Below are 144,179 nucleotides of genomic sequence, written 5' to 3' on the forward strand. Positions count from 1 at the left end.
GTGTTCGAGCCGTTCGGCGAACATGAACGATTTGAGAAAAATTCGGCTGTTCGAGGTTATGTTCGATAACTGTTCGTGCACCAAAATCATAACTGGATTTTTTCTCAGTAATGATGAAAATTAATGTTAATACGCAGTTTGAGTGTACAGCGGGGTGGGGGGAGGGGCAGGGGATGGATCTCTGCAGGAATAATGAAGATCTCCATTTTTTTTTCTCTTTCCCGCATTTACAGTGGGGAGGTGCAATCTGTCAGCCTATCAGCAGCGCACACACGGAGCGAAGTGCTTTTTTTCACACAAGTCATTGGCAGTGTATGTCACATGTCCTTGCCCTATAAGACCAAGCCATTTTCCCCGTCGCCACCATTTTCTCACTGCTGCAGCTGCGTGTTAGACGGCACCGCTGTTGCTGTGTGCGCTATACCTTGTTAATTTCAAGCCAATTTTCGCACAAATCTACAGATAGCTTGGGAGTAGGGAATAGTTGTGATTGCAGTCCTTTTAAGGACTAGGTTACAGCATTTCCTATGACTTTTATCAGGGAGGTCTGTGCTCTTAAATAGATAGATTGTGGGAGTAAAGACTAATTGTAATTGGAGTCCTTTTCAGGACTAGGTTACATCAGTTCCTATCAGTTTTTGCCAGGCAGGTCTGTGCCAGTGCTGTGCAAGTTTTTTTCACAGCATTTGGCTGAATCTAGCAAAGCTAATCCTTTTTGGCCTATTGCAGAGTGTGTTAGTCAGTGGACTAGCCTATCTGTGTTGCAAGATATACCACCTGTGTATAGAATACCAATTTTTTTACTCCACCTAGTGAAGTAAAATCTTTTGGGCATAGCATCATTCTATTAGTCCATCTATACTGACCTCCATCAGGTTGCAAATTGAATATAATTTTTTTCTGCATCTAGCTCTGAAAAAATATTTGGGCTTCTAGCAGTGTGTGGGACTTGGTCTATTAGTCCATCTATACTGACCTCCATCAGGTTGCAAACTGAATATAATTTTTTTCTGCATCTAGCTCTGAAAAAATATTTGGCCTTCTAGCAGTGTGTGGGACTTGTTCTATTAGTCCATCTATACTGACCTCCATCACGCTGCAAATTCAAAATAATTTTTTGTCTGCATCTAGCTCTGAAAAAATATTTGGCCTTCTAGCAGTGTGTGGGACTTTCTCTATTAGTCCATCTATACTGACCTCCATCAGGTTGCAAATTAAAAATAATTTTTATCTGCATCTGACGCGCCCCCTGGGCCGTTGCTGTAGTGCGGCGCGCGTGTGCGCGGGGAATACCCGGAGCCGGATCCGATGGGGGTAGTAGTCTTCGTGTGGCGGTGACCCGGTCCGTGCCCAGGGTGGTCAAACTAAGTGGCAGTTATTGGTATGATGGTATTAGTGTCCGACTACGCCACCCGTTGAATGCGGCTATGAAGCCGCCGCTGCAGGGCAGTCCGCTGAGGCCGGTGGTACGGATGTGCAGCGTGGATGGTATAACCCCCAATGGGAGGGGTATGGCCTCAGGGCAGAGGATGAGGTTGATGTTGGGAGTGATGGTGTGGATGTCCCAGCACTAATGGTGCGACAAGGAAGCACGGAGACGTGAGGGTACAGTTCAGGGTCTTTACTGATGGTACAAGGCAAATTCCCCCGGGAGTACTGGCTAGTAGTTGGGGCCTGGTTAGTCTGCGAGTAAGCCGGAGTTCCCCTGGCCAGGTGGAGTTGTAGGCCTTCCCGTTAGTCTGTACCCTTCCTGGCTACCCTGCTTTCGGCGGTTACAAGTAGCCCACGTCCCTGGGTATACCATGTGGTGCTCACCCGTATGGCTGGTGACCTGGATCCTCCTATTTGCCTCTGCTCCGGGATGGCGGTGCTGGTCCCTTCGTTGTGACTGAGCCTCCGGGTTTTTATGGCCAGAGGACCTGGAATCCCCTGCCGGATGGATTCTGCTGCTGGGTATATCTTAGTCCCCACAGCCTCGGACTCCTGTGTCCGGTTTTAGTACCTTCTCCCAGGGCGAGCTCTGCACAGCTCCAGCCCCAGGCGCTTCTCCTTAGCTCCTACAGAGCTCCTGGTGTCTATCTGTCCCTGTTTCTGCGTGTCCAGACCAGACTCCGTCCCTGTCTAGAACTCCTCTCTCCTAACCCTGCCTCAGCCCCAGTTTATGTAGGGGAAGTTCTTCCCCTCCCAGGACTGGGCAGGAGGTGTGGCATGCTTAGGATTCCTGCCCAGGAGACCTCCCACCTGCTCACAGACGTAATATTGCTATTACTGTGGAAACCAGACCCCTGGGGTGCCACATTCCCCCCTAGTGAAATTTAGTACTCCCGGACTAAACATATATTTTTTTTTTAAAAAACCTAACAGGGTATAAACAGGAACAATTAAATACATGAGATGGTCACGGCGTGTCCGTAACCGGGAAGCAATAAGGGTGTCCATTTCACCAAAGAACAGGGAGCCGTAACCAGGTAGGGGTCTGTCCTGCCCCGAGTCTTTAACAGTCTTTAGTCCATTCCTGGGTTACGCTCCAAACATATTTACAACAGAGTTCCGGTTACTCACTGTCCATAACCTGTCAGTCCATATAAAGAAATCTGTAACTGAAAAACATAATTAGCAGCGGCTACAACAAAACAGGTAAACATAAAATAGTTAAAGCAATTAGCCAACTTAGATTCTCCTGTACTGCTGGTGTGGACTCTTCTGCCTCTTGGGCCGGCTGCTCTTCCAGCTCTTCCGATTCCTCTGTAGGCACTTGCGGGGCTGGCTGGAGAAAGGTGAGGACGGGTACCACAACAGCACCGTTTACTTGTGTCCAAGACCGGGGGAAGTCTCCGAGTACAGTCCTGATCATTTCTTCCCTTTCCTCTGCGGGTCGAGGGTTTTCTTGATCTTCTTCTTCAGGGTTTTGCAGCTGCTCGGGACACTTCTTCAGGTGGTCTCTGGAGACAACGGCTGTGGTTTCTCCTCCATCCTTACTGATCACGCAAATCTTTGGGTTCTCATGGCTTGATGGCAGTACGGTGTACAGGTCCTTCTCCCACTGGTCGTCCAACTTGTGGAGCCGTCTTTTCCTCTTCAAGACCTGCTCTCCAGGTACCAGGGGAACAGCGGGAGCATACTGATTATAAGCCCTCTCTTGCCTTTCTCTAGCTTGAGACAGACTTCGCTCGACGCTCTCCTGTACTTTCCGATACTGCTGCTGCCGTTCTGTATCCCAGTCTGCCTCTGGCGAGGTGTCCTCGGGCGTCAGAACTCCCATATCCAGGTCTATAGGCAGCTTACCAGGTCTCGCTCTCATTAGGTAAGCCGGGGTACAGTTGGTAGAACCTACAGGGATGTGGTTGTATAGGTCCACCAGATCAGGCAGCTTCTCAGGCCACATACTGCGTTCTTCCAGGGGCAATGTTTTCAGGAGGTCTATCACCACCTGGTTCATCTTCTCGCAGAGTCCATTGGTTTGAGGGTGATAGGGCGTTGTTCTTATCTTCGTGCAGCCATACAGGTTGCAGAACTCCTGGAAGACTTCCGCTTCGAAGGCTGGCCCTTGGTCTGTCAGCACTTGGTCCGGGTACCCGTGTGGACGGCAGAAGTGCTGCTGGAAGGCTCTAGCTGCTGTTTGAGCCGTTAAGTCCTTGACCGGGACCACCACCAGGAACCGGGAGTAATGATCTACGATTGTGAGGGCGTAGACATACCCAGATCTGCTTGGAGCCAGTTTCACATGGTCCAGGGCTACCAGTTCCAGTGGCTGTCGGGTGATAATGGGCTGCAAGGGAGTCTTCTGGCTGGCACGGTCCTTCCTTCTTAGGTGGCACGGTCCACAGTCTCTGCACCACCTCTCGATGGCTCCTCTCATGCCTACCCAGTAGAACCGTTCACGCAACAAGAACTCCAGCTTCTTCCACCCGAAATGTCCTGCTCCGTTGTGGTACGCCTCCAGAATCATAGCCGCGTCTCGTCTGGGGACCACTACCTGCCAGGTCAACTCATGTGTTCGAGAGTTAACCATTCTCCGGCACAACTTCTCCCTGTAGAGGAACAGCCTACTTTTCTCCTTCCACAGTTGCTTAGTCTCCTCTGGGGCGTCTGGGTCCAGACTGGCATCAGCTTGGGTCAGCATTTCCTTCACCAGACGGACTGCGGGATCACTGTCTTGCGTCTCCGCCCAGTTGTAGTGGGGCAAGGGATTGAACGTCGCGGAGCGCCTGTCCTTCACACGGTGGGAATACAGGGTAATCCCATGACGGTGGAACGCAGGGAGCTCAACTTCTTCCAGATCTTCTGGATCTTCCCCTACGTCCGGTAAGTTCGGCATTCTAGACAGGGCATCCGCGTTGGCATTGGAGCGTCCTGCCCGGTATTTGATGGTGAATTCAAAGTTGGACAGGCGAGCCATCCATTTCTGTTCCAGAGCACCGAGCCTTGCAGTGTCCAGGTGTGTCAACAGGTTGTTATCCGTGTACACCATGAATTTGGAAGAGGCAAGGTAATGCTTGAAACGTTCGGTCACTGCCCACACTACTGCCAGGAACTCCAGCTTGAATGAGCTATAATTCTCAGGGTTCCTCTCGGTGGGTCGTAGCTTTCGGCTAGCGTAAGCGATTACCCGTTTTTTTCCTTGCTGGATCTGGGACAGCACGGCTCCTAGCCCGATGTTGCTTGCGTCCGTGTGGAGGATAAAGGGCTGGCTGTAGTCTGGATATGCCAGGATTTCATCCCCCGTGAGGGCCATCTTCAGCTGGCAAAAGGACTCCTCTTCCAGCTTTTCCCACCTGAAGGGCGGCTTCTGGTTTTTGGCTTTTCGAGATTGACCTATCAGGAGGTCCTGCATAGGGGCTGCCATTTTGGTGAAACTGGGAATGAATCTTCGGTAGTAGCCTACCAACCCGAGGAACTGCCGCACTTCCTTTATGCTGGAGGGTCTTGGCCAGTCCTTAATCACGGTGATCTTATCAGGGTCAGGAGCCACTCCGTCAGCACTCACCACGTGTCCCAGGTATTGCACCTTTGGTTTCAGGAGGTGACACTTGGAGGGTTTCACCTTTAGGCCGTAGTTTGCCAGAGCTTCGAACACTTCTGCCAGGTGTTTCAGGTGGTCCTCGTAGGTCTTGAAATAGACGATGACATCGTCCAGGTATAACAGGACCGTCTCGAAGTTCCGGTGTCCCAGACAGCATTCCATCAACCGTTGGAAGGTTCCTGGTGCGTTGCAGAGCCCGAACGGCATACAGTTAAATTCGCTGAGACCCATCGGGGTGGTGAATGCGGTCTTCTCCCGGTCTGCCTCTGCTACAGGAACCTGCCAGTACCCGCTAGTGAGATCCAAAGTAGAGAAGAAGTTAGCAGATTTTAATGCAGCTAAGGACTCTTCTATCCTTGGTAACGGGTACGCATCTTTGTGTGTGATACGGTTGACCTTCCTGTAGTCTACATACATTCTCAAAGTGTTGTCCTTGTTTTTCACTAAGACTAGTGGAGCTGCCCAGGGGCTACAGCTGTCCCTGATTACCCCAGCCTCCTTCATGTCTCTAAGCATCCCCTTGGCGTGTTGGTAGTGTGCAGGGGGTACGGGTCGGTATCTCTCCTTTATGGGAGGATGGTCTCCCGTGGGGATCTACCCCCTTTACTCGCCCGAAGTCTAACGGGTGTTTACTAAACACTCTCTCGTACTCTTGAACCACCCGATAGACTCCTTGTTTCTGGTGTGAGGGAGTGGAGTCAGTACCCAGATGTAGTTGCTGACACCAGTCCTCCATTGGTTTCTTAGAGCCGTTACCTTCCTCTGGTTGAGATGGAGGCAAGGGTTCCACGGCCTGTACAGAATTCTGGTTTATGGTGAACAATTTAGCTAGCGTGGCATACCGGGGCAGGTGTACTTCTCTCTCACCGATATTTATGATGCGAACAGGCACCCTCCCATGGCGTACATCGACCACCCCCCGTGCTGTCAAAATGGTGGGCCTACTGTCTGAGTAGACGGGTTCTACCATTGCTTGGTAGTCTCTACCTCTTAGACCAATAGCTGCCCGGCACCGAATCATCATCTCACTTTTTGGGGGCATGGCAATAGGGAACGGGTCACACATTCTCACGCTACCTATCTCACCACCAGATAGTTCCACCTGTTGCCGCTTCATCAGTGCCCGGATCTCTTTTTGGAGCACACGCTGCTGGCCGGAACTGGCGTTCTTGGCAACCTGCTGTAAAATGAGAATCACCTCTGCAAGACAATTTTCAATTACATTGGTTCCCAGGGTGATTCTAGGGTGACTCTCATGACGGTCGATGTCCACTATAATCAGTCCTTGTGCCGCTAGTTCGAATTTACCGATTTTAATGGTCACCTCCTTGAATCCCACCTGCGGCACGGGCTGACCATTGCTGGCGATGATACTCAGGTCGTCGTCTGGGTAGCGGGTTATGTCCGAATCATTCCAGTACTGCTTGAAGAGCACGTACGGGATGGTGGTGACCTGTGACCCAGTGTCTAGTAGGGCACTCATAGGAATGCCATCCAGTACCACAGGCAAGGTTGGATGTCCCCCTACGTATTTATCACGCCAGTTTGATGGGCCTGATGGTCTTATGCCTGGGGGTTGGCCCTCTACCCCAGGTTGTGCCCGTTTAAATGACAGTACCTTGCCACATGTCCGGGTTGATTGCAGCGGCGGCAAATAGGTCGTCCGTCCTCGTTGTATCGATCGCTGGGTCTTCCTCTGGCCGGTGGGGTCCTCCTTGGTTGGCGCCACGGGATGTCCTCCGGTCCGGATGCCAGCTCGATCTTCCCTGCAGTAGAAACCTGTAAAGACTGCACAGTTCGGGTTAGCGCGGCAACGCTTTTAGTTAGCTCTTGGACCTGATGGTGCAGGTCTGTAGCTGGGTCATTGTTTAAAGCCTGCGCATCAGCTCCCACAGGCCCTGCAGACAAGGGCGCCGTCTCCTGGTGATAAGTGATAGCAGTGCGCCTGTGGGTCACAGCGCCACCTGGTGCCGGTTCTCGGAGCACCCGGATGGCTCTGTCCTTGAACTGTGCAAAGTCCAGGTCAGGGTCCTGTAAGGCCATTGCCCGCAACTGGGTTCGGTGGGCATTGCACAGTAGACCCTCAATGAATTGTTCAGTTAACAGCTTATCTTCATTTCCCACGCTGTCAGGGTCTGCCTGCTTAATGGCTCTCAGGGCCTCTTGTAGGTTTAGAGCATAGTCTCTTATACTCTCATGTGCCCGTTGTTTGCACCCATAAAATCTTAGTTTTATTTCGGCTGAGGTGCGGGTGTCAAATGTGTCTTTCAGCCGGGTTAGTATGTCTCTGACAGTCCTCTTCCTCCCAGGTGGCCAGGACTTTACCTCCCTTTGGGCTGCCCCGATTAATTGGGCCACCAGGATGCTCACTTTTTGCTCTTCTGTGAGGGGGTACACCTGGAAGAGGCTATCCAGTCTTTCTCTAAAGTCATTTAGGGTATGTGATTCCCCTGAGTACTGGGGTAGCCAGGCTGCCCCCGGGATATAGGGCATGGTGAAAGGCATGACCGCAGCAGCGGAGGCGCTGGCGGAGGTTGTGGCGGTGAAGCTCTCCTCCGTATCCGACATCCTCCTCCCCCCAGTGGACCGTGGCCTACCTTGCGATGATCCTCTTCCGTAGGCCGCGGCTCCGCAGTGGATCGTCAGGGTTGAGGACCTTCCGTCGCGCTCCTGTGACGTCGGCGTCTGCTGGGCTCCTTCCAGGACCTTACGCAACGTCCGGACGTGAGGCGGGGCTTCAGTTCTCGCGGGCTTTCGGAGTCCACGCCCCTCTTCTTCCCATGCGGCGTCCCGAAGATGGCGTCCGAAGGCGGGAAGCAGCTGCGGATGGCAGGAAGAAGGCAGAAGATGGCGGGAAACGGTCCAAGATGGCGTCTGATGGCGGGAATCGGCTCCGGATGGCGGGAAACGACTCCGGACGGCGGGAAACTTCACCACAGGTAAGTATAAAAGTCTCTTTTTCAGGCACGCAGTACCCGGTGGTTGAGGGCACGTAATCCTGCCGACTACGCCAAAGTTGACGCGCCCCCTGGGTCAGTGCTGTAGTGCGGCGCGCGTGCGCGCGGGGAATACCCGGAGCCGGATCCGATGGGGGTAGTAGTCTTCGTGTGGCGGTGACCCGGTCCGTGCCCAGGGTGGTCAAACTAAGTGGCAGTTATTGGTATGATGGTATTAGTGTCCGACTACGCCACCCATTGAATGCGGCTATGAAGCCGCCGCTGCAGGGCAGTCCGCTGAGGCCGGTGGTACGGATGTGCAGCGTGGATGGTATAACCCCCAATGGGAGGGGTATGGCCTCAGGGCAGAGGATAAGGTTGATGTTGGGAGTGATGGTGTGGATGTCCCAGCACTAATGGTGCGACAAGGAAGCACGGAGACACGAGTGTACAGTTCAGGGTCTTTACTGATGGTACAAGGCAAATTCCCCCGGGAGTACTGGCTAGTAGTTGGGGCCTGGTTAGTCTGCGAGTAAGCCGGAGTTCCCCTGGCCAGGTGGAGTTGTAGGCCTTCCCGTTAGTCTGTACCCTTCCTGGCTACCCTGCTTTCGGCGGTTACAAGTAGCCCACGTCCATGGGTATACCGTGTGGTGCTCACCGTATGGCTGGTGACCTGGGGCCTCCTGTTAGCCTCCGCTCCGGGATGGCGGTGCTGGTCCCTTCGTTGTGACTGAGCCTCCGGGCTTTTATGGCCAGAGGACCTGGAATCCCCTGCCGGATGGATTCTGCTGCTGGGTATATCTTAGTCCCCACAGCCTCGGACTCCTGTGTCCGGTTTTAGTTCCTTCTCCCAGGGCGAGCTCTGCACAGCTCCAGCCCCTGGCGCTTCTCCTTGGCTCCTACAGAGCTCCTGGTGTCTATCTGTCCCTGTTTCTGCGTGTCCAGACCAGACTCCATCCCTGTCTGGAACTCCTCTCTCCTAACCCTGCCTCAGCCCCAGTTTATGTAGGGGAAGTTCTTCCCCTCCCAGGACTGGGCAGGAGGTGTGGCATGCTTAGGATTCCTGCCCAGGAGACCTCCTACCTGCTCACAGACGTAATATTGCTATTACTGTGGAAACCAGACCCCTGGGGTGCCACACATCTACCTGTGAAAAAATATTTGGGCTTCAAGCTGTGTGTGGGACTTGTTCTATTAGTCCATCTATACTGGCCTCCATCAGGTTGCAAATTAAAAATAATTTTTATCTGCATCTACCTGTGAAAAAATATTTGGGCTTCTAGCTGTGTGTGGGACTTGTTCTATTAGTCCATCTATACTGACCTCCATCAGGTTGCAAACTGAATATAATTTTTTTCTGCATCTAGCTCTGAAAAAATATTTGGCCTTCTAGCAGTGTGTGGGACTTTCTCTATTAGTCCATCTATACTGACCTCCATCAGGTTGCAAATTAAAAATAATTTTTATCTGCATCTAGCTCTGAAAAAATATTTGGCCTTCTAGAAGTGTGTGGGACTTTCTCTATTAGTCCATCTATACTGACCTCCATCAGGTTGCAAATTAAAAAAATTTTTTTGTCTGCATCTAGCTCTGAAAAAATATTTGGCCTTCTAGCAGTGTGTGGGACTTTCTCTATTAGTCCATCTATACTGACCTCCATCAGGTTGCAAATTCAAAATAATTTTTTGTCTGCATCTAGCTCTGAAAAAATATTTGGCCTTCTAGCAGTGTGTGGGACTTTCTCTATTAGTCCATCTATACTGACCTCCATCAGGCTGCAAATTAAAAATAATTTTTAACTGCATCTACCTCTGAAAAAATATTTGGCCTTCTAGCTGTGTGTGGGACTTGTTCTATTAGTCCATCTATACTGACCTCCATCAGGTTGCAAACTGAATATAATTTTTTTCTGCATCTAGCTCTGAAAAAATATTTGGCCTTCTAGCAGTGTGTGGGACTTTCTCTATTAGTCCATCTATACTGACCTCCATCAGGTTGGAAATTCAAAATAATTTTTTGTCTGCATCTAGCTCTGAAAAAATATTTGGCCTTCTAGCAGTGTGTGGGACTTTCTCTATTAGTCCATCTATACTGACCTCCATCAGGCTGCAAATTAAAAATAATTTTTATCTGCATCTACCTCTGAAAAAATATTTGGCCTTCTAGCTGTGTGTGGGACTTGTTCTATTAGTCCATCTATACTGACCTCCATCACGCTGCAAATTCAAAATAATTTTTTGTCTGCATCTAGCTCTGAAAAAATATTAGGCCTTCTAGCAGTGTTTGGGACTTTCTCTATTAGTCCATCTATACTAACCTCCATCAGGTTGCAAATTAAAAATAATTTATATCTGCATCTAGCTCTGAAAAAATATTTGGCCTTCTAGCAGTGTGTGGGACTTTCTCTATTAGTCCATCTATACTGACCTCCATCAGGTTGCAAATTAAAAATAATTTTTTGTCTGCATCTAACTCTGAAAAAATATTTGGTCTTCTAGCAGTGTGTGGAACTTTCTCTATTAGTCCATCTATACTGACCTCCATCAGGTTGCAAACTGAATATATTTTTTTTCTGCATCTACCTCTGAAAAAATATTTGGGCTTCTAGCTGTGTGTAGGACTTGTTCTATTAGTCCATCTATACTGACCTCCATCAGGTTGCAAACTGAATACAATTTTTTTCTGCATCTACCTCTGAAAAAATATTTGGGCTTCTAGCTGTGTGTGGGACTTGTTCTATTAGTCCATCTATACTGACCTCCATCAGGTTGCAAATTGAATATAATTTTTTTCTGCATCTAACCCAGCCAATAATTTTGGCCTAATACCACAATTTGGCCACTCAGCTCTGCTTGGTTCCCATCCATTGTTTTTTTGTGCAAACAACTCCAGAGTTTTAAATTAGTTAACCACCAAAATGAGTAGAAAAAGGCCTGCTGCTGGTGGAAAGGGGAATAGGCGTGTTGGGAAGGGGAAAAAAGGTTGTGTCCGTGGGGTAGGTGTTAAAGCAACAGTAACATCTGCAGAAGAAAGACCATCTTCCAGCCAAACTAAAATGTCTACTTCTTTTAGCGGACAATGTGATAAGATCCCTTTCTTACGGCCACGCCAATCGCTACAAATTCCAAATGAGGCACAAAAACAGCAGGTGCTTCAACGGATATCAAGTGCTCCTTTAAGTGGGCTCTCCTCCACATCAACTTCAACATCACAAATACTCCAGTCCTCAAAGGTGTCATCCCAATCGCACTTGCTTCCTCACAGCTCCCAAATCTCCAGCTGCCCGTCTTAGTATGAGGTAGAACAGATGGTTGAGTCTGCAGAGCTGTTTACTCATACTATAGCCTGGGAATCAGAGGTCGACTCCAGCGCTTCTGTGAATCCAGACGAGGAAATGATCTGCACTGATGCCCAGAATCTTTATGAGTCGGATCCAGGACCAGGCGCAGAAGGTTCTGACCATAATGTAGACCCTCATTCCCAAACTGTAACTCCTGTTGGTGGAGACAATGAGGAAGACGATGATGAGACTCAAATACCTGATTGGAGCGACAACTTTAGTTTTTTGTCAGGTTGGCTCTGAGGACGACGGGTGTGATAACGCACAGGGTGATGATGATGAGGTTGGAGATCCCACTTACTGTCAACCCACAGTCAGCCAAGAGATGAGGTCAGCAGAGGAGGTGGAGGAAGATGCTAGTGACGACGAGGTCAGGTTGCGCCTTCCTGGACAGAGACGTAGTACTGGAAGCACGTCAACAACTGCATCCTCAAACACAACTCTGCCTCTCACCACAAGTCGTGGTGGCTCTTCAGGTCGCATGGGTGCTAAGCCTTGCATAGCCTGGGCATTTTTTCAGATCGATAAAGATGACCCAACTCGTGTTATCTGTAACATTTGTCAGCAAAAGCTAAGTAGAGGCCAAAAAATACATAGTTTGAGTACTTCATGCATGAACCGGCACATGGACATGAAGCATAAGTTGCAGTGGGAAGCTCAGTGTGCTACAATGCGGCCTAGGCGGCCGGGCCAACCACCGTCTGCCATATCTTGTGCATCCGCAGCCTCTTCATCCTCTGTGACTGGGGGGACAGCAGTCACACCTGTTTTGGGGCGCAGACCTGCCACCTCTTTACCCGCAACAGCCAGAGTGATTGGCAGGTCATCATTTTCTTTGGAGGTGGTAACACCAGCTGGTGTTGAGCGCTGTCCGACATCGATAGCACCACCTTTGGATCAAGGCAACCTAACATGTCCGCCTGCATCTTCCTCACAGACCGGCAGTTTGCCGGGGACACCCTTATCAACCCCGTCTAAGCACAATAGCCAGCCCTCGGTCCCTCAGATGTGGACAAGTAAAAGACCATTTCCTCCTAGCCATGAGAAAGCTAAGAGGTTGAATTTCACCATCTGCAAGCTCTTGGCTACAGAAATGCTGCCTTTCCGCCTGGTGGACACAGAGGACTTTCGAGACCTTATGTCCGTCGCAGTGCCCCAGTACCAGATGCCCAGTCGGCACTACTTCTCAAAGAAAGGTGTGCCTGTGCTCCACCAGCATGTCGCACACAACATCACCGCTTCATTGAGAAACTCTGTGTGTGACAGGGTGCATTTCACCACAGACACTTGGACGAGTAGGCATGGACAGGGGCGTTACATGTCGCTGACTGGGCACTGGGTAACTATGGTGACAGCAGGACAAGGGGCTGCTGTACAAGTCTTGCCGTCACCACGAGTTGTGCGTCAATCCTCTTTATGTCAAAGTTCCTCCACTGCTTCTGCCTCCTCAACCTCCTCTCGGTCTTCCACCTGCACCCAAAGCCTGTCTGGTCATGCCACAAGCTTTCTAACTGCGCAGAAGGGATCCTGCACACCTCCTTACTATGCTGGCAGTAGGGCTCAACGTCATCAGGCGGTTTTTACTTTGAAATGTCAGGGAAATGTGAGTCACACAGATGAGGAGTTGTGGTCAGCTCTGGAGAACCAATTTCATGAATGGTTGTCTCCACTGGACCTGAAACCAGGGAAGGCCGTGTGCGACAATGCTGCAAACCTGGGTGCGGCCCTTCGCCGGGGCAATGTCACACACGTGCCTTGTATGGCTCACGTGTTGAACCTGGTTGTCCAGCAATTTTTAGCCCACTATCCCAGACTAGATGGCCTTCTGCAGAGGGCACGGTCGCTGTGTGCTCACTTCCGCCGTTCGCATCCCGCAGCTCAGCGACTTACATCTCTACAGAAGTCGTTGGGCCTGCCACTTCACCGGCTAAAATGCGATGTGCCTACCCGGTGGAATTCAACTCTGCACATGTTGCAGCGACTGTGGCAGCACCGACAAGCCCTGGTGCAATACGTTCTGACGTATAGCCTGGGCCAACGAGATCCAGAGGTGGGGCAAATCACGCTGGAGGAGTGGTCTCAGATCAGGGACCTATGCACCCTTCTGCACAGTTTTGAAATGGCGACGAAGATGTTTAGTGCTGACGATGCCATTATCAGCATGACTATTCCGGTGATTTACATGCTGGAGCACATGTTAAACAGAATTCGGAGTCAGGTGGTGGCACAAGAGAAGGTGGAGTAAGTAGAGGAGGAGGAGTTGTATGGGAAGGGATAACATCTGCAAGGTCCAGACGGTCGGCAGCACCAAGGCGGCAGGCATGTGAGGGTGGGGGAGATGGTTTTACCAGGGCGCATGGTAGCAGCCAAACTAGTGAGGAAGGTGCAGGAGCCCAGGAAGAAGTGGAGGACGAACTGATGGAAGACTCATCAGATGAGGGAGACCTTGATCACATTTCTGTTGTGCGAGGTTGGGTGGAGAGGACAGAGGAAGGAAGCATGATTGTTACCTCGCCACCAACACAACAGGGACTTGGTGCTCCTGGATGCGCAACACACATGAATGCCTTCTTGCTGCACTACCTGCAACATGAGCGTCGAATTGTGAGAATTAGAAATAATCCTGACTACTGGGTTGCCACACTGTTAGATCCCCGGTACAAAAGTAAATTTGCAGAAATTATTCCTGCCATAGAAAGGGATGCACGCATGCAGGAGTATCAGCAGAGACTGTTGCAGAATCTTACATGACGATGGTACAGGAGTATCTCCAAGTAAACATTGAAGCCATGACTGTGTCACTGGACCCTTACTCTTTTTGGGCTTCCAATCTGGATAAATGGCCGGAGCTAGCCACTTACGCCTTGGAGATCTTGTCATGCCCCGCAGCCAGCGTTCTGTCTGAACGTGTGTCCAGCGCTGCTGGTGGTGTGCTGACAGATAAGCGCACGCGGCTCTCCACTGATAATGTAGACAGACTCACGTTCATAAAGATGAACAAATCATGGATCCGAAACGACTTTTCTACCCCTGTGTCATCCTGGGGAGAGTAAAAGCTTGATGATTGGTTAAAATCACCCTACCAACCGTTTTAAGCTTTCAAATTACTAATCATGTTTATCTGTTTCTTGGCTGGAAAATAATTTGGGCTTTGTAGCAGTGTGCAGCACTGATTCTATTAGGCCAGCTATAATAAGCTGCACCAGATTTAAAATTACTAATCATGTTTATCTGTATCTTGACTGGAAAATAATTTGGGCTTTGTAGCAGTGTGCAGCACTGATCCTATTAGGCCATCTATACTAAGCTCCACCAGATTTATAATTAATAATAATTTTTAGCTGCATCTAGCCCGGAAAATAATTTTGGGGCTCCGAGATGCGCAAGACACATACGTGCCTTCTTGCTGCACTACCTGCAACATGACCCTCATATTGTCAGAATTCGAAGTAATCATGACTACTTGGTTGCCACACTCTTAGATCCCCCAAACTTTTCGATCAACCTTTTCATTTTAATAAAGACCAAAAAAATGGTCATTTTTGAAATTATAAGCATTAGCAGGTTATTAGAAACTGAAATCAAACAGTTTTCAACTCAAAACTTTATTCTAGGTGATGTTACATTTTCACATAGGACCCCTTGTTCGAAAGGAGCTTCTGAACTCTTTCGTCCATTGAATTTGTCAGGTTTTGGATGGTTTCTGCTTCAATTGTTTTGCATGAGGACAGAATACCCTCCCAGAGCTGTTGCTTAGATGTGAACTGCCTCCCGCCATCATAGACACTCATTTTGATGATGCTCCAGAGGTTCTGAATGGGGTAGAGGTCAGGGGAGCATGGGGGTCACACCATAAGTTTGTCCCCTTTTATGCCCATATCAGCCAGAGATGCAGATGTTTTATGTGCAGCATGAGATGGTGCATTATCATGCAAAAAAATGATCTTGCTGTGAAATACACGGTTCTTCTTCTTGAACCATGGCAGGAAGTGCTGTTTGAGAAAATCCACATACATTATGGAGTTCATCTTTAGCGCCTTCAGGGATCCTAAAGGGGCCGACAATCTCTCTCCCCATGATTCCAGCCCAAAACATTACTCCACCTCCTCCTTGTTGGCGCTGTAGCCGTGTTTGCGTGGGGTGTCCATCAACCAGCCATCCTCCACTCCATCCATCTGGACCATCGAGAGCTGCATGGCACTCATCCGTGAACAAAACAGTTTTGAAATCAGTCTTCATGTAATGTTTGGCCCACTGGAGCCGTTTCTGCTTGTGTGAAGTGGATAGAGGAGGTCGACAGGATGGCGTATGCACAGCTGCAAACCTCTGAAGGACCCTGCATCTTGTTGTTCGGGGGACGTTGGAGGCACTAGCAGCTTCAAAAACTTGTCTGCTGCTATGACAAGGCTTTTTTGCCGCTGCTCTTTTAACCTGACGTAATTGCCTGTAGGAAAGAGTCCTCAATTTGCCCTTATCAGCACGCACACGTGTGTACTGTGAATCAGCTACACACTTCTTGATTGCCAAGACACTTCATCCTGATCATCGCACAATGTTGATTGTAGTCATGCCTTGACCTAAACACTCCACAATTGTTGCTTCTCAGCAGCCGACACATCCTTTTCTTTCCCATTTTGGCAGAAAATGTAGGCTGCTTAATAATGTGAGACAGCCTTCTTAAGTAGTCTTGCCTTTCATTGGACACACCTGCCAAACTAATTAGCACAGGTGTCTGCAATTGCTTACAGTGATATAAAGAGCCCTGACACACATCACCATCAATGGGTTTAACTGACAAACAAACAAATTCTTCCCTTATCACTCCTAAACACTTTTTGCATAATAATTTGGAACACAGTGTACATGTGCTTTTCCACTAAACACCAGTGGTTCACGTAGTGAATCTTACAGTTCTAACTTGCCAACCGTGGTCTGTATGGAGTTGTTCAATAAAGGGCCCAAAATTAAGATAACATAGATGGGAGAGGTCTCTATGAATAGGAATTACTAAGTATTGATACCCTGTGAGGGCCAGGCAAAGGGAAAGTTGGACTGGATGGAATCCTATATGGATTTGGGGAGGGAGACATCGAGGGCCTCAGACTTCGCTGCATTGATTTTAAAATTTGACCATGTAATAAAGTGATCTATTTCAGCCATAACAGCATGGATGGATATATGTGATTGAGTGATATATACTAGGACACCATCAGCAAATAGAGAGCACTTGTACTCGGTGCCTCCAACCTCAATCCACCTAATATTGGGGTTATGGCGAATTGATGAGAGCAGGTGCTCCGTCACTAGGATGTATAAGAGAGGGGACAGAGGACATCCCTGCCTTGTCCCATTGGTGATTGTGAAAGGTGATGAAAATGTTCTGATGCACCACCTGGGCCTTGGGACACCCGGAGCCGGACCCTTTTTGGTGGATGCTGGTGGTTGTAGTCTTCGTGGCGGCGACCCGGTTCCATGGCTCAGGGTGGTCAAACCAGTGGCGGAACTATTTATGTGGTTTTGATGTTTAAATGTCCGACTACGCCACCCGTGGATTGCGGTCAGAGTGAACCGCCGCTGCAGGGCAGACCGCTGAGGCTGGTGTTATGGGTGCAGCAGAGCGTAGCATAACTCCCCACTGGAGGAGTATAGCCTCAGGGCAGTGTATGCGGAGGATGGGGGAGATGGTGCAGGGCAGCAGCAGTAACGACACGGAGTCAGTGATGCAGTCCAGGGCCTTTACTCACAGTTCTTATTATCCAGACCACCTCTGCAGGTAACGGCTGCCCACGTCGTACTGTGCTCACCAGATGAGGGGCTCAGACAACTCCCAGATAACTTTGGAGCGCTTCACAGGACCCCCTTTGTGTGTCCTTTGTCTGGCCTTTCTTACCAACCCTTCTGTCCGGCTGCCTCGGGCCTCCTCTTGGTAAACTTGGTGCCAGTTTCCCTGACCCTATGTGGTGCCTTCCTAGCGGGTGTAGCGAGGGGCTGCGCCACATAAAATGTCACAGCCTCCGGTTTCCAGCTGAGGGTCGTTTCCTGCCTCCACTAGTTTCGGGGACCAGTCTCCCCCTTTGGCCTGACCCCTCCACGCAGGTGGATTCGGGTGTGCGGTGGCGACTCGCCCGTCCGCACCCCTGGGATCCCTTCATTCCTCATTCCTGGAGCCTTCTCCGCTCCTCTTCCTTCCTTCTCCCTCTTCCAGGCCTGGGTCTCTGTTACTAGGCCCGCCTCCGGAGCAGAGCTCATGCAGAGCCCCTGCTCCCTGTCACTTCTGCTCATACTTCTCTGCACTGAACTAAGATGGTGCCCACCTTTTATACTCCCTTCGCAATGCACCCAGGAACTGCTTCCTCCCTGCTCCTGCACTACAGGGTTCCCCTTCCTCAGTGTTCCCTCCCCCCACTCCAGCCAGGGACAGGGACTGTCGTGCCCATCTCAGAGGCATATTGGTCGCCCTGCCCCACGGCAATGTGGTGTAATGCATGCAGGTGTCGGGTCCTGATCCACACTCCATCCTTACCTGAGAGTGAGATATCACACCTCTGGGTGAGGTGCAATACCTCTGTAGCAACCGAGCCCTCAGGGTGCTACAGTTCCATTTATCTTCAGCCTAGGTGACGTATTGTGATACAGGGCCGTGATTTTGGCTATAAAAGGGTCCCCTAGACCCCTACCCCAAGCTTTTTAAGAGAATCATATATGGCGTGCCAGGAGACTCTATGGAATGCTTTCTCAGTATCCGAGAGTGTCTAATTATAAATTTTTAACTGCATCTAGCCCAGGAAATACTTTGTGCCTAGTAGCAGTGTCTGCTAGTCAGCGGATTATCCCGGCTCTTAAGCAAGCTACACCACCTGTAGTTTGGACACTTAATTTTTTCAAAGGAAATGCTTCGGGACCACGGGATACTCAGTGAAGAGCATCAGGAGGCACCCCAAGGCATAGGGGCTGGGACTGGCAGAAGGATGCCTTGCGGTGGACAGCCGAGCTCGATCCTTATAAAAGCTTTTTAACTGCAGCAGCTTTAGTGGACGCTACTGGAGCTGGAATTACGCGGCTGCTGGCATGAGACTTGCCCTCCAATAGATCCTTGTAAATGGATTTAAAGTGTATTCATTCAAATTAGAGAGACAATTTAAATTAAAAAGCTTAGAGCTGCCTCCACCACAGGGGGGCTCGCTCGACCCACCAGCGGACAGGCACCAGTATTGGGAGAGGGGGGCTGGCCGTCAGGGTTCACCGCGGCTCTGGCACAAACCCAGCGACACGGAGGTGGCACGGGCAGGAGCGGACTGAACGTGTCGGCTTCTCACTTTTTGGATTTTAGAAGGGCATGACATGCCTATATCTGTGTCTCCCCCTCCTTTTACTCCTCCACCTCTTTTCTTTTCGCATGACTGTATGTACTTGTCACTTTTCCATGTGTTAGTTGTGTCTTCTGAGCAGTTTGTCAGCTTTTGGACACCTTTGAAGGTGTTTTCTATGTGTTTCTATGTGTTTTTGTTTGCCTGCCATTGGTTTTAACGGTGTTCGAAGGTGTTCGACGAACAGTTCGACGAACAGTTCGGCGAACACATGGGTGTTCGACGAACCGAACCGAACTCGAACACTACGGGGGGTGGCTCAACACTACCATCATCTCTCCCTTGTTGGTCATACCAGCTTCCTGTCCCATGGGGTCAGCTGCCATGCATCCGAGGTCAGTTCTGGTGTAGCCCCTAGTTATGCCCCTCCAGGCTCTCATCAGATTACGGCACAGTGGTTCCACCACTTCCCTTATAGTTTGCTTAATTCATGGAATTTGCTGGCTCTCAAGCTTCCTCTATCTCTGACCTTTACCAGAAAATCTCCCCCAGAATGATCAGCAAGACAAAATCTTCTCTTATCTGCGCACTGTGACCACTCGCTTAGAATTGCTGTCATCGATGGTCGCATCCACCCTTGCTCAAGGTGCAGCAACCTCAGTTGTGACTCCCCAGAATACCAGCTATGTTTCAGATTCTAGACTTCATCTGTCAGCTCCACCTCGCTATAACGATGATCCCTCTCGATGACAGGGGTTCATCAATCAATGCTCGCTGCACTTTGAACTTTTGGCACACCAGTTCACTTCTGATCAAGCCAAAGTGGAATTCATCATGTCTCACTTTAATGGCAACGCTCTGGCATGGCTCAATCCCCTATGGGAGAGAGGGGATCCTCTTGTCTTGAACCTTCTGACATTTTAGAAGCTTTCGGCAAGATCTTTGATGAGCCTGGCTGCATTTCCTTTGCAGCATTGTCTCTCCTCGGATTGCACCAGGGAAAACTCGCAGAGGGCCCTGTCCGCTGAACTTGCCTGGAACAATGAGGTGTTGGTGGCTGCCTTTTGGGAGGGTTTTTCTGGGAGAATCAAGGGCGAGCTGGCCGGACTTGATATTCCTACCTTGTTGAACGACCTGATGTCGCTGGCTACCGAGATCAACATCAAATTTCAGGAGCGCTCCAAGGAGGTGAGAGAAGATTTATGCACATGGCCCGTAGGTTCCAAAAGCTGAAAATGCTGCGGGCTTCAGCTTCAATGCCCTCCCCTGAATCCATGCAAATTGACTGGGTGAAGATGGCCACGCATCTTCAGGAGGCCCGTCTTGCTGATGGAAGGTGTTTGTATTGCAGCAGTCCTGAACATCTAATCTGCTCCTGTCCAGAAAAACCAGAAAACTCCAGTGCCCATGGTCTGTTGGGGAGGCTACATTGGGCAAGGATTACTCCACTCCTTTACTGATTCTGTTGGTAGTCATTTCCAGTGGCAACATCTTTTTCATTGAATTGGCCTATCTGGACTTTGGTTCCGCAGAAAATTCGATTCAACAGGCTGTTGTGGAGTGGTATCAATTCCATATCCAACTTCTACAGGACATGTTGGTGGTATCATCCGTGGATGGGAGACCTCTATCTGAGGACATTCTTTTAATTTCTGAACCAGTGGAACTTTAGGTAGGAATGTTGCACTCTGAGAGGATCTCTCTTTACGTACTTTCTGGTCTGTGACATCCCCTGATCCTGGACCTTCCATGGCTACAAAAAACACTAGCCTGTCTTGGACTAGAGATCCACTGAAGTAGTCTGTTGGGGCCAGGCCTGTCATGAGAGATGTATTGTCCCTATTTGACCTACCCAACCTTTGACTACGTGTTCAAATCTACCTGACTTGCCTCCCGGTTACTGGACTTACATGGATGTTTTCAATAAAAAGGAGGCGGAGACATTACCACCACGCAGGCTGTACAATTGTCCTATCGATCAGGCTCTACTGCTCCTCGAGGCCTTATATACCCCCTGTCCCAGGCAGAGACCTGAGTCATGTCCGAATATATCAAAGAGATTCTGGACAGAGGATTTATCCAAAAGTCATCCTCCCAGCTGGAGCAGGAATCTTCTTTGTAAAGAAAAAGGACAGCTCACTTCGTCCCTGTATAGACTATAAAGGTCTCAATCAGATTACAGTCAAAAATATGTATCCTCTGCCTCTTATATCTGAGCTGTTCTAACGTCTAGAAGGTTCCAGAGTCTTCACTAAACTTGACCTGCAATGGATGTTTAACTTGATCCGAATATGCCAGGGGGACGAAAGGAAGACTGCATTTAACACCTGGGATGGCCATAATGAATATTGTGTAATGCCCTTTGGACTCTGTAATGTCTCAGCAGTCTTACAAAACTGGTGAATGATATCTTCCGGGACCTTCTCTACTCAGGTGTGGTGGTTTACTTTTACGATATTTTAGTGTTCTCATCCGACCTGCCCACACGCCATGCTTCTGAGGTCAGTCCTGGTGAAGAACCTAGTTACACCCCTTCAGGCTCTTCTCGGATTGCGGTACAGTAGTTCCACCACTCCCGTTACTGTATCATATATGGGCTCCTGTGAAATTATATATCTGCAAGGCAGCTATCTATTCTATACATCTATCTATTCTATTTATCTATCTCTCTATTCTGAGGGTTCTGGCTGTGAATTTTTTTCTACTTGGCTGAAGAAATTTCATATGCTGTCCGCTTTTTTTCTCATATCCATTGACTTGCATTGGCAAGTATCGGCCGATATATATTTTTCCATTCACAACATGCTGCAAATTTTTTCTCAGCCCGATTGAGGAAAAACTCGCAGATGAACAAAGTCTTATTGAATAACATTGATGCGAGTGCAATGCGATTTTTTATCACATTGCACTTGCCAATTTTATAGACAGATGAGAGCAAACCGTAAAATGAATTCTCAATTTTTGTATAAATACAATAATTTTTTGGGTTGGGTGAAGTTGTCCAGTAGGATCCTATAAAGGATTTGGCACCAACACATAGATCAATAATAAAAGGGAATAAAATGGTATTAAAGACATTTATTTGCTGCCATGAGTTCCAATTTTATCTTAGTCTAAGCTTTTTCCTCATTTTTTGTGAACTTATTTTTTGGGGGGTTAGGTGCAGGACACAAACCGAAAAATTGTAGAAACTTAGCATATAGAAATTCTTGGCATTTCATTTTTGTAATTTTCTTTAAGCTCAATTTTTGTATAAATATTTACCATATTTTGTGGACTATAAGATGTGTAAGCAGGTGACCTGGACGGTCATGTGCCTCTTTCCCTTTTGTAAATGTATTGTTCTACTCTGTGTTTATATATAAATATGTAAATGTCTATTGTCTAATGTTAATTACAAGGGCAGTATATGTGAGGAGTGGATGGTATATTAGATTAGGAATTGGGTACAGTGCAGTGGTGGGCACGAAAGTTTAGGATAGAAATAGTTAATATATAGTGTTGAGCGAGCATGCTCGACACTGCTCGGTACTCGCCCGAGCATCTCACTACTCGGGATGTTCGGCGAGCACCGAGCATTTTTGGGTTACTCAGGCGGGAGTTTGGGTCTCCGCCCTGCATGTTTGGCGCTCTTTACAGAGCCAATGAACATGCAGATATTGCCAGCCAGTCACTGTAATGCCGCAGCCATGTTGGTTGTGGGCATTACAGTGATTGGTTGGCCGCACAGCGTCACCTCGAGCATTTAAAACCGGGCGCTGCCATCTTGGACACAGTCGCTCCGGATCAGACAGTGTAGGGAGAGTGCTGCTGAGCTAGGGAGAGATTTATACTGCGAAATAGGTAGTGTAGGGTCTCTAAAGCCTGCAAAATCAAACAAACAGTCCTTCTGAGGACTAATATCCATCCCAGATATCAGGCAGGCAGGCAGGCTGTATAGGAGACGCAGTGGTTATACCAACAAACACTGCATTAGGCTATGTGCCCACGGAATTTTCCTGAGCGTTTCTGTATCTCCCCTGGCAGAAAAAATGCATGCGGATTCTACATGCATTTTTCCTGCCAGGGACATGCGGATGTGAAGTGTTCTTCACATGTATTTCCGCATGCGGGTTGACAAGAGCTTTCCAAGTAATTTTAGCATCACTTGGAAAGTGCTTGTCAACTTGGTCACACTATATAAATCTATGCAAACGGCATGGATTTATATAGTGTGACCTTAAAGTATGGTTAAAAATAAAAAAATAAATCAATACTTTCCTTCCGATGGCCCCCGGAGTCTTGCTTCCCTCCGTTCTTCCATACCGGCAGATCGTGGTACACTGAAGGATCTGCCGACGTCAGCATCGCGTGACCCGTCACATGACTATGACGTCAGCACAGGTCCTCCAGTCCTTCACGAGCTGCGGGCAAGTGAAGAGAAGGACACCGGGGGCCATCAGAAGGTAAATATAACATTTATTTTTTATTTTATTCTTTTTTTCACAGTTTCTATGGTACCCGGGTCCGGAGGAGAGTCTCCTCTCCTCTAGACCTGGGTACCATCCGCACATTGGAACGCATGGAATGTGCATCTACATATACAGTGATGCGGAATCCATGTATTCCAATGCAAGTCAATGGCGGCTAAAACGCAGCATTTCCGCAAAATAATTGGTAGTGCTGCGTTTTTTTCCGCAATGATAATCCGCAGCGGAAATTTCCGCAGCATATGCACAGCACATGCGGATTATCATTGGGGAACATGGCAGGCCTTCTACCATGCATTTTTTAAGTGTTTCTGCAGCGTTTTTGCCACTGTGGAAACGCTTAAAAAACGCTTTGGGGGCACACAGCCTTATAGTCCTGTGTGCTGCTGCTACTCAAATTGCTAGACTTAGACCCAGGTCTCAGAGGCCAGGAAAAATCCTTTTTTTTCATCTAAGTCCTCTTTTTTTTTTTTCCTCAGTCAGACTGTACAAATACTCATCTTATTAACCTTTTGGTATCCCCCCCCCCCCCCGCCAAAAAAAAAAAAAAAATTGAGTGTGTCTGTGAGTGTTCAGACACAAATATATCTGTTTAAAAGAGTCTGGTTTCGGCCAGATAATTAGAACTGTGGTTTTGCATTTCTTTGGTTCAAATCGCTATATTATCCACTTTTTTGCCTTTTTTCCATAAAAAAAAACAGTTTGAGCGTCTCTCTGACTGTTCAGACACAAATATATCTATTTAAAAATGTCTGGTATATGCCAGAAAATTAGAACTGTGGTTTTCCTCTTCCACAGTTCAAATATGGGTGTTGTCCACCTTTTTGCCTTTTTTCCATAAAAAAAACCTGTTTCAGTGTCTCGCTGACTGTTCAGACACAAATATATCTGTTTAAATGATTCTGGTGTAGGCCAGAGAAATAGAAGAGTGGTTTTCCTCTTCCACGGTTCAAATCTGGGTGTAATCCACCTTTTTGCCTTTTTTACATAAAAAAAACCTGTTTCAGTGTCTCGCTGACTGTTCAGACAAAAATATATCTTTTTAAAAGATTCTGGTGTAGGCCAGAGAACTAGAACTGTGGTTTTCCTCTTCCACAGTTCAAATTTGGTGTAATCCACCTTTTTGCCTTTTTTCCATAAAAAAAAAAAAAAAAAGTTTGAGTGTCTCGCTGACTGTTCAGACACAAATATATCTGTTTAAAATATTCTGGGGTAGGCCAGAGAACTAGAACTGTGGTTTTCCTCTTCAACTATTCAAATCTGGGTGTAATCCACCTTTTTGCTTTTTTAACATAAAAAAAAACAGGTTGAGTGTCTCGCTGACTGTTCAGACACAAATATATCGGTTTAAGGCTATGTGCCCACGATGCAGAAATGAAGCAGAAAATTTCTGCAGCATTTCTGCATCTCCCTGGCAGAAAAAAACGCATGCAGATTGTGCATGCGTTTTTCCTGCAGAATACATGCGGATTCACATGCGTTTCCGCATGCAGATTGACAAGCGCTTTCCAGGCGATAGCATCACTTGGAAAGTGCTTGACAACTAGGTCACACTGTATAAATCCATGCAAACAGCATGGATTTATACAGTGTGAACCGAAAAAATGAAAACAAATAAAGCTATACTCACCCCCGAGGCCCCGGCGTGGCTGCAGCGCTGCTTCCTGTCTGGCTCCTGGATGCCGGCATCTCGCGAGACAGAGCGGTGAAGGGCCTGCGGTCACATGACTGTGACGTCACCGCAGGTCCTCAAGCGATGGCGGCATTCAGAGAGAATCCGCCGGACAGGTGAATATAAACTTTATTAGTTATTTTATTCTTTTTTTACAGGTACAATGGTACCCAGGTCTGGATGAGAGTCTCCTCTTCTCCAGAACTGGGTACCATCCGCACATAGAGACGCATAGAAGCCGCTTGTAAAAATGTACAGTCGCGGTTTCTATGCGTCTCAATGCAAGTCAATGGCGGGAGTTCCGCTGCGCTTCCGCAAAATTAAATGACATGCTGCGGATTTTTGTACGCAGCATAAACGCCGTGGAAAAATCCGCAGCATGTGCATAGAACATGCGGAATCCCCTTGGGGACCATGGGGTGCGGATTACCTAGCGTTTCACAAGCGTTTATGCTGCGGAAATTCCGCAGCATAAACGCTTGAAAAACGCTACGTGGGCACACAGCCTAACAGATTCTGGTGTAGGACAGAGAAATAGAACTGCGATTTTCCTCTTCCACGGTTCTAATCTCCTTTTTATTACCCTTTTGCAATTGATAGTGCGAGTGTAAGCTATATTACTTCATTTACAATGGGCAAGGCATGTGGCAAGGGACGTGGAACTGGACGTTCTGGTGATGGTGCGTGCAGAGGACGGGGCCGTGGCAAAGGTGAAAATGCGCCACAACCAACAGCCACATCTTCTCGCTTCCAGTTCTTGACCAAATTACTAGATAAGCAAACAACAACACCACTATTGCCAACTGATCAGTGTGAACAGGTCATTCATTGGATAGCAGATAATACTTCCAGTCACCTGGGCACCACCACCTCCGGTCTGTCTTCCACACGGTCAAGTCTTAGTAGCCGTGAGTCTCAACCGCATACTCCTCATCACCCTGATGCTCCTTCCTCCCACCATGCCGAGTGTCATCAGACAGCAACTGATCCCACAGTTGGACACTCTGAAAAGCTGTTCACTTGTCCATTTCCATATTTTGGCCCCTTGCCTGCTTCGCTTGAAGTGGTGGAAGAGGAGAGCCCATGTAGCGATGCCCAAATATTTGAACAGCCATGGCAACAGGAAGGTAATTTGTCACAAGAGGTGGACAATGACGAGACACAATTGCCACGAAGTGAGGAGGAGGACCGTGGTGCGCAAGTGGAAGAGGAGGAGGTGGTGGATGATCTAGTAACTGACCCAACGTGGCAAGAGGACATGCAGAGCGAGGCCAGCAGCACACAGGGGGAGGGAGGCAGAGTAACCCTACAGGCAGGAAGAAGCAGTGTGGTGGCCGCAGACAGAAGATGGGCAACCGTTCCCCATAACACCAACACGAGGCATGTTGCCAGTACAACCGGTAGGTCTTCCATAGTCTGGAATTTTTTTAAAAACTCTGCTGAAAACCCAAAAAAGGCCATTTGTACCACCTGCCAGGCCAGCATCAGCAGGGGTGACAAAACTACCAGGCTGACCACCACCAGCATGATCAGGCACATGTCAGCAAAGCACCCAACTTTGTGGGGTGAAGCCCAGGGTCCATGACCAGTGTCAGCAGGAGTCACCACTGCTTCTTCCACTGTTGTGCGTGTAAGAGAATCCCCTGTTGTGCGTGCAAGGCAATCCCCATTCCATACTGCATGAAAAGATGCCCCATCCTCTCAGTCTTCACTTGTTATGGCAGTTTCTCAAGAAACAGCATCAATGTCCACGTCCCACCGCAGCATTCAATTGTCCATATCCCAGACCTTTGAATGAAAGTGCAAATTCGCAGCCAACGCTCCACAGGCAACAGTCCTAAATTCGCACATTTTACGACTGCTTGCATTGGAAATGCTGCCTTTTCGGCTGGTGGAGACGGAATCCTACCGCAACCTTATGGCGGTGGCCGTCCCTCGGTACTCGGTCCCCAGCCAACACTATTTTGCCCGGTGTGCCATCCCTGCACTACACAAGCATAAGTCCCAAAACATCTGCCGTGCCCTCAACAACGCAGTTACTGGGAGAGTTCACCTGACAACGGACACGTGGACAAGTGCTTGTAGCCAGGGATGGTACATCTCCTTGACAGCACACTCGGTAAACATAGTGGAAGCCGGGACGCAGTCGGACCTTGGGACGGAACACATCCTCCCCACACCGAGGATTGTGGGCCCTATGTAATTCAGAGTTTCCCCCACAGTTTACAGCTCCTGCGCCTCATCCTCCTCCTCCTCCTCATGTTCAGCCTCCATCTCAGATATCACCACAGCAGTTACAAGCTGGAAGCACTGCAGTACTGCCTCAGCCAAGCGGCAACAGGCTGTGCTGAAAATCATAAGCTTATGTGAGAAACCTCACACAGCTTGTGAGCTGTGGACAGCTGTGAAATAACAGGCAGATTTGAGGCTGAGACCGCTGAACCTACAGCCAGGCATGGTCGTCGGTGACAATGGCCGTAACCTGGTGGCGGCTCTGAGGCGAAGCGAGATCACACACGTACCATGCCTTGCTCATGCGCTTAACCTCGTGGTTCAGCGGTTTCTTAAATCGTACCCTGAGTTGCCAGATCTGCTCGTCAAAGTACGCCGCCTGTCAGCTCATTTTCAGAAGTCGGCTACAGCTTCCGCCGCCCTTGCTGTGTTTCAGCAGCGTTTGCAGCTTCTGGCACACCGACTGGTGTGTGAGGTCTCCACAGGTTGGAACTCTACCCTCCACATGTTGCAAAGGATTTGTGAGCGGAAGAGAGCAGTTGTGGAGTACCAGCTGCAACAAGGCCGTCGATATTTAGGTCAGACTCCACACATAAGACCTCAGGAGTGGACCTGGATGTCTGACATATGTACCATCCTGACAAACTTTGAGGAGTCCACCAAGATGGTGAGTGGCGATGATGCCATCATTAGCGTCAGCATCCCACTTGTCTGTCATTTGCAACGCTCTCTGCAGACAATTAACCACTTCGCGCCAGAGCCTGTTTTTGCCTTCGTGACCGGGCCAATTTTTTCAATTCTGACCACTGTCATTTTATGAGGTAATTACTCTGGAACACTTCAACGGATCCCCCTGATTCTGAGATTGTTTTTTTGTGACATATTGTACTTCATGATAGTGGTAAAATTTCTTCGATATCACTTGCGTTTATTTGTGAAAAAAATGGAAATTTGGCGAAAATTTTGAAAATTTTGCAATTTTCAAACTTTGAATTTTCATGCCCTTTAATCAGAGAGATATATCACACAAAATAGTTAATGATTAACATTACCCACATGTCTACTTCACATCAGCACAATTTTGGAACCAAAATTTTTTTCTGTTAGGAAGCTATAAGGGTTAAAAGTTGACCAGCGATTTCTCATTTTTACAACAAAATTTACAAAAACATTTTTTTAGGGACCACATCTTATTTGAAGTGACTTTGAGGAGCCTTTATGACAGAAAATATCCAAAAGTGATACCATTCTAAAAACTGCACCCCTCAAGGTGCTCAAAACCACATTCAAGAAGTTTATTAACCCTTCAGGTGCTTCACAGGAATTTTTGGAATGTGGAAGAAAACAATGAACATTTAACTTTTTTTCAAAAAACTGCTACTTTAGCCTCAAATTTTTAATTTTCACAAGGGCAGCCAGAAAAAATAGACCCCAAAATGTGTTGTGCAATTTCTCCTGAGCACGCTGATACCCCATATGTGGTGCAAAGCCACTGTTTGGGCGCACGGCATGGCTCGGAAGGTAAGGAGCGCCATTTGACTTTTGGAATGGAAATTTGACTGGAATCGATAGCGGACGCCATGTTGCATTTGGAGAGCCCCTGAGGTGCCTAAACAGAGGAAACCCCCAACAAGTCACCCCATTTTGGAAACTAGACCCCTCAAGGAACTTATCTAGATGTGTGGTGAGCACCTTGAACCCCCAGGGGCTTCACACAATTTTATAATGTTGAAGGGTGAAAATAAAAAAACACATTTTTATCACAAAACTGCTACTTTAGCCTCAAATTTTTAATTTTCACAAGGGCAGCCAGAAAAAATGAACCCCAAAATGTGTTGTGCAATTTCTCCTGAGCACGCTGATACCCCATATGTGGTGCAAAGCCACTGTTTGGGCGCACGGCATGGCTCGGAAGGTAAGGAGCGCCATTTGACTTTTGGAATGGAAATTTGACTGGAATCGATAGCGGACGCCATGTTGCATTTGGAGAGCCCCTGAGGTGCCTAAACAGAGGAAACCCACAACAAGTGACCAAATTTTACAATCTACTCCTCTGTATAAATTAATCTAGTGGTGGGAAAATAAGTAGGTAAATGGTCACTAAACCCATAGATGAATTCCCACAGAGGTGTCATTTCCATAATGGGGTCACTTCAGGGGGGATTATGCTGTTCTGGCACTTTTCAGAGTACCAGAGCTAAAGAATCCCCCCTGAAGTGACCCCATTTTGGAAATGACACCCCTCTGGGAATTCATCTATGGGTTTAGTGACCATTTTAACTCGATGGATGATTTCCAGAAACAAGCACGCAATGGAAGGTTTAGATTCTGGAGAACCCCCCTGGAAATTAAGTGAGCTCTACTCGAATATGTCATTCACTAAATGAACCAAATGTTTGAATGACAAATTGGGATACATTTTTACAGTTTAAAAACGTGGTTCTGTGTGGTAGATTTTAAAGCAGTCAGTGACGCAAAAGGCTGGCAATGATGGGCATTGTGGGCAATAGTAGCGGGTATCACGCCTCATTCCTCTCTTAGTACATACACGACATCTTTTCTGGGGGTTCCTTCTTGTTTCCGTTGCTGGAATAAGTGCAATAAAATGTCGCTCAGTGAGTCTTTTCACATCCTCAGATTCTAATGGATGAGCGGGGCTAACACTTTGAAAGACAAGATTTTCAATTACCTTTTCTTGATAATCAAGAAAAGGATCTGAATTTCCTGCTTTTTTGTACAACACAAAAGAATTGTATGTGGCCACCTGAAACAAATAGATAACCAACTTTTTATACCAGGTATAGGACTTTCTTGATACCTGGTATGGCTGTAGAACCTGGTCTGCAAGTTCCACACCCCCCATGTGTTTGTTGTAGTCAATGACTGACACAGGTTTTTGCTTCGGAGTGGTGGATCCTAGTTCTACAGTGGCCCTTGTGGCATCTGTGTGGATCGAGCTGAGGACAAAAATATCCCTCTTATCCCTATATTTCAGGGCAAACAGCTCTCCGCTGCGTACAGCCCCTGACTGCCCCTTTTGGAACTTTTGGTTGACCAATGGTTGTGGAAACCCCTGACGGTTTTTACGGATGGTCCCACAAGCCCCGATGTTGTGTTCAACCAGACTTTTAAATAGGGGTATGCTGGTGTAATAATTGTCCACATATAGATTGTAGCCTTTTTGAAAAAATGGACTTATCAGCTCCCAAACAATTTTTGCAGATGTCCCCAGATAAGTAGGGCATCCTGGTGGGTTTAGTTGGCTATCTTTCCCCTCATATATGCGGAAAGCGGATGTGTATCCGGTTGAACTTTCGCACATTTTATAGATCTTTATTCCAAACCTTGCCCTTTTAGATGGGATAAATTGCTTGAGGTGCAGTCTTCCTTTGAATTTTACAAGGGACTCATCTATAGAAATATTTTGTCTTGGGGTGTAGAGGCTTAAGAATTTTTCTGACAAATTTTCAATGATGGGTCTAATTTTATATAACCTGTCATGTTCTGGGGCATTTCTGGGCAGGCATTGACTATTGTCGTTAAAATGCCAAAACCGCATGAGCATTTCATAACGGGTCCTAGGCAGAATGACTGAAAACATAGGGGTGGCTTGAACAGGGTGGTTGGACCAGTAGGATCGAATGCTCGGTTTTTTAACAAGCCCCATGGCAAATGTAAGTCCTAAAAATTTTTTTATTTCCGGGACATTAGTTGGTGTCCATAAACTTGCCCTAGCATAGTAAGATCGGGGATTCTGGCTTATGAATTGGGATGCATATAAATTTGTTTGCACGACAAAATGCTCTAGCAAGCTGTCTGTAAAAAACAAATTAAAAAAATGAATTGGTCCAAAATCTTCCACCTCCACATTTATACCAGGAGTGACGTTGAAATCAGGGCTGAATGGAGCAGCCGAATCCGAAGCCTCCCATCTGGGAAATGCTAGATCATGTGGCAAAGCCCCTTGTACACTGGCGTGCGCCAATTCACTAGTAGCATGGACAGCGCTTGTACTGGGCAGTGTTCCCTGATTTGGAGACGTTTCTCCAGTAGCGCTATTTGCCCCTATTGTTGTACTGGTCCTTGGGCTTGAGGATGGACCAGAATCACTGCTCATTTCTGAGCTCTCAGTGTCGCCGCTACTAAAGCCCTCAAAATCCACATCTCCATCTGAGATTGCGCTGTCATCAGTGTCAGAACACAGCAGGGCATACACCTCCTCTGCGGTATAAGTCTGACGGGCCATTTTATTTTTAGATTTTTTGACTGGACTGAATGGACCGGACTGAACGGACGGGACTGATCTGACAGGACTGACTGACCTGACAGGACTGACTGATCTGACAGGACTGACTGACTGATCTGACAGGACTGACTGACTGACAGATCTGACAGGACTGACTGACTGACAGATTTGACAGGACTGACTGACTGGACTGATCTGACAGGACTGACTGACTGGACTGATCTGACAGAACTGACAGATCTGACAGGACTGACAGGACTGACTGACTGACAGATCTGACAGGACTGACTGACTGACAGATCTGACAGGACTGACTGACTGACAGATCTGACAGGACTGACTGACTGACAGATCTGACAGGACTGACTGATCTGACAGGACTGACTGACTGATAGATCTGACAGGACTGACTGACTGAACTGACAGGACTGACTGACTGATCTGACAGGACTGACTGACTGATAGATCTGACAGGACTGACTGACTGATAGATCTGACAGGACTGACTGACTGACAGATCTGACAGGACTGATCTGACAGGACTGACTGATCTGACAGACTCACTAACCCTAACTCTTACTTTCTTTTTTATTTTATTTTTTTTACTTTCACAGTGGCAAGGCTGACACAGCTCTTGTCACACTGTTTCTCCTCTGCTCTCTCACTGAGATCGGAGGAGAAACAGTGTATTTATCAGGCAGATCGCCCGGGAAAGTTTGTTGCTAAAACAAACTTCCCTGGTGATCTCTCTGATTGGCTGGTGTGACGCTGACATCATCGAGACCTGAGCCAATCAGGTCTCAATGATGTCAGAGGTCACAGCACCGGGATCCCCGCCGCTCCTGAGGTATGTGGGGGGTCCCGATCGCCGACCACCAGCTGTTACTATCTTTTAAATGCCGCGATCGCTATGGATCGCGGCATCTAGAAGATAGGAACAGGTTAACATCATGGGTACCTGATCCATTCAGGTCCCCATGATGCCACATGTCAGAGCTATCGCTCTGAACCGGTACCGCAGCGCTAGCAGGACCCTGAGGGTCCTGAGCGCTGCGGGACCACCCACCGTTTTTAAACGTCGGCGCTGCACAGAGCCCGGGCAGCGCCGACGTTTATGTACAGTGGGCGGTCCTGAACCGGTTAAAGAGGAGGCATTGCAGCCAGAGTATGATGAGATGGATCAAGAAGCCGTAGCGGGTGATTACACACAGCCCAGCCTCATCTCATCCCAATGCGCAGTGGGGGACAATGAGGGAGAGGAGGAGGAAGAACAGGAGCTGCTATCATGAGCTGTAGACGGTAGCACCTGTACAACTGTCATACCATCGGTTCAGCGTGGGTGGCCTGAGGACAGGGGGGAGGAGGGGGAGGAGGAGGAGAGCATGGTCTGTTTTCATATTGGTGAGGAAAAGGAAGTCTTGCCCATTACCAGTCTGGCACGCATGGCTGACTTTATGTTACGCTGCCTTAACCATGACCCTCATGTTGTCAAAATGTTGGGTGACAGTCATTACTGGTTGGTGACACTTTTAGACCCCTGCTACAAGGAGAACTTTAACTCTCTTATTCCTGAGGTGGTGAGGTCTACAAAAATGGGGCAGTACCAGATGGCCCTTGCTGCAGAACTGTTAAAAAAATTCCCATCTGAACACGCTAGCGGCAGAGGTCACAGTTCGTTGCCCAACCAAGGCATACAGGCGAGAGAGACGCAACTCCAATCCAGCAGAGGCAGGGGAACACTGTCAACGTTCTGGGAGAGTTTTCTGAGACCCGCCCAGCTTACAGGCCCTGAGGCGGGGGTACTCTCACAAGGAGTGGAAAGTTTCAAAAGATGGTGAGAGAGTACCTTGCCGACCGTACCAGCGTCCTCCGTAATTCCTCTGTGCCTTTTAATTATTGGGTATCCAAGCTGGACACTTGGAATGAACTCGCTCTGTATGCCTTGGAGATCCTGGCCTGCCCTGCCGCTAGCGTGTTATCGGAGCGTGTTTTTAGTGCCGCTGGGGGAATTATAACTGATCAGCGCACTCGCCTATCAACTGACAATGCTGACAATCTGACCCTTATCAAAATGATCAAGGGCTGGATTGGGCCAGATGTCTCATCACCACCAAATGACAGCAAAGTAACATAAAGTCAAATTCACTGTGTTATTTCGGGAGGTGTACTCCCATGCACCGCTTCACACCCACACATGGGTATACGCTTCCTCTTTTCGGCTGTTTTTTGCTCTTATCCTCAGCCTCCACCACCACTATACCACCAGGGTGACTGTGGTCCATGTTGCCAGCATTGCAAGTTCCTACCTCCTAATTTTTGGCAGCTTTTGCTTGGAAGGCATAGGCAAAGACTATGGGAGACACACTCCCCCATAATGGGAATAATGTTTTTAATATGCTGTACTGCATGGCTCTTGTAAGGGGTATTGCAAGTTCCTCCGTCCTAATTTTTGGCAGTTTTTGCATGGAAGGCATAGGCAAAGACTATGGGAGACCTACTGCCCAATAATCTGAATAAAGTTTTTAATATGCTGTACTGCATGGCTTTTGTAAGGGGCATTAAATTCGTATTGTTAAGCTACTGTGGCCTCTACATCTCTTCCAAGGGTCATTGATATTGTCTTTTTATTCCACTGGGGCCTCCACGTCTCTTCCAAGGGGCATTGATTTTGTCTTTTTATTCCACTGCGACCTCCACCACTCTTCCAAGGGGCATTAAAACCATCTTGTTAAGCTACTGTGACCTCCACGTCTCTTCCACGGGGCATTGATATTGTCATTTTATTCCACTGTAACCTCCACCACTCTTCCAAAGGCATTGATATTGTTTTTTTATTCCACTGTGACCTCCACCACTCTTCCAAGGGGCATTAAGACCATCTTGTTAAGCTACTGTGACCTCCACGTCTCTTCCAAGGGGCATTAAAACCATCTTGTTAAACCACTCTGAACTCCACAGCTCTTCCAAGGGGCATTGAAATGTTGTTTTTAATTACCTCTAACCTCCACTACTCTTCCAACGGGCATTGCATTTCCTCCTAATTTTAGTCAGCTTTTGCTTTTCAATGCATAGGCGAACACTAAGGGAGACCCACTCCCCAATAATGGGTAGAAAGTTTTTAGTACGCTGTAATCCACGTCTGTTTCAAGGGGCATTGCAGTTCCTCATAATTTTTGGAAAGCCTACCATTCACTGCTTAGGCCAACAGTGTCCAGGAGACCCAGTTGCTATAAATGGAAAAAACGTTTTAGTTAAGGCCCTCTGACCTCCATGTCACTTCCAAGGGGCATTGGAGTGCCTCGAAATTTTTGGTAGGCATTGCACTTACTGTATGCCCTATAACTTTGTAGGTGAACCGCTCCATTTGGTACAGAAACATATCCTACAAGACATGTGTGGTTGACTGGCCTGATATTGATGTGAATGGTCCCTGTTCCTCCTACTCTTTCTCCTTTGCCACCACCTCATCCATCATTCATCACCTGAAGCTTTGTTTTAATGGGAGTCATAGAACTGGGATAGTAGCAGGAAAACATCCAGCAATCCTCGGAGGAGGTAGAATATGCGCCAAAACGCTGACCACCTCAGGCCTAGCCGCTACTACATACATGCGCTTGCATTCCAAGGAACAGAAAGCTAAGGAGATGGATGGTCTCATGATCATGAATAATTTACTCATTGTGTAGGAGCCCGACCACTGCTGCTGTCTACCTTCTGAACTTTGTGTTGAAGCCTGATTAACCCCGGACCCGCAATCCTCTATGTCTGAAGGACGTGTTGCATCCCTGTGTCCAACTATGTCCCGGCTTCCACAATATTAACCCAGTGTGAAGGCATCAGTGAGATGAACCATCCCTGGCCACATTATCTGGGGAGGGCACAGGTAATGTTTTGGTATGCGCGATTGTGTATAAGGTGCACCGCGACAAATAAGGGCGGCTGTGGACCGTTTATGGACACCCGGCCGTCCCCAGGCAGCTGGGGACCGTGTGTGGGCACCCGGCCACGGGGTGGCTGGGGACCGAGTATGAACACCCGGCCGCCCCTTGGCGGCTGGGGACCAAGCGTGGACACCCGGCCGCCGGGCGCCTGGGGACTAAGTATGGATGCCAGGCCACCGACGCAGCCTTGACGTGGTGGCCAGATTCAGCCTCCACATGCCTATAATGCCCAATTTCAAGTGCAAGCAAGCAGTATGGTATTTCAGCCTGGGGGTGGGTGGGTGGCAGGCTGCATACCTGCGCTTGCTTTGCAAGGAATGGGGGAGGTACAATTGAACACTGCCCTGGGACAAGGACTTGAACGGGGATAGTTGCAAGTCTGCAACGACAGGTGCAGGGCGGGAGGCATCTTTGCATGTGCCATGAACAGGGGTATGGCGTGCACACACTACAGCGGAATAGGCTGTCCTTCCCCCTAAATGCACTGGGGAGGGCACAGGTAATGTTTTGGTATGCGCGCTTTTGTAAAAGGTGCATTGGGACAAATAGGGGTGGCTGGGGACCGATTATGGACACCCGGCCGCCCCCTGGTGGCTGGGGACCGAGTGTGGACACCCGGCCTCCGGGCGGCTGGGGACTGAGTATGGATACCAGGCTGCCGACGCAGCCATGACATGGTGGCCGGCTTCTGCTTCCACAAGCCTAAAAGGCCTCATTTCAAGTGCAAGCAAGCTAGCAGTATGGTATTGCAGCCTGGGGTGGGTGGGTGGCAGGCTGCACACTTACGCTTGCATTCCCAAAAAACAAAGCAGATGCTAACTTCTATCATCATCATGCTCCTCACCTTGGCACTCTCAACTCCCCTGATGGAGAAGCCAGGGCCCACCGGAGGAGTCTGGTTGCCTGCTGGGATCCCGCCCCACTGCAGCTGCCCCCCTGGTAGGCTACATTTGGATTATAAGATGCACCCCCATTTGCCTCGCAAATTTTGGGGAAAAAGGAGTGTCTTTTAAATCAAAGAATATGGTAATGATTTTTTGGATTTGTTAAAGTTTACAGATAGAGCCCTGCACAGGATTAAGCCTCATTCATTTGGATGGGAAGAAAGAGCAAACATTTTACTTAACAACACAATCGTTGTGCTTCTTTGACTTCCAATTTTCTTTAGGTTTCAACTTAGATAGGGACATTCACTGTTTTGGCTTTCCCCAGAAGGACTGTGCTCATAATTGAGTCTCTATGCTGGCCATGGCACAAGTTGTTGTAATTTGGGAAACAAAAATTCTTGGCATTTTTTAAATGCGATTTTCTTTAACAAAATTTCCAATTTTGAAATGAATATATAATCACATTTTAGGTTGAAGTTCCACAGTAGAATACTGCACTGGATTGGGCTCCTGCCCAGGACCTGGAAAATCAAAGGCTCTGGTAGTTTCTTCTTTACTTATTCTCCCTGTATTTACTATGAAACAAATAAACAGATGTATCCTGTCCTTTGTTGTCGGACACATCTTGATGATATTTAACAGTTATTTTGAGAAGGCAACACTTCATCAAGGGTTTCAGATTAAACATAATTTAATTGACATTACCAATAGCTAATTCTTACAGTGAGGGAGTATTTATTTATTTATTCCACGGCGCTTTACAGACATTAACATTATTGTCCCCAATGGGGCTCACAATCTAAATTCCCTATCAGTATTCACATGGATTGTCTATTGTATCTTTGGATAAAACATCATAATTTTCCAATACAGGCTATTCACTCAGCAGTGTCAACTGTTAGTATTAGGTCACATGGATAGAGATGGTGACCAGTTGAGGAAATAAACCTTAATTCTAATTTTGCCATGTTCAGGAGAACATGATATCCACAGAAAGTACCATCCAAAGTTGATAGGGCATACAGACACAGTGTTGATGTCACAAGAATACATGACAATTAGTGATGAGAGCGCATGCACACCACTGCTCGATACTTTATTGAGCATCGGAGTGCTCGGTTATACCTTAGATTAGAGCAGGCATATAGGCAGTGTTTAATTGCTATTGCAATACTTATATAGCGCTGCTGCACCATTAAAACAGATGTCTTTTTCAGGGCTACATACTGTCATTTTTCTTGTAAAACTGTTTTAACCTACATTCAGGGTAGGGATAGCTGGTGGAGGAGGGATAGTCTTGGATTAGAGGCATATAGGCAGGGTTTATTGAATTACAGTCCTTCTATAGGTAAACTGCTGCTGCAACCTAAAAATTAAAGTCCCTTTCAGGGCTACATATTTTCTTTTCCATATTAATACCGTAATGTTTGCAGGCATATATTATATACTTAATTTATATGTGCAAGGTGTACGGTAAGGGACGGGGAAGTGAATGTGCTGCTGATGATGCATGCAGAGGTTGAGGCCGTGGGCCAGGTGAAACTGTGCCTGCTGTGGGAGCACAAAAAACATGCTCATCCACGAGACCTAGCTTCCTGTCTCACTTTGCAGGGGGGCGCGGAACACCACTCTTGAAGCCAGAACAGTGCAAACAGATGGTCGATTGGATGGCAGATAATGCTTCCACAAGGCCCAATCTCACTAGCCAAGAGTCTGGACCACATCACCTTCACTCTGATCCTCCTTCCTAATATTTAGAAGGTAAACATGTGGCCCTCACTCATAATTTTTAGAGGAAAGGAAACATGGCATGGCTGTTGTCAGTGATCTTCTCCATATTAATTTGGGGCTTATAAGCAGGTGTCACAGTTATGGAAAAATATGCATATTCTTCTCTTATTAGTCCTGAAGTTGAACATGTATGTACTATCAATATCAGATCTATGCAAACCCCAGTATTCATAACTTTCCATCGGAGACGCAAAGCCTGGGAAAGTTCTTTCATCATAGCAGCTAAACCTGGAGCAGAGCCTACTGCTCCTCCCTTTATCAACAATCCCCAGACTTTGTCCATTCCCAGCAAATACCCCATTCTTAATTACCTGTCCACACCAGTGAGTCTGGGCTTCCAAGAAGTGTCTTAATTAGTTTTGTCACTACTTAGCTATACGTAATTTCCTCACTTCCCATTTGTCAAGTGTGCAATTCTACTTCAAGGAGGCTTAGATTGAAAGCTCTTCCTGCATGAAATTTTGTACGAGAGAGGGGGGTGAATTCCTCCTCACTGAAGTGTGTTATGGATCGTAATGTTTTCTATGATATACATTTTAAAAAGAGAAAATGAAAATGAGTTTAAAATAATTAGTCTTAAACCCAATGGTGTGAATGTGTAGGTTTAAGTCTCTTCAGACCTCAGAACATAATAATGTTGTATGTAAAAATGAAAAAAAAATATGTATACTCACTTCATCGCTCACTTCTCCAGGTTCCTTTGCTCCTGACTGTCACTCATCCAATCTTCGTTGCATTTTTTAATCCTTTCCGCTCACACTCAAATTCGTAGATCTCTCACAGAGATGGGACTTCCGGCTCTGATGAAGCCCAGTTGGATTACCCAGGTCTGGCTTGCACTGAAGGTCTCAATGTCATGACATTAAAACATGTGCAATGGCATTGCGCGCATATGTGCAGAACTGTCCTGGGCCTTATCAGAGTTGGAAGTCCTGGCACACTGTAAGAGCCCCTTCAATATCAGTGAGAGCAGGGGGGATCAGATGATGTGGCAAGGATCAGACATGTGAAAGTAGGGAGTGGAGGGGCACTGCACACCCTTATGCCCAGCATATAAAACTATGCCATTTCCGAGACAGTGAGGATGAGGATTCACTGGTGTGTCAGAGGTGACAGACAGTCGTCCTGCAGTTGTTTGCAGGAGATTTCAATGTTTGGTATTACAGACATCTTCTCAGAGGCTATCTGTCTCTAGGACCCAGCGGCTACCTCCTACTGGCTTATTAACTCCCTGGCCTGAGTGTATAAATACCTGGTTTGTCTGAGAGGGAGGTAGCGACGATATTCATTACTACTTACTGCTTTAGCAGAGCAGTACTTCATCCTTTGGAGCTTGAGGCCGTGTGCGCATTTGCCTGGAGTAATCTAAAGCTAAGCAATCCACCCCTGTTTGTCTACCCTTGTTGTCTATACAGTTTATTGGAGATCGAATTGTGCTCATCTCCTCCCTTCCCTAGCCTTAGCCATAAACCAGGGAAAGTCAGGACGAGGTACGCGTGCGGCGATTGAAGAGCCAATATAGGGACGATAGTTGAGACAGGGTGACACTAGACCAGACTAGGAGGTCTCCACTCCCCCTTTCCTTAATGTCTGGGTTCCCTTTCCCTCTTCCCTCTGTGTTGCACTAAGTCTTTCCCACAGCCTGCGTGACATGAGGGCAACCAGGGAGCAGTGGAAGTAGCAAGGAGACTAAAGGCCCTGTCACACATAACGAGATCGCTGGCTTTTTTCACGGGTTTTGTGACGCAATAGCGACATCGCTAGCGATCTCGTTACGTTTGACAAGTAGCAACGATCAGGCCCCTGCTGTGAGATCGTTGATCAATACAAAGCTTCCTGGGTCGTTGCTTTCCCGCTGGGCAGTGTGCATCACTGTATTTGACACCTAACCAACGACCTCGTTAGCGATTCAGAGCTGAGACACGTAGGCGTGCATAAATTGGACTTTTCTGCGCCCCCCGTCCCCGATTGGAGGTCGCTACAGCGTTCTCATTTCCGGCCGCGCATAAAGAAGGCATCGGAATAGCGATTCCATCCTTTGTTTCTGACCTCGTGCTGGATTGCAGATCCTAGCAGAATTCTCCAGGCTGTTAATATCCGTTCATTCGACTAGTCCTGATTTTTGCGGATCATTGTAGCTTTCTCCGGCTGTGACTCCACTTTGAAGAAATCAAGCATCTTTAGCGAGGTAGGTATTATTTGGGGTCTCAAATGAGTTTCCATTTTTAATTCATTTATAGGACATCTACCAATTATCTGCTATTATTGCTTTTCAGGGAGGGGGGGCTTGGCTTCTGTCTGTATATATATATGCTTTTGCATGCGCACATATTTTAGGGGTCTCGTGCACACACACTCACACAGCACGTTTTCTGACACGCTGTCCTGGCCAACTGCTTCAGAGTTTTTCTGTCACGCTCACTAACTGAATGGAACACGGTTTTCCATGATATTTTTCATGTACAGTTTAAATACTTGCGTTAATTGTTTTGTTGAAAGTGTTCTCATCTTTTCATTTTATGTTTGCAGTTTGCACATCATGGACGACGGGCAGTATGCTATTGTGGTTGCTGCATTGCTGGTTGAGGAAGCTCGCCGTCAAGATGAGGCAAGGGAGCTACAGAGGCGTTCCAAACGAAAGCGTCGCATGTGGACCAGAGAGTGGCTGCAGAAGAGGTCTGAATTGTCCCACATGCAACTTGTAAGAGAGCTTCAGAAGAAGAATCCTCATGATTTCTGCAACTATCTGAGGATGTCAGAGGAATCATTTAAAGTGTTACTGGAAAGAGTTATGCCATGTATTCAACGGAAGGATACAGCGATGCGTGCTGCCATTCCGGCAGATGAAAGATTGGCAGTCACACTGAGATTCCTGGCCACCGGACGCTCATTCCAAGACTTGCATTTTTCTGCAGCCATTTCAAGGCCCATACTCAGCATTCTAATTCCGGAGACCTGTAATGCCATTTTCCACAGTCTACGTAGTTACATACAGTTTCCCAACACAGAGGAGGAATGGAAAAAGATTGCCTCTGATTTTGAGCAGCTGTGGCAGTTCCCTAACTGTGGTGGGGCTTTGGACGGGAAACATGTCCGAATCACTCAGCCACCAAATAGCGGATCCTATTTTTATAATTATAAGGGCTATTTCAGCATCATCATGATGGCCCTTGTTAACGCCAATTACGAATTTATAAATGTAGATGTTGGCATGAATGGCAGGGTTTCTGATGGTGGTATTTTAGAGCACACACTTTTTGGACAGCGATTGGACAACTGTGACCTACACTTGCCTCCCAACTCAGAGACTACAGGTAACGTTAATTTTGGTTTTGTCGGCGATGAAGCCTTCCCACTTCATCCCAATCTTATTAAACCATTCCCCCAAAAAAGTCTTACACAGGAAAGAAGAATTTTCAATTATCGTTTGTCAAGGGCACGTCGTGTTGTATAAAATACCTTCGGTATCATGGCCAACCGCTTCAGAGTTTTTCATACATCAATTAACATGAAGCTTACATCAATAGGCTCTGTTGTTTTGGCCTGTTGCACGCTTCACAACTTTCTTCGTCGATGTGATGCAATTACGTACTGTCCGCCTGGCTTCGTGGACTCTGTGGACCTAGCCAATGGGGAAGTGGAGCTCAGTGAATGGCGTGCAAACGGTCCCGCAATTGCAGGCCTTCAACCAGTGGGATATGGCAGAAACAGCCATGATGCAAAGACCTGCCGCGACAGCTACTGCCAGTATTTTAATGGTCCTGGTGCTGTTACTTGGCAGCATCAGAACTTATAGTGGGCAACTACTGACATTTATACACTACTTTCAGTTTTGTACTGATTTGTCTAATAAACTGTGTTTTACTTTGCAAAAGCTTTGTTTCTCATTGTTTCAGTAGTAAGGGCCCGTATATACATACGTGTACTCCAGGGGCATACATAGGAATCATGGGACCCCATAGCAGAAGTTCTAATTGGGGACCCCCCCAAAAAAAAAAATGTAACTAATTGTTGGGGGCACAGAAGAGCAGATCTCACAACTTTCCAGCCTTTGCATAGCAATTTTCTTCCTTGCTGAACTCCTAGATTCCTCTTTCATAGCCCCATAAAATGTGATGCCAACAAAAGTGTCCCCCTTAACACAGTATGATACCCCGATGGTGAATTCCTCCTCTTTAGCCTCCACATGCACAGTGTAATGACCCTACTGTCAGGGCTGTGGAGTCGGAGTGGGAGTCGGTATAAAATGGACCGACTCCTAAAATATATAATAAATTGGGTACAGTAGTTCAATGCAGTTTGTGTGGAATATTTTTTTCATAAGAATTTGGGAAAGTTATGAAATGTCCTATAAATGTTTTATTCCTGATCGGGTCTGGACTATTAGCGAAGATGAATCTGTGCTGCAGTAAATTTAGCACTTACACATGAGCCATGTAAGAGGGAGTCGGTGTCATGGAAATGGAGGAGTCGGAGGTTTGGCTTACTGACTCCACAGCCCTGCCTACTGTACCCCACCTCAACTCCCAGGGCAAAGTATGGTGACCCCAACACAGTATAATCCACCAACTGTGACCCCCACACAGCTTTCCATGCAGTATAGTGGGCCTACATACAGTATAATGGCCCCCACACCTCTCCACATTCCACTGAGTATAATGCACTCCCCATGGTCCTCCATACAGTATAATGCACTCCCCATGGTCCTCCATACAGTATAATGCACTCGCTATGGTCCTCCACGCAGTATAATGAAGCCCCCCATAGGGTAAAAGGCAGTCCCCACCAAAGGGTAAAAGGCAGCCCCCAGCATAGGGTAAAAGGCAGCCCCAGTCCTCCAGTATTATCAGTACTCACTGATTTACAAAAATAAATAAATAAATAGTTACCGCTCCTCGTTCCCCTCTGCTTCAGTCTCTGCAGCGCGTCTCTCTCAACACCACAGCAGCTGCCAGTTCCACTGTCTGACACAGCGTGGCGGGTCATCACGCCACTGAGTCAGAAGCTGAGGAGCAATGATGGGAGATGGAGTGTCACATGACGTTCCCTCCTCCATCATTGCTTTCAACCAGGGCTGACTCCAGGTTTTCGTGGGTCCCGGGCGAAAGAGTCTCAATGCCCCCTTTAATACATACACTATTCATGATGCGCAGATACGGCGGAGAAATGTAGGTATACAACACAGGGCCCAGGCTGTCCCCTCCTCCTTCACATATGCAGACATGCACGTACACACATAAACACAGTATGCAGACACGCACATACACAGATACGTACATATTTGAACATGACGCGCCCCCTGGGCGGTGTGTGCGAGGAACCCGGAGCCGGGCTTTTGTAGGATGGAGGGGTTGTAGTCACCGTGGCGTGCTGTGCGGCTGTGTCTTGTAGTAATGACGCAGCAGGGGCGACACAAGCACAATTTAAGGTGCAGTGTTGCCCCTGCCATCATTACTACAAGACACAGCCGCACAGCGCGCGGCCATGTCTGAACACAGTGATGGTGGGCGGCGGCGGCAATCAAACAGCGGAGCGGGGGTGCAGAAGGGGGGCGACTGCTATGGGGTCTGGCGGCTCACGGGCCCCATAGCAGTTGCGTGGTCTGCCGCCAATGGCGGTACGCCACTGGTGTACTCATATGTATACAGATATATCCATATACACATACATATTCAGATACATAAAAATCTACACCCATATACACACATATATACAGATACCTACATAAACACATACATAGTCACAGACACACAAGTATACATACCTATCTAAAAATATAGATATATATCCATACTTAAAACCACCAACAGACCAGTCTTCCCGTGTGACCGGAGACGCTGTATCAATAATGCATCATTTGGAAAACGCAGCAGCGTCTCCAGTTTGACGGAGATACTATAATTCAGGCCGCTGCCTTCGCGCGCGCAGTAGCGTCCTCTAATAAGCCGCGCGCGCCATTATGGAGACGTTGATGCGTCGTGGGCGTTCTTTACGGCGATGATGTGTCGTGGGCGTGGTTTACAACGTAGTTGCGGCCTAGCTTATCAGGAGAGGTGGCAAAATGGCAGCAAGGAGAAGAGCAACTCCATGGGGGGATGCTGAGGTGCGTTACCTCATAGCACAGTTGGATTCCCGGGATTATGAGTGCCTTGAGCTCCAAAAACAGGCGGTGCTGCAGAGGATCAGTCGGGGCCTGGCCCGAAGGTTCGGGGTTCAGCGCTCCGCTACCCAGATCCGAAAAATGCTGGCGGATCTGAGGTACAGATCGAGTGACCGCCTCTCCAGCATCCGGTCACAGACCCAGTCCCATCGTGGTGAGTGGTGTTAATCAGGGGCATACATATGAATCATGGGGCCACAAAGAAGAAGTTCTAATTGGGCCCAGCTCCCAAAAAAAATTTAAATAATTGTCGGGGTCACAGAAGAGCAGATCTCACAACTTTACAGCCTTTACATAGTAATTTTCCTACTGCTGAAGTCCTAGTTTCCTTTTGCATTGCCCCATAAAGTATGATGACAATAAAAGTGCCCCCAAACACAGTATGATACCCCCATGGTGAATTCATCCACATGCACAGTATGATGACCCTAATGTATCCCACCTCAACTCCCAGGGCAAAGTATTCTGACCCCAACTGTCAGGGCCGGCGTCAGCACCTGGCGTACCCGTGTAAGTGCCGGGGCCCTGGACCATCACAGGGGCCCACTCGTTATCGTGGCCCGGGCCGCTTCCCCGGCATCTGTTCAGGTCCGCCAATGCTGTCTGAGCCCTGCCCTCCTTCATGCAGCAGCAGCAGCAGAGTCCGATCGTTGTGCTGCTGCTGCTCCACCAATCAGGCCCCGTGCTGTCACTTTCCAGACATGGTGTGTGTGTGTGTGTGTGTGTGCGTATGTGTGTGCGTGTGTGTGTGCGTTCCGCCGCTGCGGAACAGACCGCTGAGGCTGATGGTATGTGTGCAGCTAGGTGATGTGACTCCCCACAGGAGAAGTATAGCTTCAGGGCAGCGTATGTAGATGATGGTGGTGTTTGTGCGCGGGAGCGGCAGTAACGACACAGAGTCCGTGCTATGCAGTCCCAGGGTCTTTACTCACAGTTGTTATGCTGTGTACCCACATAGCGTTTTTCCAGCATTTATGCTGCGGAAATCCGCCCCCCATGGTCCTCAATGACAAGCCGCACTGTTAATGCCCATGCTGCGGATATCTCCGCAGCGTTTATGCTGCGCTCAAAAATCCCCAGCATGTTCAATAATTTTGCTGAAGCGCGGCGTAATCGCCGCCATTGACTTGCATTTAGACGCATATAATCCGTGCAGTACATTAGTACACGCGGATTATATGTGTTTCAATGTGCGGATGGTACCCAGGTCTGGAGGAGAGAAGACTCTCATCCAGACCTGGGTACCATTGTACCTGTGAAAAATGAATAAAATAACAAATAAAGATTATATTTACCTTCCGGCGGCCCCCGCAGCGCTTTTCCTCCTTTGCCGGCACATCGCGTTGCTCTGTAGGAGCTGCGCTGACGTCACAGTCATGTGACGGCAGGTCCTAGTGCAGTGTCCCGCGATCAGCTGGCAGCCAGGACAGGAGCGCGGCAAGACTGCGAGGGCCATCGGGGGGGTAAGTCTAGTTTGTTGTTTATTTATTAACTTTCTTTCGGTCACACTATATAAATCCATGCCGGTTGCATGGATTTATATAGTGTGACCTAGTTGTCAAGCACTTTCCAAGTGATGCTAAAATCGCGTGGAAAGCGCTTGTCAACCCGCATGCAGAAATGCATGCAAAGACGCTTCACAAACGCTTCTACCTGGCGAGAAAACCGCATGTAAAATCCGAGGCCTCCCTTAATCAGGGCCTCCCTTCATCAGGGCCCCTCTCAGGGCCTCCCTTCATCGGGGTCCCCTCCTGCACCCCCCTGCTCCGCTGCTTGATTGCCACCGCCGGCACGATTTTCGGGCATGGCTGCGCGCAGTGCGTTATAAGGCTGTGTCTGCTAGTAATGACGGCAGGGGCGACAAGCACAATTAAAGACGCAGTGTCACCCCTGCCGTGTCATTACTACAACACACAGCCGCACAGCGCACTGCGCGCGGCCATGCCGGAAGACAGTGCCTGTGGGTGGCAATCAAGCTGCGGAGCTAGGAGGGCAGGAGGGGGGCGAATACTATGGGCCCCCCCAGCTCACGGGCCCCATAGAAGTCGCGTGGTCTGCCTCCACAGGTGTTAACATAGGTTAGCACAGTATATGGCGGCACATTGGTTACAACTGTAATTACAGTGCAGTACCTTTGGTATGTAATAACTTATTTTTTGTCCAGCACCTGCAGACCCAGAGCCCCAGCAGGAGTCACCTGGTGACCCAGAAGCCCAGCAGGAGTCACCTTTTGCCCCAGAACCGCAGCAGGACTCACCTACAGGCTCGTCACCAACAGCATCACTCCGTGAAATGGGTGCAGCTTTGTCTTCCGGTAATTCTTTCACATACAATAAGGTGCATACGACTTGGAAAGTATAGGGCTGTCATGCACTATGAAGTGTTGTGTCTTTCCCTAGCCGGTGATGCCAGAGGATCCGGGTGGTCCTTAAGCTCGTCATCACCCGAGCAAAACGAAAACCGTAAGTGTTAAATAACAAACATGTACCTGTTAATTAGATGAATGTACAGAATTATTAGTCTTAAGTTTTACCATTCCCTCCGTAGAAATCCCTACATTAGACGACCTCCTGGCATCACACAGGAGGATGATGGCGTCACACAGGAGGATGCTGGCGTCACACAGGAAGATGATGGCATCACTGACTAAAACTGTCAAACAGCACGAAGTGATGCTGGCAACGTATGTGGGGGCCCAACAGCGGCGCGGCAGCCACTAATTTTTTTGTTTTTTTATGTTGTTATATTTGTTTCCTTGTTATAAAAAAATGTTAAAGTTTATATCCGCTGTTGTGTACGCTTTGTTAAAAACAAATAACATGTTTCATCACTCACACCCATTATATCTATGCATCTGTATAGATGCCCCCAGTTGGGGTGGATTAAGAGTAGCCAGGGCCCCGGGCAGTTCTTTAGGTGTGGACCCCCCCAGGTACCCGATGTATCACGTGACATGTCACATGACCCCCTTTGATAGATCATGTGATAGGTCATGTGAGAAACACACAGATGTTCTGATCACATCTATAGACAGAGAATGCCGAAAAAAAGGACACATACCATGATCTCTGGTGAGGTTGAATAAGTGTGGCGTCGCAGTTCATGCATGCGCAGGTGTGAACTCCAGCGCCACACTCCTCCAGCCAGTTCGAGGATGCGCTGCAAGGGAGAGGGGAAAAGGCGAGTAGGAGTGGTTTTTTTTTTTTTTTGTATGGATGGAAGAACAGCAGAACAGGCAGGATGGGGAATATATACCAGGATGGGGAAGCATATAGCAGGATGGGGGAATATATACCAGAAGGGCTGTGGAGTTAGAGTAGGTGCTTATTTTAGTGGAATCGGTATAAAATGGAGCGACTCGTAAAATATATAATAAATTGGGTACAATAGTTCAATGCAGTTTGTGGGAAATATATTTTAATAAGAATTTTGGAAAGTTATGAAATGTCCTATAAATGTCTGTCCTATTTCTGATCTAAGGGTCCAGACTTTTAGCTGAGATGAATCTGTGCTACAGGAAATTTATCACTTACACATGAGCCATGTATGAGGGAGTCGGAGTCATGAAAATTGAGGAGTCGGAGTCGGAGTCGGCGGTTTGGCTTACCGACTCCACAGCCCTGTATACCAGGATGGGAGAGCATATACCAGGATGGGGGGGACTGGGAGCATGTACCAGAATGGGGAACTAGGATGGTGGACCATTTACCAGGATGGGGAGAGAGCATATACCAGGATGGGGAGAGAGCATGTACCAGGATGAGGGAGCATTCGGTTTTAGTCATGGGGTCTGGCCCGGTGCAGTTTCAGTCATTACTTTGAGTATACAGAGCAACCGCTGTAATCCTGGCCCTGACTGACAGCCGGCCTCAATGTAGAGCCAGTGTCAGTCAGTGCTGGGGGCTTGGTTACAACGGACTCTCTGTATACACAGAGCGGTGACCGAACCGGCACTGCCCCCATGACTGAAACCGAATGTTGGCGAGGAGAATAAAGTTCATTTTCTCCTCACTGCACTCAGCTGCTGGGACGTACAATAACGCTTGGTTAATAGCGTTATTTCTGATTAAAGGATCCCTTTAATTTTGTAGATCAATACTTCAATGAAATGGTATCAGAGTCAGTGCATGCACATACCACGCAATCCGGCGCCATTTTATTGAAGACACTGTTTATCAGAATTCGCAGACACAGTGTCTTAAAAAAAAAAATGGCCCAAGAAATGTACCACTAAAAATGCTTGTGACCCAGGTGTAGAACAGATTCAATAGCTAGTATGATATACTGTGATACAGACATTGGACGTTATATATGTAGCGCCCTGAGGGTTCGGTCGCTAGAGAGCTATTGTATCTCACCCAGAGGTGTGATATCTCACTCTCAGGTAAGGAAGGAGTATGGCTCAGGACCCTAACACCCACATGCACTACACATGCACTACACCACATTTACGGGGACAGGGCGACAATGCTCCCACTAGTGAGCACAACTCTCCCTAATCCCTGGCTGGAGTAGGGGGAGGGAACACCTAGAAAGGGGGAACCCGGTAGTGTGTGGGTGGGGAGAGTAGATCCAAGGTGCACCTCAAAGACTCGTGTCATTACTCTCGCCTCGCACCACCATAACCCCCACCATCTACACTCATGCTACCCTGAGGCTATACTCCTCCAGTGGGGAGTCACAACATCTAGCTGCCCACCTCATCAGCCTCAGTGGCCTGCCCCGCAGCTTTCACTGCCGCCTGCTAATTGAGGTTATCAGCTGATGTTGTGCGGGGTCAGGAAAGCCGTCTGAAGTCGGCTTTCACACCTGCCTGCAAATTGAGGTTATCAGCTGATGTTGTGCGGGGGCAGGAAAGCAGACTCCGAAGTCGGCTTACACAGCCGACTGCTAATTGAGGTTATCAGTTGATGTAGTGCGGGGGCAGGAAAGCTGACTCCGAAGTCGGCTTTCACAGTCGTCTGCTAATTGAGGTTATCACCTGATGTTGTGCGGGGGCAGGAAAGCCGACTCCGAAGTCGGCTTTCACACCCGCCTGCAAATTGAGGTTATCAGCTGATGTTGTGCGGGGGCAGGAAAGCCGACTGCTAATTGAGGTTATCAGTTGATGTAGTGCGGGGGCAGGAAAGCAGACTCCGAAGTCGGCTTTCACAGCCGCTTGCTAATTGAGGTTATCAGCTGATGTGCGGGGGCAGGAAAGCCGACTCCGAATTCGGCTTTCACAGCTGCCTGCTAATTGCGGTTATCAGCTGATGTTGTGCGGGGGCAGGAAAGCCGGCTCCGAAGTTGGCTTTCACAGCCGCCTGCTAATTGAGGTTATCAGCTGATGTTGTGCGGGGGGCAGGAAAGCCGTCTGAATTCAGCTTTCACACCCACCTGCAAATTGAGGTTATCAGCTGATGTTGTGCAGGGGCAGGAAAGCTGACTCCGAAGTCGGCTTTCACAGCCGCCTGCTAATTGAGGTTATCAGCTGATGTTTTGCGGGGGCAGGAAAGCCGACTCCGAAGTCGGCTTTCACAGCCGCCTGCTAATTGAGGTTATCAGCTGATGTTGTGCGGGGGCAGGAAAGCCGACTCCGAAGTCGGCTTTCACAGCCGCCTGCTAATTGAGGTTATCAGCTGATGTTGTGCGGGGGCAGGAAAGCCGACTCCGAAGTCGGCTTTCACAGCCGCCTGCTAATTGAGGTTATCAGCTGATGTTGTGCGGGGTCAGGAAAGAATAGAGAAGAGGAAAGAATAGGAACATAGTATGAAAAGTTGAAGGAAGACCTAACATGTTGATCCTGAGGAAGGCAAAAAAAAAACATGCTCCATTTCGGGGAAAAAATTCCTTCCTGACTCCACATACGGCAATCAGACTAGTTCCCTGGATCAACGCCCTATGAAGAATCTAGTATATATAACCTGTAATCAGAGTCAGACTCATGGTGCATGGTATGGCAGATCATTGCCATAGAGTGCACCATGACTATGACCCCAAAGACTAAAACAAGGGAAGTAGGAAGAGGAGGGGAAGAAGACCAGCTGGGAAGAAGACCAGAGGACACAGGGAGAAGACAGAAGACAGGTGATGAAGCCTGGAGCGGGAAGAGGAGAAGGGGAGGAGGTGATCACCAGCGGAGAGCAGGGATGGGAAAGGAGGGGAGGGAACAGAGAGTGGTGGGGGATCGGAGGGCAGGGGTGAGGGGTCCCACCCTCGGGAAGAGGTAAAGCAGAAAAGAAGAATACAAAAAAACATTTTTATTTCAATCAGGGGGAGATCGGAGGGCAGGGGTAAAGTTAAAAAAGAGGACAATAAAACATTTTTTTTATAAACAAACAAAAATGTGAACAATTTTAACAATTTAAATAAGTATTAAATTAACAATATTTACAAAATGATAACAAAAATTGAACTGAAACATCACTACAGTTTTTCGTATCGATTGTCTGTGTTTATGTATCCATGCCTGGGGGAAACAAAAGAATCCGAAAACATGGGATACTGTGGGGGGGGGCAAGGCTTTGTGGATGCCGGATCCTCTGCACTGGTGTGCTGCGAAGTGGGTCCGGCATATGGGTCCAAGAATGTTGTTGAAAAGGGCCAGGGTCGATCAGAGTATGTACAGTAGAAGTCTCATTAAGTTCACCGGCTGCCGCTTTATTTAAAGTCTCAAACATGACCCTTTCTGCGTGCGCCCTCTGTCGGTCATCCAGCCTCTGTAGTCTCTCGCCAGCAAATGTTGCGAAGTTGTCCCGCTTGGCCTGGGTCTGTAGCAGTAGAATCTTGTTCGCCAGAGATATTAGATCTGGCGATGGCGGCAAGCTGGCCTTTCTTTTCCTTGATTTTCTTTGTCGCCGAGGCACAAGGTCTTCACTTGTAGAGGCCATAGGGTCTTCATTCGCCGATACCATAGGTTCCTCATTCCTTGATAGCACACTCGCCTCCTCCATACCACGTTCCGTAGCCGGGATGTTGTCATCTTGCCGATGGTGCTGTGGGAACACAAAATTAAAGTTAAGATTTTGGTTACAACATCCAGAAGGTATGTCATGACCAACATGGGTACACGTGCACTAAAAAACAAATGTGAGGGGCGGCTAAACTATGGCATGTGCATTGAAAGTATAAATGCTATTTACAGGGAAGCAAAGAAGGTACTTACATCTTCAACAGCGGAGTCAGTCCGGATATCAGGGTCTTCTTCCGCGGTCGGCCGCATAGTACACGTCATTCGCCGAGGTAGCTCCTGGTCACGGGTGAAGGCAAGCAAGTCATAATACCATAATGTTGGCACATAAACCTCATCTGTGCCGGTACCCGACTTCTTTGACTTTTCCACCCGGCTAAGTTCTTTCTTATATAGACCCTGGATTTTTCTCTTCACCAGCTCTTCATCCACCTTATCGTTGGGGCCATGCCTTTCAAAGAGGGCAATCAATTGCTGGTACGCCTCCATCTTTTTCTCTCTATTGCAGTAGTCTGTAGATTTTATCTGCCAAAGGCACGGCAGGGAGCGCTACAGGTCAATCATTTCCCTGAGGAATTCTTCTGTTTTAAAAGCCATCTGAAAAAAGGATAGCATACAGTGAGCATACATGAAACATTTTAAAACACAGTAAAAAATACCACACACTGTTTGTTGACCCCCTTAAAATGGCCTCCGATGCATAAGCAAATGTATACTTGTTGGGGGTGGCAGAAACCCACTAAAATAACTTTCCGTGTAAACAAAGCAATATAGGAGCCTGAAGAACCAAGAAATCGATGTGGAGTCACAGCTGAAGAAAATCCACAAACCAGAACACTTGTCAGGAACAAAGCCCAGATGAATGGAGTCACAGCTGAAGAACGCTACTAGAATCCAAAATTCAGGACGCAGACAGGGCCTTAACAAAGCCCAGATGAATGAATATTGCCCGGAGTACACTGCTACGATCCGAAATCAGAGCGCAGATAGGAACAAAGGAACTATCCGAAACAAGAGCGCAGATAGGAACAAAGGAATGGAATTGCTGCAGCGTGGCCTTATTTTAAACCTGCCGCCCAATCAGAACGCAGTAGCGTCCACCAATCGGAGATGAGGGGGCGCAGAAAAGTTATTTTATGCACGCCTTTGTGACACAGTACAATTCCTATCAAGGTGTGAATCGTTGAAATAGCTGCTGTGTGAAAACGCCCCAACGACCAACGAGATCGTTAGTTAGATCGCTGGGGCGGCCGAAATAGTTGGCAAGTTCTGCATGTTTGACGGCTCCCCAACGATCACGATAAGACTCTCCAGCGATCTCAAAACCGTGACGTAATAGCGATCTCGCTAGTGATCTCGTTATGTGTGACGGGGCCTTAAAGGCATTTGATGTGTAAGGTACATTCTTCAAGGAACAAAGGGGAGATAATTATGTTTTCAGAGTAAAAGATTGTCACACAAGCAAGAAAAAAAAAAACACCAGAAATATGGCTGGTTGTGAGACTGATTTACAGAATAATTATAGCTATAGACAGCAAGCATTCAAGTAGAGAGTAAACTAATTTGAAGAGTAGCTAAACTTTTTTTTTATTTAGTTGTGCACCAGGCATTGCAAAGTTGTTTATTTTTGTAATATACTTCTTTGCCTTATTTTGCTTTCCTTTTATCCAAACACCATGTTGCAGAACAGTTTCAAAAGGCCCATTCATGCTTCTTTAGAATCTGCTTTCAATTGCTGCTCAGCCATGCTCTGTACATTATTTACAAGCAATCAAAGTACCTGAATTCCCTCTCTGCTATCCACTCCCATCTGGGGGAATTCCTATGCTATGTTTGCCAACAAATTGGGAAGTATAACATATAGGAGATGCCAGGCACTGTAAAATGCCAAACATGACCCAGTGAAAACTACAGTGGTGATCAAAGCGAAGAACATGAGCAGATTAGGGCATGGCTACGTGGCAGGACAGTTGAAGAATGGGTGAGTATAATTTTTTTTTTTTATTACATTTTTTATTCTTTGATGTCTGGAGTGAACATAATAATGAACCTTTGATTCTCACTGAATATATTTAATGCAAATTGAATTTCCTGGCCAAATTTGAGCAGATTGCTGGATTTGAAGTGTAACCGATTCGCTCATCACTCTAAGGAGAAGTCAAATTTATCATTCTTAATGAACCACAGTGATAGTTTTGGACTAGTGATGAGTGAGCACTAAAATGCTCGGGTGCTCGTTGCTTGGGTCGAGCAAATCATAATGCTCGGGTGCTCGACCTGAGCTACGAGCCTAATGTAAGTCAATGGGAAACTCATTTTTCTGGTAGGCCCCCCTGGAGGTCAGGAGGGGGCCTAAAAATTGGCCAAATCGATGGGAACAGTGCTAACATGATATGAGAACAGCATGGGAAAGACCCCTGGAAGCATCTATGACTCCCAGGTACTTTCCAGGGTAATGACTTGTATATAAGGCAAAAAAGACGGAAAAAATATGCTCCTCCACACCTTGTGCTATGTTTACATGTAGTGTTTTTGTTGCGCTTTTGCTCTTTTGCATTGCTTTCAATAGTGAAAAATACATTCACAGGTAAATGTAATTTTAACAATTTACTACCTTATCTGGTCATGTGGTGTGTGAGACATGATCACGCCTCTGTGCTGAAATGACATGGGAAAAGCAAGGGGAAGACCCCTGGAAGCATCTCTGCATCCCTAAAACCGTGGTCATCAGACGTGATCCTATATTACTGCAATAATAATACAGACATGTTTGCCAACGTGACAAATATTAAACTCCATTTAAAATGGTAAAGATGCGTGGCAAGGGACAGGGAAGTGGACGTAATGGTGATGGTGCTCGCAGAGACTGAGGCCGTGGGCAAGCTGAAACTGTTCCTGCTGAGGAAGCACAAGAAGCACCCACATCATGTCGACCTAGCTTCTTGTCCACACTTTGTAGGGGGCTGTGGAATACCACTCACAGCAGTGTGAAAAGGTTGTTGGTTGGATAGCACATAAATAGATAATGCTTCCAGTCAGTTTGCAACCACCACCATCTTCCACACGGTCCAGTCTCAGTAGCCGTGAGTCTGGACCACATTATTATTATTATTTATTATCATTATAGCGCCTTACATGTGAAAAAGGGGTATACATAGCAAAAACAATTACAATAATCTTGAACAAAAGCTTGACAGTGACTGGTACAGGAGGAGAGAGGACCATGCCCATGAGAGCTCAGTCTACAAGGAATGGGTGAGGATACATTAGGCGAGGGTAAAGCTGGCGTGCAGTGGTATGGTGAAGTGGTGGTTACTGCAGGTTTCAGGCTTGTTGGAAGAGGTAAGTTTTAAGCTTCATTTTGAAAATTTCTACAGTAGGAGAGAGACTGATATGATGGTGTAGAGAGTTCCAGAGTAAGGGAGATGCACGGGACAAAACTTGTATGCGAGAAGAGATAAGAGGGAAGTAAAGAAGGAGATCTTGTGAGGATCGGAGGTTGCGTGTGGGTAAGTACTGGGAAACTAGGTCACAGATGTATGGAGGAGATAAGTTGTGGATAGCTTTGCATGCCAAGGTTAGGGATTTGAACTGGAATCTCTGGGCATTGGGGAGCCAGTGAAGGGATTGACAGAGAGGAGAGGCAAGGGAGCAGCGGGGGGACAGGTGGATTAGTTGGCCAGCAGAGTTTAATATAGATTGAAGGGGTGCTAGAGTGTTAGGAGGGAGGCCACAGAGCAGGAGATTGCATTAGTCGAGGCGGGAGATGATGAGGGCATGTGACTCGCCCCCTGGGCCGTGGGGCACTCGGATCCGGGCAATTAGGGAAACGGTGGGAGTAGTAGTGGCAACCCGGTTCCGTGGCTCAGGGTGGTCAGGCCAGTGGTAGTCCGTTATGTGCTATTGATAATGTCCGACTACGCCACCCGTGGATTTGCGGTCATTAGGTACCGCCGCTGCAAGGCAGACCGCTGGGGCTGATGAGGTGTGCAGCTGAGATGGTGTGACTCCCCACGGGAAGAGTGCAGCCCCAGGGCAGTGTAGTAGATGGTGGGAGTGATGGTAGTGAGAGTCCTGGTGCTGATAGTGCTGGAGGAGCAAGGAGCACACAGACAACAAGTTGCAGTCCAGGGTCTTTACTAAAACAGGTAAACTGACCCATAAACAGTCCCAGCTAGGAGGGGACCTGGATGTCTGAGAGCAACGGGGAAATTGGCCCTGGTCAGGGTGAGGGTGTAGGCCTACCGTGCTTTCTGCGCTCCTTCTGGATATCTCCTTGTTATAGGGTAACAGCCCACGTTTCCGAGCTTTCCGTGTATTCTCGCCTGTATGGCCTGCGACGTGGGTTCCTTTCTGCTCCCAGCCTTGTACGGCTTTACTGGTCCCTTCGGTTGTGGCAGAGCCTCCAGGCTTCTTAGGCCAAGGAATATACAGTCCCTTGTGGACTGGTTATCTGCTGGAGGATGTAGAATCCTCTCAGCCTCAGACACCAAAGTCTGGTAAAGTCAGTCTCTTATCTGCCAAGACAGGCTCTCTTCGCCTCTTGTCTCTGGCTTGTGGCTCTCCTCCTGCCACACTTCCTCTTAGGTGCAGTGCAACTGTCTGTCCCTGCTCTGCTCTGGGACAAGTCTCAGTGCTGAGACAGGCCATCAAGTTCTCCCTAACCCTGCCCCCAGTACCAGCTTTTATAGGGGCAGCCCGCTCCCCCTACTGGCCTGAGACAGGAGGCATTGCATGCTAATGTTCCCCTGACTAGAGAACCTCCCCCTTGCTCTCAGACACAGCTTTAATTACACTTGTGGCATCCAGGCCAGGGTGACACACATGCACAATTGATTTTGGAGATTCTTGTTTGAGGAATGTGTGGATCCGGGAGCTTTTTTTTTACTTGGAGTCGGCATATTTCTCAGTTGTCCCTCAGCATTCAGTTGTCCCTACCCCAGTCCTTGGAACGCAAGTGCAAATACGCAGCCACCCACCCACAGACCACAATATTAAACTGCCACATTTCTCGACTGCTTGCACCATAAATTTTTCCTTTTAGGCTCGTGGAGGCGGAAGCTTTCCGCAACCTCATAGCTGCTTCTGTCACTTGGTACTCAGTCCCCAGCTGCCATTATTTCTCCCGGTGTGCCGTCACCGCATTATCCAAACACAGGTCCCAGGACATTACCCATATCCTCACCAACGCAGTTACTGGGAAGAACCACGTGGACAAGTGCTTGTGGCCAGGGATAGTACATCTCACTGGCGGCACACTGGGTTAATATTGTGGAAGCCGGGACCCAGTCGGACCCTGGAATGGAACAGGTCCCCCAACGCAGAGGATTGCGGGCCCTGGATAAATTAAGTTTCAACACAATGTTCACAATGTAGACAAGGTAGACAGCAGTGGTGGTCGGTCTCCTAGACAACAAGCAAACTCCTTCATGATGACAGAGGCCATCATCTCTTTAGCTTGATGGTTGTCACGAATAATATGGAGATTTGTGGCAGCTCTGGTTATACTGTAATTTAAATGTAGTTTATTCCTTTGGGTCCAGCAAGGGTTAATGTTAGTATCTTGCTGGCAGCCTTTTGTTAACGGTCAGCTGATGTTGGTTTATGCCACTCCCACCTCCCTTTAAATAGCCACATGATCCATCAGTTGACCGCCGGTTACAGTTAATTCTATGCTGACCTCTTTGAAAGAGCCAGTCTCTGGAGAAGCTGTGATGTTCGTTTCTATTGCAGCAGTGAAGTTTTCTGCTGGAGAGATAAGTGTATTTTATGTTGCTATCTTCCCATTGTTTGTCTTCCCTTCCTTTTGCTGTCCTATTGTAGTGGTGAGACTAGTGTCTCACTGGCCTGCGCACTAGCCAAGTCCAGGGCCAGCGAGGGCTTAGGTACGTGATCACGCATGGGTGGAAGGACCCATATAGGGATGATAGGGGAGCTTAGAGGCAGACACAGGTTGGTGTCAGGAGGTGTCCTTTCCCTTGATCACTACCGTTAGGGCCCTCCCCCTCAATATCCCATTGCATTCATGCGTTGTGCTGTCCGCTGGACATCCACTTGTCGTTCCGTGACACTGGTACTTTTCTGTGGGAATGAGCTTGTCTCCAACCAGCCAGGAATATCCATTGAATTTTGGCATGCCATGGTTTGGTATTAGCACCCAGTACCAGAAGCAAAGCCATTCACAATTTCCATCTCAGAAATTTTATTTGGTAGACTGGCTGTCCAAACATTAGTTTCTCACAAAGGAGCTGAAGACACTTAGTGGCAGTAGGTGCAAGCTTTTCCAGCATGACTAGTTTGTTAGATATCAGAGGGAGAACAGAATTGGGCTTTGCCAAGGTGCCAGATCGCAGATCTTGAGCCTTATAGATTGCTGGAGCCAGTCCACTATATAAAAAAGCAGCCATAGCGTGTCCGGGAACCTTCACACAGACTTTTCTTAGCCAGTGCTGCTTCTCAGTGAGAGTTGTAGTTCACCACAGCCATATTCTTTAGGTCAGTGAAAGGACTGGCATAGAGGGAAGCCATATCTGCTCCGGCTGTCATTTCTCCCAAGATGTCCTCTAATGCAGCTTGTTCCATAAGCAATGACAGCCCGTGCAACATCAGCTCACACTTCTCGGTGCTTCGACACACAAAGATCTTCAGCAAACACTGCTGAAGCACAGCCAGGTTGACGGAAGCTTTAACTGACTTTCTGAAATGGACACACACGTGGCATACTTTCACAAGCAGCTCTGGCAGATCTGGGTAGGTGTGAGAAACCGCTGAAACACTAAGTTGAGCACATGGGCCAGCCATTGTACATGTGTGAGGTTGCCAAGCCTCAGAGCCGCCACCAGGTTCCGGCCATTGTCACACATGACCATGCCTGGCTGTAAGTTCAGCGGTGAGAGCCACAGATCTGCCTGCTCTGTTATAGATTTCAACAACTCTTCAGTGGTGTGCGTTTTGTCACCTAAGCATATTATCTTCAGCACAGCCTGCTGCCGCTTGGCTGAGGTGGTGCTGCAGTGCTTCCAGCTTGCGACTGATGTGGTTACTACGTAAATGAAGGCCGAAGAGGAGGAGGAGGTGCAGGAGCTGTAGAATGTGATTACATTGAGGTTACATTGGCGAGTCTGATTTCTATTTTAAAGATCCTGCTGTGTTTTTTTATATACATATTTTTTTTGTCTCTTCAAATGTGTATTGCAATGCGTCCTAATTTTTGACAGCCCTTGAAATTACTGCATATGCAATAACAGTATAGGAGACACACTCCTTGATAATGGGAAGGACAATTCAAATAGATTTTATATTCTAGAATATTACCTGTCTTATCTAAAATTAGTTTACGGGTGAGCTATCGCAGTATGGATAGCGTATTACACCGATCCAGCTAGGTATTATTGCCTTAATCTGCATGCTGCTGGTGCTGCAGAAAAAATCTAATCTATTGTATTCCCTATCGATACCGCTGTTAGATGCATTTACAATAGGGACAGGTGCTGCTAGGTGGTATCATCAGCTCAAAATGAGTGTTCATTCGGGTCGCATAAATCTCTTCCACAGTCCATAACTTTTCTTTTTGTTATTTATTTGACCTTATATACAAGTCATGACTCTGCAAAGAATGTTTCTTTACATTTCTTCCAGAGAAATACATTTTAGCTTAGTTTTTGAATGTTTTATTGTCAGTCCGTAACAGTGGCATAATACTCTGACATTTTTCACAGATATGGTATTGGTCAGCGACCAAATGTAAATAGGTTTGAACAACACACAACTGGCAGATTTTAAATGGAGTGTAATATGTGGCACGCTCCAAAAATGTGACGATTATTACCACAGTAATATGGCATCACGTCTGATGATGGAAATGTTTCTCTGCTTCCACAATACAGCAATGTGAATAAAATAAAAAAAAATCTGGCTGTATTCTGCTAGCAAGCATATAGAGCAGTAAAATGGTGTACTGTACAGCTTTTAAGCAAATAATGAGGATTAAGAGCAAAAAAAAAATTAGCCCTAATATCTAGAGCTATGGATATTTGTAACAGCAGCAGACAGAATGTGCAATGGACTCTATTCTGCAGTATACAGTGTTCAAAAACTCTGCCTACCGAACTCCTGCTTTCACCAGTAATATATGCAGCTGGATTAGTCCTTAGAAGGATTGTTTGTTCAGATGGATACATATCTTGCTGTGGAATACCTATACCTAACTAATAAACCGCCAATTCTCTCCCTCACTCACCAGCACCTCTCCCTACTCTGCCTGTTTCCAGGATACACTGTGATGAGCATAGGGTCACCAGTTCTAATATACACTCGATAACACTATACGGCCAGCCAATCACTGTAATGCCCCAACCAACATGGCTACAGCATTACAGTGAGTGGCAAGCAATCCCTGCCTATTAATTGGCTGTCTAAAGAGCGCCAAACATGCAGGGCGGAAACCAGAGCTCCCACCCTATCATCCCAAAAGTACTCGTCGAGCATCTCGTGCAGTGAGATGCTCGAGTGAGTACTGAGCAGTAGCGAGCATGCTCACTCATCACTATTTTGGACGCCTAGAAGCAAATGCTTTAAGTTGCTTACGTCAGAATTCTGGCGTAAAACACCTAAATAAGTCACAATATTTTTGCGAAACTCAGAAATAGCACAAAAATATTCCAACTTTTGATGTTTTCGTGCTAATCCCAGACAATGACACCAATTTAGACATAGAATTGTCGGAGCATGATCTGGATGAGGAGTGGCTATATCTGCCCATCAAATTAATTAAAAATGGCGTAACTTAGTAACTGAATGGAGTACATTTTGCACGACAGCACATGCTACTTAAGAGATGTGCATAATTCATTAAGTGGTATGCTCCGATCCATAATTTAGGCGCATTGTACTCCAGTATGCCCATTCATTAAGATTGGTGAGCACAATGCCAGTCTTAATAATTTGATCCACTAGCTTTTATGCTAATCTATATCTTAGACAGTATTAAAATGTAATTCTATAGTACTGTAGAATGCTTCTGCAAAGTAATAGATGGCACAAAAACGTGTTTATATGCTGCATACCTTTGTGTTTATAGCAGCTTATTGCAATGCTCCTCATAAAGAAGACACAGACACGTTGGCTAGTTTATTTTGCAACCATAAGCAGAGCTTGAGCTTTTCTATTGTTGCTAATGAATTCTGTTCTCCATTAAACAAATTAGGGTCTCACAATAACTCCCAATGTAATGTTTTATTAGTGCACTTAACTGATTGTTTTGTTATGCTAATTCTGTGTATAACTTTTGTGTAGATTGCAATAAAAGTTGGGCCTTTATTTACAGCTAATATTTATTTTTCAAAGTTTCACTTTATATTATTTTGTTTCTGTAGAACTTTAGGAACATTATTATGTATGCACAGCATGATAAAGCTAAATGGTACATATGTGAATTAACAAAAGAAAATAGTGCAAGAAAGTGACAGAACAAGGAAAAAATGTAGATGTAAAAATAGAATGGCTAACCATAAAGAGGGTGTCCAGGATTGAACTTTTGATCATTTATTCATGTGATAGGTCATAAATAGGAGATCAATGGGCGTGCCAGATATTAGCTTAAAATGCTCCAGCAGTAGTCAGTACTAAATAATATATGGAGTGGAGCACAGCAGTCTTGTACATTGTTTAATAGCAGCTGCTGAGGATTGTGCTTTATCATCCATTCAGGTAGAATTAGAGTAAATTGGAGATAGAGTGGAGTATTTAGCAGAAATCATTGAAGAAGCCCTTCTCCCCCCATCAAAGCTTTTATCCTCTTAATATGTTGCTGTTATATAATATAGCACTGTGTACTTACAATTGCTCATTTTGCCTTTCTACCCAGCTAATTCTTCTCTTTTCTTTGCTCTTTGTAGAAACAGCAAGTCTCGTTTCCCCTCTTCACCTCCTGACCCAGCTGCTCTGCTAATCTCCCCTGCCAGGGACTTTTGCAGTGATGACTCAGACAGGAAAAAGAGATTTCTTGTTTCTGCATAGAGCTTAGAAGGATTCAGCTAGTCCGTTTTTAATCATGTAATGTTATAGGTTTAATGGAAAAGAGAAGAATTAGCTGGGTAGAAAGGCAAAATGAGCAATTGTACATACAAGGTTCCATATAACATAATGACTACAATATATTAAGAGTAGTATTGAGCGAGCACTAAAATGCTCGGGTGCTCGAAGCTCGGGCCGAGCTCACCGTGATACTCGGGTGCTCGACCCGAGCAACGAGCCCAATGTTAGTCTATGGGAGACCCGAGCATTTTTGAGGCGGCACCCCCGGCAGTCTGTAGAAAGCCTAAAAAGTGCCCAAAACGATAGTGACAGTGCTCAAATGACATGGGGACAGCATGGGGATCGCCCCAGGAAGCATTTCTGATGCCCAGATTACTGCTGTCAACAACGTGGTCAGAAGTATTAAGCCACTTTTACGGGCTCTCAATAAAACGTTCAAAAATAAAACTGAAACGGTTTTCCTGTGAAATATGTTAAGGAACTTCCTTTCCAGGGTAAAGACTTGTGTATAAGGTAAAATAAATAACCAAAAACAAAAATACTCCTCCACACCTTGGGCTATGTTCACAAGTAGCATTTTTTATGCGTTTTTGCACTTTTGTATTGCTTTCAACCGTGACAAATGCATTCACCGGGAAATGGCATTTTAACATTTTACAACCTTATCTGGCCATGTGCTGTGTGACTCATGCATACAGTGCTGAAAAGACATGGGAACAGCATGGGGAAGACCCCTGGAAGCATCTCTGACACCCAGGTCACTGCCTAAAAGTGTGCCCATCAGAAGTGATCCTTTCCGCATCAGAAGATGCAGACTTGCAACTATCCTTGTGCAAGTCCTTGTCCCAGGGCAGTGTTGAATTGTACCTCCCCCATTCCAAGTATGCAGCCTGACACCCACCAACCCAAAAGCTGCAATACCATACTGCTTGCTTGCTTGCTCTTGAAATTGGGCCTTTTAGGCATGTGGAGGCGGAATCTAGCCACCATGTCATGGCTGTGTCGGCGGCCTGGTATCCATGCTCAGTCCCCAGCTGCCAGGTGGCCGGGTGTCCACGCTTGGTCCCCAGCCACCCCGCGGCCGGGTGCCCACAAGCGGTCCTCAGCTGCCCCTATTTGAAGGACAGCCTAACTACAAGCACGTGGACAAGTGAATGTGGCCAGGGATGGTCCATCTGACTGATGCCTTCACACTGGGTTAATATTGTGGAAGCCGGGACACAGTTGGACACTGGGATGCAACACATCCTCCAGACATAGAGGATTGCGGGTCCTTTTTCAATCAGGCTTCAACACAAAGTTCAGAAGGTAGACAGCAGCAGTGGTCGGCCTCCTACACAACGAGTAAATTATTAATGATCATGAGGCCATCCATCTCCTTGGTTTTCTATTCCTTGGTATGCAAGCGCATGTCTTTAATAGCGGCTAGGCCTGAGGTGGTCAGCGTTTTGGCGCATATCCTACCTCCTCCGAGGATTGCTGGATGTTTTCCTGCTACTATCCCAGTTCTTTCACTCCCGTTAAAACAAAGCTTCAGGTGATGAATGATGGATGAGGTGGTGGCAAAGGAGAAAGAGCAGGAGCAACAGGGACCATTCACATCAATATCAGGCCCAGTCAACCACGCATGTCTTGTAGGATATATTTCTATACCAAAAGGAGCGGTTCGGCTACACAGTTATAGGACATACAGTGAGTGCAATGCATAGCAAAAATTTCAAGGCACTCCAATGCCCATTGGAAGTGACATGGAGGTCAGAGGGCCTTAACTAAACCGTTTTTTCCATTTATAGCAACTGGGTCTCCTGTACACTGTTGGCCTAAGCAGTGAATGGAAGGCTTTCCAAAAATTATGAGGAACTGCAATGCCCCTTGAAACAGACGTGGATTACAGCGTACTAAAAACCTTATAGTTGGTCTCCCTTAGTGTTCGCCTATGCATTAAAAAGCAAAAGCTGACTAAAATTAGGAGGAAATACAATGCCCGTTGGAAGAGTCGTGGAGGTTAGAGGTAATTAAAAACAACATTTCAATGCCCCTTGGAAGAGCTGAGGAGTTCAGAGTGGTTTAACAAGACTGTTTTAATGACCCTTGGAAGAGCTGTGGAGTTCAGAGTGGTTAATCAACGCGGTTTTAATGCCACTTGGAAGAGTGGTGGAGGTCACAGTAGCTTAAGAAGACGGTTTTAATGCCCCTTGGAAGAGACGTGGAGTTAAGAGTGGTTTAACAAGACGGTTTTAATGCCCCTTGGAAGAGTGGTGGAGGTCGCAGTGGAATAAAAAGACAATATCAATGCCCCATGGAAGAGAGGTGGAGGTCACAGTAGCTTAACAAGACTGTTTTAATGCCCCTTGGAAGAGACGTGGAGGTCACAGTAGCTTAATAAGATGCTTTTAATGACCCTTGGAAGAGTGGTGAAGGTCGCAGTGGAATAAAAAGACAATATCAATGCCCCTTGGAACAGTGGTGGAGGTCACAGTAGCTTAAGAAGACGGTTTTAATGCCCCTTGGAAGAGACGTGGAGGTCACAGTAGCTTAACAAGACAGTTTTAATGCCCCTTCGAAGAGTGGTTGTAGTCGCAGTGGAATAAAAAGACAATATCAATGCCCCTTGTAAGAGTGGTGGAGGTCATAGTAACTTAACAAGACAGTTTTAATGCCCCTTGGAAGAGACGTGGAGTTCAGAGTGGTTTAACAAGATGGCTTTAATGACCCTTGGAAGAGTGGTGGAGGTCGCAGTGCAATGAAAAGACAATATCAATGCCCCTTGGAAGAGTGGTGGTGGTCACATTAGCTTAACAAAACGTTTTTAATGCCTCTTGGAAGAGATTTGGAGGTCACAGTAGCTTAAAAAGACAGTTTTAATGCCCCTTGGAAGAGTGGTGGAGGTCACAGAAGCTTAACAAGACGGTTTTAATGCCCCTTGGAAGAGCTGTGGAGTTCAGAGTGGTTAAACAACGCAGTTTTAATGCCCCTTGGAAGAGTGGTGGAGGTCACAGTAGCTTAACAAGACAGTTTTAATGCCCCTTGGAAGAGTGGTGGAGGTCACAGTAGCTTAACAAGACAGTTTTAATGCCCCTTGGAAGAGACGTGGAGTTAAGAGTGGTTTAACAAGACGGTTTTAATGCTCCTTGGAAGAGTGGTGAAGGTCGCAGTGGAATAAAAAGACAAAATCATTGCCCCTTGCAAGAGTGGTGGAGGTCACAGTAGCTTAAGAAGACAGTTTTAATGCCCCTTGGAAGAGACGTGGAGGTCACAGTAGCTCAACAAGACAGTTTAATGCCCCTTGGAAAAGGGGTTGAAGTCGCAGTGGAATAAAATGACAATATCAGTGCCCCTTGGAAGAGTGGTGGAGGACATAGTAGCTTAACAAGACGGTTTCAATGTCCCTTGGAAGAGATGTGGAGGTCACAGTAACTTAATAAGATGGTTTTAATGCCCCTGTGAAGAGACGTGGAGTTCAGAGTGGTTTAACAAGATGGCTTTAATGCCCCTTGGAAGAGTGGTGGAGGTCGCAGTGGAATAAAAAGACAATATCAATGCCCCTTGAAAGAATGGTGGTGGTCACATTAGCTTAACAAAACGTTTTTAATGCTCCTTGGAAGAGACTTGGAGGTCACAGTAGCTTAAAAAGACTGTTTTAAAGCACCTTGGAAGAGATGTGGAGGTCACAGTAACTTAACAAGATGGTTTTAATGCCCCTTGGAAGAGACGTGGAGTTCAGAGTGGTTTAACAAGATGGCTTTAATGCCCCTTGGAAGAGTGGTGGAGGTCGCAGTGGAATAAAAAGACCATATCAATGCCCCTTGGAAGAGTGGTGGTGGTCACATTAGCTTAACAAAACGTTTTTAATGCCCCTTGGAAGAGACTTGGAGGTCACAGTAGCTTAAAAAGACAGTTTTAATGCCCCTTGGAAGAGACGTGGAGGTCACAGTAGCTTAGCAAGACATTTTTAATGCCCCTTGGAAGAGTGGTGGAGGTCGCAATGGAATAAAAAGACAATATCAATGCCCCTTGGAAGAGTGGTGGAGGTCACAGCAGCTTAACAAGATAGTTTTAATGCCCTTTGGAAGAGACGTGGAGGTCACAGTAGCTTAACAAGACAGTTTTAATGCCCCTTGGACGAGTGGTAGAGGTCACAGTGGCTTAACAAGATGGTTTTAATGCCCCTTGGAAGAGACGTGTAGGTCACAGTAGCTTAACAAGACAGTTTTAATGCCCCTTGGAAGAGTGGTGGAGGTCACAGTAGCTTAACAAGATGGTTTTAATGCCCATTGGAAGAGTGGTGGAGTTCACTGTAGCTTAACAAGATCGTTTTAATGCCCTTTGGAAGAGATGTGGAGTTCAGAGAGGTTAAACAAGATGGTTTTAATGCCCCTTGGAAGAGACGTGGAGGACACAGTAGCTTAACAAGACAGTTTTAATGCCCCTTGGTAAGAGTGGTGGAGGTCGCAGTGGAATAAAAAGACAATATCAATGCCCCTTGGGAGAGTGGTGGAGGTCACAATAGCTTAACAAGATGGTTTTAATGCCCCTTGGAAGAGATGTGGAGTTCAGAGAGGTTTAACAAGATGGTTTTAATGCCCCTTGGAAGAGACGTGGAGGTCACAGTAGCTTAACAAGACAGTTTTAATGCCCCTTGGAAGAGTGGTTGAGGTCGCAGTGGAATAAAAAGACAATATCAATGCACCTTGGGAGAGTGGTGGAGGTCACAGTAGATTAACAAGATTTTTTTAATGCCCCTTGGAAGAGACAAGGAGGTCACAGTAGCTTAACAAGACAGTTTTAATGCCCCTTGGAAGAGTGGTGGAGGTCACAGTAGCTTAACAAGACGGTTTTAATGCCCTTTGGAATAGACGTGGAGGTCACAGCAGCTTATCAAGACAGTTTTAATGGCCCTTGGAAGAGTGGTGGAGGTCACAGTAGCTTAACAAGACGGTTTTAATGCCCACTTTGAAGAGACGTGGAGTTCAGAGTGGTTTAACAAAACGCTTTTAATGCCCCTTGGAAGAGTGGTTGAGGTCGCAGTGAAATAAAAAGACAGTATGAATGCCCCTTGGAAGAGCTGTGGAGTTCAGAGTGGTTTAACAAGACGGTTTTAATGCCCCTTGGAAGAGCTGTGGAATTAAGAGTGATTAAACAAGACTGTTTTAATGCCCCTTGGAAGAGTGGTAGAGGTCACAGTAGCTTAACAAGACAGTTTTAATGCCCCTTGGAAGAGTGGTGGAGGTCACAGTAGCATAACAAGATGGTTTTAATGCCCCTTGGAAGAGACGTGGAGGTCACAGTAGCTTAACAAGACAGTTTTAATGCCCCTTGGAAGAGTGGTGGAGGTCACAGTAGCTTAACAAGATGGTTTTAATACCGATTGGAAGAGTGGTGGAGTTCACTGTAGCTGAACAAGACCGTTTTAATGCCCCTTGGAAGAGATGTGGAGTTCAGAGAGGTTAAACAAGATGGTTTTAATGCCCCTTGGAAGAGACGTGGAGGACACAGTAGCTTAACAAAACAGTTTTAATGCCCCTTGGTAAGAGTGGTGGAGGTCGCAGTGGAATAAAAAGACAATATCAATGCCCCTTGGGAGAGTGGTGGAGGTCACAATAGCTTAACAAGATGGTTTTAATGCCCCTTGGAAGAGATGTGGAGTTCAGAGAGGTTTAACAAGATGGTTTTAATGCCCCTTGGAAGAGACGTGGAGGTCACAGTAGCTTAACAAGACAGTTTTAATGCCCCTTGGAAGAGTGGTTGAGGTCACAGTGGAATAAAAAGACAATATCAATGCACCTTGGGAGAGTGGTGGAGGTCACAGTAGATTAACAAGATTTTTTTAATGCCCCTTGGAATAGACAAGGAGGTCACAGTAGCTTAACAAGACAGTTTTAATGCCCCTTGGAAGAGTGGTGGAGGTCACAGTAGCTTAACAAGACGGTTTTTATGCCCTTTGGAATAGACGTGGAGGTCACAGCAGCTTAACAAGACAGTTTTAATGGCCCTTGGAAGAGTGGTGGAGGTCACAGTAGCTTAACAAGACGGTTTTAATGCCCACTTTGAAGAGACGTGGAGTTCAGAGTGGTTTAACAAGACGCTTTTAATGCCCCTTGGAAGAGTGGTTGAGGTCGCAGTGGAATAAAAAGACAGTATGAATGCCCCTTGGAAGAGCTGTGGAGTTCAGAGTGGTTTAACAAGACGGTTTTAATGCCCCTTGGAAGAGCTGTGGAATTAAGAGTGATTAAACAAGACTGTTTTAATGCCCCTTGGAAGAGTGGTAGAGGTCACAGTAGCTTAACAAGACAGTTTTAATGCCCCTTGGAAGAGTGGTGGAGGTCACAGTAGCTTAACAAGATGGTTTTAATGCCCCTTGGAAGAGACGTGGAGTTAAGAGTGGTTTAACAAGACGGTTTTAATGCTACTTGGAAGAGTGGTGGAGGTCACAGTGGAATAAAATTACAATATTAATGCCCTTTGGAAGAGTGGTGGAGGTCACAGTAGCTTAACAAGACAGTTTTAATGCCATTTGGAAGAGACGTGGAGTCCAGAGTGGTTTAACAAGACGGTTTTAATGCCCCTTGGAATAGACAGGAGGTCACAGTAGCTTAACAAGACAATATCAATGCCCCTTGGAAGAGTGGTGGAGTTCAGAGTGGTTTAACAAGACGTTTTTAATGCCCCTTGGAAGAGACGTGGAGGTCACAGAAGCTTAACAAGACGGTTTTAATGCCCCTTACAAGAGTCATGCAGTAAAGCATATTAAAAACATTATTCCCATTATTGGGGAGTGGGTCTCCCATACTCTTTGCCTATGCCTTCCAAGCAAAAGCTGCCAAAAATTAGGACAGAGGAACTTGCAATTAGAGATGAGAGGTGTTCGAATCGAACTGTTCGCCAATCTCAAATTCGAGCTGTTTTGGGCGGTGTTCGAGCCGTTCGGCTAACACGAACGATTTGAAAAAAATTTGGCTGTTCGAGGTTATGTTCGATAACTGTTCGTGCACCAAAATCATAACTGGATTTTTTCTCAGTAATGCTGAAAATGAATGTTAATACGCAGTTTGAGTGTACAGCGGGGTGGGGGGAGGGGCAGGGGATGGATCTCTGCAGAAATAATGAAGATCTCCATTTTTTTTTCTCTTTCCCGCATTTACAGTGGGGAGGTGCAATCTGTCAGCCTATCAGCAGCGCACACACGGAGCAAACTGCTTTTTTTCACAAAAGCAAGGGCATGTGTCATTGGCAGTGTATGTCACATGTCCTTGTCCTATAAGACCCAGCCATTTTCCGCATCGCCACCATTTTCTCACTGCTGAAGCTGAGTTTTAGATGGCACCGCTGTTGCTGTGTGCGCTATACTTTGTTAATTTCAAGCCAATTTTCACACAAATCTACAGGTAGCTTGGGAGTAGGGAATAGTTGTGATTGCAATCCTTTTAAGGACTGGGTTACATCATTTCCTATGACTTTTATCAGGCAGGTCTGTGCTCTTAAATAGATAGGTTGGGAGTAAAGACTAATTGTAATTGCAGTCCTTTTCAAGGCTAGGTTACATCAGTTCCTATCACCTTTATCAGGCAGGTCTGTGCTCTTAAATAGATAGGTTGGGAGTAAAGACTAATTGTAATTGCAGTCCTTTTGAGGGCTAGGTTACATCAGTTCCTATCACTTTTTGCCAGGCAGGTCTGTTTTAGTGCTGTGCAAGTTTTTTTCGCAGCATTTGGCTAAATCTAGCAAAGCAAATCCTTTTGGCCTCTTGCAGTGTGTGTTAGTCAGTGGAGTAGCCTATCTGTGTTGCAAGCTACACCACTTGTGTATAGAATACCAATTTTTTGACTGCACCTAGTGAAGTAAAACTTTTTGGGCATAGCATCATTCTATTAGTCCATCTATACAAACCTCCACCAGGTTGCAAATTCAATATAATTTTTATCTGCATCTAGCTCTGAAAAAATATTTGGGCTTCGGCTTGTAGCAGTGTGTGAAACTTTTTATATTAGTCCATCTATACTAACCTCCACCAGGTTGCAAATTCAATATAATTTTTTTCTGCATCTAGCTCTGAAAAAATATTTCGGCTTGTAGCAGTGTGTGGGACATGTTCTATTAGTCCATCTATACTAACCTCCACTTGGTTGCAAATTCAATACAATTTTTATCTGCATCTAGCTCTGAAAAAATATTTGGGCTTCGGCTTGCAGCAGTGTTTGGGACTTGTTCTTTTAGTCCATCTATACTAACCTCCACCAGGTTGCAAATTCAATATAATTTTTTTCTACATCTAGCTCTGAAAAAATATTTCGGCTTGTAGCAGTGTGTGGGACATGTTCTATTAGTCCATCTATACTAACCTCTACCAGGATGCAAATTCAATATAATTTTTTTCTGCATCTAGCTCTGAAAAAATATTTTGGCTTGTAGCAGTGTGTGGGACTTGTTCTATTAGTCCATCTATACTAACCTCCACCAGGTTGCAAATTCAATATAATTTTTATCTGCATCTAGCTCTGAAAAAATATTTGGGCTTCGGCTAGTAGCAGTGTGTGAGACTTATTCTATTAGTCGATCTATACTAACCTCCACCAGGTTGCAAATTCAATATAATTTTTTTCTGCATCTAGCTGTGAAAAAATATTTCGGCTTGTAGCAGTGTGTGGGACTTTTTCTATTAGTCCATCTATACTAACCCCCACCAGCTTTGAAATTAATATTAATTTTTAGCTGCATCTAGCCCGAAAAATAATTTTTCTTCCCAATAGTGGTAGCAATAGAAATATGGGGCGCGCGCCTGGCTTACAAAAATAAATGCTTCATAACAAAAAACACCAGGCTAGCGCACTGCAATAATGAGATGGCATCATCGTCTCTCCCAGTGCTAGGCCTTCTACGCCGGCTAGCATTCCTGTGCCTAAAACACAATGTATGGGTCCGCGCTAGCCACGATGCTGAGGGGTCTAAAGCTGCTGCTAACGCTTTATCACAATCCAATTGGCAGATTTTCACAGAGCTCTTCCCCAACGCCCACCCATCGGGCAACAGTTGCCCACCCTCCCTATGGGATCTAGTGGCGAATAGTTGATGCCATTAATCAGAGCGTCAGTTGCCCCGTCGACGTGGCAAGCATACGGTAAGGCATGGGAAGAGTGGACAGGACTAGTAGCAGGCAGACGGGTTGACCAATGTGAACAAGCCAAATCACAAGTCACCATAGAATTTCTCCACCAGCTAATGATGAGGGGCATATCAGGGGCATCAGCACAGAGGTGTCTGACCGGAGTAGCATTTCACTTCCAACTACTGAATTGGGGAGATGTGACAAAGATTCATCATCAGACAATCCATAAAAGGGTGTAAAAGGGGTCAGCCAAGTAAGGAGTGTAGACGTCCCGTCCCGTGTCAGTAAAACTGATTTCTCACATCATATCCCTAACACCATTAACATGACACTCACAATTTGAAGCAACACTACTGTCTACTGCATTTGCGATCGCCTTCTTCGGGGCGCTATGCATAAGCGAATTAGTCCCTCAATCCAAAATTACCACCAGTGGAGGCTTATTACACCAGGACGTAGTCATAGCCAATAATGCAATACGTCTACGCATACGCCAATCGAAAACGGTTCCAGCGGGCAGGGGCACTTGGGTACTTCTACAACCCACAAACGGTACGCTGAGTCGGGTAACAATAGTAAAAACATATATAACCATCAGATCACAAAGTAATTTCTTCCTATCACACATTGATGGAACGCCATTATCAAGATACCAGTTCCAAGCTATATTTAATAAATGCATAACATCGGCAGGGAACCACCCCAAAGATTACGGGACACACTCATTCAGCATAGGCACGGCCACGGAAGCAGCAAGAATAGGACTGTCAGAAACGGAAGTTCAGAGGATAGGGAGATGGCAATCCACGTGTTTGGCGAGATACATAAGACCGGACTTGTTATCCTAACGTGGTTTGTTTCTTATACAGGTGACGCTAAGCCAACAATGTGGGTGATAGGCCACTCGTATATATATTGGGCAGAAAAAATGGCGAAAGTCCACCCAGGCGGGAGGAAATTAGAGCTTCATAACACATATTTCAACTGGAGAGGTATTAGAGGCCTGCTATGGCTACAGGTACTAATGGAGGTAATCAAGGTAGGGAGAGAGGCAAGAGGTCTGGTCATCTTAGTTATACAGGCCGGGTGAAACAACCTAGGTCATCACAAGAGCGCATAACTAATGGCAAAAATGAAACTAGACACTGAGTGCTTCAGAGAATTTTTCACAAAACTAGCTATAGTATGGTCAGAGATTGTGCCGATAGCGGTATGGCAAGTTGCGCGAGACATAACGGCCATCGAACGGACAAGGCGGGTAATAAATATTCGGATGGCAAAATTTAGAAGAGACAGAGGCGGTGTAGTGATACGACACCAACAACTGGAAGGAGATAAAGCAGGCCTCATACGTCCCGACGGTGTTCACTTAATGGATATTGGACTGGACATATTCCTGTCAGGACTCCAGGACGGAGTGGAACAAGCGTTAAGAGTGATGGGTGGGGGTCAGAGTCCTTCCTACGAGTACGCAGGATCCTCCGTGGCCTGGAAATAGAAAGGACATGTTGGAGAGTTACACTTGTTGGCCAACTTGCCGGAGTGGAGACCCAGGGCATGCTGCAACAAGCTGAATTATTTTAGAAATAAAATGCCTTTCTAATGGAATGAGTATAAAGAGTTAATAAAGCTGTGACCGATCCTCACCCATCCAGTTGTAAGAGTTACATTATTGTATTGTCAAGGAAAGGGGGGGCGGTAGGGGGGCTGAGCGTCTGGGTTTGGTTGGGGGTCCCCACAGTCTGCCTAGGCTAGATGCATTTAAAAATTCTTATTAGATACACAGGCGGTGCAGCTTGCTTCGCAACTGGGCTACTACGCCCAAAGTATTGCCTAGGCTAGATGCAGTTAAAAATTATACGCTGACTAGCAGACACTGAAGCTTTGGAGCAGACCTCTGAGTAAACAGCTCTTCAGACTCAACCATCTGTGTTACCCCAAGCCATAGTGAATGTAGTTTCTTACAGTTAAAGGGGGGGGGGGCGACCCAACCCACCTGGAATTGACGATGCCAACGTCACATAAGACACAGCAAGGGGACTCCAAAAATAGTCTCCATTTTTTCCCAAAATTGTGGCACAGACACCACTTAAGTGGCATCAATTGCCCCACAGTTGCTTAAAACGGTTGGTGAGATGATTTTACCAAATTCTCAAGCTTTTAGTCTCCCCAGGATGACACAGGGTAGAAAAGTCCTTGCAAATCCATGATTTGTTCATCTTTATGAACGTGAGTTTGTCTACATTCTCAGGGGACAGCCGCGTGCGCATATCTGTCAGCACACCACCAGCAGCGCTGTACACACGTTCAGAGAGAACGCTGGCTGCAGGGCATGACAAGATCTCCAAGGCGTGAGTGGCGAGCTCCGGCCATTTTTCCAGATTGTAAACCCAAAATGAGCAAGGGTTCTGTGACACAGTCATGGCTTCGATGTTCACTTGGAGATACTCCTGTACCATCCTCTCTAGGCGTTGACTATGTGTCAGACTTCTTGTCTCCTGTGGCCTTGCAAAGGATGGTCTAAAAAAGTGGTGAAGCGATTCCACAAAATTGCTGTTGCCAGCAGATACTGTGTTACTGTTATGGTTTGAGTGATGAAGACTCGACAGTCCCACGGTTGGCAAGTTAGAACGGTGAGATTCACTATGTGCACCACTGTTGTTTTGTGGAAAAGCACATGTAAGATTCTGCAATAGCGTCTGCAGATACTCCTGCATGCGTGAATCCCTTTCTATGGCAGGAATTATTTCGGCAAATTTACTTTTGAACCGGGGATCTAAGAGTGTGGCAACCCAGTAGTCGGGATTACTTTGAATTCTGACCATCCGAGGGTCATGTTGCAGGTAGTGCAGCAAGAAGGCACTCATGTGTCTTGCGCATCCAGGAGGACCAAGTCCTTGTTGTGTTGTTAGCGAGGTAAGAATCATGCTTCCGTCCTCTGCCCACTCCCCCCAACCTCACACAACAGAAATGTGATCAAGGTCTCCCTCATCTGATGAGTCTTCCATGCCCATCGCCAGTTTGTCCTCCACTTCTTCCTCGGCTCCTGCACCTTCCTCCACATTTTGGCTGCTACCATGCGCCCTGGTTAATCCCTCTCCCCCACCCTCCCATGCCTGCCGCCTTGGTGCTGCAGACCGTCTGGACCTTGGAGATGTTATCCCTTCCGCATATGACTCCTCCACTACTTCCTCCACCTCCTCTTGTCCCACCACCTGACTCTGAATTTTGTTTAATGTGTGCTCCAGCATGTAAATCACCGGAATAGTCTTGCTGATAATGGCATCGTCGTCAGCACTAAACATCTTCGTCGCCATTTCAAAACTGTGCAGAAGGGTGTGTGGCGCCCCTGAGGGCTCACTCGCCACAGAGTTACTGCATCTCACCCAGAGGTGTGGTATCTCACTCTCAGGTAAGGAAGGAGTATGTCTCGGGACCCTAACACCTGCATCCAACACATACCCGCAGTGGGGTTAGGGCGAGATTGCTCCTAAGGGAGAGCACAGTCCCAGGTCCCTAGCTGGCGGGAGGGTCCTATGTAGATGGTGCTTAGGGGATCAGCTTAGAGGAGCACATGACAGGGAGAGTATAAATAGGAAGCCATCTTTGAAAGAGCAAGCCAGTCAGAGGAGGAGAAGTGACAGGAGCAGAGGCTCTGCATCAGCTCTGCTCCAGAGGCGGGCCTAGCCTGGGAGGCCCAGGACTGAAGGAGAGAAGAGAGGAGTGGGAGCAGGAAGGCTCCAGGAACCAAAGGGACCCTAGGGGTACGGGCCATGCAGAAGGCCACCCGTACGCCCGCTGCTACCAGGAGGTAGAGGGGTCAGGACAGATAAGGGGAACCGGTCCCTCAACTAGCGGAGAAAGAGCAAGGCTCAACTAGAAACCGGAGGCTGCAGCATTTCATGTACTGCAGGCCAAAGTCCACACCAGTCTCACTAAGTAGGTAGCCACATAGGACCCAGGGGACGGAACACACGTCGCCCGCCAAGGCCCGAGGATACCGGATAGAAGTGTCACTGGATGTGAGGTGCAGGGAGAAGGCCAGAGAAAGGACACACAGAAGGGGGTCCTGCTAAGTACTCCGGAGCTATCTGTGGGTGGACTGAGCCCCTCACTGAGTATGCACAGCACGACGGGGGAGATTGCTCTGGTACCTGTAATCTGGACTGCAACAACTGTGAGTAAAGATCTTGGGACTGCATCACACGGACTCTGTGTTCAATACTGACTCCCTGCACTACAACCACCATCATCCACCCACACTGCCCTGAAGCTACACTCTTCCTGTGGTGAGTAATAATACCATTGCTGCAAAACCACCAGCTTCAGAGGACTGTTCCGCAGCGGCGGCCCCTTTGGCCGCACTCCACAGGTGGTGTAGTCGGACATTATAAAACCCATATATACAAATCACCCTTGGATTGACCGCCCTGGGTCATGGACCGGGTCACCACCACAGTGACTACAACTCCCAGCATCTACCAGCACGGCTCCGGGTACCCCACGGCCCAGGGGGCGCATCAATTTCATTGGTCCCTGATCTGAGACCACTCCTGCAGCGTGATTTGCCCCACCTCTGGATCTCGTTGGCCCAGGCTATACGTCAGAACGTATTGCACCAGGGCTTGTCGGTGCTGCCAGAGTCTCTGCAACATGTGCAGAGTTGAATTCCACCGTGTCGGCACATCGCATTTCAGCCGGTGAACTGGCAGGCCCAATGACTTCTGTAGAGATGTAAGTCGTTGAGCTGCGGGATGCGCACGGCGGAAGTGAGCACACAGCGACAGTGCCCTCTGCAGAAGGCCATCTAGTCCGGGATAGTGGGCTAAAAATTGCTGGAATACCAGGTTCAACACGTGAGCCATACAAGGCACGTGTGTGACATTGCCCCGGCGAAGGGCCACACCCAGGTTTGCAGCATTGTCGCACATGGCCTTCCCTGTTTGCAGGTCCAGTGGAGACAACCATTCATGAAACTGGGTCTCCAGAGCTGACCACAACTCCTCAGCTGTGTGACTCACATTTTTCTCAGACATTTCAAAGTAAACACTGATGCCGTTGAGCCCTGCTGCCAGCATAGTAAGGAGGTGTGCAGGATTCCTTCTGTGCAGTTAGAAAGCACGTAGCATTACCAGACAGGCTTTGGGTGCAGGTGGAGGACCGAGTGGAGGTTGAGGAGGCAGAAGCAGTGGAGGAACTTCGAGATAAAGAGGATTGACGCACAACTCGTGGGGACCGTAAGACTTGGACAGCAGCCCCTTGTCCTGCTGTCACCATAGTTACCCAGTGCCCAGTCATTTACATGTAACGCCCCTGTCCATGCCTACTCGTCCAAGTGTCTGTGGTGAAATGCACCCTGTCACACACAGAATTTCTCAAAGAAGCGGTGATGTTGTGTGCGACATGCTGGTGGAGCGCAGGCACACCTTTCTTTGAGAAGTAGTGCCGACTGGGCATCTGGTACTGGGGCACTGCGACGCACATAAGGTCTCGAAAATCCTCTGTGTCCACCAGGCGGAAAGGCAGCATTTCTGTGGCCAACAGCATGAAGATGGTGAAATTCAACCTCTTAGCTTTGTCATGGCTAGGAGGAAATGGTCTTTTACTTGTCCACATCTGAGGGACCAAGGGCTGGCTGTTGTGCTTAGACGAGGTTGAGTAGGGTGTCCCCGGCAAACTGCCGGTCTGTGAGGAAGATGCAGGCGGACATGTTAGGTTGCCTTGATCCAAAGGTGGTGCTCTTGATGTCGGAGAGCGCTCAACACCAGCAGGTGTTTCCACTCCAAATGAACTGACGACCTGCCAATCACACTGGCTGTTGCGGGTAAAGAGGTGGCAGGTCTGCGTCCAAAAACATGTGTGACTGCTGTCCCCCCAGTCACAGAGGATAAAGAGGCCGCGGATGCACAAGATGGGGCAGACGGTGGTTGGCCCGGCCCGCTAGGCCGCATTGTAGCACAGTGAGCTTCCCACTGCAACTTATGCTTCATATCCATGTGACGGCTCATGCATGAAGTACGCAAACTAAGGATTTTTTGGCCTCTACTTAGCTTTTGGTGACAAATATTACAGATAACACGAGTTGGGTCATCCTTATCGATCTGAAAAAATGCCCAGGCTATGCAAGGCTTAGAGCCCATGCGACCTGAAGAGCCACTACGACTTCCAGTACTCCGTCTCTGTCCAGGAAGGCGCAACCTAAGCTCATCGTCAATAGCATCTGTGACGCCCCGCTGCGCTTGGTATCACAGATCCTAGAAGAGTGCATTGATGGAATCCTCCTCAAGAGGCCCCCATAAACATTCACACATCTCCACCTTCCACATCAGACCAGCAGAGGGAGCCCGTTAGGGATATAAATAGGGAAGGTAGAGCTAGGCAGTTCAGTTCCTCTGAAGAGTTCCTGCAGTAGAGAAGCCTAAGAGAGGTCAGTCTGCAGTGGAGCTCAGTCTAGTCTAGGGAACTCAGTTAATAGTTCAGCAGTGGAGCACGAGGCTCCTGCTAGCTAGATTCAGGGAGCCCAGTTAGAGCTTAAGGTGTGCCGGCGCAATAAGATCGGTGAAGCGCGGCAAGCTGCCGTTAGTGTGTATAGCCTAGTTAGGGCCCGAGTAGGCCGAAGGCGAGTGGCGAGTTAGTACATAACGGGCAGAGGAGCTTAACCAGCTCACCCTGAAGCATTTACTGGACACCGGATCCGAGCTTACCGGGATCTCTATAACCCAGTTAGTCATAACCGGAATCCCTGGAGAACTACAAGTCCCAGGAACGCTAAGGTGCTGATATGTAACAGAGCCAGGAGACGCTTAGGCCCTGCATACTGGGAGCGTGAACTCCAAGACAAGGCCCTACCACAAGGTCAGCAAGCGCAGGACAGAGACAAAGTTAGGCCTAGCTCCAGGCAGTTCAGAAACTTACTACGCAGAGGCAAGAAACAGGAGGCCATACACCCGCTCATTGGGGAGGTTCCTGATATGCACCCTTCACCCTACAGTGCTCCGGGATGTGCCTGAATTTCCACCAGTAAAAGCTACTGAAGTGACTACCGTGTCCGTTCCCGTTCTTGCTCTGACCCAGCTGGGTCTCGCCTGTCCTGCATTCCCCCTGCATACGCTGCCCTGAGGCCTAGCTCCACCTGTGGGGAGTTATACCATCAAGCTGCCTTATCACTGGCCTCAGTGGACTGCTGCAGCGCTGGTGCTTCTCACCAGATACCACAGGTGGCATCACAAACTCTTATAAAATTAACAATTATCCACCCTTTTAAAGAGTGACCCCAGGGTACGGGCCCGGGAGCCGACCTCCGTGACATCCCCAAGGCCAGGCAAAGACCCAGGTACAGAGTCATCCCCATCCCCTGGGCTAGTCACATCCTCCTCCACCTCCTCTGCTGACCTCATTGACTGGCTGACTGTGGGTTGACAGTAAGTGGGATTTCCAACCTCGTCATCATCACCCTGTGTGTTCTCACACCCGTCATACTCAGAGCCAACCTCTTCCTGCCCTGACCGAAAAGTCAAGTTGTCGCTCCAATCAGTTATTTGAGTCTCATCATCGTCATCATCATTGTCTCCACTAACAGGAGTTACAGTTTGGGAACAAGGGTCTACATAATGTTCAGAACCTTCTTCATCTGGTCCTGGATCCGACTTATAAAGATTCTGGGCATCAGTGCAGATCATTTCCTCGTCTGGATTAACAGAAGCTCTGCAGCAGACCTCCGTTTCCCAGGCTATAGTATGAGTAAACAGCTGTGCAGACTGAACCATCTGTGTTACACCATACTCAGACGGGCAGCTGTGAGGAAGCAAGCGCGATTGGGGTGACACCTCTGAGGACTGGAGTATTTGTGATGTTGAAGTTGAGGTGGAGGAGAGCCCACTTGAAGGAGCACTTGATATCTGTTGAAGCACCTGCTGTTTTTGTGCCTCATCTGGAATTTGTAGCGATGGGCATGTTCTTAAGCAAGGGATCGTATCACATTGTCCACGAAAAGAAGTAGACATCTTAGTTAGGCTGGAAGATGGTCTTTCTTATGCAGATGTTACTCCCCCCCCACCGCGGGGGGGCTCGACCCACCAGCAGACAGGCACCAGTATTGGGAGAGAGCGGCTGGCCATCAGGGCGCAACGCGGCTCTGGCACAAACCAGGCGACACGGAGGTGGCATGGGCAGGAACGGACTGGCCGTGTCAGCTTCGCACTTTTTAGGTTTCAGAAGGGCATGACATGCCTATATCTGTGTCTCCCCCTCCTTTTACTCCTCCACCTCTTTTCTTTTCGCATGACTATATGTACTTGTCACTTTTCCATGTGTTAGTTGTGTCTTCTGAGCAGTTTGTCAGCTTTTGGACACCTTTGAAGTGTTTTCTATGTGTTTTCTATGTGTTGCTATGTGTTTTTGTTTGCCTGCCATTGGTCTCAATGGTGTTCGATGGTGTTCGTCGAACAGTTCGACGAACAGTTTGTCGAACATACGGGTGTTCGACAAATCAAACCGAGCTTGAACACTACGGGGGTGGCTCAACACTACTTGCAATGCTGGCAAACAAGAGCCATGCAGTACAGCATTTTCAAAACATTATTCCCATTAATGGGGAGTGGGTCTCCCATAGTCTTTGGCTATGCCTTCCAAGCAAAAGCTGCCAAAAGTTAGGACGGAGGAACTTGCAATGCTGGCAAACAAGAGCCATGCAGTATAGCATATTCAAAACATTATTCCCATTGTAGGGGAGTGGGTCTCCCATAGTCTTTGCCTATGCCTTCCAAGCAAAAGCTGCCAAAAATTAGGATGGAGGAACTTGCAATGCTGGCAACATGGACCATGGTCACCCTGGTGGTATAGTGGTGGTGGAGGCTGAGGATAAGGTGAAGAGCAAAATACAGCCGAAAAGAGGAAGTGTATACCCATGTGTGGGTGTGAAGTGGTGCATGGGAATACACCTTCCGAAATAACACAGTGGATTTGAATTCATGTTACTCTGCTGTCATTTGGTGGTGATGAGAAGTCTGGCCCAATCCAGCCCTTGTTCATTTTGATAAGGGTCAGCTTCTCAGCATTGCCAGTTGACAGGCGAGTGCGCTTATCTTTTATAATTCCCCCAGCGGCACTAAGAACATGCTCCGATAGCACGCTAGTGGCAGGGTAGGCCAGGACCTCCAAGGCGTACAGAGCGAGTTCATTCCAAGTGTCCAGCTAGGATAACCAATAATTAAAAGGCACAGAGGAATCACGGAGGACGCTGGTACGGTCGCCAAGGCACTCCCTCACTATCTTTTGAAACTTTCTACTACTTTGAGAGTATCCCGCACCTCAGGGCCTGTAAGCTGGGCAGGTCTCAGAAAACTGTGCCAGAACGTTGACAGTGTTCCGCTGCCTCTGCTGGATTGGAATTGCGTCTCTCTTGCCTGTACGCCTTGGTTGGTCAACGAACTGTGACCTCTGCTGCTAGCGTGTTCAGATGGGAATTTCTTTAACAGTTCTGCAGCAAGGGCCTTCTGGTACTGCCACATTTTTGTAGACCTCTCCACCTCAGGAATAAGAAACTGAAAGTTCTCCTTGTAGCGGGGGTGTAAAAGTGTCACCAACCAGTAATGACTGTGACCCAACATTTTGACAACGCGAGGGTCACGGTTAAGGCAGCGTAACATAAAGTCAGCCATGCGTGCCAGACTGGTAAAGGGCAAGACTTCCGTGTCCTCACCAAGATGCTGACTGACCATGCTCTCCTCCTCCTCTTCCTCTTCCTCCTCCTCCTCCCCCCTGTCCTCAGGCCACCCACGCTGAACCGACGGTATGTCAGTTGTACAGGTACTACTGTCTGCAGCGCATGATACCAGCTCCTGTTATTACTCCTCCTCCTCTCCCTCATTGTCCCCCAATGCACATTGGGATGAGATGAGGCTGGGCTGTTTGTAATCGCCCGCTACGGCTTCTTGATCCATCTCATCATACTCTGGCTGCAATGCCTCCTCTTTAATTCTGCAGAGAGCGTTGCAAAAGACTGACAAGTGGGTTGCTGATGCTAATGATGGCGTCATCGCCACTCACCATCTTGGTGGACTCCTCAAAGTTTGTCAAGATGATACATATGTCAGACATCCAGGTCCACTCCTGAGGTCTTATGTGTGGAGTCTGACCTGAATATCGATGGCCTTGTTGCAGCTGGTACTCCACAATTGCTCTCTTCTGCTCTCAAATCCTTTGCAACAAGTGGAGGGTAGAGTTCCAACGTGTGGGGACATCACACACCAGGCAGTGTGCCGGAAGCTGGAAACGCTGCTGCAACACAGCAAGGGCGGCGGAAGCTGTTGCTGACTTCCGAAAATGAGCTGACAGGCGGCGTACTTTGATGAGCAGATCTGGCAACTCGGAGTACGATTTAAGAAACTGCTGAACCACGAGGTTAAGCACATGAGCCAGGCATGGTAGGTGTGTGTGATCTCACCTCGCCTCAGAGCCGCCACCAGGTTACGACCATTGTCACACACGACCATGTCTGGATGTAGGTTTAGCGGTCTCAGCCTCAGATCTGCCTGCTCTTTCACAGCTGTCCACAACTCACAAGCAGTGTGAGGTTTATCACCTAAGCTTATGAGTTTCAGCAAAGCCTGTTGCTGCTTGGCTGAGGCAGTACTGAAGTGCTTCCAGCTTGTAACTGATGTGGTGACATCTGAGAAGGAGGCTGAACATGAGGAGGAGGATGATGCGCAGGGGCTGTACACTGTGGGGGCAATTCTGACTGACATAGGGCCCGCAATCCTCTGTGTGGGGAGGATGTGTTCCGTCCCCAGGTCCGACTGGGTCCCGACTTCCACTATGTTTACCCAGTGTGCCGTCAGGGAGATGTATCGTCCTTGGCCACAAGCTCTTGTCCACTTGTCCGTTGTTAGGTGGACTCTCCCAGTAACTGCGTTGCTGAGGGCACGGCAGATGTTTTGGGACACGTGCTTGTGTAGTGCGGGGATGGCACACCGGGCAAAATAGTGTCGGCTGGGGACCGAGTACTGAAGGACGGCCACCGCCATAAGGTTGAGAAAGAATTCCGTCTCCACCAGCCTAAAAGGCAGCATTTCCAACGCAAGCAGTCGTGAAATGTGCGAATTTAGGACTGTGGCCTGTGGTGCATTGGCTGCGAATTTGCACTTTCGTTCAAAGCTCTGCGATATGGACAATGAACGCTGCATTGGGACGTGGAGGTGGACATTGATTCTGTTTCTTGAGAAACTGCCATAACAGGTGAAGACTGAGAGGAGGGGGCATCTTTGCATGCAGTATGAACAGGGGATTGCCTTGCTCGCACAACAGGGGGTTCTATTACATGCAAAACAGCGGAAGAAGCAGTGGTGATACCATCTGACACTGGTCGTGGACCCTGGGGTTCGCCCCACAAAGTCGGGTGCTTTGCTGACATGTGCCTGATCATGCTGGTGGTGGTCAGACTGGTAGTTTTGTCACCCCTGCTGATGCTCGCATGGCAGGTGGTACAAATGGCCTATTTGGGGTTATCAGCTGAGTCTTTAAAAAAATTCCAGACTCTGAAAGACCTACCGGTTGTACTGGCAACATCCCTTATGTTGGTGTTACGGGGAACTGTTGCCCGCCTTCTGTGTGCGGCCACCACACTGCTTCTTCCTGCCTGTTGGGGTACTCTGCCTCCCTCCCCCTGTGTGCTGCTGGCCTCGCTCTGCGTGTCCTCCTGCCACATTTTGTCAGTTACTAGATCATCCACCACCTCCTCCTCTTCCACTTGCACACCACGATCCTCCTCCTCACTTTGTGGCAATCGTGTCTCCTCTTCGTCCACCTCTTGTGACAAATTGCCAGCGTCGACTTCCTCTGGCCGTGGCTGTTCAAATATTTGGGCATCGCTACATGGGATCTCCTCTTCCACCACTTCAAGCGGAGCAGGCAAGGGGCACATATCTGGAAATGGACCAGTGAACAGCTCTTCAGAGTGTCCAAGTGTGGGATCAGTTGCTGTCTGACGACACTCGGCATGGTGGGAGGAAGGAGCATCAGGGTGAGGAGGAGTATGCGGTCGAGACTCATGGCTGCTAAAACTTGACCGTGTGAAAGACAGACCGGAAGTGGTGGTGCCCAGGTAACTGGATGTATTATCTGCTATCCAATTAATAACCTGTTCACACTGATCAGTTCGCATTACTGGTGTTGTAGTGTGCTTTCCTAGTAATTCGGTCAAGAAGTGGGAGCGAGAAGATGTGGCTGTTGGTTGTGGCACATTTTCACCTTGCCACGGCCCCGTCCTCTACACGCACCATCACCAGAATGTCCAGTTCCACGTCCCTTGCCACACGCCTTGCACATTGTAAATGAAGTAAAATAGCTTACACTCGCACTATCAATGGAAAAAGGGTAATAAAAAGGAGATTAGAACCGTGGAAGAGGAAAACCACAGTTCTATTTCTCTGGCCTACACCAGAATCTTTAAAATAGATATATTCGTGTCTGAACAGTCAGGGAGACACTGTTACTGGGTTTTTTTTTACGGAAAAAATACCAAAAGCAGGATAATACAGAGATTTGAACCGTGGAACTGCAAAACCACAGTTCTAGTTATCTGGCCTACACCAGACTCTTTTAAACAGATATATGTGTGTCTGAACAGTCAGGGAGACACTATTACTGTTTTTTTTTTACGGAAAAATTGCCAAAAGCAGGATAATACAGAGATTTGAACCGTGGAACTGCAAAACCACAGTTCTAGTTATCTGGCCTACACCAGACTCTTTTAAACAGATATATTTGTGTCTGAACAGTCAGGGAGACACTATTACTGTTTTTTTTTACGGAAAAAATGCCAAAAGCAGGATAATACAGAGATTTTAACCGTGGAACTTCAAAACCACAGTTCTAGTTATCTGGCCTACACCAGCCTCTTTTAAACAGATATATTTGTGTCTGAACTAGTGTTGAGCCACCCCCGTAGTGTTCGGGTTCGGTTCGGTTCGTCGAACACCGGGATGTTCGAGGAACTGTTCGTCGAACTGTTCGTCGAACACCTTAGAACACCGTTGAACACCGTTAAAACCAATGGCAGGCAAACAAAAACACATAGAAACACATAGAAAACACCTTCAAAGGTGTCCAAAAGCTGACAAACTGCTCAGAAGACGCTTTCTTTAAAAAAGCCGGCCGGCAATTCAGCAGCGGCATACACCGGTACCCGACAATTTAGACAAGAAGGAATAGAGCCTCACACATAGATTAGATAGATAGAAACATGTCAGTCACATATATATGAAGTACAGTGACAGTGTTGCTTACTGTACTTGTCATTTAGTGTAAAGGATTTATTAAAAAATATAATAGTGTTTTCATGCACTGTCTCTTTAAAAAAGCCGGCCGGCAATTCAGCATCTGTACCCGACAATTTATAACAGACAGAATAGAGCTTCACACATAGATTAGATAGATAGAAACATGTCAGTCACATATATATGAAGTACAGTGACAATATTGCTTACTGTACTTGTCATTTAGTGTAAAGGATTTATTTTAAAAAATAATAGTGTTTTCATGCACCGTCTCTTTAAAAAAGCCGGCCGGCAATTCAGCATCTGTACCCGACAATTTATAACAGACAGAATAGAGCTTCACACATAGATTAGATAGATAGAAACATGTCAGTCACATATATATGAAGTACAGTGATAGTGTTGGTTACTGTACTTGTCATTTAGTATTAAAATAAAGGATTTATTATTAAAAAAAATTGGCGTGGGGTTCCCATTAATTTTAGTCTCTAGCGGAGGTTAAGCAGACAGCTGGGGCAGATGTTTGAAGCCTGGGAAGGGGGTAATACCCACGGAGCTTCCCAGGCTACTAATATGAGCCCCCAGCTGAATACATAGCCTTTACTAGCTATTAAAATGGGGGACCCCCCCAAAAAAATGACGTGGGGTCCCCCCTAATTTAATAGCTAGCAAAGGCTAGGCAGACAGCTGGGGGCTGATATTAATAGCCCAGGAAGGGAGCCATGAATATTGGCCCCCTCCCAGGCTAGAAACACCAGCCGTCAGCCGCCCCAGAAATGGCGCATTCATAGGATGCGCCAATTCTGGCACTTAGCCTCGCTCTTCCACGCTGCCCTGTAGCGGTGGCAGGGGGTAATAGGGCTGGGGTTGATGTCCGCTTATAATGCCAGCTGACATCAAGCCCAGGTTAGTAATGGAGAGGCGTCTATAAGACACCCCCATTACTAACCCCATAGTCAAAGTTAAAAAAAACACAAACACCCAGAATAAAGTCCTTTAATTAAAATAAAGACACAATCCTTTATTGTTCTAAATTAAACCATACTTACCATCACGCCCATTCCAGCTGAAGCCAACGATCTCCTGCAATAAAAGAAAAATAATAAAGCAACATCATCCTTACCTTTCCATGGTTCCCACGACAGCTTCAGCTCTGCTACATCGAGATGACAGGCTGGACCGCAGCAGAACGCCGCCATCCAGCCTGTCATCCGCAGACACTGAGAAGCGCAGGCATGCTTGCACTCTGCAGTGTCTGGCTGTGACGGCATAAAGATGAGACGAGTTCATGTCCAATGAACTCGGCGCACCTCATGCACGTCACTGACAGCGTGGGAAAATTCTCACGCTGAAGCGCTGAGTGCAGGAGAATTCTCCCACGCTGTCAGTGACGTGCATAAGGTGAGCTCATGTCCAATGAACTCAGCTCACCTCCTGCACGTCACTGACAGCGTGGGAGAATTCTCCTGCACTCAGCGCTTCAGCGTGAGAATTCTCCCACGCTGAAGCGCTGAGTGCAGGAGAATTTTCCCACGCTGTCAGTGACGTGCATAAGGTGAGCTCATGTCCAATGAACTCAGCTCACCTCCTGCACGTCACTGACAGCGTGGGAGAATTCTCCTGCACTCAGCGCTTCAGTGTGAGAATTCTCCCACGCTGAAGCGCTGAGTGCAGGAGAATTTTCCCACGCTGTCAGTGACGTGCATGAGGTGAGCCGAGTTCATTGGACATTAACTCGGCTCATCTGGATGCCCTCACAGAGAGACACTGTGGAGCGCAAGCAAGCCTGCGCTTCTCAGTGTCTGCGGGATGACAGGCTGGATGGCAGCGTTCTGCTGCGGTCCAGCCTGTCATCTCGATGTAGCAGAGCTGAAGCTGTCATGGGAACCATGGAAAGGTAAGAATGATGTTGCTTTATTATTTTTCTTTTATTTCAGGAGATCGTTGGCTTCAGCTGGAATGGGCGTGACGGTAAGTATGGTTTAATTTAGAACAATAAAGAATTGTGTGTTTATTTCAATTAAAGGACTTTTTTCTGGGTGTTGTGTTTTTTTTAAATACTTTACTAGAAATTCATGGTGGTCATGTCTAATATTGGCGTGACCCCATGAATTTTGGGCTTAGGGCCAGCTGATAATGCCAAGCTGGCCCTAACCCCTTTATTACCCAGTGAGCCACCGCATCAGGGCCCTGGATGAGTTGGGTACAGCGCCAGAAGATGGCGCTTCTATGAACGCGCCATTTTCCGGGGTGGCTGCGGACAGCAATTTGCAGCGTGGGTGGCCCAGAAAGCTTGGGCCTCCCTGCGCTGCGGATTCCAGCCCCCAGCTGCCTAGTTGTACCTGGCTGGACACAAAAACAGGGCGAAGCCCCACGTCAATTTTCTTTAAATTATTTCATGAAATAATTAAGAAAAAAAGGGCTTCCCTATATTGTTGTGTCCGGCCAGGTACAAATAGGCAGCTGGTGGTTGGGGGCAGCCCGTTCCTGCCTGCTGCACCTGACTGGACACAAATATAGTGCGAAGCCCCACGTCAATTTTTTTTTAATTATTTCATGAATTTCCTGAAATAATTTAAAAAAATTGAAGTGGGGCTTCGCACTATATTTGTGTCCAGCCAGGTACAGCAGGCAGGAATGGGCTGCCCCCAACCACCAGCTGCCTATTTGTACCTGGCCGGACACAACAATATAGGGAAGGCCTTTTTTTCTTAATTATTTCATGAATTTCATGAAATAATTAAAAAAAATTGAAGTGGGGCTTCGCACTATATTTGTGTCCAGCCAGGTACAGCAGGCAGGAACGGGCTGCCCCCATCCACCAGCTGCCTATTTGTACCTGGCCGGACACAACAATATAGGGAAGGCCTTTTTTTCTTAATTATTTCATGAATTTCATGAAATAATTAAAAAAAAAATACGTGGGGCTTCGCCCTATTTTTGTGTCCGGCCAGGTACAACTAGGCAGCTGGGGGCTGGAATCTGCAGCGCAGGGAGGCCCAAGCTTTCTGGGCCCCCCCCGCTGCAAATTGCAGTCCGCAGCCACCCCGGAAAATGGCGCGTTCATAGAAGCGCCATCTTCTGGCGCTGTACCCAACTCATCCAGGGCCCTGGTGCGGTGGCTCACTGGGTAATAAAGGGGTTAGGGCCAGCTTGGTATTATCAGCTGGCCCCAAGCCCAAAATTCATGGGGTCACGCCAGTATTAGACATGACCGCCATGAATTTCTAGTAAAGTATTTAAAAAAAACACAACACCCAGAAAAAAGTCCTTTAATTGAAATAAACATACAATTCTTTATTGTTCTAAATTAAACCATACTTACCATCACGCCCATTCCAGCTGAAGCCAACGATCTCCTGCAATAAAAGAAAAATAATAAAGCAACCTCATCCTTACCTTTCCATGGTTCCCACGACAGCTTCAGCTCTGCTACATCGAGATGACAGGCTGGACCGCAGCAGAACGCTGCCATCCAGCCTGTCATCCCGCAGACACTGAGAAGCGCAGGCATGCTTGCGCTCCTCAGTGTCTCTCTGTGACGGCATCCAGATGAGCCGAGTTCATGTCCAATGAACTCAGCTCACCTCATGCACGTCACTGACAGCGTGGGAAAATTCTCACGCTGAAGTGCTGAGTGCAGGAGAATTCTCCCACGCTGTCAGTGACGTGCATGAGGTGAGCTGAGTTCATTGGACATGAACTCGGCTCATCTGGATGCCGTCACAGAGAGACAATGTGGAGCGCAAGCATGCCTGCGCTTCTCAGTGTCTGCGGGATGACAGGCTGAATGGCGGCGTTCTGCTGCGGTCCAGCCTGTCATCTCGATGTAGCAGAGCTGAAGCTGTTGTGGGAACCATGGAAAGGTAAGGATGAGGTTGCTTTATTATTTTATTTTTATTACAGGAGATCGTTGGCTTCAGCTGGAATGGGCGTGATGGTAAGTATAGTTTAATTTAGAACAATAAAGAATTGTGTCTTTATTTCAATTAAAGGACTTTATTCTGGGTGTTTGTGTTTTTTTTAACTTTGACTATGGGGTTAGTAATGGGGGTGTCTTATAGACGCCTCTCCATTACTAACCTGGGCTTGATGTCAGCTGGCATTATAAGCTGACATCAACCCCAGCCCTATTACCCCCTGCCACCGCACCAGGGCAGCGTGGAAGAGCGAGGCTAAGTGCCAGAATTGGCGCATCCTATGAATGCGCCATTTCTGGGGCGGCTGACGGCTGGTGTTTCTAGCCTGGGAGGGAGCCAATATTCATGGCTCCCTTCCTGGGCTATTAATATCAGCCCCCAGCTGTCTGCCTAGCCTTTGCTAGCTATTAAATTAGGGGGGACCCCACGTCATTTTTTTGGGGGGGTCCCCCATTTTAATAGCTAGTAAAGGCTATGTATTCAGCTGGGGGCTGATATTAGTAGCCTGGGAAGCTCCGTGGGTATTACCCCCTTCCCAGGCTTCAAACATCTGCCCCAGCTGTCTGCTTAACCTCCGCTAGAGCCTAAAATTAAGGGGAACCCCACGCCAATTTTTTTAATAATAAATCCTTTATTTTAATACTAAATGACAAGTACAGTAACCAACACTATCACTGTACTTCATATATATGTGACTGACATGTTTCTATCTATCTAATCTATGTGTGAAGCTCTATTCTGTCTGTTATAAATTGTCGGGTACAGATGCTGAATTGCCGGCCGGCTTTCTTAAAGAGACGGTGCATGAAAACAGTATTATTTTTTTTGATAAATCCTTTACGCTAAATGACAAGTACAGTAAGCAACACTGTCACTGTACTTCGTATATATGTGGCTGACATGTTTCTATCTATCTTATCTATGTGTGATGCTCTATTCTTTCTATTATAAATTGTCGGGTACCGCTGCTGAATTGCCGGCCGGCTTTTTTAAAGAGACGGTGCATGAAAACACTATTATTTTTTTGGATAAATCCTTTACGCTAAATGACAAGTACAGTAAGCAACACTGTCACTGTACTTCGTATATATGTGGCTGACATGTTTATATCTATCTAATCTATGTGTGAAGCTCTATTCTTTCGGTTATAAATTGTCGGGTACCGGTGTATGCCGCTGCTGAATTGCCGACTTTTCATGTTTCACTGTTGGCACTGTTCCCATCGATTTGGGCAATCACTGTAATGCCACAACCACCATGGCTGTGGCATTACAGTGAGTGGCAGACAATCCCTGCATGATTGGTGCTCTAAATAGCACCAGACATGCAGGACACGCTTTTGGTGCACGAACAGTTATCGAACATAACCTCGAACAGCCGAATTTTTTGCAAATCGTTCGGGTTCGTCGAACAACTCGAACACCGCCCAAAACAGCTCGAATTTGAGATTGGCGAACAGTTCTAGTCGAACACCGCTCATCTCTAGTCTGAACAGTCAGGGAGACACTATTACTGTTTTTTTTTTACGGAAAAAATGCCAAAAGCAGGGTAATGCAGAGATTTGAACCGTGGAACTGCAAAACCACAGTTCTAGTTATTTGGCCTACACCAGACTCTTTTAAACCGATATATTTGTGTCTGAACAGTCAGGGAGACACTAATACTGGTTTTTTTTTGGAAAAAATGCCAAAAGCAGGATAATACAGAGATTTGAACCATGGAACTGCAAAACCACAGTTATAGTTATCTGGCCTACTCTAGACTCTTTTAAAAAGATATATTTGTGTCTGAACAGTCAGGGAGACACTATTACTGTTTTTTTTTACCGAAAAATTGCCAAAAGCAGGATAATACAGAGATTTGAACTGTGGAACTGCAAAACCACAGTTCTAGTTATTTGGCCTACACCAGACTCTTTTAAACAGATATATTTGTGTCTGAACAGTCACAGACACACTCAATTTCTTTTTTTTTGTGGGGGGAATACCAAAAGGCTAATAAGACTCATATTTGTACAGTCTGACTGAGGGAAAAAAAAATACAGGATTTAGATGAAAAAATAAAAGGATTTTTCCTGGCCCCTGACACCGGGGAATAAGTCTAGCAATTTGACCAGCAGGAGCACACAGGACTGTAATGCAGCGTTTGTTGGTATAACCACTGCATCTCCTATACAGCCTGCCTGCCTGCCTGCCTGATATCTTTGATGGATATTAGTCCTGAGAAGGACTGTTTGTTTGGCATGCTTTAGAGACGTTACACTAACTATTTCGGAGTATAAATCTCTCCTTAGCTCAGCAGTACTGACCCTACACTGGCTGATCCGGAGCGACTGTGTCCAAGATGGTGGCGCCCGGTTTTAAATACTTGAAGTGACGCTGTGCGGCCAGCCAATCACTGTAATGCCCACAAACAACATGACTGCAGCATTACAGTGACTGGCTGGCAATCCCTGCATGTTCATTGGCTCTGTAAACAGCGCCAAACATGGACGGCGGAGACCGGAGCTCCCGCCCGAGTAACCAGGAAATGCTCAGTGCTCGCCGAACATCCCGAGTAGTGAGATACTCGGGCGAGTACCGAGCAGTGTCGAGCATGCTCGCTCAACACTATTTAAGAGTATAAAAATTTGTATGGGAGTGCTTCTTTTAGCAATATATGAGACTGCTATGCTCTGCCCAGCACATTGCTTAGGCCAATGCAAGCAGTTTTCTTCTCGCCAGGGGAGGTGTTAGGGATCAGATCTCCATCGATATGCTGTTTGGATAAGTCATCAATAATTCAGTTGTGGACAACCAAATTAAACTTTTCAACATGTCGTAAACTGGCAAACATCCAGTTTGGTCACAGGATTTTTTTATGAAGTTTTATTCTCTATTTTATTGGGCTATTTCCTTATAATACACAGAACACTTTTGTTTGTTAAAACTGCTTAGAGTTACCATATCCTGATTGCATAGTTTCGAAATTGAGGTAGCTTGCAGTCAAACTATGCACCCTTAGGTGACAGAGCCCAAGCAGATGGTCACTCTTAGTCTGATAACACTCTTAATCCATTCCTGGAAATGTGCAGGTGAATTAAGTTAAATGGGTGCTTAGAGACCTTCAACTAACCAATGAGCAAAACATTTAAGTCTCTTGCCAGAAAAGCAAGGGCTTCTGTTGCCTTTTTCTGTGGTCCGGCAACACTATAGAATCATGTTTTTTATTATATAGGTTATTATTAAATTTCCATGTAAAATCTACTTTAATTTCTTTACAATTTATTCCCATTATATAACTAGCCTAAATTAGTCTGCAAGATAATTTCTTAGTGTCACATGTGATTAAAAAAGAACTAGTAACTTACTTTTACTAAAAATATAAAGTGAGACGATGCACCATCAGCATCGTAGTCGTGCACATGTTGAAATTTTTCAGAGTTAAGGCTTTGTAAAACCCATAGTTAAGCATAAAATAATACTGTAATTACAGCAAAGTATCCGCAACACATGATGATGGAGTAATCTGAAAGACATAGTATGCTACAGTTCACATAACATATGGAGTGGATATTTATATGTTTTAATCACATAAAATAAAGAAAGAAATGATTCCCGTTTGTGGATACCTGTTTTCTTGTGACTGCTACAATATAGTATTTGTTACAAAAATATGTGAGATGCTATTGTGATGTGACTAGAAGTAAAATAAGCTTTGTGATGAAGTCAGACAACTGCAGAACATGTATGGGTCACTCAACTCACCCCCAAAATCAGAAGTTAGAGAAAGAAGGATAGACAGATTTGAACATATCGGATCCTTTGTTCTCACTGTAGATAAATCAATTCCACCCCATTAAAAAGAGCTGGGTCAGGAAGAACCAACTTTTAATGTTTATTTTCATGTTTTTACTATTTGGATAAAAATAGGATTTTGAGATATTATCAAATTTTCATATATGTACATACTGTATATACAAAATGAAAATGCAGTATCAGCAAATATGTACCAAATGTTAACAATTGAATATTTGCACACATAATATTATTTTTAATTTGGTTAAAATGGTTAAATATTTAGAACAGTAATACCAGGCAATGTCAAGACACTTGAAAGTTTTTAAAACAAATAAAAAGTTTACAAAAGCATAATGAGCATAACACTTTTGAAATGACTTTAGGGTGTTTTTGAAGTTCAGGTCATTTGACCATTAATTGCTAGTCAGTTTATTTGGCATACATTCACAAATCAACCTAAATAAGATCAATTCAGGTTCAAACATACTGTTCTATTCAGTGCAAATCTCTAATGGGATAGAGCGGGTTCAAATGGCAAATTAATGAGTGCTTAACTTGAATTTTGGAGAGGAGTCTGCAATCATTATATTCCTAATACTGTTACCGATGCGCCAAAAACAAAATTAAAAGATATTAGAGGGGAATTGTTAGGAAGTCCACTAACTTTTTAGAGTGTTGCATTCAGTTTAATTCCAACACCAAGGAAATTGGATATTATATTGTTGCCACTAATTTTAAAGGGTTGTTTAATATACTGGTAAAAACTATATTCCATTCTGGCTAATAGATTAGGGTTCCAAATGGGTGACCCCAGTACTCAAAATAGTAGTGATAGACAGGACAGTTCTCGTTATTTGTTTCTGCACAGAAGCGATTGCCTAGTTATAGCAAACAGAAATAATTTATTTCACATTTGCTATGTACATAGTCATAATACCCTTAAATATGTTGCCATTGCCCATTTAAATATCTTAAAGCTGATACAGAGGCAGATAAGAAACCTAGATGAGCTATTGAAATTATCATTTACCACCATAGGAAATGCTCTACTGTGTTGAACACACAATGAAAGGGTGTTGTTGGGAATCCTGACCATACCTGAAAATTAGGTGTGTTTGGAGGTACAAATTTAATGGTTATATATGATTATATTGTAAATACAGCCAAAAATAATTTAAAAAAGTGATTACTCTCTTTTAGACAGTGACACTAATATTAACCCCTTCGCAACCCTGGGATTTTCAGTTTTTGCATTTTCGTTTTTTGCTCCCCTTGTTCCCAGAGCCATAGCATTTTTATTTTTTGTTTAATATGGCCATGTGAGGGCTTATTTTTTGCAGGATGAGTTGTACTTTTGAACGAAATTACTGGTTTTACCATATCGTGTATGGGAAAATGGGAAAAAAATTCCAAGTACGGTGAAATTGCAAAAAAAGTACAATACCACAGACGTTTTTTTTTATTTTTTTTACCACGTTCACTGAATGCTAAAACTGACCTGCCATTATTATTCTCCAGGTCATTATGAGTTCGTAAACACCAAACATGTACTGGTTCTTTTTTATTTAAGTGGTGAAAAAAAAATCAAAAATTTGCTAAAAAAAAAAAAAAAAATGGCGCCATTTTCCAAGACAGGTAGCGTCTCCATTTTTCAGGATCTTTGGATGGGTGAAGGCTTATTTTTTGTGCGCCGAGCTGAAGTTTTTACTGATACCATTTTGGGGTAGATCTGATGTTTTGATCGCCCGTTATTACATTTTATTGCAATTTTGCAGCGACCAAAATACGCAATTCTGGCATTTAGAATTTTTTTCTCGTTACGCCGTTTACCAATCGGATTAATTATTTTTTTATATTGATAGATCGGGCGATTCTGAATGCGGCAATACCAAATATGTGTATGTGGGTTTTTTTTTTAATACTTTGAGCTAGGTGGCGCTCATTTTTGAGCTTGGTGGCGCTCATATCGATCAGCTCATGACAACCACTGGAGTCTGCTGCAGACCCAGGGTTGTCATGTCCACGCATGGGTGACCTGCGATCACGTGACGGGGTCACCGATGGGTGGGGTAAGTGACGAGCTTCCGGCGCGGCGATGTTAAATGCCGCTGTCATAGATTGACAGCGGCATTTAACATGTTAACAGCCGCGGGTGGATCGCGATTCCACCCGCGGCTGTTGTGGGCAAATGTCAGATGTAATAATCAGCTAACATGTGACCGGTTCAGTGCTGGCTCGGCGCCCGAGCCCTCACTGAACTGGGGGTTACAGCCTGTTGTGTACTAATACGGCACAGTCTGTAAAGGGGTTGAAGATAATCTTTCGGCAGGAAGAACTCTACTAAGCCATCTATATGGGCATGCAGGTCATAGAAAGTTGAATAAAATGATTTTAAATAAATATCTGTGATCTGATGTCTTATTTCTGAGGAATCTACATTTTTCTTATATGTAACTCCTTTACAACCGTTAACATACAAGTACATCATTGGCCAAGTCCTTGTCTTTGATGTGGGCTTACACGCTGAGCCCGCATCTTTCCCCACTCTTGATTGCTGATTTAATCAGCCATCATGTGCCTCCAACCACCGCGTGTGGATCAGAGATCACCTTCGGCTGTTAACCAGTTAAATGCAGTTGTTAATCACTGACAGCAGTGTCAGGGAAATATTGAGAAATATTGGAAATATTCTTTCTCCTCCGTCATAGATAATAAGAAGTCTTTCTTCTAAACCCCTCTCCACCCCTCCCTTTTCCACCTTTTGTCATAAGACAAGAGCTAGCAATTGACCACTTGTCAGTACAAGAGCTGTCTCCATGTAAATCTCAGCACAAAACTCCAATTAACACACTCCTAAGTAAGGCCTTGTACACAAATGCTGGCAAGATAGGTGCCACCAACCTACTTAAAATGCGAGTAGATTTCCCCTGGCAAAGGCAGGGTACAATTAGATGCAGGATTGTGATAAATCTATAGATACCTGTTGAAATTTCATTCTCAGGGCTTCAAAGAGAGTTTAATAAAAGTCTCCCATCTCTTCGGAGCCGAAAACTGAATATGGAACAACTAAAGTTCCATACATCCGATAATGATGGGATCCATATTTTTAGTGACAGGGTCAGCTAGGGAACGAGAGGAATATTTTCCTTTCGCTGTAATCCCCTCCGTTGAGCTGTAGCGCAAAAGCACCAGTATAATTGCGGGTACGCCATGCATGGTCTCCACGGAAAGGTAAATTCATAACAGAAAAAATGGCGTCGCTTGCAAGCTTCTGTGAGCAACCAGGGACTAATTGTCATGGAAGTTAGTTATTTTAATAAAAACATGAAGAGTGGAGCCCGAGCCCACATGATGTCACCATAGGGGTGCGTGGGCAGATCTCCCCTTAGGCATAAAAGAGCCAACTGAAGATTGATCCATACTCATTGCTAGGGGGGTATAGATACTATAAGCAATGGATCACGTTCAATAACGTTCTAATCAAATTGGGGAGCCCCTCCTCCACATATATTGAATCGGCTCAGCGATCTTATATATTTTTCTTAAACACTGCCTCCCTTTAGGATTAAATAGAAAATTGAATAGTTCTGTTTCTTTTGTCCTGCAATCATTCCCTTCCCCTAAGCCATACGCTACCAGAATGCAGGCGTCCAGCCAGGCCTATATTATATTTCAAACTCGGCCGGTGGTGGCAGCGAATAATATTAATAATCCGGCTATCGTGAAGCTGACAGTGACCGTACGGAGGGCGTAAACACATATTCCATGCGTTGGAATCCAGAGGTGTGATGCCATACACTCACTGGTTGCTTGCCGATACCTATGCAGAGAGTAGTGGGGACCGTGTACTCACGGATCCCTGACAAAATCCTGACAGCGTGACGGCAACGGTGAGATACTGTGTGGTCTCCCCGGTGTCGTCTCTGTGGAATACCTGACAAGCAGCATTTAACCCAGGCAACCAGGAAGCGCTTTATTGATCCTGCCATCACGTAATGGCCTGTAGGCAATGTTATGTTTTGACAGCCAGGGGTCTGATATAGACCACTGTGCCTGTCATCATGATCATCCTGTGAATGTTGGCCTGTGGCCGGCATTCATAGGAGATTGTGAATATTGTTACAAATAGCAGTGCTGAAGCTTTTTTATGTATATCATAGGCAATCAGATGATCGCAGCTTCAAGTATCCTAAGGGGACTATTAAATAAAAAGTAAATAGTAAAAAAAAAGGTTTAAAAAATATTTAAAAAAATAAAAAAACAAGTTCAAATCACCCTCTTTTTGCCCCATTAAAAATAAAACAATAAACAAAGTAAAAATTACACATATTTGGAATGTCTGACTTATCAAAATATAAAATAAATGAATCAGATTGGTAAACAGCGTAGTGAGCGTAGTGAGGAAAAAAATCAAAATGACAGAATTTGGTTATTTGGTCGCCATAACATTGTAATAAAATACAAATGCAAATAAGAAGAAATTAAAACATCATATCTACTCCAAAATGGTATCAGTAAAAATATCAGTTCAGGTCTAACAAAGAAAAACCCTCACACAGCCCCAGATACCCAGAAATGAGAAGAAGGTTAAAGGTCTTGGAAAATGGTGACAAAAGTAAAAAACGTTTTTTGACAAATTTCTGATTTTTTTTTCACCACTTCAATATAAAAACTATATATGTTTGGTATTTGTTTGGTATTTGCAAACTTACACTGACCTGGGGAATCATATTGCCAGATCAGTTTTACCATTTGCTGAACATGGTAAATAAAGAAGAAAAATGAAACATTGTGGAATTGCACTTTTTTTTTGCATTTTCCCCGCACTTGGAATTTTTTTCCCGTTTTCCAGTACACTATGCTGCAGAATGAATGGTGTAATTTAAAAGTGCAACTAGTCACACAAAAAACAAACCCTCATATGGCTACATGGATAGAAAATTAAATAAGTTATGGCTCTTGGAAGAAAGGGAGGAAAAAACTAAAAACAGAAAATCTGATGGGGAAAAGGGGTTAAGATCTGCATGAGAATCTATTTCCAGAGCTTATCTTAAATAAAATGGTTTATTTCTAGTGTGAGACATGTAATGACTGACACTTTTCTATTATAATCACACACAGCTCTGCAGTGAGGTCAGAACTAATACAGTACAGCAAAGCTACTGTAACTCAGAACATTTGCAGCAGCATGTGTTTATTTACTCACTTATAAAGCACCATTAATTTCACAGCGCTTTAGAGGCGCCATCATCACTGTTCCCTATTGGGGCTCACAATCTGTATTCCTTATCAACATGCATTTGGAGTGTGGGAGGAAACCAGAGTACCCAAAGAAACCCATGCAAGCAAAGGGAGAACATACAAACTCCTTTCAGATGTTGTTCTTGGTGACCTCAGCACGCCAAAGAAAAAGTGCCAGACAGTAAGTATAGTACTGGCAGCTCTTCTGCAGAACTGTGCCTGATTAAACTAACATAGTACAGCAGACTTGAATCTTGTCTCATTACTAACAAAACAAGCATATTTGCAGTTGTCCTTTTAGAGAGTTATCTGCTCTGCTCTACTGTCATTCCTCCACACTGGATGACTGTGAGATGGAAGCTGATGTACAGTGAGAGGACTGCAGCTGCAAATGTTTTTGTAATAAGAAAAAGTTCACCTCTGTTGCACTTTATTAGCTTTGCTGTAATTTGTCAACTCTGCTGTAGTGTTTTAGTTCGATCTCACTGCAGAGCTGTATGTAATTATAAGATCAAAAGTGTCAGTCATTAACTATCACACTACTAACACCCCCTTTTCATTTAAAATAAGCTTTGGAGGCAGATTTTCAGAGAGGTCTGTGTCCAGCCCTTAGATCTTAAGAGCTCATTTGCATATAAGAAAATTGTGGATTTCTCTGGAATAAAACATCAGATTGTAGATGTCAAAATATAATTTCAGTCAACTTACTCTTGACCTTCATGGCCATATAGACAGTTTAGAAGGGTTGAACCTACTGACAGATTCCCTTTAAAGAGTTTACGCAAAATTAATCATTAAATACACTATAGAGCACATGCTCAACCAGTTTAAGTTTGGCATACACAAAAGCAACAGTTTAGACATAAGAAAACAAAAATAATTTGTCATTACCTAAAAGCATTCATGTACTTACTCTAGCATCTTCAAGGACTTTGTAGATAAAAGGATTCTGGAAGGCAGTGGATATTTTTTTATAGCACGTTATACTTGATTTAATATCATATTCCTCTGCTGATGTTGCAAAAATTATTACAGATAAAATGTTACAGAATTATTTTTTTCATAGACATTTAGGAATGTTATGAAAGACAGAATAATTTTGAAACTAGTACACAAGAAAGAAAAGATAGTGCGATGCTTCACCGCGCATTTTATAATAGGATAATTGGAGCCTTAAAACAACTGATGATCCAATAGACTCGGTATGTCAACTTGAGGAAACTATTTGACACATGAGAAGTAATCTGCTCAATAGATTTGACACTCCTGTCACTGAAATCATTATTATGTATCAAAGTACAATGGTAATAAACATTATGTTTCAGAATCACATTAGTGGTATTTGATAAATGTTTAATTTTGCATATTAGTTTTTATACAATCTAATCTACATAGTGAATACTTTAGGAATGTTGGAATGGATAGACAACAAATTTTGAGCGGCAGTTAAAGAAAGTGGTGATGGGTAAAGACTTATGTCTAACAGAAAATATTAATTGGTTGATTTTGTGTGTTAAATATTTACAACACAACATCATCTTTTACCATATGTAAATCCCCTTGTCAAAGAATCGAACATTTTGCTAGGTTTTTTTGTGGACATTCTGCAACCTACCAGGGGCAAATATATTACATAAGTATCTCTAATTATTCTTTTGTAGGACTTTAATTTAAAAGGGATCATTAAGAAGAATTCAGCAGTGGTAATTCAGGATGTACGTAATTGTTTTTTGTCCTGTATTGAATGTGGTGATAAAACTGTGTGTACTCTCATTGGGTCTAAACATTGCTCTTGGGTAAGATAATTTGCTTTCTTAAAGGCGTTCCAGATGAGACTTGTGGGATAATTTCTGTCCCTGAATTGTTCTGTAATGATTTTAGCCTGCTCTCTGAAAGTTTTAGTCTCATGGCAATTTTTCCTTGCTCTTTTTAATTGTCCGAAAGGAATACTTTTGGTCTACCGTGGGTAGTTTGCAGTACAAGAGTCAAGATAGCTATTAACATCTACAATCTTGAAGTACCATATATACAGGTCTGTAATGTGCCATTGGGATAAATAGCAACTTGTAAATGCAAGAAGTCAATAGTTCTAAGGACAAAGCAATGGATGAATGATAGGCCGAAATTATTAACATTTTGGTCATTCAAAAACCCATCAGCGTCGTGAGTATTGCCCCTTCAAAATAAACATATCATACAAATACAATGGGTAAGGAAAGTATTCAGACCCCTTTAAATTTTTCACTCTGTGTTTCATTGCAGCCATTTGGTAAATTCTAAAAAGTTCTGTTTTTTTTCTCATTTAAGTACACTCTGCACCCCATCTTGACTGAAAAAAACAGAAATGTAGAAATTTTTGCAAATTTATTAAAAAAGAAAAACTGAAATATCACATGGTCATAAGTATTCAGACCCTTTGCTCAGTATTGAGTAGAAGCACGCTTTTGAGCTATTACAGCCATGAGTCTTCTTGGGAATGATGCAATAAGTTTTTCACACCTGGATTTGGGGATCCTCTGCCATTTATCCTTGCAGATCCTCTGCAGTTCCATTAGGTTGGATGGTGAACGTTGGTGGACAGCCATTTTCTGGTCTCTCCAGAGATGCTCAATTGGGTTTAAGTCAGGGCTCTGGCAGAGCCAGTCAAGAATGGTCACAGAGTTGTTCTGAAGCCACTCCTTTGCTATTTTAGCTGTGTGCTTAGGGTCATTGTCTTGTTGGAAGGTGAACTTTCGGCCAAGTCTGAGGTCCAGAGCACTCTGGAAGAATATCTCTATACTTGGCCGCATTCATGTTTCCTTCAATTGTAATCAGTCATCCTGTCCCTGCAGCTGAAAAACACCCCTATAGCATGATGCTTCCACCACCATGTTTCACTGTTGGGATTGTATTGGGCAGTTGAGGTGCAGTGCCTGGTTTTCTCCACACATACCCCTTAGAATTATCACCAAAAAGTTCTGTCATCATCTCATCTCACCAGAGAATCTTATTTGTCATAGTCTGGGAGTCCTTCATGTGTTTTTGAGCAAATTCTATGTGGGTTTTCATATGTCTTGCACTGAGGAGAGGGCCCAACTGGTGGAGGGCAGCAGTGATAGTTGACTTTGTGGAACTTTCTCCCATCTCCCTATTGCATCTCTAGAGCTCAGCCACAGTGATCTTGGTGTTCTTCTTTACCTCTCTCACCAAGGCTCTTCTCCCACGATTGCCCAGTTTTGCTGGATGGCCAGGTCTAGGAAGACTTCTGGTGGTCCCAAACTTCTTCCATTTAAGGATTATGGAGGCCACTAAGCTCTTAGGAATCTTGAGTAATGCAGAAATTCTTTTCTAACCTTGGTCATATATGTTCCTTGCCACAATTCTGTCTCTGAGCTCCTTGGGCAGTTTCCTTGAGCGCATGATTCTTATTTGGTCTGACATGCACTGTGAGCTGTGAGGTCTTATATAGACAGGTGTGTGCCTTTCCAAATCAAGTCCTATCAGTTTAATTAAACACAGCTGGACTCCAATGAAGGAGTAGAACCATCTCAAGGAGGATCACAAGGAAATGGACAGCATGTGACTTAAATATGTGTGTCTGAGCAAAGGGTCTGAATACTTATAAGGATGTGATATTTCGGTTTTTCTTTTTTAATAAATTTGCAAAAATTTCTACATTTCTGTTTTCTTCAGTCAAGATGGGGTGCAGAGTGTACTTTAATGAGAAAAAAAAAATGAACTTTTTAGAATTTATCAAATGGCTGCAATAAAACAAAGAATGAAAAATGTAAAGGGGTCTGAATACTTTCCGTACCCATTGTAGTGACGGTATAAACTATAGAGTTAGAATATTTGTTTTGATTCAGGTATTTTATTTTTTTTATTTTAAATAACTGCATAAAGATTAGCATATAAGGGTTCAAAATGTTTACCCCTCATCAATTTTTTTCTTCTGCCTATCAAGATAAAAATTAATATAGAAAATCTTATGGCTTAACCACTTCGCACCAGAGCCTGTTTTTGCCTTCGTGACCGGGCCAATTTTTTCAATTCTGACCACTGTCACTTTATGAAGCAATTACTCTGGAACGCTTCAACGGATCCCCCTGATTCTGAGATTTTTTTTTCGTGACATATTGTACTTCATGATAGTGGTAAAATTTCTTTGATATCACATGCGTTTATTTGTGAAAAAATCGGAAATTTGGCAAAAATTTTGAAAATTTTGCAGTTTTCAAACTTTGAATTTTCATGCCCTTAAATCAGAGAGATATGTCACACAAAATACTTAATAAATAACATTTGCCACATGTCTACTTTACATCAGCACAATTTTGGAACCAAATTTTTTTTTTGTTAGGGAGCTATAAGGGTTAAAAGTTGACCAGTGATTTCTCATTTTTCCAGCAAAATTTACAAAAACATTTTTTTAGGGACCACATCATATTTGAAGTCACTTTGAGGAGTCTTTATGACAGAAAATACCCAAAAGTGACACAGTTCTAAAAACTGTACCCCTCAAGGTGCTCAAAACCACATTGAAGAACTTTATTAACCCTTCAGGTGCTTCACAGGAATTTTTGGAATGTGGAAGAAAAAAATTAACATTTAACTTTTTTCACAAAACTGTTACTTTATACCCAATTTTTTTTATTTTCACAGGGGTAACAGGAAAAAATGGACCCCAAAATTTTTTGTGCAATTTCTCTTGAGCGTGCTGATAACCCATATGTGAGGGAAAACCACTGTTTGGGCGCACGGCAGGGCTCGGAAAGGAAGGAGCGCCATTAGACTTTTTGAATGTAAAATTTGTCTGAATAATTAGCAGACACCATGTTGCGTTTGGAGAGCTCCTGATGTGACTAAACAGTGGACACCCCCCACAAGTGACACCATTTTGGAAACTAGACCCCTTATGGAACATATCTAGATGTGTGGTGAGCACATTGAACCCCAAGGTGCTTCACAGAAGTTTATAATATTGAGCTGTAAAAATAAAATTTTCACATTTTTCCCACAAAAACGTTTTTCATCCCTTAATTTTCCATTATCATAATGGTAATAGGATAAATTGCACCATGAAATTTGTTGTGCAATTTCTCCTGAACACGCCGATACCCCATATGTGGGGGAAAACCACTGTTTGGGCGCACGGCAGGGTTTGGAAGGGAAGGAGCGCCATTTGACTTTTTGAATGTAAAATTTGTCTGAATAATTAGCAGACGCCATGTTGCGTTTGGAGAGCCCCTGATGTTCCTAAACAGTGGAAACCCCCCACAAGTGACACCATTTTGGAAACTAGACCCCTTAGGGAACTTATCTAGATGTGTGGTGAGCACCTTGAACCCCAAGGTGCTTCACAGAAGTTTATAATAATCAGCTGTAAAAATAAAATTTTCACATTTTTCCCACAAAAACGTTTTTCATCCCTTAATTTTGCATTATCATAAGGGTAATAGGATAAATTGCACCATGAAATTTGTTGTGCAATTTCTCCTGAACACGCCGATACCCCATATGTGGAGGCAAACCACTACTTGGGCGCACGGCAGGGCTCGGAAGGGAAGGAGCACCATTTGACTTTTTGAATGTAAAATTTGTTTGAATAATTAGCGGACGCCATGTTGCATTTGGGGAGCCCCTGATGTGCCTAAACAGTGGAAACCCCCACAAGTGACACCATTTTGGAAACTAGACCCCTTAGGCAACTTATCTAGATGTGTGGTGAGCACCTTGCACCCCCAGCTGCTTCACAGAAGTTTATAATATTGAGCCATAAAAATAAAATTTTTACATTTTTCCCACAAAAAATGTTTTCCTTTCCCTAATTTTGTACTATCATAAGGGTAACAGGATAAATTGCACCATGAATTGTGTTGTTCAATTTCTCCTGAACACGCCGATACCCCATATGTGAGGGAAAACCACTGCTTTGGTGTACTGCAGGGTTCGGAAGAGAAAGGAGCGCTATGTTGGCTGGGATAGGCAGCAGACACCTTGTCACATTTGAAGAGTCGCTGACATGCCGAAACAGCAGAAGCCCCCACAAGTGACCCCATTTTGTAAACTACACCTCTCAAGGAATTCATCTAGGGAAGTAGTGAGTATTTTTTAATTTTTTAATTTATGCCATTGGGCAGTGAAAAAAGCATAATTATATTTTTACCACAAAAAAATGTTTTACCCTCAGATTTTACATTTTCACACAGGGCAATGGGTAAAAATGGTGCCGAAATGTGTCACACAATTTCTTCTAAAAGTGGCAATACCCTATATGTGGCTGTATCGTACCGCTCAGCCATATGGCGAGATCTGGGGGGGACGGAGTGCTATTTGACAATTGGAGAACAAATTATTGTAGAATAGGCATTTGGATTTGGGAGCACAAAATTTTTTGAATTTCTTTTGGGGGGCAAGGGCCATTTCGCTTTTCCAGAGCCTTTCTGCTACCAGTAACTTGGAAGTCCCTTATATTTTTAACAATGACGGACCTGAGTGGGGACTAACTTTTTTTGAGGACTGAGTTGAAGTTTTTATTGGGAACATTTTACGTAACATTTATCCAGCGCTCTAGGCTGAGCACTTACATCGGGGTTTCCATCTAAATTTCCAAGTGATGTAATTCAGATGAAACCCCTGCGGGATCCATTCACTGTAATGAGGCAGCAGAGTTACTCTGGACTCCGTCTGTCCTCTGTTTAGCGGTGTCCTTTTTTTCAGAAGTGCACAAAACTGTGGCCAACCACACTTTTATGCATGCCTAAAACAATTGACACCGTGGGATCACAGGCCAGACGGCATCCACAGTGGCCTATATCTGCCTCATTACAGGGAATCTTCCGTCATGGGTTCCGGCTGAATCACATATTTCAGAGATTTACATGGAAACTCTGGCGTAAGTGCTCAGCGCAGAGCGCAGGATAAATGTGTGCCGAGCCATACTGCGATCTTTGGGAGACATAATAAACAAATCAGTAGCAGGTGAAGAATTGGTTTTATTTATTTTTTACGCTGTTCCTAGTGTGATATAACTGATTAGATTACTTTATTCTTCGGGTCGGTGTGATTACAGAGATACCAGATTTATATCGGGTTTTTATGACTGACAGCTGTCACACACTAAGAGACGCTTTTTTTTTGCAAAATCTAGTTTTTGCATCGCCATATTTTGAGAGCTATAATTTTTCCATGTTTCGGCCGACAGAGTCATGTGATGGCTTGTTTTTTGCGGGACGAGTTGACATTTTTATTGGTACCATTTGAGGGTACGTGACATTTTTTGATCGCTTTCTATTCCGTTTTTTGGGAGGTAAAATTAACAAAAACCAACAATTCAGGAATTGTTTTTTGAGGTTTTTTTTTATGCCGTTCTGCGTGTGGTAAAAGTGATCAGGCAGCGTTATTCTTCGGGTCAGTACGTTTACAGCGATGCTACACTTACTGTATATTTTTTTATGTTTTGGCGCTTTTACACAATAAAACAATTTTATAGAAAAAATATTTTTTTGCATTGCTTTATTCTGAGAGGTATAACTTTTTTATTTTCTGGCTGATGGAGCTGTATAGCGGCTTGATTTTTGCGGAACAAGATGACGTTTTCAGCGGTACCATTTCTATTTCAATTTTGCTTTTTGATCGCATTTTTTTTCCACTTTTTGTTTGGCGATATGAGGAAAAAGCATAGTTTTTTGCTCCGTTTTTTATTTATTTTTAATACGGTGTACACATAAGGAGTTAATTAGTGTGACAGTTTTATAGCTCGGGTTGTTTCGGACGTGGCAATACCAAATATGTGTACTTTTTTTATTTTTGCATAAATATATGGATTTATCGGTTTAATATTTTATTTATTTATTTTTATTTATTTTGTATTTTTTTTAACAGTTTCAAAACATTTTTTTTTACTTTTTTTTACATTTTTACTTAGTCCCTGTATGGGACATTAATTTTTATTTTTCTGATCCCTGATCTCATGTATTGTAATAGACATGTATTACATTATATGAGATCTTCACTGACTGTTTCACAGTCTCCTGTCTGGCATCAGCTACAGGCTGAAGCCAGACAGGAAGGACACCATATATGGCAGAACTGGAGGCGGTCATGTGACCTCCAGCTGCCATAGCAACGCCAGGTCCTGAAAGCAATCAAGGGGTCGTCGGAGAGGTAAGTGGACGACACCCTCTCCTCCTGCTGTCTTCTATATGCCGCGATCACTATAGATCGCGGCATATAGAAGACAGCAAAGGGTTAACATCACTGGGACGCTCTGCACCACTCTCACAGTGCTTGCAGGACCCTGGGGGTCCTGAACACTGCGAGACCACCCACCGTTTTTAAACGTCCGCGCTGCACAGAGCCCAGGCAGCGCGGACGTTTATCTACAGTGGGCGGTCGGGAAGCGGTTAAAATAAACATGCCCTGCAGTATGAATCATTCTTGGTGTCATTTTATAATCTTAAGAAAATCTTGAATGGCCTTCAGACCTTGTGAATAAGTTATATTTTAATGAATGTAGGAGACTACCTCTGTAGAAAATGAAACCATGAAAATGTAAGTGAATTGGATCAAATCTTGTAGTTCCCTAATAAGCTGAGTAGAATCTTTTAGATAAGATGGTGGCAAAACCATCCCTTTTTGGAGGTTCTGGTGAAAAAAATGGAAAAAGTTTCTGGTTAATGACCCAATACTGGAGATTTACTGGAGGCTAATTAGACACTCCGAATGGTTATTTTGACTTGTGGTAGGTAATGAGGAAGCATCAGTTATGATAAGTATGTTATATGAATGTATTTAATGAGGCGTTTGGTCTTAAAAAAAAGTCTTGATTAGTGTTGAGCCACCCCCGTAGTGTTCGGGTTCGGTTCGGTTCGTCGAACACCGGGATGTTCGAGGAACTGTTCGTCGAACTGTTCGTCGAACACCTTAGAACACCGTCGAACACCGTTAAAACCAATGGCAGGCAAACAAAAACACATAGAAACACATAGAAAACACCTGCAAAGGTGTCCAAAAGCTGACAAACTGCTCAGAAGACACTCTCTTTAAAAAAGCCGGCCGGCAAATTCAGCAGCGGCATACACCGGTACCCGACAATTTAGACAAGAAGGAATAGAGCATCACACATAGATTAGATAGATAGAAACATGTCAGTCACACATATAAGAAGCACAGTGACAGTGTTGGTTACTGCACTTGTCATTTAGTGTAAAGGATTTATTAAAAAAAATATTAGTGTTTTCATGCACCGTCTCTTTAAAAAAGCCGGCGGGCAATTCAGCATCTGTACCCGACAATTTAGAACAGAAAGAATAGAGCTTCACACATAGATTAGATAGATAGAAACATGTCAGTCACATATATAATAAGTACAGTGATAGTGTTGCTTACTGTACTTGTCATTTAGTGTAAAGGATTTATTTAAAAAAATAATAGTGTTTTCATGCACTGTCTCTTTAAAAAAGCCGGCCGGCAATTCAGCAGCGGTACCCGACAATTTAGAACAGAAAGATAGAGCATCACACATAGATTAGATAGATAGAAACATGTCAGTCACATATATATGAAGTACAGTGATAGTGTTGGTTACTGTACTTGTCATTTAGTATTAAAATAAAGGATTTATTATTAAAAAAATTGGCGTCGGGTTCCCCTTAATTTTAGTCTCTAGCGGAGGTTAAGCAGACGGCTGGGGCAGATGTTTGAAGCCTGGGAAGGGGGTAATACCCACGGAGCTTCCCAGGCTACTAATATCAGCCCCCAGCTGAATACATAGCCTTTACTAGCTATTAAAATGGGGGACCCCCCAAAAAAAATGACGTGGGGTCCCCCCTAATTTAATAGCTAGCAAAGGCTAGGCAGACAGCTGGGGGCTGATATTAATAGCCCAGGAAGGGAGCCATGAATATTGGCCCCCTCCCAGGCTAGAAACACCAGCCGTCAGCCGCCCCAGAAATGGCGCATTCATAGGATGCGCCAATTCTGGCACTTAGCCTCGCTCTTCCACGCTGCCCTGGTGCGGTGGCAGGGGGTAATAGGGTTGGGGTTGATGTCAGCTTATAATGCCAGCTGACATCAAGCCCAGGTTAGTAATGGAGAGGCGTCTATAAGACACCCCCATTACTAACCCCATAGTCAAAGTTAAAAAAAACACAAACACCCAGAATAAAGTCCTTTAATTGAAATAAAGACACAATTCTTTATTGTTCTAAATTAAACCATACTTACCATCACACCCATTCCAGCTGAAGCCAACGATCTCCTGCAATAAAAGAAAAATAATAAAGCAACCTCATCCTTACCTTTCCATGGTTCCCACGACAGCTTCAGCTCTGCTACATCGAGATGACAGGCTGGACCGCAGCAGAACGCTGCCATCCAGCCTGTCATCCCGCAGACACTGAGAAGCGCAGGCTTGCTTGCGCTGCTCAGCGTCTCTCTGTGACGACATCCAGATGAGCCGAGTTCATGTCCAATGAACTCGGCTCACCTCATGCACGTCACTGACAGGAAATTCATGAAATAATTTAAAAAAAATTGACGTGGGGCTTCGCACTATATTTGTGTCCAGCCAGGTACAGCAGGCAGGAACGGGCTGCCCCCAACCACCAGCTGCCTATTTGTACCTGGCCGGACACAACAATATAGGGAAGCCCTTTTTTTCTTAATTATTTCATGAAATAATTTAAAGAAAATTGACGTGGGGCTTCGCCCTGTTTTTGTGTCCAGCCAGGTACAACTAGGCAGCTGGGGGCTGGAATCCGCAGTGCAGGGAGGCCCAAGCTTTCTGGGCCACCCCCGCTGCAAATTGCAGTCCGCAGCCACCCCGGAAAATGGCGCGTTCATAGAAGCGCCATCTTCTGGCGCTGTACCCAACTCATCCAGGGCCCTGATGCGGTGGCTCACTGGGTAATAAAGGGGTTAGGGCCAGCTTGGCATTATCAGCTGGCCCTAAGCCCGAAATTCATGGGGTCACGCCAATATTAGACATGACCACCATGAATTTCTAGTAAAGTATTTAAAAAAAACACAACACCCAGAAAAAAGTCCTTTAATTGAAATAAACACACAATTCTTTATTGTTCTAAATTAAACCATACTTACCATCACGCCCATTCCAGCTGAAGCCAACGATCTCCTGAAATAAAAGAAAAATAATAAAGCAACATCATCCTTACCTTTCCATGGTTCCCATGACAGCTTCAGCTCTGCTACATCGAGATGACAGGCTGGACCGCAGCAGAACGCTGCCATCCAGCCTGTCATCCCGCAGACACTGAGAAGCGCAGGCTTGCTTGCGCTCCACAGTGTCTCTCTGTGAGGGCATCCAGATGAGCCGAGTTAATGTCCAATGAACTCGGCTCACCTCATGCACGTCACTGACAGCGTGGGAAAATTCTCCTGCACTCAGCGCTTCAGCGTGGGAGAATTCTCACACTGAAGCGCTGAGTGCAGGAGAATTCTCCCACGCTGTCAGTGACGTGCAGGAGGTGAGCTGAGTTCATTGGACATGAGCTCACCTTATGCACGTCACTGACAGCGTGGGAAAATTCTCCTGCACTCAGCGCTTCAGCGTGGGAGAATTCTCACGCTGAAGCGCTGAGTGCAGGAGAATTCTCCCACGCTGTCAGTGACGTGCAGGAGGTGAGCTGAGTTCATTGGACATGAGCTCACCTTATGCACGTCACTGACAGCGTGGGAGAATTCTCCTGCACTCACCGCTTCAGCGTGAGAATTTTCCCACGCTGTCAGTGACGTGCATGAGGTGAGCCGAGTTCATTGGACATGAACTCGGCTCATCTGGATGTCGTCACAGAGAGACGCTGAGCAGCGCAAGCAAGCCTGCGCTTCTCAGTGTCTGCGGGATGAGAGGCTGGATGGCAGCGTTCTGCTGCGGTCCAGCCTGTCATCTCGATGTAGCAGAGCTGAAGCTGTCGTGGGAACCATGGAAAGGTAAGGATGAGGTTGCTTTATTATTTTTCTTTTATTGCAGGAGATCGTTGGCTTCAGCTGGAATGGGCGTGATGGTAAGTATGGTTTAATTTAGAACAATAAAGGATTGTGTCTTTATTTCAATTAAAGGACTTTATTCTGGGTGTTTGTGTTTTTTTTAACTTTGACTATGGGGTTAGTAATGGGGGTGTCTTATAGACGCCTCTCCATTACTAACCTGGGCTTGATGTCAGCTGGCATTATAAGCTGACATCAACCCCAACCCTATTACCCCCTGCCACCGCACCAGGGCAGCGTGGAAGAGCGAGGCTAAGTGCCAGAATTGGCGCATCCTATGAATGCGCCATTTCTGGGGCGGCTGACGGCTGGTGTTTCTAGCCTGGGAGGGGGCCAATATTCATGGCTCCCTTCCTGGGCTATTAATATCAGCCCCCAGCTGTCTGCCTAGCCTTTGCTAGCTATTAAATTAGGGGGGACCCCACGTCATTTTTTTGGGGGGGTCCCCCATTTTAATAGCTAGTAAAGGCTATGTATTCAGCTGGGGGCTGATATTAGTAGCCTGGGAAGCTCCGTGGGTATTACCCCCTTCCTAGGCTTCAAACATCTGCCCCAGCTGTCTGCTTATCCTCCGCTAGAGCCTAAAATTAAGGGGAACCCCACGCCAATTTTTTTAATAATAAATCCTTTATTTTAATACTAAATGACAAGTACAGTAACCAACACTCTCACTGTACTTCATATATATGTGACTGACATGTTTCTATCTATCTAATCTATGTGTGAAGCTCTATTCTGTCTGTTATAAATTGTCGGGTACAGATGCTGAATTGCCGGCCGGCTTTTTTAAAGAGACAGTGCATGAAAACACTATTATTTTTTTTGATAAATCCTTTACGCTAAATGACAAGTACAGTAAGCAACACTGTCACTGTACTTCGTAGATATGTGGCTGACATGTTTCTATCTATCTAATCTATGTGTGAAGCTCTATTCTGTCTGTTATAAATTGTCGGGTACAGATGCTGAATTGCCGGCCGGCTTTTTTAAAGAGACGGTGCATGAAAACACTATTTTTTTTTTGATAAATTCTTTACGCTAAATGACAAGTACAGTAAGCAATACTGTCACTGTACTTCGTATATATGTGGCTGACATGTTTATATCTATCTAATCTATGTGTGAACCTCTATTCTTTCGGTTCTAAATTGTCGGGTACAGGTGTATGCCGCTGCGGAATTGCCGGCTTTTCATGTTTCACTGTTGGCACTGTTCCCATCGATTTGGGCAATCACTGTAATGCCACAACCACCATGGCTGTGGCATTACAGTGAGTGGCAGACAATCCCTGCATGATTGGTGCTCTAAATAGCGCCAGACATGCAGGACACGCTTTTGGTGCAGGAACAGTTATCGAACATAACCTCGAACAGCCGAATTTTTTGCAAATCGTTCGGGTTCGTCGAACAACTCGAACACCGCCCAAAACAGCTCAAATTTGAGATTGGCGAACAGTTCTAGTCGAACACCGCTCATCTCTAGTCTTGATAGGTTTAAATAGATGGGGACCCTGTTGTATATGTGATGGAAAACTGTTTTAGGAATGACTTTAAATTACCATATATACTCTTGTATAAGCCGACTTTTTCAGCACATTTTTTATGCTGAAAAAGCCCCCTTCAGCTTATACTCGAGTATATACTTACATATCCGGCTGTAGAAGGTGGTGGGGGTGTTGCGGCGGTGGAGGAGTGGTGCACATGCAAAAGCTGGCTGCTGCAGCTACCATGTGTGCCTGCTGCTAAAGAAAATTAATATTCACTCTTCTCCATGCCCATGGGAGTGGAGAGGAGTGAATATTCATTTTCTTTAATAGTGCACACCGTAGCAGCAGCCGCCGACTTTCTGTTGCGGTGCGGCGATCCTGTGTGTCCGCAATTAGAGAGTATGGATATTCACTCTTCTCCACTCCCATGGCCATGGAGAAGAGTGAATATTCATTCTCTTTAGTAGCGGGCACACAGGATCGCTGAGCCGCAGCAGGGGCTGCGGCCGCTGCTGACACTGTGCGACATTAAAGTAAATGCATATTCACTCCTCTCCACACCCATAGTCCCGGCATGGAGAGGAGTGAATCACCCCACAGCTCACCTCAGCATCTGAGGGCGCATGGCAGATGCTGAGATCAGCTGCTGGCAGACAGGATGCAGCGCTGGAGCAGAGGGAAGGAAGGTGAGTAGAAGTGTTTATTTTTTTGCATGTGTGCAGTGATGGGGGGCCATGCTTACCAGGATATGGATGGGGGGCCATTGATACCATGATGGGGAGCTATGCATACCATGATTGGGGATGAGGGGTCCATGCATACCAGTACAGGGGTCCATGCATAACAGGATTGGGATGAGGGGTCCATGCATACCAGGATGGGAGTCCATGCATGCCAGGATAGGGGTCCATGCATACCAGGACATGGGTCCATGCATACCAGGATGGGAGTCCATGCATACCAGGATTGGGATCCATGCCTGCTAGGATTGGGGTCCATGCATACCAGGATAGGGGATGAGGGATCCATGCATACTAGGATTGGGGATGAGAGGGCCATGCATACCAAGATTGGTGATGATAGGGCCATGCATACCAGGATTGGGGATGAGGGGGCCATGCATTCCAGGTTAGGGGATGAGGGGGCCATGCCTACTAGGATTGGGGAAGAGGGGACCCTGCATGCAAGGATTGGGGATGAAGGGGCCATGCATACAAGGATTGGGGATGAGGGGGCCATGCATACAAGGATTGGACGTGAGTGGGCAATGTTTACCAGGATGGGGAGATTTACCAGTAGATGCTGCATTTCCCATGCTAGGCTTATACTCGAGTCAATAAGTTTACCCAGTTTTTTGTGGTAAAATTAGGTGCCTTATATTCGGGTCTGCTTATACTCGAGTAAATACTGTATATTCTATAGGTGGAAGGATAAATGGCAGTGAAAGTGACTGCATATGTGCCCAAATCAGGTTTTAAGTGAAAATCCCAATTTCATCCTTATCTAAATCTTGAATTTGACAAATTGCTTTACTATTTTACCGGATTCCTTTGTGCTAGAGTGAGGTTTTCTGTTTGCTCATTTATGTCTGACAGAATAGGATCTGAGGGCTGGGTTATTCTTTTATTGGATAGCTTGTGTGTTGGCTGGAAAAAAATGGTTCTAGTTAGAGTTATAGTTAAAGAAGAGCAGATCGTTTGAAATTCAAATTCACCGACTTTGTCAATTTTTCCCCAAATATTCAATTTGCATCAAATAAATTTGCCATCAATCATAGTACTGGAAAGCGCCTAACTGCTCTGAAAATAGATTTAGAACACTTTTCGTTTCTTTAAGGAGAGAGAGAAAGTGAGTGAAAATTACAGAGAGAGGGAGAGAGGAATCATTTTTTTTCAATATGATCTGTATTCACTTACCGAGTGAATCTGGAGATGGAATCCCAATCTGTTGTACAAAGTGCCAGACCTGAACCCAGCAGGTTTGATAATCCACTAGATAAACTGGGATAATCTATATAATGTCATATCTGCAGGCCATTTTTGCTCAAAACTTCATTAGCCTGCTCTGTGATACTTCAGCAGTGTGGGAAATAGTGCCGTCATATTTTTTTTTTTTACTTTGCGATTCTCGCGTATTCAATTCATGTGGAGCCAAGAATTTTAGGAAAATCAACTCAAAGTCAATCATCTGAGTATCGATCTGGCTCATCTCTAGTCATTGTCTTGTATTTCATGCTGGTAAGGATGGAGAGTAGGATTGGGAATTGTTGTATCAACTTGGGGATTTGAAGAGGGGTCAGAGGTAACTGGAAGAGAAGGCTAAAAAAAGAAGAGTTTGAAATAGTGTTAGTTGCTCATGCTATTTAAACACCATTCTGGTTGCCCAGATGGGAATATTCTATGCCATGTGTTTCAATGTTCTCATTGTAAACAAATAACTGGGAAAAAGCTAACTGGAGATAAGTGAATCTGTCAAAATTGTGCCAAAATTTAGATTCACTAAAATTTGGCTCAATAATTATGATTTGTATAGAATTGTCTTTATGTAAAAGGAAAAGGCCTTTTTGTCATTAAAAATCAATTTGTTATGGTCTGAAGTCTTATGTCTTACATCCCAAATCCGTGATATGTGCATGAATGCAGAATGGAGACAGCTATTAGAACACTAAAAGGGGATATATTCTGTACAACAATATGTGCTTAGTTCATACAGATAAACTGGAAAAACAATAAGGGCAATAGGGTGTCATCTGGATGTAAGGTGAGAGAGCGTGGGCAAATGTGCTCACCTGATAAGGTTGTATGATCACAACCGCATAGAGGGCTTAAAACAGACCTGCTGCAGACGCATGACTTGGAGAACATCTAAGGCTAGAGAAGAATGGGTTAACTCTGCGCTGCCGACGGATAAATGATGAGCAGGAATAGGATATCCAGGAATGAATGTCGTTCATTTGTCAGCGCATTTCAAAGTATCACACTTCTTCAATAGAACAAATCACAATGATACTTAGTTAATACAGTCAGTTTGGGTTGACAGACTCCCTATAATTGATACCTCTCTAGGACCAATTTTTATTTTCTGGCTTTTTTAGAAATAGAATTTGTGTTTTTTTCACTCACTTAACAATGGAAGGAAAAGTTTTTTGAGAATAAGGATTACTCTCAAATCTCAACATAAGGTTAAAACTTGAAATATTAGTTGGTTGCTTTAATATACACAATCCACAATAGGAAGCATTGTCTGTTGGTGAAGTACCAGACCCAATTCCATTACACAAAACATCCTCCTTTAATGGCAATAGGACCTGCTATTTCTTCACTTTTTCAGAATCATTGAGAAGAAGTGATTTGTGAATAGGAAATATAGCTGGTAATCCTATAAAAAGGCATGTCCACATCATTAACTATCATAGATTCAAAATCAGATGCTATTGACTTTTTTTTTTACTTAATGGTATTCCAGCTTGAAGCTTGCAATATTTGTTCCACACATTGATCTATGTGCATGTAGTATGTGTGGAAAACAAAAACAGTAGGAGCGCCAATGGTGAAGAGCCTGAGGTTTGGGGGGGGGGGGAAATGAAGGGGGAGATGTTGTGACCACTCACCTGGTCGTGTTGTGCAAAGGATCCCCGCACAACAAGGGAAAACACTTCCAGGTGGGAGTCTGTAAGATGATCACAACTTAGCAGGAACTGTTGTAGGGAGCTTCTGTCTGCTTCAGCAGTCACATGACCAGGACCGTGTGACCGAAGTGGGCATTCCACAATGACATCACGGCAGGTCCTGTAGTAGGCTAGTTGTAAACAGAGCAGCTTCCACGGCTCTCCACAAGGGAGATTAGCAATCAAGAAAGAAGGAATTCTGCGGTGTTAGTGAAGCGCTAGAACAACTAGACAGTGGATTAGGTTACAACACACAAACCTTTTATTGTTTAGTACGCTCTCTAACGCCACGGCGTTAGAGAGCGTACTAAACAATAAAAGGTTTGTGTGTTGTAACCTAATCCACTGTCTAGTTGTTCTAGCGCTTCACTAACACCGCAGAATTCCTTCTTTCTTCATGTAGCATGTGTAGCATGTTAACAATTTTACACATGAACTTTTAAAAGGTTGAAAATACCAATTCAGTTGAATGGGATAAGAAGACCTAATAGGCTTTCCTTGTTTGAGAACTTGACATTTCAATGTAATTAGATTTTAATTACATAAACGTGAATCTGACACTTGTTTTCATAAACAGATGATTATAGTATTGTAGTTTAGTTGGTGTGATAGCATCTACTCACGAGTACAACTGTTGTGGGTGTAAACTTTATAGTTGCAACTGGGCTGAGAGGAGCCCAATACATCCCTTTTGCTCACAGGAAAAGATCATTAAATTAAAAATCTATGGTCGTTGGACATCTCTGAAACTTTATACTCCTTCAAAATATGCAAATTGCCTCTTCAGAGAAAAAGATGACTTGTACTCTATAGCGCCACCTATTGTAAGTAGCAATCCTACAAGTCACAATCAACCCTTTAACGAGTCGTGCAATATGGCTTAGGATAAAAGCCAAATCAGAATCTCAATTTGCAGACACGGTGTTTCGGGCTGTTGGCCCTCGTCAGTGCAAAGTATGAGAACTGATTTGGCTAGGTGAGAGTCCTCTTTTTCTCTGAAGAGGCAATTTGCATATTAAATTTCCCAGAGGAGCATTGCATGGCGAATAAGCCTCCTTACCTTGACGTGACAGAGCTGGTGTGTCACTCTCCATAAGGAGAAATGCTACTCCTTAGACCTACACTCCATGAACAAACTTTAATTTATACAAATTTATCCAATTAGTGGTGCCACAAGTTGCATTTTCAAAAATGCAAGTCACAAGCTATTTACAGTGCCTCTTGATCACATTGGCTGAGGGACATCATGTGATGGCAGTTATAATACTTGTAGGTTGATTTGAATCACAGATATTTCTATTAGGTGCCTCTAGTGCTTTTATCCATTTTGCTGTCAAGGTTTTCTAAACATTTTGTGTCTCTGGTACTCAGGACAACTTTCTCACTTTTGGTGTGTTTAAAACCAGCCTAAATTACCAAATAATGAATTGATGTTAACTCTCAATACTTATTCAATATATTTTATGAAAATAGAGACCTGGTGTATGCCAACATGCTTCACGCTGCGCATTGGACACATAGGCACCTTCATGTAATTTTGTGTTTTTGTTTTTTTTAAATATATATAAATTGATAGTAGCTGAAAACATGACCCAAACAGAAAATGAGATGCATAAACCCTCCTTAAAGTGTAACCGTGGTTTGAACTTTCAATTCATAAATCAATTGAAAATTAGCAACTATGTAATAAATTTTATCAGATAAATCAGCTTCTTTCTCCTCCAGGACTGATATTTTATTTTCAAATTCTGTATTCAGTGAAGAAAGATTTTTACGTTACTGTTGATGACAGTTGTTACTAATAAGATTCTTTGGAGAGGGAAGATGTGAGAAGAAAGAATGAGTTAGAGACAGAGCTCCTCCCTCCTCTTCCGCCTCCCAAGTACAAAGAATCTTATCAGTAGTAACTCTCATCACCTAAGTAATGTAAAAATATGTCTTCACTAAACAGAGTTTTACTCAAGAATTGAGAATTTTGAAAACAAAAGATCAATCCGGGAGGAGAAATGAACAGATTTCCCTGATAAAATACATTACAGAGTTCATTATTTTCATGTGTACTATCAGTTTATGTAATGAAGATTAAAACAATGGTTACTCTTTAAAGTAAAAGTCTAACATGCAGAATAAATACACAACACTTAAGCCTATGTATACATTTTAAAAATCTTTCTAAAATCATCAGAAAAGGAAAAAACAATAATTTAGTATTTATTTTACAAAAGCTAAAATCTTTCAAAAAATTAAAAAAATAGCATTTTTTAAAAAAATTATGTGTCTGGTCTTTAAACAGATTGTCATACCATACAAATAGTTAATAATTGACATTTTCCATATGTTAAATTTAAAGTAAGTGTCATTATTTATCTGTTGACTTTCTTTTTTGTGCCATTTGATGACATGAGTTTAGCAGGAATTTTTCAAACTTTCAAGGAACATTCTGAAACTTATTTTTTAAATTTATTTCTTAAGCGCCTTTTAAAGTGTCAATACATTAAAACCTCCCACAAGTTATACAATTTAAAAAAAGAACTTAGAAGTATTCAAATTAGTGTTTGATAGATTTGTTAACCTTTCAGATGTGTTACATAATCTAACGCAAAAAGGGTGAATAATATATGGTAAATAAATATATTTATGTACAGTAAATATATAAAGTGATAAGCGAAAAATTCTATTTTTTTCCAATAAAATGTAGTTTTAGCCCCAAATTTTTCATATTCAAAAGAAGTAATGGGAAAAAATAACTTCACACATTTTTAAGCAATTTCTTCCAAGTACGGAAATGCCCACACAGCAAAGATCAGAAGGTAAGGAGCACCATTTGGAGCACAAATTTTGCTGGAATGTTTTGATATTGTATTTGCACCATACTGTATTTGCACTGCTTCTGAGGAACTAGTGTGAAGGAAACCTACCAGAAATTACACCATGTTGGAAACTATATAACTCAATTCATTTATCAAGGGGTGCAGTGAAGACTTTGACCCTGAAAGTGTCTTCAAGAAATGATTGTGTTAGATGGCAAAAAGTGTAAATTGCCAATTCAGGATTTCCCAGTTATGTCTCTTTTAAAGTTGACTGTGATGTACAAGTAACATCTTAATTTTATTCATGGGGTCTGTTAAGGGGAGCGGTTGCAGACAACTTTATTTAATGGAACGCAACCGACCCCGGAGTCCGCAATGCAGCCTAGAGGACTGCTGCCGAACACTTTCCGGGTGGAAAGGCAAATGACAACTAAATGATAAACCCTTCTGTGTTAACTTCACACCGGACAGGGTATAGCGGTATGCTCTATCTCAGTTTACAGCACGGAGGAGAGAGCGACCGGCGACGCACCTAACAATTATCTTAGCCCTTCGTGTTAACGCACACGGAAGGGTAAGATGGTTCGCACAATCTCCAAGAACCGCAGGGAGACGTGCGACCGTGGGAACAGCAGTAGCCCTGTCTTTGATATAGGCGCTACGCTATGGGGATTGGCGCTAAAGCGGTACACACAATCTCCAAGAACTGCAGGGAGACATGTGACTGGACTATGAGCAGCAGCCCTGTCTACGGTACAGGCGCTACGCTATAGGAGATGGCGCTAGGGTGTGGGTGTGATTCCCGCTTGGTATTCGAGCACTCAGCCGGCATGCTACCGGACTGAGCAAACCCGCTCTAATTAGCTCACAGGCGCCTCAGGGTGTAAGGCAAACCCCCTAGTTAGAGCCAGTCAGCGAGGACGAAGCTACCTGCCTACTTTTTTACCTGCCTAGCTAAAGCTATGGCTCTTCGAGGAGCCCAGAGTAAGCGTGCACACCACAAACAGCTAGCTCAAATGATCTGAGCGCGCCGCCATGTTTGTGGGCGGGCCTTTTAAAGATTAAGCCCTGCCCCACTGTCGCACCATTGGTGACGACACCCGTGACCAATCAGGCGGTGCCAGGTCACCGGGTCAGGTGGGTGCCAACCCGCCAATCATGATCCGCCAGGTCACCGACATGCTCAGTGCAGCAAATCCTGGACTTAGATTCTGCAAGCCCTGTCTCCCTCTGCAACCAAGGCTTAACATTGCTAGGCACAACTACCTGGGAGACAAACAGTGCTTGCGGACCAGCTAGGCGTTGGGGCTGATGGTGATGATAAGCAGCATCATCCCTGGCTGGACTGAAATGGCAAACCAGAGAAGGTCCTGGACCCATTTCAAATTCAGCACCAGACCGACGCCTATCAGGGTCAATATGATTAATTAGATATCAAATGTATATTTTAAATATGTTTTACAATATTTGCAAAAAAAATTACTTTGTGAAAGACACTTTTCGTGATGCTAGATTTTGTGAGAAATTACTGTTTACATTTCTTTTGATGGAGCTTTATGAAGACTTATTTTTGAAAGTAGTTTTTATTAATACCATTTTGGAATCTACGTGAATTTTTAATCTCCTTTTATTCCATCCTGTTTTTTTTTTATTGAGTTCACTGGGTGGGATAAATAGCATGCTCATTTCATAGTTTGGGTTGTTATGGACACAATGACACCAAATTTGTATAGTTCAATTATATTTCATTACTTTTGTACAGTAAAATCCCATTTAAAAACAAAATTAAATTGTGTTACCATTTTGTATGGGCCCTAACTTTTTTGTTGTTGTTGAAGGATCTGTATAAGTGCTTATTTCTTGTGTTAAACTGTAGTTTTAACACCATTTTGAAGTTCATGAGTGATATTTTTATTCAATGTTTTTTAAGAGAAATTTTTACGAAACAGCAATTCTAGCTTGGTTTTTTTGTTTACTGGTCAGGAAAAATAACATGTTCATTTTGTAGTTTGGGTCATTATAGAAATAGTAATATCAAATATGTATTTTTTTATACTTCTTTTACTTTCTCACAAGAAAATTACTTTAAATAAATGTGTCACCAACTCACCATATTCTAAAAGCCATTCGTTTTCATTCTTTCAAGCGATGGCTTATTTTTTGGAATACAATTGATAATTTTATTTGATATCGTTTTTGGGCTCATGACTCTTTGATTGCTTTTTTTTCAATTTTTGTCAAGACAAAATGGCCAAAAATGAGCAGTTCTTGTTTTTTCCAAGAAATTAATTTGTTGAGTTAGTTTTATACAGTAGTTCAGGTCATTATGCAGCAATGCCAATTATTTTTGGGTTGTTTTATTGTTCTCTTTTTTTTTTTTTAAACAATAATAATAAAGTATTTGAAAACGAGCTTTTCACTTTCCTTGATTTTTTTTATTATTCTAAATATTTTTATTTTACTTTCCTAGTGTAATTTTACCTATTCCGACACAGGAATAGGAGGAGATCTGTATAATGTCCTTGCAGCCTGTCAGTTCCTTTGCAGATGACTATATTTCTTCACACCGGCTGAAATCAGGCCAGAGAAAATTTTAAGAGGCTGCATCTCTGCCTACATCACAGCTACAACAGTTATTTAGGGCCCAAAATAAGAGCAAAATCAATAGGCCAAATTATTACAGGTAAAATGAGAGTCAGGAGTGACAGTTGAGACACATACAGCCCTCACTTTAACCCTTGGTATCTTGGGCTTGGTTGCAATTACAGTGGTAATTCTTATTTTGATGCTTCGAAATGAGTTTCAGATCACTGCTGCAGCTGAGATCTCGTCTATTATATGCTTACAAGTAGGCAGGACCTAGCCCATATATTCTTGGCTATTGAGTTGACACCCTTCAAGGACTTATGAGATAAGTCCTCAGTCGGTAAAAGGGTAAAGGGGCACTTTGTGGAGAAATTGCTGGTACTTTTTTTTTTGCAACTACTGAAACATAATAGCTGTGTCATAGATACTCAGTCTTAAAGGGGCATAAAAAACAGTAATACAACGTCCAGATATTTTCTGGGAGTCTGAAAGGAATTATTATAGGGTCCTCATAGAATGAATTCTATTTTTTTTTTAGTTTAGGATTTTTAGGATAAGTGATTTTTTTTTTCATAACAATTATGAAAGTGTGTTTTTTATGTTTTGCTTCATAGGTTTGTCAAAATAGTGTAAAATAAAACAATTTGACTTTCTAAGTTGCCACTAAATTATATCTTTAAATTGCTGAAAAACCTGTTCTATTGTAGCATTGTCATAGCAGCAAAACAGTTTGCATGGCTTGGATTTTATACCAACAAAATAGAGAAGAACTCAATTTACTATTGAATTATATTGTTGCATATCTTCTGCAGCATTTCTGGATCAATTAGCTACATTTGGTTATTTGCATTTTTTTAATGCATTTTTAGTTGACTTTATGTTCTTACGTTTTTATCACATTTTTTTTTTATCTACAGTTTCCTTCTCCTTTTGGTAATATAAAGATGGATTAGACAGGGGAGAGTTTAATAAGAGGGAGATTGATTAGTAGAGAGTTGCAATAGACCAGACGAGAATGAATAAGAGCAGCAGTGAGAGTTTTTCAGAGTCAAAGGGAAGAAAAGGTTGAATTCTAGAAAATGTTTTTGAGGTGTAGATGACGTGAGCGCTCAAGTGATGAGATGTAGGGAGTGAATGAAAGATCTGAATCAAGTATGACCCCAAAACAGCAAGCATGTTGCTTGGGAGTTTGGTGGAGCCACACAGAAATGGCAATATCGGGCATAGGTAGGTAAGTGGATGGAGACAACAAAAGGAGTTCAGTTTTTGACAGGTTAAGTTTAAAATAGAGGGAGGACATGATGTTAGAGACAGCAGAAAGACAATCACTGGTGTTTTGTAATAATGCAGGCATGATGTCAAGAGAAGAGAAGTATAATTGAGTGCCATCGGCATAGAGATGGTACTGAAAACCGAATCTACTGATTGTTTGTTCAATAGGGGCAGTATACAAGGAGAAGAGCAGGAGACCTAGGACTGATCTTTGAAGAGCCTGACAGTAAGGGGAAAAGGAGAGGAATGGGAGCCAGCAAAAGATACACTGAAGGAGCAGTCAGAGAGGTAGGAGGAGAACGAGAAGAGAATGGTGTCCTTGAAGGCCGATAGAGCAGAGCATAGTGTTGAGGAGCTGGTGATCCACAGTGTCAAATACTACTATTATTACTAATATTAGATTTAGCTATTAGTAGATCATTAGAGACTTTACTGAGGGCAGTTTAAGTAGAGTGTAAAGAATGGAAACTGGATTGTAGAGGGTGAAGAGTTATCTGAGAGATAGTGGATTAGATGGGAGTGGATCAAATGTTCCAGGAGTTTAGAGATGAAAGGAAGATTAGAGACAAGTCTGTAGTTAGTAGCGCAGCTTTGGTAGAAAGATGGTATTTTAAATAATGGATGTATGCTGGAGTGTTTAAATGAGGTGGAAAAGATACCAGATGAGAGAGAGAGATTAAATATTTTAGTTAGATGAGTGGTGAGGTGACAGCCAGGAAAATGGACTGGTGGAGATGTGAGGGAATAGGGCCACTGGTGCAAGTAGTAGGACAAGAAGATGCAAGTAGCCTGATATGTTTGATTTTAAATAAACTTCTTTGCTTTGGAAACCTTCTGAGTCCTGAGCTTTAATAAAACTTGCATGCTGAAGTCATATGTGGATTACATGCATTGGTATTGCTATTCCATTGCGGAAAAGCAACAAAATCACATTTGCGTTTTTTTAACTGTAGGTTTTCCTCATTCTATTCAAATCTATAGGAAAAAATCTGCAAATATAACACATAATAAGGACACACGACTGTATAAATTAGATGAGTGCTATCCGTGGTTTTGATGGATAGCAGTTGTAGCCTTGTTATCATATGGAGCTGTCAACATGTCTGATTTTCCTCCGAGAATCATATGGCACTTGTCCATTCATTTCTATGGGTCTGTGAAAGAAATCAGAACGCACTCAGGTGTCATAATGGAGAAGGTGTAGAAACTTTTTTTTATCTCTCCACCTCAGAGAAAATCTGATCCCACTCTGATCCCACTCTGGTCTAACTCTTATCTGACTGTGATTAGCATAACTGGACCGATTTTCTTGGATAGAGAGAAAATTGTTGTGTTTCCCTAGCCTTTTTGTGAGAGAAATTGACATGCTGCAGATATCAAAATTGCCTTAGTGTAATAATACAATAATTAGCTATATTTTTTTCGTGCACTGAAAGTAAACCCTTGAAAGGAAAAATTTTCGAATGTCAACTTCATTTCTGCTATATCTGTATTTCTTTTAAGTGAATTCCTCTTTGTTTGCAAAAAATATATTCCAGCAAGTGAAACAACTTGTTAAATTTGTACTAATGAAGAGGTTAACGTCAGATGATGTCATCAGTGCTGTGTAGTTTTACTTATGTGACAAGCTTTTAATCCTGTGTTGGCAGGGATAGTGACTTAGCATGCTAAATAAAAAATACATTTAAACAACCTTTTTTCCATTTTAGAAATGCCTTTATTACTCTTTATTAGAATTATTTTCACTCAGTCTCAGGAGACAAACAGCAATTTAAAATTGCTTACATCCTTCATAAAAGCTGAAGTAAGCTCTTCTTTTCCATCTTCTGTAATCTTATTATAGGAAAGTTAGCAAAACTGCTGACTGTGTACTGCAAACATATAATTATACAATTCCAGTGTTTCTCTTTCTGTTGTTTGTGTTGTACGATGTGCCTAATTGTTTCCTCATATTTTATTTATGGTTTGAGAAGTGATCTACGGAACATGGTTTAATGCACCTGTCTAATAAGTGTAATTAGGTTACCAGTGATTCACATGGTAGGAAAGTAAGAAATACAAATTGACAAGCCAAGATCAAAAATAATTAACCTACTTTACTTTACCTTTTCTATCAACTTGCAAATTGCTGATTCTGCAACACAAAGTACATATAAAATGAAAACTCCTATTTCGCTTGCTTTTTTTTTGTGTCTGAAAATGTTCCAGTGTTTCTAAAATTGCTTACTGCTCATGTAGCAGAAGGCATATCAATGCACAATTAAGGTTGAAATATAATTTAACTTTTTTTATCCTTGTACATCCTCGAATACAACCTGTTCAATTAGAATAAGTTTGTATTATTGTACGAGTGTTTTTTGAAAACACACAGATGGTTTAGGTGAAAGCAATGGATGTTTCATAGAACTGCAGAAAAAAATACCACTAGATCGACTGCACAGAATAGAATACATTATACACAATTAACATCCTACTAAAAACCTATGGGAACGACAGATGTGGTGTATTGAATGTGCATTCATAATAGATGCACTGAAAGTGTAATGATAATGAGAATATTGAGTGACTATCAAATCTCGAGATTGATTTTGAATATATTACAGTCGTCTATTCTTGAACTTTATTCCACAGATTTCAGCTTCTTAAAATACAGTGTGTCAGATTTGCCTGTTATACTGCCGGCACTATAGAATACGCAGTATTAAAATTATATAAAATTATATTTGAAGGGAAATCTAGATTTTATTTTGAAGAATTTTTATACTTTTATGTTGTTTATAAAAAATGTTAAATATGTTCATAAAATATTCCTATTTAGAAAACACCCACGCCTAGCCCCATATTAGGTTTCTATTTCAGACCCTATTTTCTAGAGATCACCTTTCAGCTTGTAGTGTATACATTGGGAACAAGGCAATGCTCTTTATCTAAGTGCAGAATTTTAATGAAGATATTTTTTTACATAAAACCTAAAGGGAAATTGTAGAGATGAGACAAATATATTCAAATGGAATTAAATTCTACTTGAATTTTTGAAAAATATGTATTCGCCAACATGTACGAGATTTTTGTAATTTGCTTCTGAACAGAATCAACAGAATGGCAGCCAGCTGGGTCATGCTCGATCATGACACGCGTTGTGACGTCATGATGTTGTGACCTTACATGTGCTTGCACAGAAAGATCCCTTTCTAAATTTACTATTATTTTGCTTCAAGATCTGGAGAAATGTGAGAGCATAACAAGGGACATTCAATTTGCAGAGAATAACATTGCTGCAAAACGAATTTCACTGGAAATTCACATTATTTGGAAAATTCTAATTTTGTCAGATTTCTAGTAAATAGCATAGGGTCAGAACACTGACAACATGTGATAAAGACAGATCAGCACAGCCCCTCAAAATTCTGCTAGTGTCACAGAATATACCCACAATTATTTATTTTATTTAGCTATTGATGTTATTCATAAAAGAGCTAGCATATGCTACATTGCTGTCACATAATACTATATTTGATTGGGTATCTGTAATAAATTTAATGCATATACTTTTAGTTAAATGTTTTCACTTGCTATAATAAAAATTATAAAAATACTGTGGATGTTAACACAAGCAATACAAAATTTAATATAGGGTTAAAAAGTATACAAACGCTATGGCCCCAATTCATCAAAACAATTTTGCCAGAATTTTGGCTTCAATTGCTTTCAAAAGTTGCAAACTTTTGGCACAACTCAGAGTTGCGATGTGACCAGGGCATGTAGCCACAGCTTGTTCAATTCATGACGAACTGTGGAGTTACTTATGTCAGGGACTGATGTAAGATTTCTGGCATGGCTTACAGTGGCGCTCGCTGCTTGTCAGATGCTCCTGATTAACAAAAAAGCATGCACGTCTTAATGAATCAAGAGTGTCTGGCGGCCCCACACTCCTCATCAAGATCAGCTAGAAAATTCCCAGTCTTGATAACGCAGGGCCTATAAGGTAAACTGATATAAGCATGCAGAACTATTCTGTACAATAGTCAGCATGGGCAGCACTGTGGGTCAGTGGTTAGCACTATTGTTTGCAGTACTGGGGTCTTGGGTTCAAATCCCATCGAGGACAACATCTGCAAGGAGTTTGTATGTTCTCACTGTGTTTTCTTGGGTTTCCTTTGGGCTCTCCAGTTTCTTCCCACACTCCAAAGAAATAAAATAAAAAAATATACTGTACATACATTGAAAAAACAAAAGCATGTTGCAAAATAACATAATACATTAAAGGGATTTGTCTGGGCAAAATGAATTGTTTTACCTCTTTCTTGGTATGTTAAACAATAGCAAATGAAGCTATATCACCAACCAACACTTAATAGGATTCAACACAGGCCACTCCGTGGGCTGCGTTTACACTGGAAGGAAGTTGTTGCCGTTTGAAGCAGGAGCAGGACCTATGAATGTCCACCATGATAAAATTACTTCAGTAGCGTATCAGTGATAACACACTGCTGAAGACACCTGACCAATGAAGCCAAGCACACTTCTCAGCAGCTATGTTGCTTCTTTGAATGTTAACAACTTCTTTCTGATGTAAACACAGACCAAAAAGCAGGCTGCACTGGAACTCGGTAAGTACTGGTTGGTGAGTATAGCATTGTTAGTTAATTTTTACATAAACGTCAAAAGGCTAGACAGCACATCCACTTGATTTATTTCCTTAAGGAACAAGGCACTTTGTACGTTAATGACCAAGCCTCATTTTTTAAATCTGACCAGTGTCAATTTAGGAGGTAATAACTCTGGAAAGCTTCAACAGATCTCAGTGAACCAGAGACTGTTTTCTCATGACATATTGTACTTCATGATAGTGGTAACAGTTGTTCAATATGACTTGCATTTATTTGTGAAAATATCAAAAATTTGGCAAAAATTTGGAAAATTTCACAATTTTCAATCTTTTAATTCTTATGCCCTTAAACAAGAGAGTTATGTCACACAAAATAGTTCAGAAATAACATTTACAATATGTCTAATTTACATCAGCAATGTTTTTTAAACTTATTTTTTTTTGTTAGGAAGTTAGAAGGGTTAAAATTTGATCAGCAAATTTTAATTTTTCCAACAAAATTTACAAAGCTATTTTTTTAGGGATCACATCACATTTAAAGTGACTTTGGGGGCCTATATGACAGAAAATTCCAAAAAGTGACACCATTCTAAAAACTGCACCCCTCAAAGTCCTCAAAAGCACATTTGAGAAGTTTATTAATCCTTCAAGTGCTTCACAAGAATTAATGCAATATGAGAGGAAAACATGAACATTTAACTTTTTTCACAAAAAATTTACTTTAATTCAATATTTTTTATTTTCTCAAGGGTAAAAGGAGAAAATGAAACTCAAAATTTGTTGTGCAATTTCTCCTAAGTACACTGATACCCAATATGTGGGTACAAACTACTGTTTGAGCACACAGCAGAGCAAAGGAAGGAGCACCATTTGACTTTTAGAATGCAAAAATGGCTGGAATCGAAAGCGGATCCCATGTTGTTTTTGGAGAGCCCCTGATATCCCCAAAGAGAGGAAACCCCCCACAAGTAACTGTATTTTGAAAATTAGACCCTCAAGAAATGTATTTAGTAGTGTTGAGCGATACCTTCTGATATCGGGAAATATCGGATCGGATTGGATCGGACCGATACCCAAAAAATATTGGATATCGCCGATTCCGATACCGGAAACCAATGCAAGTCAATGGGACACAAATATCGTAATGAAAATAAACACTTTCTTTCCTTGTAGGTTAATTCTACATGAAGGAAAAAAAATAAGAATAATGTAGAATGTATTACATGAAAAGCCGGCAATTCAGCAGCGGTATACACCAGTAGCCGACAATTTAGAACAGAAAGAATAGAGCATCACACATAGATTAGATTGATAGAAACATGTCAGTCACATATATAAGAAGTACAGTGACAGTGTTGCTTACTGTACTTGTCATTTAGTGTTAAAGGATTTATTAAAAAAATAATAGTGTTTTCATGCGCCGTCTCTTTCAAAAAGCCGGCCAGCAATTCAGCATCAGTACCCGACAATTTAGAACAGAAAGAATAGAGCATCACAAATAGATTAGATAGATAGAAACATGTTAGTCACATATATAATAAGTAAAGTGATAGTGTTGATTACTGTACTTGTCATTTAGTGTTAAAATAAAGGATTTATTAAAAAAAAATTGGCGTGGGGTTCCCCATAATTTTAGTCTCTAGCGGAGGTTACGCAGATGGCTAGGGCAGATGTTTGAAGCCTGGGAAGGGGGTAATACCCACGGAGCTTCCCAGGCTGCTAATATCAGCCCCCAGCTGAATACCTAGCCTTTACTAGCTATTAAAATGGGGGATCCCCCAAAAAAATGATGAGGGGTCCCACCTATTTTAATAGCTAGCAAAGGCTAGGCAGACAGCTGGGGGCTGATATTAATAGCCCAGGAAGGGTGCCATGAATATTGGCCCCCTCCCAGGCTTGAAACACCAGCCGTCAGCCGCCCTAGAAAAGGCGCATCCATAGGATGCACCAATTCTGGCACTTAGCCTCACTATTCCCACTGCCCTGTAGCTCACCTCATGCACGTCACTGACAGCGTGGGAAAATTCTCCTGCGCATGCGCTTGCTGTGAGCACTGGAGAATTCTCTCACACTCACTGCATGTGCAGGAGAATTATCCCACGCTGTCAGTGACGTGCATGAGGTGAGCTGAGTTCATTGGACATGATCTCGGCTTATCTGAATGCTGTCACAGCCTGACACTGAGGAGCGCAAGCATGCCTTCGCTTCTCAGTGTCTGCGGCATGGCAAGCTGGATGGCAGCTTTCGGCTGCGATCCAGCCTGTCATGTCAATGTAGAAGAGCTAGAGCCGTCCTGGGAACCATGGAAAGGTAAGGATGATGTTGGTTTATAATTTTATTTTTATTGCAGGAGATCGTTGGCTTCAGCTGGAATGGGCGTGATGGTAAGTATGGTTTAATTTAGAACAATAAAGAATTGTGTGTTTATTTCAATTAAAGGACTTTATTCTGAGTGTTGTGGTTTTTTTTAACTTTGACTATGGGGTTAGTAGTGGGGGTGTCTTATAGATGCCTCTCCATTACTAACCTGGGCTTGATGTCAGCTGGCATTATAAGCTGACATCAACCCCAGCCCTATTACCCCACTGCCACCACTATAGGGCAGTGGGAATAGCGAGGCTAAGTGCCAGAATTGGCGCATCCTATGGATGCGCCATTTCTGGGGTGGCTGACGGCTGGTGTTTCCAGCCAGAGTGGGGGCCAATATTCATGGCACCCTTCCTGGGCTATTAATATCAGCCCCCAGCTGTCTACCTAGCCCTTGCTAGCTATTAAAATAAGGGGGACCCCACGTCATTTTTTGGGGGGATCCCCCATTTTAATAGCTAGTAAAGGCTAGGTATTCAGCTGGGGGCTGATATTAGTAGCCTGGGAAGCTCTGTGGGTATTACCCCCTTCCCAGGCTTCAAACATCTACCCCAGCCATCTGCTTAACCTCCGCTAGAGACTAAAATTCCGGGGAACCCCACGCCAATTTTTTTTAGAGAAATCCTTTATTTTAACACTAAATGACAAGTACAGTAATCAACACGATCACTGTACTTATTATATATGTGACTGACATGTTTCTATCTATCTAATCTATGTGTGATGCTCTATTCTTTCTGTTCTAAATTGTCGGGTACTGATGCTGAATTGCCGGCCGGCTTTTTTAAAGAGACGGTGCATGAAAACACTATTATTTTTTTTAATAAATCCTTTAACACTAAATGACAAGTACAGTAAGCAACACTGTCACTCTGCTTCTTTTATATGTGACTGACATATTTCTATCTATCTAATCTATGTGTGATGCTCTATTCTTTCTGTTCTAAATTGTCGGGTACCGATGCTGAATTGCCGGCCGGCTTTTTTAAAGAGAGTGTGTTCTGAACAGTTTGTCAGCTTTTGGACACCTTTGAAGGTGTTTTCTATGTGTTTTTATTTGCCTGCCATTGGTTTTAGCAGTGTTCGACGTTGTTCGACAGTGTTCTAAGGTGTTCGACGAACAGTTCCACGAACATCCCGGTGTTCGAGGAACCGAACCGAACACTAACACTACGGGGGTGGCTCAACACTAGTCATGCCCAATGAACTCGGCTCACTTCATTCACGTCAGTGACAGTGTGGGAAAATTCTCCTGCGCTTGCCAAGAGCACAGGAGAATTCTCTCACGCTCGAATGGCATTCTGATAACAGGCTGGATCGCAGCTGAGCGCTGCCATTCAGCTTGTCATCCTTCAGAGACACTGCAGAGCGCAGGCATAATGGGAACTTCCGATTCTGGTATTCGATATTGTAAAAGTATCGGAACTCAGTATCGGAACTCCGATACCACGAATATTGGTCGATACCCGATATTTCAGTATCGGAATGCTCAACACTAGTATTTAGATGTGCGATGAGCACCTTGAACCCCCAGGTGTTTCACAAAAGTTTATAACGTGTAGAGCTGTAAGATAAAAAAATCACATTTTTCTCACAAAAGTATTCTTTTAGCCACAATTTTTTTATTTTCACAAAAGTAACAGGAGAAAATGGATCCCAACATTTGTTTTGCAATTTCTCCTGAGTAGAGATGAGCGTTGTTCTACTCGAACTGTTCGCCAATCTCAAATTCGAGCTGTTTTGGGCGGTGTTCGAGCCGTTCGGCGAACACGAACAATTTGAGAAAAATTCGGCTGTTCGAGGTTATGTTCGATAACTGTTCGTGCACCAAAATCATAACTGGATTTTTTCTCAGTAATGATGAAAATTAATGTTAATACCCAGTTTGAGTGTACAGCGGGGTGGGGGGAGGGGCAGGGGATGGATCTCTGCAGGAACAATGAAGATCTCCATTTTTTTTTTCTCTTTCCCGCATTTACAGTGGGGAGGTGCAATCTGTCAGCCTATCAGCAGCGCACACACGGAGCGAAGTGCTTTTTTTCACACAAGCAAGGGCATGTGTCATTGGCAGTGTATGTCACATGTCCTTGCCCTATAAGACCAAGCCATTTTCCCCGTCGCCACCACTTTCTCACTGCTGCAGCTGCGTGTTAGACGGCACCGCTGTTGCTGTGTGCGCTATACCTTGTTAATTTCAAGCCAATTTTCGCACAAATCTACAGATAGCTTGGGAGTAGGGAATAGTTGTGATTGCAGTCCTTTTAAGGACTAGGTTACAGCATTTCCTACGACTTTTATCAGGCAGGTCTGTGCTCTTAAATAGATAGATTGTGGGAGTAAAGACTAATTGTAATTGGAGTCCTTTTCAGGACTAGGTTACATCAGTTCCTATCAGTTTTTGCCAGGCAGGTCTGTGCCAGTGCTGTGCAAGTTTTTTTCACAGCATTTGGCTGAATCTAGCAAAGCTAATCCTTTTTGGCCTATTGCAGAGTGTGTTAGTCAGTGGAGTAGCCTATCTGTGTTGCAAGATATACCACCTGTATACAAATTTTTTACTGCACCAAGTGAAGTAAAATCTTTTGGGCATAGCATCATTCTATTAGTCCATCTATACTGACCTCCATCAGGTTGCAAACTGAATATATTTTTTTCTGCATCTACCTCTGAAAAAATATTGGGCTTCTAGCTGTGTGTGGGACTTGTTCTATTAATCCATCTATACAGACCTCCATCAGGTTGCAAACTGAATATATTTTTTTCTGCATCAACCCCTGAAAAAATATTGGGCTTCTAGCTGTGTGTGGGACTTGTTCTATTAATCCATCTATACAGACCTCCATCAGGTTGCAAACTGAATATATTTTTTTCTGTATCTACCTCTGAAAAAATATTGGGCTTCTAGCTGTGTGTGGGACTTGTTGTATTAGTCCATCTATACTGACCTCCATCAGGTTGCAAACTGAATATTTTTTTTTCTGCATCTACCGCTGAAAAAATTTTTGGCTTCTAGCTGTGTGTGGGACTTGTTCTATTAATCCATCTATACAGACCTCCATCAGGTTGCAAACTGAATATATTTTTTTCTGCATCTACCTCTGAAAAAATATGTGGCCTTCTAGCAGTGTGTGGGGCTTTCTCTATTAGTCCATCTATACTGACCTCCATCAGGTTGCAAACTGAATATAATTTTTTTCTGCATCTAACTCTGAAAAAATATTTGGCCTTCTAGCAGTGTGTGGGACTTTCTCTATTAGTCCATCTATACTGACCTCCATCAGGTTGCAAATTGAATATAATTTTTATCTGCATCTAGCTCTGAAAAAATATTTGGCCTTCTAGCAGTGTGTGTGACTTTCTCTATTAGTCCATCTATACTGACCTCCATCAGGTTGCAAATTGAATATAATTTTTATCTGCATCTAGCTCTGAAAAAATATTTGGCCTTCTAGCAGTGTGTGGGACTTTCTCTATTAGTCCATCTATACTGACCTCCATCAGGTTGCAAATTAAAAATAATTTTTATCTGCATCTACCTCTGAAAAAATATTTGGGCTTCTAGCTGTGTGAGATACTTGTTCTATTGCGCCATCTACACTGACCTCCATCAGGTTGCAAACTGAATATATTTTTTTCTGCATCTACCTCTGAAAAAATATTGGGCTTCTAGCTGTGTGTGGGACTTGTTGTATTAGTCCATCTATACTGACCTCCATCAGGTTGCAAATTAAAAATAATTTTTATTTGCATCTACAGTACCTCTGAAAAAATATTTGGGCTTCTAGCTGTGTGTGGGACTTGTTCTATTAGTCCATCTATACTGACCTCCATCAGGTTGCAAATTGAATATAATTTTTATCTGCATCTAGCTCTGAAAAAATATTTGGCCTTCTAGAAGTGTGTGGGACTTTCTCTATTAGTCCATCTATACTGACCTCCATCAGGTTGCAAATTGAATATAATTTTTATCTGCATCTAGCTCTGAAAAAATATTTGGCCTTCTAGCAGTGTGTGGGACTTTCTCTATTAGTCCATCTATACTGACCTCCATCAGGTTGCAAATTAAAAATAATTTTTATCTGCATCTACAGTACCTCTGAAAAAATATTTGGGCTTCTAGCTGTGTGTGGGACTTGTTCTATTCGTCCATCTATACTGACCTCCATCAGGTTGCAAATTGAATATAATTTTTATCTGCATCTAGCTCTGAAAAAATATTTGGCCTTCTAGCAGTGTGTGGGACTTTCTCTATTAGTCCATCTATACTGACCTCCATCAGGTTGCAAATTGAATATAATTGTTATCTGCATCTACCTCTGAAAAAATATTGGGCTTCTAGCTGTGTGTGGGACTTGTTGTATTAGTCCATCTATACTGACCTACATCAGGTTGCAAATTAAAAATAATTTTTATCTGCATCTACAGTACCTCTGAAAAAATATTTCGGCTTCTAGCTGTGTGTGGGACTTGTTCTATTAGTCCATCTATACTGACCTCCATCAGGTTGCAAATTGAATATAATTTTTATCTGCATCTAGCTCTGAAAAAATATTTGGCCTTCTAGCAGTGTGTGGGACTTTCTCTATTAGTCCATCTATACTGACCTCCATCAGGTTGCAAATTAAAAATAATTTTTATCTGCATCTACCTCTGAAAAAATATTTGGGCTTCTAGCTGTGTGTGGGACTTGTTGTATTAATCCATCTATACAGACCTCCATCAGGTTGCAAACTGAATATATTTTTTTCTGCATCTACCTCTGAAAAATATTGGGCTTCTAGCTGTGTGTGGGACTTGTTGTATTAGTCCATCTATACTGACCTCCATCAGGTTGCAAATTAAAAATAATTTTTATCTGCATCTACCTCTGAAAAAATATTTGGGCTTCTAGCTGTGTGTGGGACTTGTTCTATTAATCCATCTATACAGACCTCCATCAGGTTGCAAACAGAATATAATTTTTTTCTGCATCTAGCTCTGAAAAAATATTTGGCCTTCTAGCAGTGTGTGGGACTTGTTCTATTAGTCCACCTATACTGACCTCCATTAGGTTGCAAATTCAAAATAATTTTTTGTCTGCATCTAGCTCTGAAAAAATATTTGGCCTTCTAGCAGTGTGTGGGACTTTCTCTATTAGTCCATCTATACTGACCTCCATCAGGTTGCAAACTGAATATATTTTTTTTCTGCATCTACCTCTGAAAAAATATTGGGCTTGTAGCTGTGTGTGGGACTTGTTCTATTAATCCATCTATACAGACCTCCATCAGGTTGCAAACTGAATAAAAAATTTTTCTGCATCTACCTCTGAAAAAATATTTGGGCTTCTAGCTGTGTGTGGGACTTGTTCTATTAGTCCATCTATACTGACCTCCATCAGGTTGCAAATTGAATATAATTTTTTTCTGCATCTAACCCAGCCAATAGTTTTTGCCTAATACCACAGTTTGGCCACTCAGCTCTGCTCAGTTCCCATCCATTGTTTTTTTGTGCAAACAACTCCAGAGTTGTGAATTAGTTAACCACCAAAATGAGTGGAAAAAGGCCTGCTGCTGGTGGAAAGGGGAATAGGCGTGTTGGGAAGGGGAAAAAAGGTTGTGTCCGTGGGGTAGGTGTTAAAGCAACAGTAACATCTGCAGAAGAAAGACCATCTTCCAGCCAAACTAAAATGTCTACTTCTTTTAGCGGACAATGTGATAAGATCCCTTTCTTACGGCCACGCCAATCGCTACAAATTCCAGATGAGGCACAAAAACAGCAGGTGCTTCAACGGATATCAAGTGCTCCTTTAAGTGGGCTCTCCTCCACATCAACTTCAACATCACAAATACTCCAGTCCTCAAAGGTGTCACCCCAATCGCACTTGCTTCCTCACAGCTCCCAAATCTCCAGCTGCCCGTCTGAGTATGAGGTAGAACAGATGGTTGAGTCTGCAGAGCTGTTTACTCATACTATAGCCTGGGAATCAGAGGTCGACTCCAGCGCTTCTGTGAATCCAGACGAGGAAATGATCTGCACTGATGCCCAGAATCTTTATGAGTCGGATCCAGGACCAGACGCAGAAGGTTCTGACCATAATGTAGACCCTCATTCCCAAACTGTAACTCCTGTTGGTGGAGACAATGAGGAAGACGATGATAAGACTCAAATACCTGATTGGAGCGACAACTTTAGTTTTTTGTCAGGGCAGGAACAGGTTGGCTCTGAGGATGACGGGTGTGATAACGCACAGGGTGATGATGATGAGGTTGGAGATCCCACTTACTGTCAACCCACAGTCAGCCAAGAGATGAGGTCAGCAGAGGAGGTGGAGGAAGATGCTAGTGACGACGAGGTCAGGTTGCGCCTTCCTGGACAGAGACGTAGTACTGGAAGCACGTCAACAACTGCATCCTCAAACACAACTCTGCCTCTCACCACAAGTCGTGGTGGCTCTTCAGGTCGCATGGGTGCTAAGCCTTGCATAGCCTGGGCATTTTTTCAGATCGATAAAGATGACCCAACTCGTGTTATCTGTAACATTTGTCAGCCAAAGCTAAGTAGAGGCCAAAAAATACATAGTTTGAGTACTTCATGCATGAACCGGCACATGGACATGAAGCATAAGTTGCAGTGGGAAGCTCAGTGTGCTACAATGCGGCCTAGCCGGCCGGGTCAACCACCGTCTGCCATATCTTGTGCATCCGCGGCCTCTTCATCCTCTGTGACTGGGGGGACAGCAGTCACACCTGTTTTGGGGCGCAGACCTGCCACCTCTTTACCCGCAACAGCCAGCGTGATTGGCAGGTCATTTTCTTTGGAGGTGGTAACACCAGCTGGTGTTGAGCGCCAGCGCTGAGTGCAGGAGAATTTTCCCACGCTGTCAGTGACGTGCATGAGGTGAGCTGAGATCATTGGACATGAATGAGCTCACCTCATGCACGTCACTGACAGCGTGGGAAAATTCTCCTGCACTCAGCGCTTCAGCGTGAGAATTTTCCCACGCTGTCAGTGACGTGCATGAGGTGAGCTCATTCATGTCCAATGAACTCAGCTGACCTCATGTACGTCACTGACAGCGTGGGAGAATTTTCACGCTGAAGTGCTGAGTGCAGGAGAATTCTCCCACGCTGTCAGTGACGTGCATGAGGTGCGCCGAGTTCATTGGACATGAGCTTGTCTCATCTTTATGCCGTCACAGCGAGACACTGAGGAGCGCAAGCATGCCTGCGCTTCTGAGTGTCCGCGGGATGACTGGCTGGATGGCAGCGTTCTGCTGCGGTCCAGCCTGTCATCTCGACGTAGCAGAGCTGAAGCTGTCGTGGGAACCATGGAAAGGTAAGGATGAGGTTGCTTAATTATTTTACTTTTATTGCAGAAGACATTGGCTTCAGCTGGAATGAGCGTGACGGTAAGTATGGTTTAATTTAGAACAACAAAGAATTGTGTGTTTATTTCAATTAAAGGACTTTATTCTGGGTGTTGTGTTTTTTTAAATACTTTACTAGAAATTCATGGTGGTCATGTCTAATATTGGCGTGACCCCATGAATTTCGGGCTTAGGGCCAGCTGATAATGCCAAGCTGGCCTTAACCCCTTTATTACCCAGTGAGCCACCGCACCAGGGCCCTGGATGAGTTGGGTACAGCGCCAGAAGATGGCGCTTCTATGAACGCGCCATTTTCTGGGGCGGCTGCGGACTGCAATTTGCAGCGGGTGGGGCCCAGAAAGCTTGGGCCTCCCTGCACTGCGGATTCCAGCTCCCAGCTGCCTAGTTGTACCTGGCTGGGCACAAAAATAGGGCGAAGCCCCACGCATTTTTTTTTTAAATTATTTCATGAAATTCATGGAATAATTAAGAAAAATAGGGCTTCCCTATATTGTTGTGTCCAACCAGGTACAAATAGGCAGCTGGTGGTTGGGGGCAGCCCGTCCCTGCCTGCTGTACCTGGCTGGACACAAATATAGTGCGAAGCCCCACGTCAATTTTTTTTTAATTATTTCATGAAATAATTTTTTTAAAAAAGGGCTTCCCTATATTGTTGTGTCTGGCCAGGTACAAATAGGCAGCTGGTGGTTGGGGGCAGCCCGTTCCTGCCTGCTGTACCTGACTGGACACAAATATAGGGCGAAGCCCCACGTCAATTTTTTTTAAATTATTTCAGGAAATTCATGAAATAATGAAAAAAAAATTGATGTGGGGCTTCGCCCTATATTTGTGTCCAGTCAGGTACAGCAGGCAGGAACGGGCTGCTCCCAACCACCAGCTGCCTATTTGTACCTAGCCGGACACAACAATATAGGGAAGCCCTTTTTTTCTTAATTATTCCATGAATTTCATGAATTTAGAAAAAAAATACGTGGAGCTTCGCCCTATTTTTGTGTCCAGCCAGGTACAACTAGGCAGCTGGGGGCTGGAATCTGCAGCGCAGGGAGGCCCAAGCTTTCTGGGCCCCACCCGCTGCAAATTGCAGTCCGCAGCCGCCCCGGAAAATGGCACGTTCATAGAAGCGCCATCTTCTGGCGCTGTACCCAACTCATCCAGGGCCCTGGTGCGGTGGCTCACTGGGTAATAAAGGGGTTAAGGCCAGCTTGGCATTATCAGCTGGCCCTAAGCCCGAAATTCATGGGGTCACGCCAATATTAGACATGACCACCATGAATTTCTAGTAAAGTATTTAAAAAAAACACAAACACCCAGAAAAAAGTCCTTTAATTGAAATAAACACACAATTCTTTATTGTTCTAAATTAAACCATACTTACCGCCACGCCCATTCCAGCTGAAGCCAATGATCTCCTGCAATAAAAGTAAAATAATAAAGCAACATCATGCTTACCTTTCCATGGCTCCCACGACAGCTTCAGCTCTGCTACATCGAGATGACAGGCTGGACCGCAGCAGAACGCTGCCATCCAGCCTGTCATCCCGCAGACACTGAGAAGCGCAGGCTTGCTTGCGCTACTCAGTGTCTGGCTGTGACGGCATCCAGATGAGCCGAGATCATGTCCAATATACTCGGCTCACCTCATGCACGTCACTGACAGCGTGGGAAAATTCTCACGCTGAAGAGCTGAGTGCAGGAGAATTTTCCCACGCTGTCAGTGACGTGCATGAGGTGAGCCGAGTTCATTGTCGGCTCATCTGGATGCCGTCACAGTCAGACACTGAGGAGCGCAAGCATGCCTGCGCTTCTCAGTGTGTGCGGCATGGCAAGCTGGATGGCAGCGTTCTGCTGCGGTCCAGCCTGTCATCTCGATGTAGCAGAGCTGGAGCTGTCCTGGGAACCATGGAAAGGTAAGGATGAGGTTGCTTTATTATTTTTCTTTCATTGCAGGAGATCGTTGGCTTCAGCTGGAATGGGCGTGATGGTAAGTATGGTTTAATTTAGAACAATAAAGAATTCTGTCTTTATTTCAATTAAAGGACTTTATTCTGGGTGTTTGTGTTTTTTTTTTAACGTTGACTATGGGGTTAGTAATGGGGGTGTCTTACAGACGCCTCTCCATTACTAACCTGGGCTTGATGTCAGCTGGCATTATAAGCTGACATCAACCCCAACCCTATTACCCCACTGCCACCGCACCAGGGCAGCGTGGAAGAGCGAGGCTAAGTGCCAGAATTGGCGCATCCTATGGATGCGCCATTTCTGGGGCGGCTGACGGCTGGAGTTTCTAGCCTGGGAGGGGGAAAATATTCATGGCTCCCTTCCTGGGCTATTAATATCAGCCCCCAGCTGTCTGCCTAGCCTTTGCTAGCTATTAAATTAGGGGGGACCCCACGTCATTTTTTGGGGGGGGGTCCTCCATTTTAATAGCTAGTAAAGGCTAGGTATTCAGCTGGGGGCTGATATTAGTAGCCTGGGAAGCTCCGTGGGTATTACCCCCTTCCCAGGCTTCAAACATCTGCCCCAGCTGTCTGCTTAACCTCCGCTAGAGACTAAAATTACGGGGAACCCCACGCCAATGTTTTTTAATAATAAATCCTTTATTTTAATACTAAATGACAAGTACAGTAACCAACACTGTCACTGTACTTATTATATATGTGACTGACATGTTTCTATCTATCTAATCTATGTGTGAAGCTCTATTCTGTCTGTTATAAATTGTCGGGTACAGATGTTGAATTGCCGGTCGGCTTTTTTAAAGAGACGGTGCATGAAAACACTATTATTTTTTTTAATAAATCCTTTGCAGTAAATGACAAGTACAGTAAGCAACACTGTCACAGTACTTCATATATATGTGACTGACATGTTTCTATCTATCTAATCTATGTGTGAAGCTCTATTCTGTCTGTTATAAATTGTCGGGTACCGCTGCTGAATTGCCGGCGGCTTTTTTAAAGAGACGGTGCACGAAAACACTATTATATTTTTTAATAAATCCTTTACACTAAATGACAAGTACAGTAAGCAACACTGTCACTGTACTTCGTATATATGTGGCTGACATGTTTCTATCTATCTAATCTATGTGTGATTCTCTATTCCTTCTATTCTAAATTGTCGGGTACAGATGCTGAATTGCCAGCCGGCTTTTTTAAAGAGACGGTGCATGAAAACACTATTATTTTTTTAAATAAATTCTTTGCAGTAAATGACAAGTACAGTAAGCAACACTGTCACAGTACTTCATATATATGTGACTGACATGTTTCTATCTATCTAATCTATGTGTGAAGCTCTATTCTGTCTGTTATAAATTGTCGGGTACCGCTGCTGAATTGCCGGCCGGCTTTTTTAAAGAGACGGTGCACGAAAACACTATTATATTTTTTAATAAATCCTTTACACTAAATGACAAGTACAGTAAGCAACACTGTCACTGTACTTCATATATATGTGACTGACATGTTTCTATCTATCTAATCTATGTGTGATGCTCTATTCCTTCATGTCTAAATTGTCGGGTACCAGTGTATGCCGCTGCTGAATTGCCGGCCGGCTTTTTTAAAGAAAGCGTCTTCTGAGCAGTTTGTCAGCTTTTGGACACCTTTGAAGGTGTTTTCTATGTGTTCCTATGTGTTTTTGTTTGCCTGCCATTGGTTTTAACGGTGTTCGACGGTGTTCTAAGGTGTTCGACGAACAGTTCGACGAACAGTTCCTCGAACATCCCGGTGTTCGACGAACCGAACCGAACCCGAACACTACGGGGGTGGCTCAACACTACTTGTCACTTTTCCATGTGTTAGTTGTGTCTTCTGAGCAGTTTGTCAGCTTTTGGACACCTTTGAAGGTGTTTTCTAAGTGTTTCTATGTGTTTTTGTTTGCCTGCCATTGGTTTCAACGGTGTTCGACGAACAGTTCGACGAACAGTTCGGCGAACACACGGGTGTTCGACGAACCGAACCGAACTCGAACACTACGGGGGTGGCTCAACACTACTCCTGAGTACTCCAATACCCCGTATTGGGGTAAAACTACTGTTTGGGTGCATGGCAGGGCTTGGAAGGGAAGGAGCACCATTTGACTTTTTGAACTCAAAAATTGCTGGAATAAAGAGCAGACGTCAATTTTCATTTGGAGAGCCCCTGATGTGCCTAAACAGTTGAAACACCCAAGAAGTAACCCAATTTTGGAAAATAGACCCCTCAAGGAATGTATTTAGAAGTATGGTGAGCACCATGAACCACCACGTGCTTCACAGAAGTTTAAAAGATACAGCTGTGAAAATAAAAAAATCAAATTTTTCCCACAAAAATGTTCTTTTAACCACAATTTTTGTATTTTCATAAGGGTAACAGGAGAAAATGCACCATACAGTTTTTTTATGCATTTTCTCCTGAGTGCACTAATACCCAAAATGTGGTCGAAAACTACCTTTGAGGCACAGTGCAAAACTCAGAAGGGAAGAGGCAACATATTGGAGTTCAGAATTTTGCTGGATTGATTTGAGGGTGCCAAGTCACATTGGCAGAGACCCTGAGGTGCCAGAAAAGCAAAAACCCACCATAAGTGATGTCATTTTACAAACTACACCTCTCAGTGAATTAATCTAGGGGTGCAGTGAGTATGTTGACACCACATGTGCCTCACAAAAATTTATACCATTGGGCGGTGTACAAAATATAATTACCTTTTTACCGCTAAAATGTTTTGGCCCCAAATGTTTTATTTTTATAAGGGCTAATAGGAAAAAATAGACCTCTCATTTAGTTGTGCAATTTCTCTTGATTGCGCCAATACCCTACATGCAATCAGGAACTACTTTTCAGGCACAGTACAAAACTCAGGAGGGAAGGAGCACCATGTTAGAGTGCAGATTTTATGATTTGCGGGTACTATGACCCACTGGAAAAGCTCCTGAAATGTCAGAGCAGTAGAATCCCCACAAAAGTGACCCCATTTTACAAACTATACCTCTCAATGAATTCATCTTGGGGTGCAGTGATCATATTGACACCATGGATGTGTCACAGAATTTTATACCATTGGGCAGTGAAGAAAAAATAATTACATTTTTACCACAAAAGTTTATTTTTAACCACAGATTTGACATTTTCACATGGAGAAAAGGTAAAAAAGCACCATAATTTGTCACACAATTTCTTCTGACCATAGAAATTCCCCATATGTGGTGGCGTAGCCAAATTGCGAGACTCGGGAGGGAAGGGGTACTATTTGCTCCTGGAGCATAGATTTTCCTAAAATAGCTTGCGGACTCCATATACAGAGCTCCTAAGTGCTAGAAGAGCAGAATACTCTCCTCAAGTGACCTCAAGTGGGGTCATTTTGGAAATTATACCCCTTCCAAACACGTGGATGCTAAATGTGGTTTAGTCACACAGTGGGGCTCAGAATGGAGGATGGAGGGGGGCATTTGGATTTGGAAGTGCAGAATTCCCTGGATTTCTTTTGAGGGCGAGGAGCCACAGCGCTTTTCCAGAGCCTTGTGTGGTACCAGTAGCGTGGAAGCCCCCTATATTTTCATTGACAGGTGACCGACCTGAGTAGGGGTTTGCTTTTTTTATGGATTGAGTTGAAACTTTTATAAGTAACATTTTGCATAACATTTGGGAACAAATTTATCCTGCGCTCTACGCTGAGCACTTACTTTGGGGTTTATATCTAAATCTCCAAATCACATGATTCAGATGAAACCCCTGAGGGATCCATTCACTATAATGAGGTAGCATAGTTAATCTGCTATCTATTCAGCGGTGTCCCTTTCAGAAGTGCACAAAACTGTGGTCAGCCACGCTTTTATGCAGGCCTAAAAAGACAGACATCGCCAGATCACAGGCCAGACAGCATCCATAGTGTCTCATTATTGGGAATCTTCCACCGTGAGTTCCATCTGAATCACGTATTTCAGAGATTTACATGGAAACCCTGGTGTATGCACTCAGCGTAGAGCGCAGGATAAATGTGAGTCGAGCCTTACTGCGATCTTTGGGAGGCAGAATGAACAAATCATCAGCAGGTGAAGAATTGGTTTTATTTATTTTTTACGTCATTCCTTGTATGGTATACTGTAAGTGATTAGATGAATTTATTTTTCTGGTCGGTGAGATTACAGTGATACCAGATTTATGTAGTTTTTTTCGGTTTGGCTGCTATCACATACTGAAAGATGCTCTTTTTGCAAAAACTAGTCTATGCATTGCCATATTTTAAGAGCTAGATTTTTACTATAATTCTGCAGACAAAGCTTGATTTTTGTGTGATGAGTTGACAGGTTTATTGGTTCCATTTTCGGTCACATAACATTTTTTGATTTCTTTCTATTCCGATTTTTAAGAGGCAGAATGAACTAAAAACAGCAATTCAGGAATTGCTTTTTGGGGGATTTTTTTATGCTGTTTTGCATGTGGTAAAATTGATAAGGCAGCTTTATTCTTCAAGTCATTATGATTACAGCGATACCCCATTTATGTAATTTCTTTTGGTTTGGCACTTTTACGCAATACAAACTTATAGAAAAATGAATTACTTTTGCATCGCTATATTCTGAGAGCTATAACTTTTTCATTTTTCCGCTGATGGAGCTATATTGCAGATTGTTTTTTGGCAGGACAAGATGATGTTTTCAGTGATACTAATTTTATTTACATTTGTCTTTTTGCTCACGTTTTATTTCACTTTTTTTTTCAGCGATATGATGAAAAAACATAGCTTGCCATGTTTTTTTAATTTACATGGCATTCACTGAAGTGGTTAACTAGTGTGACAGTTTTATAGATCGGGTCATTCCGGATGCGGTGATACCAAATATGTGTACTTTTTTGTTTTTTTTACATAAAAATTTTTATTTATTGGTGTAATATATACTTTTTTATTATTTTGAATTGTTTTTTAAACTATTTTTACAATTTTGTCTTAACTTTGATCGCAAGTATAATTCATTCCAGTGCACCATCTTTGCAATGCATTATACCTGTACAGAAACATCTAAGACCATACTCTGAGCATGGTCTAAGAAGCTTTCCATAGCTTGGTGACCCGTGGGTCATCATGGCAATTATTTGGTCAGCATGGTGAAGTCTCAAGGGCACCGATCTGAAGAAAGAGGGAGCACCCTCTCCCTGCTTCCCAAATATTGCGATTGCTGGCACCCTCCCTGGCTGTTAGTGAAGGAGCTCGATAACTAGCAACATAAAGCTCCTACTGTGATCGAGTGAAAGATGCTGATTAGTGTTGAGCGAGCATGCTCGACACTGCTCGGTACTCGCCCAAGCATCTCACTACTCGGGATGTTCGGCGAGCACCGAGCATTTCCCGGGTTACTCGGGCGGTAGCTCGGGTCTCCGCCCTGCACGTTTGGCGCTCTTTACAGAGCCAATGAACATGCAGGGATTGCCAGCCAGTCACTGTAATGCCGCAGCCATGTTGTTTGTGCGCATTACAGTGATTGGCTGTCCACACAGCGCCACCTCGAGTATTTAAAACCGGGCGCCGCCATCTTGGACACAGTCGCTCCGGATCAGACAGTGTAGGAAGAGTGCTGCTGAGCTAGGGAGAGATTTATACTGCGAAATAGTTAGTGTAGTGTAGTGTAGTGCCAAATCAAACAAACAGTCCTTCTCAGGACTAATATCCATCCCAGATATCAGGCAGGCTGTATAGGAGATGCAGTGGTTATACCAACAAACACTGCATTACAGTTGTGTGCTCCTGCTGGTCAAATTGCTAGACTTAGCCCCAGGTCTCAGGGGCCAGGAAAAATCCTTTTTTTTCATCTAAATCCGCTTGTTTGTTTTTTTCCTCAGTCAGACTCTACAAATACGCATCTTATTTACCTTTTGGTATTCCCCCCAAAAAAAAAAATTGAGTGTGTCTGTGAGTGTTCAGACACAAAACATTTTCAGTGTCTAGCTGACTGTTCAGAAATCAATATATCTATTTAAAAGATTCTGGTGTAGGCCAGAGAAATAGAACTGTGGTTTTCCTCTTCCATGGTTCAAATCTGGGTGTTATCAACCTGCTTGCCTTTTTTCCATAAAAAAAAACAGTTTGAGTGTGTCGCTGACTGTTCAGACACAAATATGTCTATTTTAACAAGTCTGGTATACACCAGGAAATTATAACTGTGGTTTTGCGGTTCCATGGTTCAAATCTCTGTATTATCCACTTTTTTGTCTTTTTTCCATAAAAAAAAACATTTTCAGTGTCTCGCTGACTGTTCAGACACCAATATATCTGTTTAAAAGAGTCTGTTGTAGGCCAGATAACTAGAACTGTGTTTTTCCTCTTCCATGGTTCAAATCTTGGTGTTATCAACCTGCTTGCCCTTTTTCCATAAAAAAAACAGTTTGAGTGTGTCTCTGGCTGTTCAGACACAAATATATCTATTTTAACAAGTCTGGTTTACACCAGGAAATTATAACTGTGGTTTTGCGGTTCCATGGTTCAAATCTCTGTATTATCCACTTTTTTGTCTTTTTTCCATAAAAAAAAACATTTTCAGTGTCTCGCTGACTGTTCAGACACCAATATATCTGTTTAAAAGAGTCTGTTGTAGGCCAGATAACTAGAAATGTGTTTTTCCTCTTCCACGGTTCAAATCTGGGTGTTATCAACCTGCTTGCCTTTTTTCCATAAAAAAAACAGTTTGAGTGTGTCGCTGACTGTTCAGACACAAATATATCTATTTTAGCAAGTCTGGTATACACCAGGAAATTATAACTGTGGTTTCGCAGTTCCACTGTTCAAATCTCTGTATTATCCACTTTTTTGTCTTTTTTCCTTATAAAAAAACATTTTCAGTGTCTCGCTGACTGTTCAGACACCAATATATCTGTTTAAAAGATTCTGGTGTAGTCCAGAGAAATAGAACTGTAGTTTTCCTCTTTCACGGTTCTAATCTCTTTTTATTACCCTTTTGCCATTGATAGTGCAAGTGTAAGCTATATTACTTCATTTACAATGGGCAAGGTGCGTGGCAAGGGACGTGGAACTGGACATTCTGGTGATGGTGCGTGCAGAGGACAGGGCCGTGGCCAAGGTTAAAATGTGCCACAACTAACAGCCACATCTTCTCGCTCCCAGTTCTTGACCGAATTACTAGGGAAGCACACAACAGCACCACTATTGTGAACTGATCAGTGTGAACAGGTTATTAATTGGATAGCAGATTGTACTTCCACTCACCTGGGCATCACCACATCTGGTCTGTCTTCCACACGTTCAAGTGTTAGTAGCCGTGAGTCTCAACTGCATACTCCTCCTCACCCTGATGCTCCTTCCTCCTACCATGCCGAGTGTCGTCAGACAGCAACTGATCCCACAGCTGGACACTCTGAAGAGCTGTTCACTGGTCCATTTCCATATTTGGGCCCCTCACCTGCTCCACTTGAAGTGGTGGAAGAGGAGATCCCATGTAGCAATCGCAAAATATTTGAACAGCCACAGCCACAGGAGGGCGACGCTGGCAATTTGTCAGAAGAGGTGGAAGATGACGATACACAATTGCCTCGAAGTGAGGAGGAGGACAGTGGTGCGGAAGTGGAAGAGGAGGAGGTGGTGGATGATCTAGTAACTGACCCAACGTGGCAGCAGGACATGCAGAGAGAGGCTAACAGCACACAGGGGGAGGGAGGCAGAGTACACCAACAGGCAGGAAGAAGCAGTGTGGTGGCAGCAGACAGAAGGTGGTCAACCGCTCTCCGT

The sequence above is a fragment of the Phyllobates terribilis genome, unplaced genomic scaffold (assembly GCF_046119375.1).
Source record: "Phyllobates terribilis strain yellow unplaced genomic scaffold, ASM4611937v1 Scaffold_9__5_contigs__length_417890890, whole genome shotgun sequence".
Lineage (NCBI taxonomy): Eukaryota > Metazoa > Chordata > Amphibia > Anura > Dendrobatidae > Phyllobates > Phyllobates terribilis.